Source organism: Pleurodeles waltl, chromosome 1_1 (genome assembly GCF_031143425.1).
Source record: "Pleurodeles waltl isolate 20211129_DDA chromosome 1_1, aPleWal1.hap1.20221129, whole genome shotgun sequence".
Lineage (NCBI taxonomy): Eukaryota > Metazoa > Chordata > Amphibia > Caudata > Salamandridae > Pleurodeles > Pleurodeles waltl.
The window spans coordinates 78,260,570-78,404,748 of NC_090436.1; the positions used below are offsets into that span (position 1 = coordinate 78,260,570).

At 45.0% G+C, this 144,179-nt stretch overlaps 1 protein-coding gene across 1 annotated transcript; it reads left to right on the plus strand.

Moving 5' to 3' along the window:
- Positions 1-1,203: 1,203 nt before the first annotated feature.
- On the plus strand, positions 1,204-85,039 carry LOC138266473 (E3 ubiquitin-protein ligase TRIM39-like). The gene is made up of 6 exons (XM_069215347.1): positions 1,204-2,472; positions 35,424-35,519; positions 51,410-51,640; positions 55,452-55,474; positions 63,637-63,689; positions 84,047-85,039. Exons 1-6 carry the CDS (start codon positions 2,059-2,061, stop codon positions 84,595-84,597), a joined length of 1,368 nt encoding a protein of 455 aa, XP_069071448.1. The 5' UTR covers positions 1,204-2,058; the 3' UTR covers positions 84,598-85,039.
- Positions 85,040-144,179: the final 59,140 nt, after the last annotated feature.

A 144,179-nucleotide genomic window follows, 5' to 3' on the forward strand; every position in this document is an offset into this window, starting at 1 on the left:
AGTCAGAGAGACTCGGAGCAGCCACACAGCAGGAACCAGGAAGCGTAGAGTCCCAGGAAACTCCCTCTGAATGAAGAGGGTGTGGCAGGCATACAACGCCTCCACCCGTGGCACAAGCACCGCAGGACCAAGCGGCCGCCACAGAAAGGAGCGGGGATCCGAGAACCACACCCCCTCGTCACCAATGTAATGTCGGCGCCTCCCGACATTAATACCAGACAGGTAATAAAGACTCGCCACACACCGTTGTTATGTTTTATTGGCGGTCTGGTCTGGGCCGGGTGCAGCAGCGTGTGACTTTACGGACGCGACCCCAGGATCGCTCTGAAACCGCCAGCCTTTCTGTCCACACGCAACGCCCTTTATTTTTATAGTCACCCTGACGACACCAGGGCAAAACCAACATTTCACGTAATAAACATAGGGGGAAAAGCAAGTGGGGCTCAGGAAGACCTCCACTCTGTTCACCCCCGGATGGTAGTGTCCAGTGCTTTAAATGGGCCGGTACTCTCCGGTACTGAGTACCGGCACTTTTTTATTTTGAGAGGGAGAGTACCGGCATATCTCAAGAAAAACGTAATACTTTTAATTGGAGAGTACCGGCACTTCTCAGAAACAAGCAGGTACTCTGGTACAGAGTGCCTGCACTTCTATTTTTCCATTTAAAGCACTGGTAGTGTCTCAGTACCAGTTCCGTCACTGGCACGCAGCACTACAGCGCCTACATTCACAAAGAACTGAAACAGCAGAAACAGCTCATTATAAAATAATCGCTTGTCACATACAAAATACGATCTTTAGAAGTCACTTCACTGTCATAATGTGTCTTAAGAAACTCAAGGGATGTTGTTTCTTCACCCCCGTGATACAACTAGCTCCATCAACGCTTCCAATTAAGCGATTTGCGCAAATGTTCGTCTTTACAGCCACTGTGACGTCTCTACCACAAATGTATTTATCAGTATGAATTATATTTATGTATTTCTAAACGGTTTTATGCCACTTTGGGCCTCTCCATGTCGCCTCTGTTTTAAAAACGTAAATATAATAAGTAACTATAGTTATTCATGGCATTTTCAAACCCATGTTTTGGATTCTGTTGAGGCAAGTGCTAGCCTGTGAATGTGTGTTTCCCCGGATCCTCTGCTCGTGTCTTCTAGAGAAACGAAAGTGAAACTCGAAACCTGGACTAACTCAGTCGCTGCTCTCTTCACTCTCTGTGCCGGGCTCTCAGTCCTCCTGTCTGCCCAGCTCTCTGCCCCGCTATCTCTCCTGCTGTTTGCCCCACACTCTGCCCGGACCTCGACACGCCCGCTGTCTGCCCAGCTCTCTGCTTCTACCTGCCCCGCATTCTGCCCGGAGCTCGACACGTCAGCTGTCTGCCCAGCTCTCTGCCCCGCTCTCTCTCCTGCTGTTCGTCCCACACTCTGCCCGGACCTCGACACGCCCGCTGTCTGCCCAGCTCTCTGCTTCTACCTGCCCCGCATTCTGCCCGGAGCTCGACACGTCAGCTGCCTGCCCAGCTCTCTGCCCCGCTCTCTCTCCTGCTGTTCGTCCCACACTCTGCCCGAAGCTCGACACGTCTGCTGTCTGCCCAGCTCTTTGCTTCTACCTGCCCCGCATTCTGCCCGGAGCTCGACACGTCTGCTGTCTGCCCAGCTCTCTGCCCCGCTCTCTCTCCTGCTGTTTGCCCCACACTCTGCCCGGAGCTCGACACGCCCGCTGTCTGCCCAGCTCTTTGCTTCTACCTGCCCCGCATTCTGCCCGGAGCTCGACACGTCTGCTGTCTGCCCAACTCTTTGCTTTTTTCTGCCCGCTCTCTTTCCAGCTGTTTCTCCGTTCCATGCTCCTGCCTAGGGTGCCCCCTGGCCAGCTCTCTGCCTGGCCCTCTGTTCTCCCTGCCAGGCTCTTGCGCCGGCTCTCTGCCCACTCTCTGGCCCTGTTCTTTGCCCTGCTTAAAAGCCCTGCTCTGTAGTCCTGTCCTCTAACACTGCCCTCTGCCCTGCTCTCTGGTTCTCCCTGCCCCTCTCCATCTCGGTCACAGTTGGACCCTGGGCCATGGCTGAAGCAAACCCGGTGGAGCACCTGATGGAAGAGACAAAGTGCCCCATCTGTCTGGACTACTACACGGACCCGGTGACCACGCAGTGCGGGCACAACTTCTGCCGCCCCTGCCTCACCTCCTGCTGGGCAGGAGCGGCCTCGCACTTCCCCTGCCCCGAGTGTCGGAAGAAATCACTCAAGGGCGCCCTGAGCTCCAACCGGCAGCTGGCCAAGATCGTGCAGATCGCCAGGGAGTTCTCCCAGCAGGCGGCGCAGCGCCAGGTGCGGGGGGAGTGCGCCAGGCACCGGGAGAAGCTGCGGCTCTTCTGCAAGGAGGAGGGGAGGGCCATCTGTGTGGTGTGCAGAGAGTCCAAGGAGCACAGGGCGCACGAGGTGGTGCCCATCGAAGAGGCGGCTCTGGAGTACAAGGTAAAGAGGCCGGTCATCCAGCTCACGGTGTGCGGCGTAGGCCATCCATCCATCCATCCACCCATCCATCCATTCATCCACCCATTAACACACTGCATCTATTCATATATCACATTCATTAACTGGGGGTGGTGGGGACAAGGGTCTCCCAGGATGCCCAGTGTATGAGGAGACTGCAGCCACCAACTCGGGGCAAATCTTCCTTCCCGACATGCAGCAAGTAAATGAGGTAAGTTCAAACTGCGGCGCTGTGGGGGGCAAAGTTGTACCCAAGGTGGCAATGTGGTGCTCTGCTGTGGCGGGGGAGCAGTTCTTTGCTTCTCTATGTATTGTATTGTATTGTAATCGTATTTATATAGCGCTTACTACCCCTGACTAGGCGTCGAAAGGGAGAGCATAGTAGCAGGGTGAGACAAATGCAGGAAAATTTAGTAGGGTTGTGTGGGAGGTCACAGTAGTAGAGTGAGGTTTGGTGAGTTAGATGTGGAAGCGAAGGGAAGAGCTTAGGCAGAGATATTTAGGAGATGAAAGTGGTAGAAGGGATTTGGGATGAGTGAGAGTGAGAATGGAGGATAGTTTGATAGAGACATGAAATAAGAATGATGAGTAGATAAGTGTGATAAGATGAGAGCAGGAATTCATAGATATCTAGTATAACAACCCACCCAGGAGCCATGCAATGATCTACGAACATGCCAAGCACAGAAACAACATATACATACATATATATATATATATATATATATATATATATATATATATATATATATATATATATATATATATATATATATACACACATACACATGATGAAGATCTACACCTAAGGTTGACCACCTATATACATCAAGATGTTTTGTATGAACTTGTTATTTTCAATTATCAACTCACTATCTGAAAACAGTTCTACGAGATAGGTATGCCAGGTTTGATTACAAACAAATATTACCAACACACTGATACAATAGGTCACATTCAAAACGGCCTTCAAACAAAGCCAGTTAGGTAACTTCAGTGTAGCATAGGCCTAAACATTAATACAACTTTAAACTTGTAACAGGAGAATAAATGCGCGTCTTATTTTAATTAATCATTCCATCATCAAGGTACTATCACGATCCCGTCCAGGAATAATCTGGCTGCCTCTGCAAATGTGTAAATAGTCTCTGCATAGTCCACTATTAGGCTTGAAGGCTTCCACCTAATAACTATATTTTCAGGTCTAGCAGTTCTTTTCCAATTGCTTCGATTTTTTTCCCCATCTCTAGTGCCTCTGGGCCCCAAGTCCGAAACAAGCATTGGCAAAGTCAATAGGGCTCGCCTATACAAGAGCTATCAGCTCTGCCAATATGTTTTAGCCACGTTGTACACCAGAGTGGCTGCTGTTCAGCATGGCTAAAAGTTAAGTGGGATACAGAAGTGGAGTAGAGTAGCCTAGAGTTAAGTGGCGTAAAGTACAGTGATACAGAGTATATTGGCGTAGAGTGCATTCGTTTTGAGAATAGTGGTGTAGAGTGCATTGGAGTTCAGTGTAGTGACAGCAGAGTGGCATACAGTGCAGTGGCATACAGTGCAGTGACATACAGTGGGGCAGAGTAGCTTGCAGTGGTGTATAGTAGATTATTTCAGAGTACAGTGAAGGAGTGGTGTAGAGTGCAGTGGTATAGAGCGCAGTTGCATAAAGTGGGGCAGAGTAGAATATAGTGGCATAGAGTACAGTTACATAGAGCGCACTCGTATAAAGTGGTGTTGAGTGCAGAGGTGCAGAGTAGAGTCACGTTGAGTAGAGTGGCATAGACTGCAGTGACAGTAAATTGCTTTAGAGTAGAGTGGAGTGGTACAGGGTACAATGGAGTGGCACAAAGCGTATTAGAGTGACACAGAGTAGATTGTGTCAGATTACCATGAAGTGGTGCAAGGGAGAGTGGAGTGCAGTGTCACAGAGTAGTGGCGTAGAGTGCAATGGTAAGAGTGCAGTATTGCAGAGTAGAGCAGCATACACTGGAGTGGCCTCGAGTAGAGTGGCATTGAGTTCAGTGGTGGAGAGTGCAGTCTTGCAAAGTAGAATACAGCGCAGTGGCGTACAGCAGAGTGGCAGAGAGTGATGCAGAGAGCAGTGGCGTAGAGTATAGTGGTGAAGGTCCACTGTTACAGACACCTATGAATCCTATCAAGGTGAATGATTTTATAACATTGCCCTAAATTATGAATTGCTTTTGCCTCACTTAAGAGAGGACTATCCCTGTTTCTAGGACCTGGATATGGTTCGGAAGAAAGGGAAACTGTTGCGGAGGGACTCATAGTTCTTAATATTCCCTCCCATGAACAGCTCCAGTGGAAAGAAGAGAACTAGAACCATTGAAGGCTCTCTTTGGCTTCAAGAGGGAATGGTCTTCCCAGCTAAAGTAAGAGTATCATTCAGTGACAAACACTTTCATTTTTGGGACCCAGAAAAGGATTGCTGAAGGAGCATCAGACAGGTGATGAAGAACACTGAGGATAAGGAGAAGCAGGCCAAGGAAGTTTGGCGGGGTGGACGGGAGGTGGCTTTTATAAGCCAGTTTCTTCAAAGCAGAGTCAATTCCCTATGCGTTGATGCATTAGTTGTAAAGATTATGACATGAATGGTTTGTATTTACAACTGGGCAGGTGCTCTTAATAGCTGAAAAGGGGGTGGGGGCTGATGTAGAGATTGTGTTTCTTCCATAATCGAAGCCATATCCCACAGAAACTGAACACATGGGATGTATTTTGTTAATTGCTCATGTTATATTGGTTTACATCTTGCTACCACATTTCTTAAGTTCTGAAGAATGGTTGACAACTGGTACTACTAATGGTAGTCACCTACACAACCTAGGAAGGAGGAAAGAGTGAATATTCCTTAGTACTAGTTCTGAGAAAAGTGAAAGACTCAAGCAGAAGAATGGTGGGGGTGGAAGTACCACAAACAAGCCTGAACTTCACAAATGACACACATATCAGTTGCAATAAGTGCCTGGACTAGCTTTTGCTCAGTCTAGTGAATAGGTCTCAGGGAGAAGGCTGTAACCTCAGAGAGCTTGAAGTGGAACAAACCTTAGAAGAGGATATAGTCAGCTCTATTTCATAGCAGACTTGATCCTGGATCTCATATCAAACATCAACAAGAAAATACACTAGGCTCTTGCCGGAGAAGAACCCTTATACAATCCACCTGCATTGTTTGCAGTGAACAGATAAAAGACAGCTTTACAAAAAAATGTGAAAGCTGCAACTTAAACACCCATGTTATCAATTTAACATTGTCTCCTAAATGTAAAGTGGTTTAAGGAGTAACATGAACAAACACTGTCACTTTTACTTTTATCTAGAGATCACAGAAAGAAGTGAGGCCACAAACATGTTACGCACCGTCATACTCCTACTTAGCATCTTGACATCAAAGCATATGTGAACTGGCAGGAACAGGTTGAGAGAGATATGTATTTCCTGAACTGAATACCAGTGGAATGTCAGTGGACTTTATCTGTCCCATTTACTATACTGAGAAGTTAAACTCTGCTCAACTTCAAACCTATATTGGCAGGATATTTAAGGTAGAGAAAGAGACAACCTATGGTCATGGAATTCTGATGCAGCGCCAGCACACTAAGCTCCCTACAAAAGATAAATTCTACTTATCCAGTTGTGCCACAAATAATGAAAATATCTGCACGGAATTCCAAAGTAGTTAATGGTTTGTGTATCACGTTCTTTTTATAGCTATACAGTTAAGTACTGGGAGCAGCTATGTACTTCCTACATATTGGGTAATTTTGAATACCCCGGAGCTAAAATCAGCTCCTTTAAATTGCTGTATTTGTGGTGAACGTCAGCAAAATATATATATATATATATATATATTTTTTTAGGGTTCCTTTCTATCCAAAACCTATTGGTGGCCTTTTGTATATTTTTGACCCACATCGTGAAAATACTTGAGAGTTTTATAAAGCTATTATAACAGAGTTATTTACCAGGATACACAGGTCGTGACGTTATGGTGAAAGTGTGGCACTGCCACTGATATAACACTTCTCGACCAGAAGAAGCCAAGACACGCACTCTGCCCAACAGGCAGTCAGATGCCCTCATTATGCAGCTTCTGTCTTGCCGCGCGGCGCTGGTGAGCCTCGGGCCGTATGTGCGTGTTTGTCACGGAGCAGGAGAGGGCATGAGTGATAAGGTGAGTCTCCTGGGACCCGCTTGGAGAGCAACGACTGTTTGCGGTGCGGCAGATTTGGTCCCGGCCATCTCCCTTTTCTACCAGCCGGAGGTCTGCGATGCCTTTCTCCAGTCAGGGATGTGTTCATGGGTTACCGTGCAACTAGCTGCTCTAATTCCTACGGGGGGAGGGGCGTTCTCTCTGCAAGGTGGAGGTTTTGTTTATTGTTAAAAGTTATGTCTGCTGGCCTGCTGATTTGATGTGTATTTCTGCAGGTTTATTTGTTTGAGTTTTGTTATTATTACCGGTGCTCTTCTTTGATTGCTCCGTGACACTCGGTATAATGTTTACAGCAGGAACCAGCATGTGCGGGAAGAGCCACTCTGTCCGAGAGGTTTAGGTCTTTAGACTCTTCCTCCGTCGGTTGTGGGCGTGACTCCTGGTGTTTCACTGGTTATGTGTGAGATTGGTTATTTCTTCTGGTGTAGTTTCCTCCAGCTGGGGTGGGCGCGTATGGGTTGGCGGGGGTATGGTGTCTCCTCCGCACCCAGCTGATGGCTTCGTGGTTCTGTATGACATGTACAATTTACAACAGCTTGTCAGGGCTGTGTATAGTCGTTTGAAGTTTTTACTGGCCACGGGTTCATTTTGGTGGCGCATTCTTCCATGTTTCTTACAAATGCTATTTTCATTGTGGTATCCTCTAGAGGCTGTTCTAAACAATCATATCAACATACTAAAATATTTGTGGCATGGAAACTTGCCATATAATGCTTTGCAGGGCATTACTTTTACATTTTTTTTTACTCATAACTCAGCCTGTAGTGGTCCTAGTACAATGGGACCACACTCAAAACATTAACCGCAATGTGCTCTTTCTGTCTACATCATTTGTGGGTCCCCACACTATGTTAGTAGGACACCAAAATAACACCCCTCCCACCACTGCTGGAACTTTTGTTTTACAGCTGGGAGAAGTTATGTTTTATGGGCCTTGTTTGTAATATCGTTGCACTAGACCTGCTAGCCTTGAAAATGTGTAATGCACAATGCCCTCTAGGGGCTACATACACAGATACACTGCCTTACTTTCTCACAATCTTTTTCATGTGGTTATGCTCTCTAAGGGCTGGCTGTATGGTTACAGGACCATGTTTCTTCCATGCTATTTTTATTGTGGTGTTCTCTAGGGGCTGTTCTGAGCATTCCAGTCAACAATCTATAACATTTGCGGCACAAAAACTCACTCCATAATGCTTTACAGGGCATTACTTTTAACTCAGCCTGTGGTGGTCCTCGGCAATGGGACCACCCTCAAAACGTTATTTCTGTCTACATCATCTATGGGTCCCCACACTAGGTAAGTGGGGACCCCAAAATATTATTCCCTCCTACCATTAAGTGTCTTATAAGCTTTCTTATGGCTACAACTTTGGTTTTACAGCTGGGAGAAGTTTTGTTTTAAAGGCCTTGTTTGTGTAATGCAGTAGGCCTGTTAGCCCTAAAAATGCCTTCTAGGGGCCAAGTATAGGGTTACACTGCATTACTTTCTCCCTTTGTTTACATGGAGTTATGCCCTCTATGGGCTAAAAATACGATTACAAGACCACGGGCCAGATGTATCAAAGAGTTTTACCCATTCTGTGTCTATGGGAAAATGTTCTTACATATGGCCCCATGTTTCTTACAAACAATATTTTTGTTACTGTACCCTCTAGGGGCCGTTTTGAGCATTACAGTCCAATTTCAAAAGTTTATTTTTGATAAAAAGGTTTATATAATAATTGTATATGTTTTAATAATCTCTTCTTTTTACAAATATGACCATGATTCAGGCCAATTTATCATCCTTATTACACAATGACTGTGTTTGATCACTCTTGATATGTTTGGGTGACCTTTCTAGTTTAGTTCCCTGTGGCTGTCTTGTGCCTTTTTTTGGGGGGGGGGGATTGAACTGTGTTAGCCAGCCAGTAACTCTGATGGTGGGGTGGTGAAAGTGATATTCTATTTGAATTAGAATGGCAGATTCAAATTAGAATGTCACCCAGTGCTGTCCGTGGTGGCTTCTTTTTCCTTTCTGTGGGTGGCTGTCGTGGATAGCTCTGTGTTGGCGGTCATTAATTGCTCCTTGCGAGGTTGGACCCCTTTTGCCCCCTCGAGGGGGGGGGGTGGGGGGGAGCAGTAGGGGTGTTGAACAATTTCTTATGAACGTACGTTGTTCACACCAGTTGTAGACCCCTGCACCTCCCCTCACCCAGACTCTATCCGGGTGTGCTGCTACTTATATCAGTCAATGTGCATCCTAAGTGACCTGTTGCTCAGAGATGATGTGCGCCTTGTGTGCTATTACACCCGCACTACCTACATTCTGGTAACTGTAGCCCTGCTCTTCGATGGCCTTGATTCAGCCAGCTTCAGCCGTCGGTCACAGACATCACTGCATACAGCACTTGACAATACCCAAAGCATAAGAGAAATGAATTGCTGCATGTGAGCTGCTATGTATATATATTTACTTTGAAGCCGGTTTTCCACTTGCTGTTCTAGTACTGTTAGGGCTGTCTTCTTAGCAGTCATACCTATTGATCTGTCTTACCCACATGCCGGATCCGCCAATTTGGCCCAACAGAGTGACCATCACCTTGCAAGGAGTATAATGAGGCGCGCTAGGCAACTCCACTGTCTCCACACATAAACCCCAATTCACCTCAACCTTCACCCTCCGTTCATCTCTGCTACTGGCCCTTTATGGCTGTGCTGGCCTGATGTGAATGTATAGATTGCTCACTAGAACTAAACTTTAATGAGCCAACTAGCTGGACTAACCACTAACCTTGGGTACCAGAGTAGCGTGCTACTCATCGTAAAGCTCTTCAATGCCTCGCCAGGGGTAATAAGCACTATATAATTACAATCACAACATCACTATTCCATCCAGCCATCACTCAGCCATTCATTTAGCACCTTGTTCCATTCTTTGACTCATCAACTTGCTGCATCCATTCATCCATCACTTTATTCTATCCATCTTCCCATTCATTCACCACCTTACTCCATTTGTCCACCCATTATGGTAGTGCCTCCATTCACCCCTCACCTTAATCCATCTCTCCATCTATGTTCATTCATTCATCACCCTGTTCTATTCATCCACCTGCCCTGCTGCTTCCATACATTCATTAACTTATTCATTCATTCATCCGTTGTCCATTTATTCATCACCTTTTCACACATGTTCATTACTTTACCACATATAATGCTAGATGTTCAGAGGGTTTCAGCATTCACAAACCCTCCGAACCGGTAAATCAGAGGGGTTGCAAAAGCTAAAACCCCTTTTCTTATGTATTAAACTCATTTAGCGATTCGGAAAAGTGTCTCCGAATAGCTAAATTCTTCAGAAAAGGACACAGACTTGTTAATTTGGAAGGGACATGTTTTAGGTGTCCCATCCAAACACCAAATTGGTATGTGATGTATCATTGTTTTGTGACAATCTGGTCACAAAACATTGATATTTTGTCAACACCTCGAAGGAGGTGGTAACCCATTTGCAAAAGGGAAAGGTTCCCTTTGTGAATGTAAATCAATGTTTGTTTAAGAGGAAATAGTGGTCCATGGCACCACTTTTCTTCTCTTAAGCAAACAGAAAACATGAACTTTTCTTTTTAAACACAATCCCTTTCCCTTTAAGCAAAATGGATGGGCTGTGTTGGAAAACGGCCCTCTCTGACGTGTCACCCCAAACGTTTTGCCTTCCTTGTAGGAGGCTGGCTCAGTTTATGGTGTACACCAATGGTGTGGCGCCCTATATTGATTCCAGGCAGCCCTTAGTGATAGTGAATAGGTGTCCTTATAGCAGAATCTCTCTAGGGGTAGCTGAGGCGAGCAGCTGAAGTTTATCCAGGAGGAATGTAAAGCACTTGCAATAGCACAGTAGTCAGACAGTAACTCACTCACAAGAAAGAACCACACAAGTGTTGTAAAAATAAAGGATTCTTTATTACAGCACTACTACTAAACTAGCATTGGTATATCTCCCTTGGAGATAACTACACACAATATATGCACAAAATAACAATCAGAAATGTCATAAAATATACAGGGCCCTATGGGTGGGCCAAACCATATAATAAAAAAGTGGAATGTGAAACAGTGACCCCAACCAAGGTAAGTGTGGTAGTTAGCTAGGGGCTGGGTGAAGTTAGAAACAACATAGGTAAATACAGTAGGTGACCCGGCAACCAGGAGTAAGGTAGTTACCCACCTAGTTGTCTCATGGACTAACACAGAGAGGAGTGGTTGGAGTTTGTGGAATTCAGGACCCTTTCCAGTGGAACCCGAGAAAACCAGCAGACAAGAGGGTGGATGGAGAGTGTCCCTACCTCAGGATACCCAGGAGACAGGAGTACACTGGAGAGCCGGATGCAGAGGGAAGAAGGGACTCTCTGAAGGCTGTGGATGCCTTGGATTGTCCAGCTGCTGTCACTACCCGTGGACCAGGTCAGTGGAAGCCATGGACAGATTGCAGATGTGGAGGTCCTGCAAAGGAAGGGGACAGGGTCCAGCACCCTTGGAGGTTCCCAGGTGGTGTTGGTGGCAATGCCCACCCTCCTGGAGCTGAAGTTCCTGCAAGTAACTGGAAGAAGAAGTCCAACTGCGGGGTTCAGGAGCTGCAGAAGATACCAGGAGTCACCTCAGAGCTGTCCCTCGATGGTCACCGGATTGCAGGAGGGTCAGTGGCCAGCCAGGTCATCAACAAGCACTGGCAAATGCAAACATGAGCTGAAGAAGAGTTTGCAAAGGTTTGGGGTCCACCAAGGTCCAGGAGACTCTACCCAGGAGGCCAAAGAAAGGCCAGGAGAAGGTGATGGAGCCCCCACGAGTGACCCACATGCGAGGGACACAGGGAGTCTTTAGGAGGCCTCACCAGCACAAAAAAACAGAAGTCCCACGACACAGTCGCTGCAGGACAGCGGCTGATTTTCACATTGTTGAGTGCTAGAGGCTGGGGCTTCTTGGTGCATGAAGATCTCACGGAGGAAGAGTCAACAAGCCTTGGTAAATTCAACAATTGTGGTGCACAGGGCTTTCAGTATAGTGGCAGGAGCAGGGGTCCACAGTCTCCCAAGTTGGTTAGAAGACAAGCAGGACCCAGTGGAGGCCACAGAGACTGTGTTGCAGGATCTTTAGATGCCTATTGACAGCAGACCCCACCAGTCGGTCGACGTTGTCTTGGGGTGCCTGCAGATGCAGGGGAGTGACTGCTTTACTCCCAGGGAGATTCCTTCGTGCTTCCTGGTGCAAACAGAGTCCTTGTGACCCTGCAGGATGCAGTGCCTTGGATGTTGCAGAATTGTTGCAGGAACCGAGGAAAAAATGTTGCAATGGGAGTCTTCCCACCAGGAGCATACTTGTTTGGTTCCAATGAAGACCAGCAGCGGGTCCAGAGGCCAGGAGCAGAAGATGTCTTACAAAGAGTTCATTGGAGAGTCTTGCTCAAAGAATCCGAGGACCCACCCACGAGGAAGCCCTTAAGTAATCCTAAAAGGGAGTTGGTCACTCTCTGCAGTGACCCACCTATCAGAGAGGGTCAGGGACATCATCCACCTGGCCTAACCAGTCAGACGCTCCCAGGGGCCTCTGCACATCTTATTTCCAAAATGGCAGAATCACATGGAAGAGCTTTGTGCACCTCCCCAGGGGAGGAGCTGGACAGGGGTGTGCTCACTCCCCTGTCCTTTGTGTAGTTTCACGCCAGAGTGGGAATCAGGGGTTCCTGAACTGGTGCAAACCGGATTATGCACGGAGGACACCAAATGTGCCTTTCAAAGCAGTCTGTTGGCACTCAGAGCTCACCCCATCCCAGCCTTTAGACACCTAATTCACAGGGAGAGGTGGTCACACCTCTCCCTTGCAGGAAATCCTTTGTTCTGCCCCTCTGTCCCAAGCCTAGCTCACCAGCAGGAGGGCAGAATAGTGTCTGGGGCCAGCAGCAGTGCGTGCTGGCAGCTAAACCCCATAAGGCTGCAAAGGCAGAACTGGGGGATCCTCTACGGAACCCCCAGAGTACATGGTATTATGCAGCTAACACTGGAATCAGTGTAGTTGCATGATTCCAACATGTTTGATACCAAACATGCCTAGGTTCGGAGAAGCCATTATGTAGTTGGACCACTTGTGTTGACCAGTGTCCACAGCATACTTTAAGATGGCTCACTGCATTTACAGAGTCCAGGACTTGGCCTGGTGTCTGTAGGGGCACCCTGCTTATGCAGGGGTACCCTCACACTTGGACACATGCACCCTACCCTTGGGCTGAAGGGCCTACCAGAGGGATGACTTATAATGTTTAAGTGCAGTGGTCAGGTTTAGTGGTGAAAGGGTGCATGCACCATTTCACGCAGGCTGCAATGGCAGGCCTGCACTCACTGTTTGCATGAGCTCCCATGGGTGGCATAATACATGCTGCAGCCCATGGGGGACCTCTGGTGTACCAGTGCCCTTGGTACCTAGGTAACGTATACTAGGGACTTACATGGGTGCAGCAGTTTGCCAAATGTGGGAGAAATACCAGCAACTAAATTTAGGGGACAGAGCACAGTCACTGGTGTCCTGGGTAGCAGGATCCCAGTGAACTACAGTCCAAATACACTGACATCAGGCAAAAAGTGGGGGGCAACTATGCACTTTCCCACATTCCTTCTCCTCTTTCTGACCTAATTTTTGTTGGCTTTTGGACTCTTTTCCACTGCTAACCACTGCTAAGGTCCATGTGCTGTCTCCATAAAACTTGGTAACATTGGCTCTTACCCAACTGGCATATTTAATTTACTTGTAAGTCCCTAGTAAAGTGCACTACATGTGCCAGGGCCTGTAAAGTAAATGTTACTAGTGGGCCTGCAGGACTGATTTTGCCACCCACATAAGTAGCCTCTTAACCATGTCTCAGGCTCGTCATTGCAGTTTCATTGCCAATTTGACTCAGAATTTAAAACTACTTGCCAAGCCTTAAACTCTCCTTTTATTACATATAAGTCACCACTAAGGTAGGCCCTAGGTAGCCCATAGGCCAGGGTGCTATGTAAGTAAAAGGCAGGACATGTACTTGTAAGTTTTACATGTCCTGGTAGTGAAAAACACCCGCCATCATTTTTTCACTATTGTGGAGTCTGCTCCTGTCATAGGCCAGCAATGGGAATTGCCTTATATACCTTTAAGTGCTAACTTCTAATCTGAGTCACAAAGATCTGAGTTTAATTCATTGTTTTTTTTTGCACACCACGTTGCCCCAGTTTGGACCCAGCCATTTGCAGGGAGGACGTGGCCTGGCAGTTCAGGCTGGACTGTTCCTATGGGGAGCAGGGTCAAGACTGATTTGCATATGACTGGGTCCAAACTGGGGTGGCATGGTGAGCAAAGGAACAATGGATTTAACCCAGATCTGTGACTGGGGGTGAGTATTTGAAAAGTTTCAGCATTCTGTCCATCATCCTGTGTTGCTATGTGCACCCTAAGTGGACAGGGTATGGCCAGATGCAGGTCCCTTGCGCACTGTGACACTGGATTCAGGCTAGCCTGGTTAATGAGGGGTGATACCCCGAAACCGGTCCCAGGATGCTTGTTTCCAGTCCAGGGAGGGCCTGGCCTGGCAGTTCAGGCTGGACTGTCCCTTTGGGGAGCAGGGTCAGGACTGATTTGCATATGGCTGGGTGCAAACTGGGGTGACATGGTGAGCAAAAGATCTGTGATTGGGTGTGAGTGTTTGAAAAGTGTCAGCACTTTATCCATCATCTTATTGTATTACATTTAGAAAGTAGGCATTTCTATGCACTTACTGCTCTATGTCCCTTACAGCCTGTCTCCAATCCATGTCTGGTCTGTGCTGGTTGACACCCCCCCTTGTGTGCACAGGACACTCAGCCGCATCTGCATCCATCTGCATACTGATGGGTCTTCCTGAGCAGGGAAGGTGGAAAGGCTCCCAGACTTCAAAAGCTAGTGTTCTGACCCCACACGACCAACTGATAACCCCCCACAGAGCTCCTGATAGACAGAACTGGGTTGAAAGGGGGACTGGTGCACTTCAAAACCACTCTTTGAAATTTCCCCCACTTGAAAGCACATTTGGGTATTTATATACATATTGGATCTGTGACCCCCTGAAAGCAGACACTTCTGGGTCTACAGCTGGACTGTATCAGAAGAACTGTGGTGCTGCCCAAAGTAATCATCTGGACTGCTCTTCTGGAAGAACTGATCTCCTGCTTGTTGCCCTGTTGCTCCCTGACGCTGCTGGAAGGACTTTGCCTTCCCTCCACAAGTGATCTCCAAGGGCTTTTCAGTTTGCCTCATGTTAAGAAGTCCCAGGGCCATCAAAGACTTCACCTAAAGGAGAAAATCAATTGCGCTGGAAAAATCAACGTAAAGTCTGCGTGATCAACGCAGTGGCTGTCTTGTGGCTAAATGTAGGAAAAGGCCACTGTTGGCATGGTCACCCCCCACTTTTTTGCCTAAGTGTTAATGCCAGCTTTGATTGGAAGTGTGCTGGGACCCTGCCAACCAGGCCCCAGCACCAGTGTTCTTTCCCTAAAACTGTACCTTTGTTTCCACAATTGGCACAGCCCTGGCACACAGTGCAGTCCCTTGTAAAAGGTACCCCTGGGACCAACCGCCCTGTGGCCAGGTAAGGGCCCTAAGGGCTGCAGCATGTATTATGACACCCTCAGGGACCCCTCACTCAGTGCATGAACAGCTTGTGTGTGCTGGGGATGGGGGGGAGAAAAGACAAAGTTGACATGTCACTCCCTTCAGAGTACCATGCCTACAAACTACTTCCTGTGGCATAGGTAAGTCACCCCTCTAGCAGGCCTTACAGCCCTAATGCAGGGTGCACTATGTCACAGTTGAGGGCATAGCTGCTTGAGCACTATGCCCCTAAAGTGTCTAAGTCAATTCTTAGACATTGTAAGTGCAGGGTAGCCATACTGAGTATATGGTCTGGGAGTTTGTCATTACGAACTCCACAGCACCATAATGGCTACGCTGAATACTGGGAAGTTTGGTATCAAACTTCTCAGCACATAAACCCACACTGATGCCAGTGTGGGATTTATTGAAAAATGCACACAGAGGGCATCTTAGAAATGCCCCCTGTATGTTAGCCCAACTGCTAGTGCAAGGCTGACTGGTCCGTGCCAGCCTGCCACTTCCAGACGAGTTTCTGACCACATGGGGTGAGTGCATTTGTGCACTCTGTGGGCAGAAACAAAGCCTGTCCTGGGTGGAGGTGATTCACACCTCCCCCTACAGGAACTGTAACACCTGGCAGTGAGCCTCAAAGTCTCAAGCCTGGTGTTACAATGCCCCAGGGCACTCCAGCTAGTGGAGATGCCTGCCCCCCTGGACGAGCCCCCACTTTTGGCGGCAAGTCCGGAGGGATAATGAAAAAAACAAGGAGGAGTCACCCCCTCAGCCAGGTCCACCCCTAAGGTGACCAGAGCTGAAGTGACCCCCTCCTTGAGAAATCCTCCATTTTACTGTGGAAGATTAGGACAAATAGGGATAGGGATGTGCTCTCCTCCCCAGAGGGAGTGGGCACAAGGAGGGTGTAGCCAACCTCAGGGACAGTAGCCATTGGCTACTGCCCTCTAACCCTAACACACCCCTAAATTTAGTATTTAGGGGAGACCCTGAACCCAGCTCTTCAGATTCCTGATGACCTCACAAGGAGAAGAAGGACTGCTGAGCTGAAAACCCTGCAGAAAAGAGAGGGAGACGACAACTGACTTGGCCCTAGCCCTACCGGTCTGTCTCCTGCTTCAAAGACCCTGCAACCGAAAAGCGATGGGTTCTACAGGACCTGCGACCCCTGAAAAGCCACCAGGGGACTGCCTGCATCACCGAGGACCAAGAACTCCTGTGGGCAGCTGCTCTGCCCAACCAGAAGAAAAGACATCCATCTTTAAAGGGACTCCCACCTCACTCCAGAAGCGTGAGTCCAACTACTCTGCACCCGCCCCCCCGGCCCGTGTCCAGAGAAACCAACTATCCAGAGAGGACCCCCAGGCGATTCCGATGATGTGTCCACCCTGGGCTGACCTCTCTGCACCCCCATGACAACACCTGCAGAGGGAATCCCGAGGACCCCCCTGACCACGACTGCCCTGGACGAAGATATCCGATGCCTGGAGAAGCACTGCACCGCAGCCCCCAGGCCCGAGAGGAACCAACCACCGGTGCAGCAATGACCAGCAGACGTCCCTCACACTTGCCCAGTCGGTGGCTTGCCCGAGAGGCCCCCCTGTGCCCTGCCTGCAGCGCCAAAGTGACCCCCGGGTCCCTCCTTAGGGTTCTATTGAGAACCCGACGCCCTGTTTGCACACTGCACCCGACGGCCCCGTGCCGCTGGAAGTGTGGTTTCCTTTAACCCCCCTGGTCTGCCCTCCGACACCATGGGTACTTACCTGCAAGCAGACTGGAACTGGAGTACCCCCTGTCTCCATAGGCACCCATGTTATTTTGGCTCTTGTTTGACCTCTGCACCTGACCGGCCCTGTGTTGCTGGTGCTGGTTGCTTGAGGTTGACTTGAACCCCCAATGGTGGGCTACCTATGCCCCAGAGACTGAACCCGTAGGTTTGTTACTTGCCTCCAAAACTATGTTTTTTTTTCCTCCCCCAGGAACTGTTGAAAATTGCAGTGTCTACTTTTAAAATAGCTTTTTGCCATTTTAAAGAAAATTGTATGTATTGTTGATTTAATTCAAAGTGTTGAATTTACCTATGCAAAGTACCTTTCATTTAATGTACTTACCTGCAAACTGAATGGTGTGGTTCTAGAAATAAACAAAATATATTTTTCTATATAAAAACCTATTGGCCTGGAGTTAAGTCATTGAGTGCGTGTTTTCACTTATTGCTTGTGTGTGTGTAACAAATGCTTAACACTACCCTCTGATAAGCCTAACTGCTCGACCACACTACCACAAATAGAACATTAGTATTATCTATTATTGCCTCTGTCAATCCTCTTGGGGAACCCCTGGAATCTGTGCACACTATATCTCATTTTGATATAGTATATACAGAGCCAGCTTCCTACCCTAAATAACTGATACAGCACCTGCAGAATTGACACTGTACCTGTTTCCTCATCACAGCATGTATGGATTTTCCATCCATCATCCCTGGGCGTCAAATTTGTCATCAAACCCGCACTACAGTACGTAACCGAGGCTCTGTGACCAGAAATTGACACATCACCCTTCCCGCGGTGAAAGAATCAATGCGTCACCTTCGCAGTTCCTGAAAATTAATGCATCACTTTACTTTCCGATGCCACATCTCCTCTGCAGCCCACTGTGTCATTATTTTTGACGCATCCCAGGTACTTTGTACTAAAGAGATATATCCATTGTTTCCTATTGATTAAGACTTATTTAAACATTTAAAAAGTGATATAGTCACTTGGGCATATTGGAATTTTGTTGTTTTGGTCTTGTTTTATTCATATAAATAGTATCTATTCCCCTAAACTGGTGTGGAATACTTTTTGTGGTGTTTTCACTGAGTTACTGTATGAGGTATTGCACAAATACTTTATACATTGCCTTCTAAGTTAAGCTGGCCTGCTCTGTGCCAAGCTACTGGAGGGTGAGCACAGGATAATTTAGGTTGTGTTGTGACTTACCCTGACTAGGACTGTGGTCCCTACTTGGTCAGGGTGCATACCTGTGCCAACAAGAGACCCAATTTCTAACATTGGTGATCAGCATTGAGGATAGGACTTGTGTTTGTTGAGTGCCTTACCATAGCTACGTGTACACTACCTACCCACATTTAAAGACCATATTGATTTTTTTTCTTTTTCTGCAATTTTCCCTGCTTTGCATTTTTAATACATCCTATACATCATGTCTCTGGCTTGTTCTACAAGTGGAGCCATGGAGTCTTAGCTGGCTAAGCTGGAGGAATACACAGTTAACCATTTGAAAAGTTTTTGCAAAGGGATAGGGGTACCTGCCGGAGGAGCCACCAAGAGGGTGGGGTATCAAATGGCACTGAGGGCCTGGGCAAAATCCCGCTCCCAAGAGGATGATGATTTGGGGGAGCATGTGATTGACTCTTTCAAAGAGCTATCTGCAGCAGTTGAGGGGGACACCCCTAGAATTGTGCTACCTGTGAGGGCAGGAAGCAGTGTCTCTAGTCATGGCCTGACAGCAGAGGAAAGAAGAGAGAAGACAGGCTTCCAGCTGCAGCTGGCAAAATTAAAAATAGAGGCTGAGAGGAAAGCCAAGCAATCTGAAAGAGCCTTAGCAGAAAAGAAACTACCTATGACTTACGAACTGAGTCTAAAAGAGCTGGAACTCAAGGCCAGACAGGTGGATTCCAGCAATGATGGTGGCAGCATTCATACAGTACCTGATGGAGGCAAGAAGGTTGGTATTCACAAGGATTTGGTGTCCAGTTATGTGGTGGGAGATGACACTGATATGTGTTTTTCTGCTTATGAAGTTGCACTGAGGGTACATGGGGTTCCTGAAGAGCCCTGGGGGTGACTTTGTGGAAACATATGCCCACACTTGGAAGGGGCACACTACTACCATTAGAGGTTGGGGCCCAGACCAAATACACTCCCATGAAAGCAGTTTTGATTCCAAAATTTGGACTGTCCCTGAGAAGTATTGCCAAAGAATCAGGGACAGCCACAAGCACCCTAAGCAATCCTGGGTAGGTTTCATTGATTACTGCAGTAAGCCACTGAATGGCTGGGTGCGGGGCAGCAGAGTTAATGATTATGTTGGGCTGTACAATTTAATCATGAGAGAGCGCCTGCTTAGTATCTATTTTACAGAGTTGCACCATCACCTAGTTGACAGTAAGTTGACTGATCCCAGAAACCTAATCAGGAGGCGGACCTCTGGGCTAGCACCAGAGTGTCCAAGAAGGGTGTTCAGATTCACCCCAAGAGGTGAGGGGAGGTTACAGATGACCCAGACAAGTCCCATAGTAAGGGGGGGGGGAGTAAAGGGTTCCCATGCCCCATCTGAGAAACAGGGTGGTGGTTCTAGTGGCTCAGGGCACCCCATTTCCAACCCCACTGTTTTCAGTGCTCCCAGCTAGGACACAAACAGAGGGACCCTGTCCCAAAGAAACCACCCACTGGTGGGACGTTTACAGAGGTGGCCAATGTGGCCTTAGTTGCAAGTAGTCCCCAGGAGCAGGTCATAGACCAAGCCATAATCTCCCTCAGTTGGGAGATAGACTCTGATGGTGAGCTGGTGATCTCTGAGGGTGGGAGACGCCACTTCCACCAGGTAGGATTGAATGGGATCCCAGTCACTGGTCAGAGGGAAACTTGGCTGAGGGATGTTGAAGAGACTAGTTTCCCCAGAGCAATACACCAGCTAGATGTGTAGGGTGACTCCAGCCACAGGGAGGATTTAATCCGCCCAATGGCCCTGGTATCCTTTTAGTGGGGTGGCTCTGGGTTGGGCGGTGACCAAAGGCAAGGGTCATAGTCCCCAGATGCCCATAGACTGCATTTTGGGGAATGAGTTATCTTCGGTGGCAGGAGGACTGGGTGGGTTGGCCCCTATGGGTGCCCTAACAGTTCAGTTGTCCAGAAGAACCCCTCTTCAGAAGAGGTTATGGGAGGCCAGATGTAGGGGCAGGTTAAGAGAGGACTTCCCTCCTCCCCATGCACCCTGTTCAGCCCAAGGGTACCAACCCTAGGTTGGAGGACCAGTTTCAGGATACCACCCCTGAACTGGTGGAAGGCAAAGTGGAGAAAAGGTTCAAGTCACCTGGGGTTACTGCCCCTTACTCTGAGAAACTTCAGAGAGCACTGCATGGCCTGGGACTGGCTCTTGACACGGACAGCTGTTAGTGGCCTCTGTTGGTTGCTATCCTTATGGGCAGAGTTTTTCCTGAGTTGGGGACAGAAGTCAGACCCAAGGGGTGGAGTGGACCACACCATGTTGTTGGCCATGGTGGTACTGTCTGCCTACTGGGATGCATTTGTGAGCAAATTAAGATTAGGTGCTTCACAGATGGGGTCCACAGATGAGGAGAAGGGTTCCCCCTGGGTCAGTTCAGTGGCCCGAGAGGGTAGACAGTGGGATCCAACTGAGTTCAGAAAGGCATAGAAATAGCAAGTGCCACTGCAGCCCCTGTGCTGGAAGTGAGATCACTGGATTTCCCAGAGGAGGGTGCGTATTTCTCTATCAATAGTTTAAAAGTACAAGGCAGGGATTGGGCATGGTGTATTGTGGAGGACATAAAGGAAATGAGGCAGTGCCATTGTTTTGAATAAGGCGGCCCTGCCTGGTGTTTTGATTTTTGATCCTAATAAAATCTTTGTTTCCATCAACACTTTTTTTTTGCTAAATGCTTTTCCGATTACTGAAATATATTTTGAAATATTTGTACAGTTAATTTACAAGGTATTTCTGTGTTAGAAAACAACCTTACATCATTTTATACTACCTGCACCCCCAGAGCAATTGTCGAACAGTTTGCTTGAATTTTCTTTTTCTGACTGAAAAATTAGATGAAGATGATTTTGTAAACACCAATCTCCAGGATAAAATAAGCAGCAATTTGTAAGAAGACATAAGCTGAAATTTGACATCTGTCTCTCTGCACAGCAAATGTGACAAGATGAAAATGAGATTTAAAGACATTATTATTCCTCAATTACTTTCAGAACACCTGTTCTTTGTCTGGAGCTCTCTCTCACCAGACCAGGCCAGTAGGACCTAGAAATAGCTTGCCCTGATAAAATCGGATTCCCATAGCCAGTGGGCGGGTAGAGATCTCAAGGCCTGAGGGAGGGTCACAGATGCCCAAAGTCAGGTGGAATCTAACTGAATTCGAAAAAAGCAAAATGGGCCAATTAAAGAGAACTTAAGAAGAGGTTGAATCAGGTATTATATTATTTATCATGGGATTTTAGTGTAACACAAAATCACTGGATGGCAGTGCACAAACACAAGTACTAAATCCGGCAGCTCCCACCAATGTTAGAAATTGAGTTGTTGATTGCGAGGGGCCTTTCTCAAGCAATAAGCAACAGCTGCAGTCCATTTCAGGGTGAACCACAAAAAGTTACTAAATTAACCTTTGCTTAACCCTTTTGTAGTTTGTTACATAAGCAGTCAGGCTTAACTTAGAAGCAATGAGTAAAGTTTTTATTCAGCATTTAAACAGTAATAAAGTGGAAATACCACACAAGAAAAATCCCACACCAACCTAGAATGCCAAGACGCATAAAGCACCAACTGAGGGCATCTAGTCACGCTAGACCAGGACAAAGTAACAATTTCAGCCCAACTACGATGATGAGCAGGCCGGGCACAGGACCAAGTTTGGCCAGCTAAAGATTGTACCTTATGTCTTTGATGCACGTTGCTTTGCAAGACTTGGCACCGTCCGTCCTTCGTTTGATAAAGCAATGCAGCAAGGCTTTGCTTGACTATGCATTGCTCTGCGTCAACTCCAATGAGCTGTGCCTCAAGGATCTGCAGGGCTTTGTATCTCTTGGCATTGTTTCTGATGAAGCTTGCAGCTGTACAGCCAGCCTTTGTGGGGCTTTGTTTTGCCTCATGCCAGATGTGGTGGAACCTTCAGTTGGGCCATGAGAATCTCTCTCTGATGTTAGCCAAGGGCTCAGGGCCTAGGGATGCACCACTTGTGGATCCAGAATGCACTTCAGCAGAGGCCAGCAGGGCTTTGGCAGGTTCATTTGCAGATCTAGTACAGGAGATCAGCTGGGCAATTGCAGGGAGGCAGGTGTATTCTTCCTTCGATGATGCAGGGCAGACCTCATGCAAGTCCAATTGCAGGTCAAGGCAGGTCCAGTGCAGCAGGTCAGCTGTGCAGTCCTTCTTCTGTAGCATCCACAGGTCCAGGAGTGTATTGAAGAGTGGGTCTGAGGGTTCTATTTTTAACCTGATGCCATCTTTGAAGTGGAAGAAACGTCTGGAGTTTTCTCTCACATATGTGTCTGGAATTTCCTGACTCCCTGTCCTGGCCCCAGAACATCTGGGGACACCATAGATTAGTGTAATGTTCTTTGTTGGTGAGCTGAGGCAATGTCTTTAAAGTGCAAGTTTGAGAGATGACAGCTCTGCCCCTTCCATCATGTCAGGATGGTTCATTCTGCAAACACCCAGACCCCCTATTGTGTGGCTGTTTAGGAGAAGTACAAAGTCCAGTTTTCAACTACACATAGTCATGTGATCCAGGAAACAGGCTGCAGCCACCAAATGGTTAGGACAAAAAAATGCTGACTTTCTAAAAGTGACATTTCAGAATTATGGCTTAAAAGTCAACTTTACCATTAAGGAGTATTTTGAATTACAATTCCTCAGACATCAAACATGACATTTCTACCTGCTCCCAAACAAAAGGTACCATTCCGTAGTAAAGTATCCCAGTGTTATCCTATGGGAGAGGTAGACCTCACAATAGTGAGAAATGAATTTGTCAGTTTTTCACTACCAGGACATGTAAAATGTGAAAGTACATGTCCATCTTTTTAAATATAATGCACCCTTCCCTATATTGTTTAGGGTCTACCCTAGGGGTGACTTATACACATTATAAAGGGATTTTTAGGCTTGGCAAAATAGTTATTTTGGCAAGATAAAATGGCAGTTTAAAAGTGCACCGTGGCTGCAATGGCATGCCTGAAACGTGTTTAAAAAGGCTACTTAGGTGGGTGGCACAATAAGTGCAGCAGGCCCCCTTGTAGCATTTAATTTTCAGGCCCTGGGTACATGTACTACCAGCTTACTAGGGACTTATAAGTAAACCAAGTTAGCCAATTGGGTGTAAGCCAATTGTACTATGTTTAAAGGAGATAGGATAAGCACTTTATCATGGTTATCACTGGTAAAATACACAGAGTTTTAAGACTAACCAAAACAAATTCAACAAAGCAGGAGTAGCGAAGGCTACACAGAGGGACATGTCAAATCCCATGTAACTGTTTTATATTGTTATATTTTGTGTTTAGCGGTGTTGTATTGGTATACATATATTAAAATGGGAGGGCATGGCTAGCAAGATGGCTGGCCGATTGTGTTGAGCGTAGGCTCCCGCCCCGGCTCCAACATCCTAATTAATCCTTCTACCCTGGGGGGCCTGCAGAGCTTGTGACCCCCTTCCCAGCCGTGGGCGGCAAGTGGGAGCTGCCTCGATTGCTCTCCCTCCCCATCTCCAGCCCCGCTGGGCAATGCTGCGATGCCTCACACAGCACATACAGACATGGCGGTCGGGGGATGACTCTAATCCTGTGGCTCATCGAGCTGGGGAAAACCCAGAAGGTGCGGGCTGCAGACTGAGGGAGATTACTGCCGGGGACAAGACACAGCTCTGAGTTATATCTGCCCCCTGGATACCCCTCTCACACTGAGAGACAGACTGGAGTGTGACAGCATCAAGGAGGCTGGCAGCCTCATCCCAAGTGACTCCTACACCACATTGGAGATATGTGGAGGCCCTAGCTACAGGTCTGGATCTCCCAGCCTTTGACTGTGCTGCATTTTGATCCCTACTGTGAAGCATAGCTGCGGGGAACACCCGCCTCCAGGCAATCCCCGCCATGGTGGTCACAGTCATCGACCAGCCACACCAGAACGGGCCACAAAAATCAGTCAGGAAGGTCAGTGGCCTTATCATAAGAGACTCCTGCAATGAATCCACCAGATAAAAGCAGCATGAGGTAGCCATCCGTAGCAGGCCCCAACACCCTCACCAGCATCAATAATTACCTGCCTGCCATCGCAGACCAAAGACGCCTGCAGTCCCTGGGGGGCTGGGCGTGAAAGGCCAGCCGGCTTGACGTGGGAGTGTTGGCTGGGTGCTTACTTCCCCCTGTGATGCAACACTTGGCAGTTGTGCCGCTCTGATCTTCCCCAACCATAACAGAAGGTATCGAGTGACAGAGACACACCCGTTCTGGGTGTGCACAGCTGGAGGACCACATTGCCGCACGCAGGGAGGAGACAGTTTGGCACCTGGTCAGGGGGTGGAGTAGGCCCTACAGGAGATTTGACTTTTGGCTAGTGAGGATGGCTCTGGGGAGTCTCTTGAATTAGCCCCTGTGGAGAGGGAAGCCTATGGAGGACTACAGAAAGGGCCTACTTGAGACCAAATGCAGTGGGCAGCTGTTGGGACCAGGTCAGTGGCACCCCCCTCTTTGTTACCAAGATCAAAAATGACAGGAATGTTGGGACCAGCAGCACAGGTGCGAGGAGGTTCCAAAACTATGGTCCCCATCTGTCACTGTGGGGTAGGCAGCTATTAACTTGCTGCTGAGGGAACATCTGGCAGGAGTGTACAGGGCACTTATGGTCAGCAACATCCATGCAGTAATAGACTTCTTAAAAGGCATTGAGGTCCCCAGACTAATGCAGACCCATACAGAGGGACTGGAGGAAGAAATACAGCTGGAGGAGCTGCAGGAGCTGCAGGAGGTACTTCAGGATATGGCTTGTGGTAGGTGTCTGGGACCAGACGTTGAATTCTATCAAGCATACTCTGCCTCCCTACTTAATATACATAAGTTGCCTTGGAAATCAAAAAGGCATTTGACACCGTGTCCTAGGAGTACCACTGGGAAGTGCTCCGGCAGATGGGACTGGACCCGATACTCCTGTCATGGATCTGCCTGCTGTAGGTAGAACCCAGGGCAAGGGTGCGCACGGTGCAGGTAGTGTCCGCTTTGTTCCATGTGGAGAGAGGGAGTTGGCAGGGCTGCATGCTGTCCCCGCACCACTCTCGCCATGGAGCCTTCATCTAGACGTTTAAGGAGGTGAATTTAATGATTAGGGAGTGCAGGTGTGGAACGTAAAGCATGTTATATCAATGTATGCAGGTGACACCCTGCTATATGTGTAAGTGATCCGGAATGTTCAGTGCTCCTCCTCCTATGACTTATGGCTAACTTTGAAACCATGTCTGGCCTGCATGTTAACCCCCACAAAACAGTGCTCTTTCCACTGACATCCTTGATTGGCAATGCCAACGCATACCTCCCGCGCTGGGACTGCAGTGGGAAAAGCAGCAGTTCTGCTACTTGGGTGTTAGACCTGACAGCCTAAGGGTGGTCATCCCCCAACTTTTTTCCTCCCTTCCTCCCCTTTTCTGACACTGTTTTTGCTGGTTTTAGGACTCTGCGCACTTTACCACTGCTAACCAGTGCTAAAGTTCATATGCTTTCTTCCTTAAACATGGTAACATTGGTTCATACCCAATTGGCATATTTGATTTACTTGTAAGTCCCTAGTACAGTGCACTACATGTGCCCAGTGCCTGTAAATTGTATGCTACTAGTGGGCCTGCAGCAGTGGTTGTGCAACCCACATATGTAGCCACTTAACCATGTCTCAGGCCTGCCACTGCAAGGCCTGTGTGTGCAGTTTCACTGCCACTTCGACTTCACATTTAAAAGTACTTGCCAAGCTCTAAAACTCCCCTTTTTCTACATATGCCACCCCTAAGGTAGGCCTGGGTAACCCAAAGGGCAGGGTGCTATGTTGTTACACGGCAGGACATGGACATGTGTGGTTTATATGTCCTGGTAGTGGAAAACTCCTAAGTTGTTTTCCACGACTTCGAGGCCTGCTCCTTTCATAGGCTAGTATGAGAGCTACCCTCCTATACTGTTTGGGTGGTATATTCTGATCTGAAAAGGGTAACCATGTCATATTTAGTATGGCCAGAATGGTAATACAAAATCCTGCTTATTGGTGAGGTTGGATTTTATAGTACTATTTTAGAAATGCCACTTTTAGAAAGTGAGCATTTCTCTGCACTTAAAATCCATCTGTGTCTTACAGCCTGTCTCCAATCCACGTCTGGGCTGGGATGGGCGACAGCTCCCTTGTGCAGTTCACCCAGACAACTACAAATACAGGATACTCGGTCACACCTGCACTCATCTGCATACTGAATGGCTCTTCCTGGGCTGGGAGGGTGGAGGTCCTAACACTTACATTTCAAAGGCTAGTGGCCTGCCCTCACACAATGGACTGCCAAATCCCCTACCTGGACCCTAACAGACAGACATTTACTGAAAGGGGACCTTGTGCACTTCAAAACCACGCTTTACAGTCTCCCCCACTTCAAAGGCATTTCTGGGTATATAAACTGGGTTTCTGACCCCACCAAATTGGACACCTCTGGACCTGAACCCGCAACCTGTCAAGAGAAACTTCCTGGCTGCCCAAAGGACTCATCTGGATTGTTTAGGCTGAGAAGGACTGCTGCCTTGCTGTTTCCTTGCTGCCTTGCCGGCTTCTGACTTTGCTGAGCAGTGCTCTCCAAAGGCTTGGATTGAGCTTGCCTCCTGTTTTCTGAAGTCTCACGGCAAGAAAGACTTTGGCCCTTATTTATACTTTAGTTGTGCCGAATTTGCGTTATTTTTTTACGCAAATTTGGCGCAAACCTTATTCCATATTTATATTTTGATGTTAGACATATCTAACGTCAAACTATAGGAGTTTGCACCATTTTTTGGATGTGTGCATCTACCTTGCGACAATGAGATGCAACGTAGGCGTTCCCATCTAAAAAATGGTTCAATCCCCATAGCCCAGAGGTCTTCAAACTGGGGGGCAGGCCAGACTATGGCCAAAAGAAGCATTATACAAATAACAGGCCTTTTTTAAGCAGAAGCATGTTATTGCATTTTAAAAAAGTTAACAGCGCTTAACTGCAATGTTTAAATAGGTTTAGACATATTTAAACATTGCCATCTTTATAAAATAATTGTGAAAAATTCTGAGGGGGAGCCCAATGATTTTTATTTTTCAACGGGGGGGGAGTGCGGCATTAAAAAGCTTGCAAACTACTGCCATAGCCCCACCCATATTTATCCCCCGTGCTAAAATGATGCATGGTTGGGAGGAGGGGCTAAATAATGGTGCAAAGCTTGCTTTACACCACTATTTAATGCCTGGGTCTGACCAGGCTTTAGGGGACCTGTGGACCCATTTCAATGGTTAAACACCATGAAATGAGTCCACAGGTGTCCTCCCCAAGCCCCAGGAGCACCCCCAACTCCCACCAGAGGGACACCGGAAGATGGGGGATTCCATCCCAGGTAAGTATGGTAAGTATAGGTAAGTAATATTACTAATAACTTGTGCTTATTGAAACTTTATCGTTTTGACCTTAATTTAATCAGATAAATATCATATATATTTCTAAACCTGTGTGGTGTATTTTTGTGGTGTTTTCACTGTGTTACTGTATGATTTATTGCACAAATACTTCACACATTGCCTTCTAAGTTAAGCCTGACTGCTTAGTGCCAAGCTACCAGTGGGTGGGCACAGGATAATTTGGATTGTGTGACTTACCCTGACTAGGATTGTGGTCCCTACTTGGACAAGGGTGCATACCCCTGCCAACTAGAGACCCCATTTCTAACACTGGGTATTCAAATAACACACAACCTGTACCAATAGTATGAGTTAAAATGGGAAGAGTGCAGGATGGCCTTACAGGCCCTGTACAGTTCTGGAAATGTTTGCTATGTGCAGTTACGGGTGTCATTAAGCAAGATGGTCCTGCTGCCCTGATGCCTCTACACAATGCAGAGCTCATTCTGTGTCCTGCCGACCTCCTTATTTCACAGACTGGACAGTTTACTGGTGTCTCTGGTGTGGTATAGGAAGCATAGTAGGGTCCGTCCTGAAATTAGATCTGGGCGAGAGGGGACTGGGCATCCCAGGCCTCTAGTCATACTATTTAACTGGCTTACTGCAATATGCGGCTCTGAGGTGCAAAACTGGGCCCAAGTGAGAAAAGTTGCTACTGGAGGGATTGGACGCTACAGCTGACCTCACTCGATTACTCATACGAGGTAACAGTCCACTTGTGGGGATTCCCTTCATAGTCCCACAGGTCGCACAAGCATGGGAATCGGCGGTTACACATGTCCTGAGACGAGCACCCTATGCTAACCTCCTCCCTATTTGATGGTTTCATCCGTTTGCACGTATACGAAACTCCATGGATGTCACATGCTAGGTAGAAGGGGGATGTCAGAGAGCTGTAGATCTGTATCTGAATGACACTTTTATGACAATGAAAGATGCAGGGATGCACCTTGGAATCCGCCTGGGACAGTTTCTGCAATATGCAAGTATGGCCTGGATGGTCAGGGAAATCTGACCCAAACGAACCTAGCGAATCCAAAATTCTGAGGGTGATACTGGACCCTGGGTCCACTAGAAGCATCAGCTCAAGGTTATATGCCACCCTAAAAAGTGATAGACAAATGGACATGGCGCTTGTGTGGGACAGTTGGAATGGGGACCTAACGTCCCCCCTCTCTGAAGGGGAATGGAGGCGTGCCAGAGCATTGGTGCAGGAAGTGGTGAGCAACGCCAGATTTAAGTTGACATAATTTTGCTATTTACACATAGCATATCTGACTCCACAATCTCTACACAGAGTCTATTCGTCCCACACTGCCACACTCTGGGAGATGCAGGGGTTCACTGACCTACTTTGAACATGTTACATGGGCATGCCGGATAGTGAAACTCTTTTGGGAGGAAATAGTACAGGAGATGCAGAGGGTGATGGCTGTAAGAACAGAACTAACAGTATGTCATTGCCTACTGGGATTGTCGCCACTTTAAAAAGGTAGCAAGATGAATTAACAAGTTGCCCAAGTGGGACTGGTTCTTGCCAGGCGTTGTATCGCCTTCCACTGGGCTAGCCAAATATCACTGGGACAAATGGAGGGCAGACCCACTAGAATGGGCAGTGGCAGAGCAGTGTTGGCTCAGGAGGGTTCGACTAGACAATGATGCAGAAAGAGATCTGGGGAGCAATGATAGACACGCTAGACAAGATGATGAGGCCATAGACAGTGGCTCTGCCCAGACTCACCAGAGGATCCACCCAGGGCTAGGGTCCAGTGGGAGACGACCAAATCAGTGTTCCGGGAGGGTCTTTGTCCCCCCCCCCTTTAGCGCAGGTGGAAGGTTTTGTGACAGTTGGTTGATTGCATTGTGAGCTAGGGGACAAACTAGGAACACATTGATAACAGGGTGGATGTAAAGTGTGACAACCCAGCACAACTGAGGGACGGCCCTCTCCCCCCAGCCCATCCAACATAATTTTTCCATCTACGCTCTTCTGACTGATCAGACATGGGCTATCTAAGAGATATAAAAGTGTGCCTGAGTGTCTCTTCCCTCATTCCTCTGCTTCCCCCTCCTCTTCATCCCCGCCTCCTGGTTCTCCTCTACTTCTTCGAGGGAACTTGCACACTCATGCTGGACCACCACTTCCCCGAGGGGAGACGCGGAATCACTATTTTGCTGCAGACTTTTCTTGGTTTGTTGATGTGTTCTGGCTCAGGGCATCACCCTGAGGGTTCTATTTTACATATATGTATGTGTTATCTTATTGCAAAAATGCGAATAAAGAAGTTAAAAAATACATATATTATGTCATACAGTACGTGTTATTGCATTCTACTATGTGTATGAAACTGTTCCTATGTGGCAGTGCCACTTTCCTTATGCCCTTTAGCGCCCCCTAACGCCACCATGGTGCAGGGTAGGGGGCAATAGCGTCACAATTCCAGACTCTATTGATGTACTCTCAGGAGTGGCGCCAAAATGTTGTCACTACTCCTGCAAAGTACATAGGGGCCCATTGTATTCAATGGCATGCCCCCTTTCACCGCCTGTTCTGAGCAGGCATTAAAAGTGCCGAAAGTAATGGCGCAAGGAAATCTCTTAGATTCCCTTGCCCCATTTTTTGGGCCCCCTTAACGGGGGAATTCCTCCTTTGTATACATTATGCCTAGCGCAGGCATAATGTAGTGCAAAGGGTTACAAAGTGGCGCAATGTATGCATAGCGCCTCTTTGTAATTACAGCGTGGTGTTTTTGGCCATATAACGCCACATCAGCATAAAAAAAATGAATATGTCGTTAGGATGGCGCTAGGAGCTCTTAAATCAGACCCTAAGTGTTGTGTCCAGGCAGATGGTAGATCAAAATCAAGGTAACAGTAGCTTGGAGTTAGTAGTCATCTGTATGATGAGACTTCTGCAGCGACTGAGAGTGTGCTGAGTGGGATGAAGACACTAAACTGTTCTCTAACAACAACTGCCACACACCCTTCTGTGCCTTTCAGACTGTGATCTTTTCTGATAACCCCGAAGCCAGGTAGGCCTCCTCAGTGACAGCTGCTAATGGCCAATAATGAACCAGCTCTTTGTTAGGTGTAAGATGTCTAGGGTGTTACCCATGAACAGGATGTGTATTTCACAGCTGTGTTTATTGCATAAAGCACCAGCACGCCTGCTGGGTATGCCTGCAGTGTAGGTGCACCACGACTGACCTAATGTGGCTGTTGAACATCCATGAACCAGAGAGAGGCTGAGGCACTGATGCCTCGAAGGTGAGCAGAACACCGTAAAAAAGTGCTGGGAGGAAAAAAGTTTTTAAAACTAAAATAAAAAGTAGACCGGCTCCAGTCAGAGCAATGTCTGTTTTTTTAACATAAACTTTATTGCATTTTAAAATAGTAGACAATCAGAGCAATGCCTGTTTTTTTAACACAAACTTTATTGCATTTTAAAATAGTAGACAATCAGAGCAATGCCTGTTAAATATGAACACAGATGTAAGAAAGTAGAATAAAACTGGCAAGAAACCAGGAATCTCCAAAGGAGGGATGGCACCAGGAAGGAATAATGTTCCCCATCAGCCTTGCAAGGTAGGAGCTGCATAGGGGATTGTCTGATTGTTAGAGGATGGTTCTGACCATCAGGTCTGCCCTGATTTTTCAATTTTTGACCACCTGGTTTTTGACTTTTTACTCTGAGGAAGCCTCCTATGAGGTGATTCACGCACAGTAAACACATGGTGAAATGGACTGCGCATGTTTACCGCCAGTGCGGCCGTGCTAAGGAGAGGCTGCTGTGGCGCAGCAAGGGCAGGTTACGTGTGATCATGTGTGCGCATGGATGTGCGCCCATTTAAGGGCTGTGGGAGGAGGATTCCTGGTGTGCGCAGTCCAAGAACTGCGCTTAGGTAATCCTGGTGCAGGAGGAACTATGCAGAGTGGGTGGTGACCTGGAGTAGGTCTCATGAGAGGGGTGTATACATGTGAGGGAGAGTCAGTGTGCTTACTGTCTTTTCACTGTAGGGACACTCTGTTCAATGCCAATGTCAGTGTGCTTAAGGTATTTGCATTGTAGGGCTACACCATTAAATGTCAATGGGAAAAGAGGGCCTATGGTGCAACTCCAGTTCTCTGGGGTCAACCGAGACCAGAGTCACACCAAAGTACACCGTAACCTGTAAGAAAAGAATGATGCAGTAGGTTACAAGAGCATAGTTGTACAACTTATGGGTTATCCATGGATGTCATCTTTCTCTGACTCAGCTCAGGGTTAGGGCCAATTACTGCTCTGTCCAGTTGCTTGAGCAGGGCCTTGCATCAATCAGCCAGCTGTCATTCCGTGCCAGGAGCAGGCTGGAGAGGCCCTGAAAGGAATGTCAGTGAGGAGGGGCTCAGACTTTCAGAGCACATGTGTCAACTAACTCCTGGAGGATGCCATTTTGAGCTATCCCAGAAGACTGTACAAGAAGGAGGGGTCGGGGGCAAGGAAGTGATGTGGCACATCTGGATAGGCCAGAGGTGAAGACCTGATGGACACTTCCGCCCCCACTTAAAAGGTTCTGCACAGGGGAGAGCTCTCTCTCTTGTCTGTGCTTCACTGCTGGACACTGGGACTGCAGACAGGCGTCATGGAGAACTGGAAGGAAGAACCTCCTGACTGCCCCTGGGGCAGGGACCCTGCCCCTGAAGGATTCCAGGCCAGCGAGGCGAATGCCAGGGCCAGGCAAGCTGGGCCTCTTACCCCCCAGAGGACTAGTTGGGGGAAGGGCTGGGCTAGCGCAAGGAGAGCGTGCTGCCCAGAAGGAAAAGAGGGAACCCAGAGGAAAAGTTGGCGCAGGGAGTCAGTGGGACTGGCTCCCTATGATCTGGGACCCTTTGAGGCCAGGAGGCCTAAGGAGAGTGCTCCTGGTGGCAAGAGCTTGTCACCAGGAGCGAAACGACACAAGAATGATGAAAATCGGCCCTTGGGGGCCCGAGATATCACAGGAAAAAGGATGGCGACCTTTGACCTTTGGAAAAGCAGCTACGAAGCACATGGAGCTCCACAGCTGCTCGAGGCTGTGCCCCCAGGATGGGCCAGGGTCCGGGGACTGCCCCAGGAGAAAGAGGAGCAAGGGGAGTGCTGTCGCACTCCCCCTCTCAGAAGAGGAAGGGGCCCCGGACCCCATCCCGGCGACCCGGACCCCATCCCGGCGCCCCGGTAAGACTGTCCCATTTTTATCTGATGGGGGGGGCGCACCCCCAGCAAAAGCAAAAGCCGGGGAGCGCCATCGCGCTCCCCGTGAAGGAATGCCAAAGGGGGGGCCCCAGACCCCATCCTGGGGCCCCCAGCAGAAGTGAAGTCGGGGGTGCCGTCGCGCCCCCTGTGAAGAATGCCCGGAGGAGCCCCGGACCCCATCCCGGGGCCCGAGAAGAGGAGGGCCTCGGGCAGTGCCGTCGCGCTCCCCGCCACGACGAGGAGGGGTCCGGACCCCATCCCGGGGCCCTGAAGCTGCTGGGAGGAAGGGGGGAGTGCCGCTGCAGTCCCCCGAGCGGCCCGTCCGGCCGCAAGCCGTTCCGCGTCTGCCCGCTGGAGCGGGCAGACCTCACGAAGCAGGCCAGCTCCTGTGGCAGCACCCGGAGGTGCGGGGAGCCGGCGGGGTCGGCCAGGGGTGAGCTTCCTGGGCCGCCCTCCAACGAGTGATCCCTTGCCTGACGAGGGGGTGTCCGGGTAGGACCGGCACCCCCCGCCCCCGGAGAAATGTCAGCGCGGCGGCACAGCGGCTGCCCCAGCATGCTTTGCGAGCAGGGGCCGCAGTTTGATCACCCAAAACAGCGTGTGGTGGTCCCAGGGAGACAGGGCCACTACCAAGTGCATGCCCAGAAACAGGGGGAGCTGCAGGAGCAGCGCTGCCTCCCCCCAACATCGTTTGGTGTCCCCACCCTAGGTAGGGTGGAACAAATGAAGGATAACCCCCCAAGGATTCGAGTGGTGTTTGGAGCACAAGCTTATGTGAACTTTTGTTCCTGCTTGTGGAATGGTGCTTACTAGAGGTGTAGGCTGGTATTACCCAATGTATTGAACTGTTATTCTATGGTCAATTAGGAGTAATCCAAACGTAATCTAAAAATAATCCTAATGGTTATATTGCTTGAATATGGTCCTATATGTTCCCTGGTTATGCTAGTTTGAATAATGACACTGACAGCCATCTCTTGGCAAGATTTAAGTATTTAATTGCATATGTAGGTGTATTCATTTTACCTTACTGTCAAATGTTCAATACTGTCAAATGTTCAAATGTCACAAGGGGGACACCAGTGATTGTTTTGCCATGTGGACTGTTGGATTATATTCCCCCTTGAGGAGACCTGAAAGATTACATCACTTTGTATATATTTGTAGATTGTTGCATAGTATTGAGTAGTGTGTGTGAATAATAAATGTACTTTTACTTTATCAAAAGAAAAAGCACAGACTGGACAATCATTTATTGAGAGTCGTGCTTGTGTGCTCGTGAATGGGGATTACTAGCCCACACCAGCTCCCTTGAGTAAGCCTTGGACTGCTCTGCAACGCTACCCTATGAGAGTCAAGCGCTACAATGGGGTGTTTGGTTCCCAGTGGCGGTCGTGTGCGGACTCGTTACTTGTGCAGGCACACAACTAATGACCCACCTTCCAACACTGATACATTGGGACAGATATAGACTATGCCTTCATTTGAGCCGGGGGTTGCAGGTGGGGCCCACCGGCACTCATTTTTGGGGACCAGCACTTATTTTCCCTATCATACTTGGACTCAGAACGAGACTAGATAGAGAATAACACAAAAGTGGGAACAAAGGAGAAAGAGAAAGACTGAAAACTGTGACAAAGAAGGAGAGAAGAGAGGAAAAACAGGCCAAAAGAGTGATTTAAAGGGAGAGTGTGTTGGTGAATGTAACAGTCACGTGGTTAAATCAATACTACGCAGCCTTAGTCTTCTGCATTCTGACATTGGAGGGTGCCGACCGCGGGCTTTGGCCCCGTCTCTCACTCTTTTACAAAATAAGCACTGGACATAGTATTAGCTTTGAGGGTTTCTGGGGACAGTGAGGTTTTTGATGTGATGGCTTGCTCTGTGTGAATGACTGGAGATAGTGGCATACGGCATAGCGCCTGGATGAAGTAAGGCAAAGAAGTAGTCTGTCATGCTGCAAGATTTGTCTGCTAGTTTGCTGGCCAGCAGCCACATATCTCAGAAAATGCACTATTTAAACCATCACTGGATATATAGTTATATGTCACTGCTTTGTTTGAACTGCAGTGTAACAGTAACAAAACCCTGTTTTACCGAGGGGCTGGCAAAATACCATACTGGTTCAGTAGGTTAAATTCTCTGCTATTTAGCTGGTGTATATCTAAGTGATATGTTAGTATTTACCGGACAACCCTATTTATTGCTTTTAGTTTTGCTGAACTAAATAAAGCATTCACAATACAAAAACAAGTGTGAAGAGTAATGCAACCATTTCATTTCTTACTTTGCAATGTCTATGCCCTAGTGTTACAGCTTAAGATCTCGAGCACTCATGCAAGTTATCATTTTGTGTATTTTTTTTTTATTCTGCAGGGAAAACTTAAAATCTGGTTGGATCCTCTGAAGCAAGAGAAGAAGGATATTGAAGAGCACAGGTCCACGGTGGAGAAGAGAGCCAGTGCTCTGCAGGTACTTTGGGCCTTTAAGACTTAGGATGTCCCCTGCAGGATAATGAACCTCAGGAAAAATTGATATCTCCAGGAGCTTAGATAATTCAGGAATAAACTGAACCACCTTTAGGGAGCATTGTTAAGATTATGAAAAATTCAACATCTAATAGAATTTGTGTGAGATTTCTTGATGTGTTCGAAATGGTGTAGGGTGAATTTGTGGAAAGGCCAAGAACAATGAGAGATCTGGGAGCAAAGGTCAACAGCAACAAGGAGGCCAAACTTTGAAAGATCAAAATGACTTTCTTTGGCAGATGATTTTATTTTTGTAATATTTAAATGTATTTTTCTTATATTTTTATTTTACTGTCTTGTTGAGGGAAACACCACAAGAGAGCACTTTGGATGTACAACCAAAGCAACATTCATGATATTTCAATTAATTTTTTAACAAAATGTTATGTGATGTTAAAAGTATTTATAGAGCGCACATACACCATAAGGTTTCAAGGCGCTAGTAGCCAGAGTAGACGTAACAACAACAGTCTGCTGCTGTTAAAAAAAAAGAAGAAATGCACAAATTATCTGCTGGTTGGAAAAGCCAGGTCTTACGTACCTTTCTGAACTTTATGTAGTGTGGAGCCATTCGTATGTTGGGAGGAAACGAGTTCCAAGTTTGGGGGCCGAGACAGAGAAAACAGCCTAATTGAACATTTTTACAATACTTTAAAACAATAAAAAATATAGAGAAAGATTATTTTACTAAAGGCCAAAGCATTAGCCTCACCAATCCAACCGGAATGCATTCGTTTTTGCTTGGAGACAATAAAGGGTGGAATAATCCCTAGAACAGATTTGACCAAATATTGGGGCGTAACCATGAAATAAGTTATTTTTTGTTTCAGATTTTTTGAATTTGGAAATCAGGAGCAGTGATGTAGCGTTGCTCCTACGTTTGGGAGTTCTTCAAATTCAAATCAAATCAAAGAAGTCTTATTTTGCCAAACATGGTTTTAAAAGATTAAACAAAAACCAGTAAAATATACATTAAAACCATAAACAAAAGTAAAAGCCATCATTGTAAAATAGAAAAAAAATCATACATAACATGTTATGTTCAACAGCCGCAATAATAATGCAGGAAATGAACTGAATTAAATTTTCACACAGCGAAAATATATAAAGTGCACAATTGATAATAGTAAGGGTGGGCATAGAAAATTTTAAGTAAGAATCTGGTGCACCTAAAACCATAACAACTAAGGCCCTAAGAAGAAGGAGCAGCATACATATGTTCATGATGAACTTTAACTTCAGATGTCAGCCTATAGATTGCAAACAAATCCCTCAAAAGTAATTCCCCCTTCTTTGATTTTCTTGCTCTAACTACTGCCTTGAGAAAAGAACTCACCCTCAAACAGATGATGGGGTATTCAGCAGTTGCAAGTGATACAGGGCTTCTCTGCACCTGTGATGTCCAGAGGAATTTAAAAAGAGGTTTGCGGAAATACCTTCGTTGGTAATTAAAATAGTCACCAAAAAAGTAAAATATATATGCGACTGCTCTGCAATACTATTGCAGGGATATGGAATTGGACCCCCCAAAATATCAGTTTTTCAGGTGAAACACAAAAGCCTCCAGACCGTTCCGGCTCAAAAACAAACAAGCATTTGCAATGCAACGGGTCTTGCATTTCTCTGAGTTAGAGCTATTAGCAGTTGTAAACTCCCATCCGGACTTTTCTTGCCTCATTAAATGGAACAAAATTAGCGCGATCGCGCAGCTAAACGAGATCGCGCTGTGAAAAAAGAGAAAAAGTAGTCCACAAACCAGACAGAAAACAGCGAGCCTCGTATGTTTTTAGTACTTGGTCGCTGCGCTCGAGGAGGACTAAACACCGGAAAAGGCAGGCATGACGTATGCATGCCTTCCACTAATGAAAGAAAGCACATTTTAAAAGGCAAGCCCACGAACCAATGAAAGACACTAACGTGACATGGGCGGGGCTCCGAGCCCTTTTCTAACTACTACAGCGTCTCGCAAGCGATATTCATGGGCAAGCACATGCTACGCAGGCCCGACCCTAAAAAGAAGGGACCTTGCCTAATGAGTGAGATTTAAAGAAAGATAAAGAACGGGCTCAGCAGCGGCAAAAAACCCATAATAGGTCCTAACTGTGCTTTTCCTTTCCTCAGTTTGCAGCCTTCTTTCTTCACTAAACTTCAAAAATAACCGCTTGACTCACAGTTTATCTTCCCTCCTAAAACTCCAGGGCAACATAAATAGGTCAGCCAACCCCAAGGCTTGTTATGTTTCAGAGACATAGCTCAACCACGGAATGGCACATCCCTTGTCCAGGTTAAGACAATCCTCAATGATGTCTCTACAAAGACTCGCTTGGGGATCAGCCCCTATGCTAGTCCACAACAGCAATGGCGCCAGATACACCCGATCCCCAACATAGCTCTGCTGTAGCTCCGCATGAATAATATAACTAGAGGCGGTCGGAGATCCTCCAGAATATACGATTTTCCTTAAGTTAAAGAAGGGAGCTATTGTGGTACCCCCAGACTTCTGCCCCGTAAGTAGCTGCCGCAAAGCACTGAGGGGGTCATTCCGACTTTGGCGGGCGGCGGAGGCCGCCCGCCAAAGTAACCCCGTCGGAAGACCGCTCCGCGGTCAACAGACCGCGACGGTCATTCCGACTTTCCCGCTGGGCCGGCGGGCGACCGCCAGAAGGCCGCCCGCCGGCCCAGCGGGAAAGCCCCTTCAACAATGAAGCCGGCTCCGAATGGAGCCGGCGGAGTTGAAGGGGTGCAACGGGTGCAGTGGCACCCGTCGCGATTTTCAGTGTCTGCAAGGCGCCAGGAACAGGATGGCGGGAAGGGGGTCGGAATCCCCATGGCGGCGCTGCAAGCAGCGCCGCCATGGAGGATTCCCTTGGGCAGGGGTAAACCGCCGGTTGCCCTTTTCTGACCGCGGCTTTACCACCGCGGTCAGAATTGCCCATGTAGCACCGCCAGCCTGTTGGCGGTGCTCCCTCCGGCCTCCACCCTGGCGGTCTATGACCGCCAGGGTCGGAATGAGGCCCTGAGTGTTAAACACGTTTACAAGGGGTCTGGCGGTCCCTTTCCCTGTAAAACTGGGAAGATTATAAAGTGCTCCCGCGGACATTCTGAGCTTGCGGCGTGAGCTACTCAACTGGCACCGCCAAGTTCCTGAAGAATTAAAGGCAATTCCCAGATAGCTAACATCACTTACACTGCACAAAGAGTGACCCTTGAGAAGCTTCTAAATTCTGTACCATTTTTCAAGATATAAAAGGTTGGTTATGCTCCCTTATACCTGTATCCCTGATTCTATAACATATTGTGCTGCATGTACTAGCAATCATCCACTTGAAGTAAACCAAATAGTCAGATATCCTGAGTTCTTGACAGGTCTTAAGAGGTTTAAATTAGATAGATTCAACAATCCCTGCATAAAAAGCTGTCTCTAATTCCTTTAGAATCAGCGACTTGTGACGCACTCAGTGGCCGATTATAGGAAGGATAAAGTACCATCTGCTATACATTATAAGGATATTGCGAGTCACAGAGGAGTTCCATAACCACGTAGAGGAACAAGGCCAAAGGCCGAGTTCCTTAATAAGGTTATGGAACTCTGAGATGACTGGCAATATCCTTTTCCTGTACGCCAGGGGGTACTTTATCCCATATAATATATGGTCACACCTTTCCTACAAATTACTTAAAATCTTGGTGCCTAAATCTTTTATATGAGTGACTTGCAGTATTCTTATAATGTACAGCACATGGTACTTTATTCAGGGGTGGCCCCTCTGTTAAGGCAGAGGAGCATCGTCCCACTGCTGAAAGGCAACAGAAAGCAGATTAATAAAGTGATAATAAACCTATCTTATTATCATTTCATTTTTTGTTTATCAGGTCCGCCAGTCTAGGGCGGGGCGGGACCATCCTCCACATCAGTAGCAAGGAGTTTTGCTCTGGAAAGTAAAATTTAAATAAACATTTTGCATTAATTTGCCATAACAAAATGTTACTAAATATACCCCTTTGACACACAGCACCGCTCATTTTTTTACCCTTTGCTCTGTAAATTTCCAAACCACATTGCACTGCATGACTTTTAGTTAATCTGTGCCTAGTAATTTTGGAATGGTGAAATAATAAAGGGAAAAACATTTCAACAACGATTCTAATCATTCAATATAAGGACCATTATGCATGGCATCCGCAATCAATTAAAAAGCCTTGGAGGTGGTGAATCAGTGGAATTTGTGCCAACAAACATGTTTCACTAAGAAGCATAGTATTTATAGAGACCATAACCCCCTCTGTTTACATTTCTGTCTACCAAAGTGGGGGACAGTTCCTAAGAATATGGCCGTGGATACATTAAGAGTTAAGACCCAGGGCTTGCGCTTGGTCTGAAAAAGTGTGAATTTGAACACCCTTTCTCCAGTCTGTGTTCATTACATTTCCCACTGGTATACAATAGTCTTAGCCAAACCAATGCTTTTAGTGACCGGGCTAGTTCTTTTGTTCAGTTGAATGTGGAAATTAATAGGCTGCTTATGAAACATTGCAAACCGAGCCGATCGGAATCTAAGAGGTTCGATCCGCCCTGCAGGCTGGCTTCGAAATCACTTCATGAGACCTTAAAGAGTCCCCTCTGGACATAAATAACATCAGAAGATATAGAACTGAATATAAATTAGCCCTCCGGAATAGGACCAAGTAATTGCAAAATGAGTCTTGGGGCAATCTGATTATGGCGTGTGGGCTGAGGGATACCAGGGCCTTCTGACCCGAGGTAAATGGGGTCAGGTCCAAGGAGGCCAAGTCTAACTCGGTAGTCACATCCATTATCAAGTAGGCTTGGGTTGACCATTTTAAGGCAGCCTACAGCTTGAGGGCTGACCATGCTTCGCAGACGAGAAGGCAGTCTTCCCCTTATCCATGAACTTTATTTATGAAGATGTTCTGGAGGCAATATTGAGGTAGTCCATCAAACAAAGCCTCGAGCCTGGACAGAGTTCCAATGGATCTTTATAAATCGCTCCTGGACTTTTAGGCCCCTCTTATTTGTAATACATTCAATGCGATTTGTAAAGCAGCCCTCCCATCAACATGGAATACTGCAGTTATTGTGCCAGTTCTTAAGAAGGGAGACCCTTTATGACCTGGGTGTTATCGCCCAATATTGTTAATGGATTCTGCAGTTAAATTAGCTGGGTGAGTTGTCCCGGAACACCTCTTCACTTGGCTGAAGGTGACTGACACAAGTCGGAAGTGCAGTATTAGTTCTGGGAGGGGCTTGGCACGATTGACCAACGCTTACATTTATATCTTCTGGTTAACAAATATACCATTGCTAGGCATGGCTCTGTCTGCCTGGCCTTCCTGGATCTTTCCTGCACTTTTGATAGCGTTTTCAGGTCTAAATTATGGGAGATCCTTTTCAGACCTGGAAGTGGAGGCTGAGCTGGTACCGTTTTTGAGAGCCCTCCATTTTGATCTGCTCGGCGAGAGGACTGGCAACTTTAAGCTGGGTCATGGGGTGAGACAGGGCAGCGTCCTGGCCCCTGTATTGTTTCTTCTGTACATAGATGGCACAGGTGCAGCACTTTTGGTGTTGTTTCTAGTGCCCCTATGGTAGGTAGGAAAAAAGTCCCAGTATTATCATACGCAGATGATGCAGTTTTATTATCCAGAACTCCCAATGGTCTTCATGATTTGTTCCAGGAATTTGTATCTTTTTTGGAGTCTTCAGGTCTGGTTATCACCCAAGCGAGAACTGGTATGTAATCCAAAGAACAACAGGATGCGGGCCAAAGCACTAAATGGTCACCTGGTTGCCCAGGTTACTGGGTTCTCGTACTAGAGGGTGGTAATAGATGCCAGGTCCAGTTGGGGGCTGTGGATAGCTAGGGCGAGGAACACATTTGCTAGTGCTGTGGGGTGTGTTTTTAACTTAGCCAAAAACATTGGTAAGAAACCTGTAACCTCTCTTTTGGAAGTCTACAAGAGGAAATGTCTTCCTGTCCTCTGTTACCGCACTGGGATCTGAGGGGTACGTGAAGTCTAGTGCCCTCCAGGTATAGCATAGCAGAGCTTTGCAGAGACTCCTGGGAGTCCCATCCACATGCTCCACTTCCATAGTTCATCAGGAACCTGGGATGGAGTATGCGGAGGATGCCATCAAGCTTGCCCCTTTGCTTTTCTGGTGTTCCATCTGGGCAGATCTTCATGCTGCGCTAAATAAGGAAATTATCTTTGACTGCCTTGGGTGTGTTGAAGGCATGAAAATCCCGTGGTTAGACTATATTTATATCAAATTATCAAAGCTGGGAAGGCCGTTTCTTTTTACCAATCCATCCTCTATACAGAAGTCTGATTTATTATAGCCTTAGAACCCGCCGTAGCGGGCTCTACCGGCTATTAAAGGCCCGCTCCCCGCGTTAAAATCCCCTCGGGCTCCGTGAGGCTTTGTTCACAGCTCTTGCTGTGAACAAAGCGAACATTGGAATGTTGGCGCTGCGGGCTTTTACCGGCCAGTAAAAGCCCGCAGCACTCCATTGTTTTCAATGGAGCCCCCAGCATTCCAATGTTCTAATATGGGTTAAAATCGCCGTTATGGACAGGGCAGGATCACTGAGGGAGCATCACGAGTTTGAAAAGCAGTCTGTTTTCCTTACTTATTTTCTGATTATGCAGAGTGCCTCTATGGAGCCCTATCTCGAATGGGTGGATATCTCCTGGAACAGGTGCTTGCTCACCAGATTTCTTCCCAGACTTAAGAGGGCCTAGCACCATTCTAACGAAACATCAGCATCATTTCTTTTACGCTAATGTGGCATTAGATGGCCAAACACGCTGCATCATATTTACAAAGTGCTGCAATGAATGCATTGCACCACTATGTAACACTTTGCGCTACATTATTCCTGCGCCAGGCATAATGTATGCAAAGGGGGCGTTCCCCTGTTAGGGGGGGCCGAAAAAATGGCACAAAGACATCTAGGAGATTTCTTTGTGTCATTTATTTCCGCACTTTTAACGCCTGCTCTGAGCTGGAATTAAAAGAAGGCTCCCATTGGTTACAATGGACCTCTCGGTGCTTTGCAGGATGAGCGTCAACATTTTTGATGCTCATCCTGAAAAGTGCCGAACTAGAGTCAAAAAGTCTGATGCTAGTTCCCTAACTGCCTCCTTGGTGTGCCGTATATTAAATACGGCGCACACATGGTGGCGTTAGGTGGGCGCTAAGGAGTGCAAGAAAAGTTTTTCATAAATATGCCACTTAGGTTTGGCTTTGTGAGATGGAACCTTGGACTTCCCGTCGGCCAATGCAACCCTACAAAGGTACTTCTATGTCCATGTGATAAACCTTCCCGCAAAGCCTCTTGCATTTTGTCTTTTTTGTAAATTCTTTAATGATCTTACAATGCAGTTCCTAATTCCTATTATACAAAGAAGGGGGATTAGAACTGCAGGTGCACGGTTGGCTTCCCTTACTAATTGTATAAATATCTGTTCCTTTTTAAGAAGTGCTCTCAGTAGAAGGAAATCATTACTGTCCTACCGTGGCGGTCTTACTCAGTTGAGGGATTGATGCGTGCCTTCCTGGGAATTGTAATACTTGTTTTGACATGTTTGTATCTATTTATTATTTGAATTGCTGTACTGTGATGTTTGTATTGTGTATATTTTTATGGTCACATTCGTGGCCGACATAAGGTATTGAATTGAATTGAATTGTGTGAATAAGGAAGTTAATTAATCCTGATGTTTATAGTGCTTTGTGTCACATTAACGCTGCTTTAGCGAAATAATATTACACCGACGACCTAGTATCTTATTGCCAACTTAATCTTATCAAATTCATTGACGCGCCTACCTTTGTAATGTCCTGTTTTTTCTGCTCCAAAAGCCCACAACACATGTAAGACTAAAAGTATATTTCTTTGAGAATCGATGTCGTCACATTGCTACACAGATCTTGCTTTCCGTTCCCACGCATACAGTGATATGGTCAACAGGTGGCAGCATCGTCACATCTTTGCACACGTGGCTTAATTCTTAATCCATGCAAACTTTGTACCACGCATGGGTCACATTTACAAATATCGAATTCACAGAGGCTTTCTAGAGAGTGCCTGAAAACTTGTGACACTCACAGGATTTTAAAAGATTCCTGGAAATCGTTTGCAAATTCTTTTTATGACTGTGTAGAGGCATTTTCACATACGTAATTGTACATAGTGCACAACTGTGACAGGACAAATTTCGTGGTATACAATTGCACTTTTGTCCCCAATAGACATATTTTCACACATTTAAACCCAGAGAAGAAATGAGTCCGCCCCTTGCCTATGTTTTGATGTTTTTTGTTTTTGTTTTGCTGTCTCACTCCCCTGCGCCTGTTCGGTGTATTTACTCCCACTTTGTGTTTGTCCAGCCCTAAGAGCATCTCATCTCTGTATTTCGAGTGGATGAGTTGCAGCGTTCCACTGCTGTCGTCAGGACCTTGCAAGTGCAAGTTGGACTGTTTTAGCTCTTCCTTGCTTCTTGTTCTCCTGCTGTCTCATCTCTTATCAGCCCTTCCCCCCTTATTCAAAATGTACCCCCCTAACGCCCACTTGCCTCTTCCCATCTGTCACCTCCCTTATGTCTTTGTCAACACTTGCTTTTTTTCTTCACTACCCGATAGAAAAAAAAAAAAAAACATTTCCCCCCCTGCTCACCAAAAGTAAATCTCCAGCATTTCCAGATTGGGAATGAGTCGGAAAAAGATTTACTCACAGCACCCCTATCTCCCAAAAATGAAAATAACATCTTCATCCGTGGTTTTATAATCGCCTATGGATCTAGATTTATTAGAATTCTGAAATAGTTCCTAGGTTATGCATTGAAACCTATGATGGGACAGATTTCCAGGCGAAATCCTGGACATGTTCTGTAAAATTGCCACTACTCAGAGGCAGTTCTGCATGAGTAATTGCATGTAGTGTAGAATTACTCAAAGGAAAAGGAACTACATTTGTATAATACAATTGTTTTCTCTATGGTGATGTTTGTCTCTCTGGAAACCTCGTTCCTGCACTTCCACCAGTGTAATGTATTGAAATGGGGACATTAGCAGGGCTTTGCAGGTTTATGGGGGCTTAGGGGTAAATTTAAACTTACACCATTCCATCTTCTTTGAGAACGTTTTAGAAAGCACTATCCTTGAAGTCCGGATCCAACTGCAGCAGTGTGTACTTCTACAATTCTCCATGTCCAAGGATAACCACACACAAATGTAATATGTAGGCTAACCATGGAAGTGGGAGTGGGGTAAGGGACAAAACAGCGAAACCTGATGTGGTCACTTTGCCTCGTAAACCTGCTGGACATTCATGTCTGTGGGATGCGGTAGACACTTAGGGCCAGATGTAGTAAACTAAAATTTTGCGACTTGCAAATTGGGAGTCTGACCGACTCGCAATTTGCAACTCGCAAAATGGGATGCAGAAAGGTGTCTCAGACACCTTCTGCGACTCGCTATGGGGTAGCAAAGACCCACCTGATCAATATTCATGAGGTGGGTCGCAGTTTGCGACCCCATAGCGAGTCCCTGCACTCACAGGGATGGTGGCCTGCTGTAGTCAGCAGACCTCCATGTCTGTGACTGCTTTTTCAATAAAGCAGTTTTTTTTTTCATTTTGCAGCCCTTTTTCCTTAAAGGAAAACGAGTTGCAAAATGAAAAAACTTCCGAAACCATTTGGTTTCGTTTTTTTCAGAGTAGGCAGTGGTCCATAGGACCACTGCCTGCTCTGAAAAAAATATTTTTTTCGGCATTCACAAAGGGGAAGGTGTCCCATGGGGACCCCTTCCCTTTTGCGAATGAGATACCACCAGTGTGACACTGGTGGTAACTGCGAGTTGGTTTGCGACCTCATTCGCGGTCACAAAGCAACTCAGCATGGCGATGTGGTCGCAAATAGGAAGGGGACACCCCTTCCTATTTGCGAGTCTCATCCCCAAATTGCGAGTCGGTACCGACTCGCAATTTGAGGATGAGCATTGCGTTCGGCCTTTTGCATGCCGCAAACTGCGTTTTTCGCAGTTTGCGACATGCAAACGGCTTCGTACATCTGGCCCCTAGACCCATATTTAAACCTTTTTTGCGCCGCATTTGCATCACTTTTTGATGCAAAAGTGGCGCAAACTTACAAAATACAATTATATTTTGTAAGTTTGCGTCGCTTTTGCGTCAAACAATGATGCAAATGCGGCGCAAAAAAAGTATAAATATGGGACTTAGAGCCTCATTTACAAGAATCTGACGCATCGATGCGTCAGATTACGTGCACTTCCCTAAGATCCCCTAATGACACCAAGGATGCGCTGTATTAACAATACAGAGCTCCATGGCACATGTTTTCACAGATGTGTGAGAAATTCTGACGCCTCTATAGGCGCTAAGCTTGCGCATTGCTGGAGTAGCGTTGATAAAATGATGCTACTCCAGCAATGCGAGGAGGCTCCCAAAGGAAAAAACCTTGCGTCAATTTTACGTCGCTCTGCGTCAGTTCTGTGTGGCTTTTTGCCTGGGAATGCCTATCCTGCATACATTGTACCTGGCGCAGGTATGATCTGATGTGAGGCTTTACAAACTGACGCATTGGATCCAATGCTTCAGTTTGTAAATCTGGAGAAGTAAAGTGCACCTCTACCGCCACTGCTGCGTCAAAAAAAAAGATGCAGCTGTGACGCAAGTGGCTTGTAAATGAGGCAGTTAGGACTTGATCATTGCAACACTGCATCGATCTCCTTCCATTTAACTGATTTACCTTCAGAATATGGCTAATTTTGTTGTTTGTCTGTAATGAAGTGGAATACTGGTATTTTCTGTAAACCATAAATTACATATTGTGATCACCATGAAGCAAACTTAAGTATTAATCTCTCTGACTATAATAAGATGACTTCCTACTGTGTGTGAGTAGGCTCTCCTTGCTGCTGAGGTTGATATCAGAGGCAATCTGTTGCACGCTGTAATGCAATAAACATTACTCTGTATTATAAAGCTTAAAATGAACACCTTTTAGTTTCTACCCCAAACATCACAACTTCCTTTAATACCTTATGTGAATGGAGGATATTTCAATATTTCAGGAGTCTTAAGAAAATAAGAAAGGCAAATCCCTTGCATTGCTTCACTTAAAGGAATTCAGAAATGTTCAACAATCAGTGTAGTTTTTTACTCTTTAACTAGCTTTGATTCAGTACTTTAATCTATAAGAGTTTGTTCTCTAAATACGGCACTATGGGGCATATTTACAAGCCCCTAGCGCCACCGGAGCATCACGCTCTAGTGGTGGTGTGCAATGCACCATGTTTACAAGGCGGCGCTAAGCCACTTTTTGTGGCTTCACGCCGCCTTGTAAATATGAGCCCCTCCAAAGCAGTTTTCTATGGCAGAGGGGCATGCGATGGGTGTTGCTGTGGGCTTTCCACCACAGCACCCATTGCTTTTGATGCTGCTCTTGACGCTTCCCCAGATTTACAAGGAATCGCCAAAAACTAATGCCAACCCAGGGGTAGTGTTAGCATGGCTCAATGAGGAGAAATACTTTTATTTCTCCTCGTTTTTGCTTTTTCCATGTGTGCTGCATTGTGCAGCACACATAGAAAGAACAAAATGACATGAATGATTGTTTATGTGCAGGAAGATGTCCCTTCCTGCACATAAACAATCATTCAATAATGACGATTTGATGCGTCTATGCATGCTGCATTGTGCAGCACAGATAAAAGTGCCAAATCGCCATTGCAGATTGTTTAAATGCAGGAAGGGACATCTTCCTGCACATACACAATCACTCCCTTCAATGCAGACACCTTTGCACTTTGGTGCAAGGATGCCTGTGTTGGCAGCTAAATTTAGCACCAGCTCTAGCGGAAACACCAGCTCTAGGGGAAACGCCATATGTTTGTAAATACGGCACATCCCTGCATTGCAGAACTGACGCAGCATGGCGCTGCCAGTTTTGGCACATCAATGTGCCAGTTACTTGTTGATCTTGCCCTGGAGCCTTAGAACGCCTCTATATGTTCAGATTCCATTTTCCCCAAACACGCCCAAGTGAAAGGTAACAGCCTCTGTGGTATCCACAAGAACTGGAATAACAACAAGTTATCTGATGGCCTAGCAGGGACAACACAAACCACGAGGAAATTTATACTTATGTGTTTTTAAAATGGCCCCTCAATTTCCAAGGAACAAGAGACTTCAGTGGAATCATGAGAAATGTAGTTTGTGCTTGGGCGCCTTTCCATAGTCCATTGTCCATAGATGCTAATATTTTGTGCTCACATTCAGCCTTCCTTTCCTTGTATGCCCTCAGTGCGAGTGAGTTTCGAATGAGAAGCTTGCACGCCTTCTGAGCACTACTTGATGAGCTACTTATTGGTACAGAGCGCTTGGGCCCAGAGAGGGGTAGTGCCTTCAGAGGAGTTTGTGCCTAGTTCCATACAGTGCTGTCGGATGTGTGGAGAGAGTGAGGCTCATTACCACACTCACTTGGACTGGCTGGTGCCGAATGAGTTAACAGACATTTGAAATGGAGGCCAGCTACTTGCATGCTATACTTGTTTGAAAAAAAAACAAACAACAAAATAAGGTACGGTGGACAAACTAAACGAAGAAAGCATGTATCGAATCAACAAACACAATTTATTGTCTCCAGCTATGGGAATGCAAAGTTTAGTGAAACAATGTCTTAAACTATGTACATGCCCACTCCAGGACACAAAGCACTCAGTTCCCTTCTTGAGAGTGTTTGCTAATTCCTATTGTCCTCCTATGTTGATCATCACATTCATGGTAATTGTCGAAAAGTATAATAAACTTGAGATATGTGGTGCATCCAATGTGGGTAATTGACTCATCGGTGGGTTACTCTATGAAAGGATGCAAAGGTTAATAATCTCATCCCTGCCCTAACACTTCAAAAGGGGTGCAGACCTGGTAGGCTGGGCCGAGGTGTTGCAGGTGGCATGCCTGGGAACCCCCAGTGGAGGAGTCAGGCACAAGGAGTAGTTTGTGATGTGGGCAATGATGAGGATCCTGGAAAAAGTAGATGAGCTAGAAGCAGTGGGATATGGTAATTTAACTTGTTGACTAGATCGTAGCAGCAGGCTCCCACATTGATGGAACACGATGCAGCGCAGGGTGGCTTCTATGCACTCTTCTTTTCTCAGCATTGAGGGGGCATGGGTGCTTGGAGAAATGCACCTCACCCCTGGTGGCCATCCTCCTGGGAGAACATCTCAGATAATGCTGTTGGTTGAGCTTAGCTAGGCCTTGCTGGCATAGGATCACCAATACTCTTCATATCCTAAGCTGGGGTACACCAGAAGGAAGTGATAAAGGACCTGTAGCAGCTGGGTTTTAATACACCTCAATCTCAGCAGGGATGGCTGTCTGCAGGAATGATCAGTCATACGGCAACAGATTTTAGAGCCCAGGGTGCACAGAATAACACAAACAGTTTCCTCCTCCTTTCCAAAGGATTACTGTGTGATCAGTAGACCACCTGATTCCAGGTTGTGGCCTGGTGGAATCACATGAGTGCACTACATCACGTGGCTCCAGAGGTGAGTCCAGAGCAAGCAACAATTTCTCTTTTTCTGGTCGTGGACAACACCAGGTCAGTTCTAGCAGATGCTGGATCTTCCATGAAGCGCAGGAATATTGGAAAACTACAGCCCATCCAGTGACCCTTCTTCAAGTGGACATGGCCTTCTCCCTGTGGGCGGGGATGAGACCAGTGCTAGAGTGGCACTAGAATGCAAGGAATCTTTAAGAGCAGTGGTTCCCAACCTGTGATCCGAGGACCCCTGGGGGTCCGCAAAGCCTCCTCAGGGGGTCCGCGACTGCTTAGAAAATAAATAATATTAACAGATTAGGTCCCCATCTTTCAGTAATGACTCAGTGGGGGGGGGGTCCAGAATTCCACTAATGATTCAGTGGGGGTCCCCAGGTTCCAGTAATGATAAAGGTGGAGTCCACAGAAGTCAAAAGGTTGGGAACCACTGTTCTAGACAATAGTGGGTAGCCACCTGATCCTCTCTTAGCACTACCTTGGCTTTTGATAGAGGAATCCAGAGTCCATGGTGGAGGCAGCACCATCTGCCCAAGCCAGGGCGAGAATAACATCACAGTCCTCAGGGAACAATGCTGTCCATGTATTCTAGACCCCAAAAGTCCCAATGTAAATGGCCGCCCATACAGACTAAGAAATACTCAAGGTGCTGGCTTCCCTTTACACCAAATTAAGAAAAACAAGACCGGACTCCAACTTTTTGCAAAATGTCAGATGATTAGTAAAAAGTCTCAGCACTAATTGAAGCTTCTAAGTTCAAGCTGTTTGGATCCTAAAAGTGTACCCTGTATTTAGGGTTTGTTTTAAGGATTGTTCCTTCCAATTGTATGTGCTTGTCTTTGACAGAAACCCAAATCTTGTTATCCAGGCATGTGAATAATTGGCTAAACATTATCTTGTGTGCCCAACATACCATTATACCTGTGACAGCATTGGCTATCAGCAGCTGACGTAGGCAGATGTATGGAAATTGGCTGTCATTTCTTGAAAATGGTGGCCACTGGAACGGCCGCAGTTTGAGCTCATCAGAGACAAATGTTCTTTTGAGGTAAGCCTGCCAACAGAGATTTTAAATAATCTAAATGAGAACAGACTCATGGGGTTATTACAACTTTGGAGGAGGTGTTAATCCGTCCCAAAAGTGACGGTAAAGTGACGGATATACCACCAGCCGTATTACGAGTTTCATAGGATATAATGGACTCATAATACGGCTGGTGGTATATCCGTCACTTTACCGTCACTTTTGGGACGGATTAACACCTCCTCCAAAGTTGTAATAACCCCCTCAGTTTTGAAACAAATTGCTTGCCTAAGGATAGTGGTATATTTGAATGTTAAGGATGGATGCTTTTTCCCTGTAGTTACCAAGGCAAGTCAGTGGTTCTGCAGAATACAGATGAATGTATTTTTCTATCCTACCTGCTGATATATGTTTAACTGGCACATAGGGGGTCATTCCGACCCTGGTGGTCCATGACCGCCAGGGCCGGGGTCCGCGGAAGCACCGCCAACAGGCTGGCGGTGCTTCCTGGGCCATTCTGACTGCGGCGGAAAAGCCGCGCTCAGAAAAGGGCAACCGGCGGTTTCCCGCCGGTTTACCCCTGGCCCAGGGAATCCTCCATGGCGGCGCTGCTTGCAGCGCCGCCATGGGGATTCCGACCCCCTTCCCTCCATCCTGTTGGAACAGGATGGCGGGAACGGGTGTCGTGGGGCCCCTGGGGGCCCCTGCACTGCCCATGCCCCTGGCATGGGCAGTGCAGGGGCCCCCTAACAGGGCCCCAGAAAGATTTTCAGTGTCTGCTTTGCAGACACTGAAAATCGCGACGGGTGCCAACTGCACCCGTCGCACCCCTACAACTCCGCCGGCTCCTTTCGGAGCCGGCTTCATTGTTGAGGGGGGTTTCCCGCTGGGCCGGCGGGCGGCCTCCTGGCGGTCGCCCGCCGGCCCAGCAGGAAAGCCAGAATGGCCGCCGCGGTCTTTTGACCGCGGTGTGGTCATTCGGCGGTTCCCTCCAGGCGGGTGGCTCCCGCCGCCCGCCGGGGTCAGAATGACCCCCATAATGTCTGCGACTTGAATGCTTTGTTGCACAGGAATTGGGAAATGGGAATTCATTTTATACCTCACACTTTATAGTTTTTTAGTTAATTTGAGGGACTGTAGCTTTCACCTACTGCATTTCAAGTAGAGAATAAACACTGATGCTCTTCTTTGTTTGCATATCAAAGACTCAGATAGCAAATGAGAAGCAGAGAACCCTGGCCGGGTTTGATCGGCTGTACCAAATTCTAAGAAATAAGGAACAGATGTTTCTCAGTCAACTGGAAGAGATGGATAAGAAGATCATGGTGGCAAGAGATGCAAACATGACCAAACTTTCAGATGACATATCACTTCTCGATAAATTGATCGTGGAGATGCAAGAGAAGATGTTGTGGCCTGCAGAAGAGTTCCTGAAGGTGAGTTGTCAGAGTATATTGCATTTACCTGAACTATGAGCAGATATTTTGATATAGAAGCAATGGCCTGTGGCCTAGCCTGCATGCTCTTTTACTGGTATGAGTCACTGCAGCTAATAGGAGCCGCCATCGCGGCAGAAGAGGACAGCAAGTTACACCTTGTGTGAACAGGTCCATGAAGGGGTGGAAGGACACGTTGCCTCCCATTTGCTGTTGGATGCTCCTGAGCAGGTTGTAACTACTAGCCAAGGCTTAGGGCTGAAGCGTGAGGATGTCACTGAAGTGTCTTTTAAGGTAAAAAGTTATGATCATTCCTTAATAATACCTATAATTCTACTGGCAATCCCTTCAGAATCCAAAAGCAATACTCTGCCAATGCCCGCAGAAGAGTAAGTAACTTTAGATATATACATCATTTTTTTTTTTCCTTTGATGAGATTGCTCCTTTTGGTTATGAAGATATTAGTTTTGAGGATGGCCATGGTGATGGTAGAATGCAGTTCTGAGACCATCAGCACCCCATGAACATTCTTCAAAGTAGTTCAAAACTAAAATGAATTTACCCCCAATGCGCCAGAACAACAGTTGATTAACCCTCAATGAAGCATGAAAGCCATAGCTCAAATAAATGACTGATTCTCTTTTTCCACTGCAAATGTTGAAAATATTAAAGCTGATTTTACTCTTTATCTGCAGTACCCCTCTGTCCCCCACCACCACTACCATGAAAGAGCAGGGCCTAACCAAGAGATTCTCCTTCACTGCCTTCACTGAGGTCAACCCTGACGAACCTGGCTCCATACTCAAAAGCCCTAGAGCCAGTAAAGACTCAGTTGTCCTCTGAACCTATTGCCATTGCATCATTGCACTCAATATCGCAATACTTGTGTATATCACAATCTTTATCAACAACAAAGTCCAAGCAGGCATAGTAACCCCCTTAATGAGGCAGCCTCTTATAGCCCATTTTCATATAAGTAACACTTATTTGAACATACCCAAAAAGCACCACTTATCACAGGTGTACCTTGGATCTTCAGAATGCAGGATAAAGTGGTTACCCCCTCCACCCCTCAACACCAAGTTACTTTGAACCACAAAACATATCAGATACCTATCATTAAGGTGTGCACCCCAAACTTGAGACAAAGAGGGGTCTGGTCAGTGTCTAGGTCAACCTACTGGACATACATGACCAAGGGTCCCTAAGAATGCTGATCCTCTTAGACATCTTCACTGCCTTCGACACAGTAGATCACAATATCTTACGACATCAATTCCATACAGTGCCATGGATCACTGACACTGACCATACATCACTGACCACTCCCTAAAATGGTTCAAATCATTCATCAAAGAACACACCCACAAATTCAGACTGAGGTACCTACCTTTTGCTTCCAACACTGTCTTGTGCAGAGTACCCCAAAGGTCTCTTGTATCTCCTTCTATTCAGCATGTACTTTTTTTAGGCAGCCACATACTTCTCTTCTTTTCCTATGCTGTAAACATACACATTTACAAAAATAAAACATTTTCAAAGGCCCCAGAAAGCTGTAAATTCACAGTGAATGGCTGAAAAACAGAGCTCTTAATTCTGGGCTCTTGCTACCTTCTCGAAAAATTGATTCAATGTCCTCACCTTGCTGGGCGACACAGTTCACATCAAAACAAACCCTTGAGGCATAATGTGTGATGTTGAACCTAGCTCCTCTGCTTACCAATCAGTGCTAGTCATGTCCATGTTCCACCAGATAAAGTCCCTCAGATACTCCCTATCGCTTATTGCTTCTCCATATCTCCCTATGGTGTAAATGCTGTAGAAAACTCACACGTTGAATACAGTGACATCCTTTGGATTGCCCTACAATCTTGCCACATAAAAAGATTTAAAAAATCAAAGCACATTTTTAGCCATATGAGGAGCCAGGGCCTCCACATGCTCCTACTAAAAAGTAGAGGTACCTCCAGAATGCTATGCCTCACCAACAAATGCCTAGAAAGCTCCGTTCCGTAGTGCCTGCAAAAAGAGAATTAAATGGTGCAAATCAACTTGCCCCCAGCTCTGACCGAGCCAACCTCCTAGTGGTATGCAGGACAAAATGTTAAAAAAGGTGACAGATACAATTCAGACGTGCAGCAAATATGGCAACGGTGGAAGGTAAAGGTTGACCAAGTGTTGAAATGGTGGAGCTCTACATTGCTCCCCACAAACCAGATCTAGCATGAGGGGTGCACTCAGAATTATTTAATCCAGTCCAGTGCTTTGCCCCAGCAATAGACGTCTGAGGGCCATTGGACAAGAATGTGATGGTTGACGTCAAAGGCTACTGAAAGATCTGGTAGAATGAAAGCTCCGCTGTAATCCAGATTATTCAACAGTTGATCAAGGACTGACACCACCATTGTCTCTTTCCCCATCCCCAGGCAACAGCTGGCTTACTTGGAATGTAATATCTCATTCAGGGCCAGACGTACAAAGCTATTTTTCTGTTGCAAATGGCGAAATTTGCCCTTTAAGACCGCAAAATGGCCTTGTTGCATGTACCATCCCATTTTGCGAGTTGGTTGCTGATAGGGGGTTGCGACTCGCTATTAGGAAGGGGCATTCCAAGGGCGTCCCTTCCTAATTGCGACTCGCAGGCCCATATATGATTGTTTTGTGACCATGAATATGTCCACAAAAAAATCGCAGTTGCCACCAATTGCAAATTGGTGGTAACCTATTTGCAAACGGTAAGGGGTCCCCAAGGGACTCCTTCATGTTTGTGAATGGGGTGGCAACATTTTTTCAGCAAACAAACACAAATGATGGATGGAATGCGGAACCAATTAAACATTCACCCCAGTCACAGATCTGGGTTTAATCCACCAATTCCTTTGCTCACCACGCCACCCCAGTTTGGACCTAGCCATATGCAAATCAGTCTTGACCCTGTTCCCCATGGGAACAGTCCAGCCCAAACTGCCAAGTCAGGGCCTCCCTGGACCGGAAACAAGCATCCTGGGACCGGTTTCAGGATATCACCCTTCTTCAGCCAGGCTAGCTTGAATTCAGTGGCATAGTGAGCCTGGGACCCACGTCTGGGCATACCTGGTGCACTTAGGGGAACGAAAGCAAACAAACACAAACAATGGACGGAATGCAGAACCAATCAAACATTCACCCCCAATCACAGATCTGGGTTTAATCCATCAATTTGTTCGCTCACCACGCCACCCTAGTTTGGACCCAGCCATATGTAAATCAGCCTTGACCTTGTTCCCCATGGGAACAGTCCAGCCTGAATTGCCAAGCCAGGTCCTCCCTGGACCGAAAACAAGCATCCTGGAACTGGTTTCAGAATATCACCCTTCTTCAGCCAGGCTAGCTTGAATCCAGTGGCATGGTGAGCACGGGACCAACGTCTTGGCATACCCGGAACACTTCGGGTGTCAAATGCAAAACAATAAGATGATGAATGGAATGCACAAATAAATCAATAGATTAAACCCAGATCTGTGACTGGGATGAGTGTATGAAGAGTTTCAGCACTCCGTCCATCATTTTATTTTGTGGTGTTGCTCTTCAGAAGTGGAACAAAGGCTGATGATTAGATACTTTAATCAGGATATTTGGGGACAAGAAATTATATTTTTCACTTTTTTTGGCAAGAGTGGCAAAACCTTGTTGTTAGTTTTTTAGCTTTCTTCTTAATGGAGCATCCAGTAGATGAACTGGAAAGATGCTGAAACACGAAGTTTATGAACTATTTCAACAAAGCTATCTGTGAGTGGATGAAATCTTACTATTTTTTTTTTTACTTTGCAGGATGTGAAAGATGCCCTGAAAAGGTACAGTTTTATTGATCTTCCTATCTGTATGGATATTGCCATCTCTGTCAGCATTATCTAGTGTTAAAGAGGGGTGTATAGATAACTAGGCCCTACATAACATTACACTGCCAAAACGACTAAATGATCCAAAACATACATTTCTAAAAACATTAGAAACATTTTATTTGTTTTAATTCAGGAGAAACATAAATGCATGTTGATACTAATAGATAGATGAAAGAAGCTTAGAAGCCTTATCGACTATCCAGTTGAGGAAAAGAAGAAAGTGGATTAAACTGCTACCTCCTGAAATATGTCCCCACCCCAAAAAATCCAAATAATAATTTAGATATTATGGCTTTTATTTTTTGCCCCTCAAAAATGGCAGAATATACGGTAAGAGATAGGAATCTGTCAACCATCCTTGTTGGGTTTGACAATGTAACAGGATGGTGCATGGATTTAGCCTTATATTCCCCCAGGAGAATTGAATAAACTAATATATAGACCAATAGGGAGGAGGTCTAAGTGGTATATCATAGGAGAGTACCATTCCTACAATGAAAGAGTACAGTGCAGGAAGCAGTGATTTAGCAGTGAAAGGATTACGAGGGTTAGTGTACCAGGCTGAGGGGTGGGGGGGGGTCAACATTAAGAAATATTTTTCCTTTAAGCCTAGACGATTCACCACAGAAGTAAAGAAAAAAACAGGACATTGGTTTAGAAGGGCTGAAATTTAGAGTGGGGATTTTCATGGGGTATTTTGCATCAAGAGTGGGCAAAAAGTACGGTTACACACATTATTGTAAATATATTTTTATTGGTTTTGCATAGGTGAAATGCAGACAGGCATGTAGCAACGTTTTGCGGAGACAAAATCACTGAAGATACTCAATATCCATAAAAATTCTGTTTTACACTCAGACAGTGCATTACATCTAGTTAACCCTGTGTACACTAATTCTCCATACACATAGTTGACCTCAGTACTCATCCTACCGCATATCCTCTGTAGGTTTCCCATGTGGACTAGACCTTTTCCCATTTTTTTGGGCACCCCAACGTTGATTTATTGTTCATTCAGCAGTCATGAACCAGTCCACATCTTGTTGCCACTCTCTCAGAACTGGCGGTCAAGCCACCCTGCAGTTGCGGGCTGTGTTTCTCTTAGCCACTGCTAAGCCCAGGGATAACCATATTTTGCAGAACCGCAATGGCAGTTCTTTTCCCAGATGCACAACACGCAACATTTGGCTGTGAACGGGATGGTGTATCCTGTTACGTCTTTCATTATGTCCCCGATGGTCATCCAGTAGTGCTTTATTTGAGGACAGCACCAGACCACATGCAGGAAATTCCCTTCCTCCCCACATCCGTTTAAGCAATTTGTATTAGGACATCTTCCCATGGCATGTAGAGCCATCCGGGTGTAGTAGGTGTGATGTATGTAATTGACCCAATCTGAAAGTGGATTTGATGGCAATTTCCCTGGGAGCTCCTAGTGCCTCTTCCCATTCTCCCTCTTCTAATTCCCCAATTTCTGCCTCCCATTTGGCCCTGAGAGTCTGTAGAGTGCCAGGGGCATTGTTGATCAGTTTTTTGTATATGAGGGAGATAGCTTTGGCACTGAGTCTTTCGGCGAGGATATGATCCTTCAACAGGGAAGACTTCTCAAGAACAGTGCCTTTTGGTAAATGTGCAGCCAGGGCATGTGTTAGTTGAATGTATTTGTAGCTTTGTGGGTGCGCTAGATGGAAGTGGTCAGTCATGTCTGCCATGGTCTTGGGTGCATCTCCTTGCCATATATCTCCTAATTTGGTAATGTCTATCACTTCCGTTTTTCGAAGCCCTGTGAACTGCCCACCTCTGACAACAGATCGCTGGTTCAGAGAGGGGTCATTTCGGTCAGGCGTTTTTTCCAACCAAGGAAGAAAGTTGCCTCTCTCCATATGGATACAACCATCTTGGTGTGTATGGGGATTGTCAATGCTAGTTTGGACTTATAGATTGCTTTTATAGATTGCTCCCTTGAAACCCTCTTTGCCCCATGCGAGTCTATCGATCCATACAGCTGGCTCCTCACTTGGGGCCACAACCCAGTCACTGCCATTTGTGAGGCCCAGTAGTACTTATATGTAGTGAATATTGGGAAGCCCTATGCCTCCATCGTATACTCCCCTGGTTAGTTTCTGGAGTGCTATGTGAGGTGGGTCAGTTTTCCAGAGTAATAGCCATAGAGAGGCCTCCGTCTTCGGAATTCTTTGGGCCCTTGATAATGGATGTTTTGTAAGGCGTAAATCATCCGGGGCAGTGTCATCATTTTGAACATTGCTGGCCGCCACAAAAGAGAGAGCGGCATGGTTTTCCAATATTGTACATTGGCTTTGAACAGCTTCAAAATCACCATCAGATTTAGTTGGTTAAATGCCTTTTGGTCTTTAGTAACATAGACTCCTAAATATTGGAACCCCTCATTTACTATGGGCATCGGTATTTCCGTTCTAAGGGTCGGCGAGGGACCCATTACTAGGTACATAAGGGACTTCTGCCAGTTAATGGTGTATCCAGAGAAGGAACCGAAGATGCAGAGGATCTGCATTAGTTGTGGAATAGTAAATGTTGGATCTGTAACAGAGTAAGTTATCACCAGTGCATATGGAAATACGCTCCTCCCACCGTTCTCCCCAAGTAATCCTACGAACTAGTGGATTTCCCCTTATCCATGCAGCCAAGGGCTCTTACGCTAGAGCAAACAACAAGGGAGAGAATGGTCACCCCTGTCTCGTCCCCTGGTGCAATGTGAAGGTGCACAACGTTGCCCCATTGACTCTCATCCGGGCTTCTGATTCTTGATATAAGAGGCTGATCCACCTCAAAAAGGAGGGCCAACACCAAAGTGCTCTAGCACTGCATACATGTAGTCCCATTCTAGGGTGTCACAGGCCTTAGTTGCATCTGTGGAGAGGACTTAAGGCATAAAGCCTGATTGGTGGGGGTATATTAGAGTGGTCACAAGGTGCCTGAGTATATTTGGGAGGAGTTTGGCCAAAACTTTGAGTTCCGCATTTAAGATGGATATAGGTCTATATGACCCACATTGGTCTGAGGGTCTATCTGCTTTGTGGATCACCATAATTGTAGTCTGGTGTTAGTCCCTTGGGAGGATCCCTGTGGCTTTGGCCCTAGGCCATATTTTAAGAAGGTGGGGTGCTATTTTTCTGGCTGGGCCTTTGTAGAGCTCGATGGGTAGGCCATTTGGTCCCATCGCCTTCCCTGATGAGATGGAGCCTATTGCTTGTACTATTTCACTGGGTGTGAAGTTGCTCTCTAACATTTGTTTATGGTCTGTCAAGAGGGTGGGAGTTTTAATGTCCCTAAGGAATTCTCGTATTTTCTCTTGCGGGCGGTGCTCCTAGCTTCATAGAGCTTGAAGTAGTAACTCGCCAATTCTGCTGCTATGTCTTCCACCCCATTCTTGACCTCCCTGTGAGTTGAAGGATCCAGCTTCGAGCCTGATCCCTTTTCTTTAGCCATGCCAATAACCTCCTGGCCTTGTCTCCCACTTCATAGAGACTCCTTTGTGTCGGAATGTGGATTTTGTGTGCAGTGTCTTCGGCCAGGTCTCTATATTCATGTTCTTTAAGTCTAAGTGTATGGATAGCTGTTGCGCCTTCCTCCAGGATAGGTCTTATTCTAAAGCTTGTGTCTCTCTTTCTAAGCCATCCATTTCGTCCCTCACTTCTTTCCTTTTTCCCCCAATTAGGGAGTATGCTTGCCCTCTAAACACAGTTTTATAAGCTTCCCATAAGCTAGCAGGTGAATCTACAGATACCTCTTTATCCACAAATTTACTTACAGGTGACAGACATGTATGCATCAATGAGGACAGACAGTCTCTATTTCACTGGTTGATCTGGTGCAGCTCATCAGATTTTGTGGAGAGGAAAGTCTTATTTCATTGACATCAAATAGTGCCCTGAGAACAAGATTGATGCACAGTAGTCAGCAGGGTTTTTGCTTAACTGGTTGATTTTTGCCTTCTCTTTGGGCATTTTTCCTGCTATCCACTGCTTCGCTTAGCCTTAGCTGGTTCTCCTTCCATCAGAGTTCAACATTTTCCTTCTGCCTTACCTCACGAGCATCATCACAGTTTCTCTGTGTGTTGGACACATTCTTCTTTTCTTGCCCTGCAGGTCTCACCATTATGTTTCCACCTATTTTTTATGACTCTTAATTTAATGTGCACAGTTCAGAGACACAATGCGGATGTCATGCTGATGGACTCTGAAGAGCTGGTGTATTTCTACTGTGACAATTGCCCCAGGGGCCATCACTAGTTCTGCAACTTCCTCTGCTGATGGATGTCAGCTTCCTACTATGTTTGAAGGATTAGTGGCTAGGCCTTCAAAGGAATGTGTACTTTCTGGAATTCAGCGTTATACCTGGCCATTAAGCCATCTGGATGCTTTAGCCTCATATGCCATAACTGGGTCAAGATGTCTCTTTGGTATGCTTTTAGAAGTCTCAAGCCACGAGCTTGCATTTTAAATGGCACTAGACTTCCCCAATAGACATATTTTACTTCCTGCAATTATGTGTCATGTGGGTGCAGCTAACAAAGGGTTATTTAGATTTTAACAGATGTGGGAAATTACTCAAAAATAGATGAATGCTTGCTTTTCCTTATTTAGAGGGCATAGCCTTATGTATGCTGAATAGGGCAGACAAGACATCCACCTGTTTTTGGAAGATATCCTCATGCGCACAACTCTAAATAATGTCACTAGGCCATGCATCCCTTCAGAGGAAGAACATGTATTGCTATTTCACTCCCAAAGCAGTCTCACATGGCAAGAACAAGACTGACCTTTCACCACCAGAACCATCTATACATGTCACAAGCCCTACACAAGCAAAAATGTACCACATCTCTCTTCCTGAAACAGAAACAAAGAGTAGAGCAGGAAAGAAAGAACTAAGTAGAAGAATTGAAAATAAATCCAACAACAGATGTAAGAAAGCCACACAAGGAAAGAACACACCAAAGTGATAGATAGTAAAGAAGAAACAATACAAACAGACCAAAACAAGATCTGACTTTTCTTCAACTTTAGCAGGCTTATAATAAATCTAAGAAAAACAAGGGTTTGGTTTATGTCTGGAAAGAGCACGTTTAGTTTCAAGTGGAATAAAAGTAGCTGTGGGATTAGAGACCTATTGACAATACACATTGTAGTCATTAAAGGAGAACCAGTCATAGATTGATGACAAATATGTGGCCAATCATATTTGCAGAATTGCTTATGAAGAACTTTGGGCTGAGAAGTGGCCACATGAATTTAAATAAAACCAAGAAGCGATCAGACTGAATGACTGGCCTAATGATGATATTTGGTAACTTGCTCAGAGTTCCTAAGATCATATGTGGAGTGTAACCTACCTGGTGTAAGGTTCCTTGGTCTAGGATTGAAGGTTGAGCAATAGGTGATGGCCCTCAAGCTTGCTTGGGCTGTTTTGCTTAGGGAAATCTACATGGACATTAAAATCACCAAATATAATAATCTTTGATCCAGGTAAGAGCAACCGCTATAGCACATTTAAGCAAAACTTCTTTAAAAAAAGGAGTTATGTATTCTGAAAAGCAAGCTATCAGAGTCACCATGACATCAGCAGATACCTGTATATTTAAAAATTCACAATTATTAAGAGCGGTGGTCATAAGGTTACAAGAATGTCTTCACCACCACCCCCAGTCATTTGAATAGATATTTGTATTAATCTTGAAGCCTACTGTCATGGTCTCCAAAATGGCAATGTCAGCCAATTCAATAAGGCAGGATTTCTTCAAACAAAGATTGCTCCCTTCCTTATTCTTGTTTTCAGAAATGCACACTGTGAAAGCAAGTTTTAGGCACAAGTTAAGGGTGCTCCGCATGAACTCAGGCAATGTGTGCGCTTCTCTGCGGCACGCGAACAGTTAATGGTCTGTCTGACTGTCAGTGTGAGTGCAGAAAAGCAGTCAGGTGACCACCTGCCTCCCTCCCCTTGTGGGACTCCACCCTAAAGGATGCGGCTGCTGATTGGCAGTTTCCTGCAAAAGCCTGACAACCATTCAAGATCTAATTTTGTGTACATTTACAACTGTACCGTTTACCTGTGTACGAAGAAACATCCTTGTGGCTCTTGAATAAACTCAACCCCAACTCAATGAGCTTTGCAGTATGTCAACTTATAGTTTCAGTTACCTTTAAAATGTATCTCTGTTCATATTAGTGAAAATACTGCACAGGTTATAGTCACTTTTAAAGTGACAGTCACTTAAAGGACACTTTTGCTATACTGAAAGCCCCAGAGGGGTTGATGAGCCATGTCGTTGATGCCTGTAACACAATGCTCAACAAACTGCCCCAAAAGTCATTCTATAGGCCACTGCCAGATTCTCCGGTACAAAGGTGACTTACGGAAGTGGAGGGTGATACGGCTCAGGTAGTCCTCAGTTTAGAATGCTTTTGCCAGATGTTAGATCCGAGTTGACACAGCAGCTAGAAGAATAAGTGATTATGACCATCAACACAGTCATCTCTGACAGAAGAAGTATCCAACTCTTGTCACCTTCAAGTTTCAATTATCCCACAGAAGAAATTGGCTCAAAAGACTGAGTTAGGGGTTAAAGTTCTATCGTTTATGGTACCAGACATTGACCTACCCTCATTCAGTAATGACTGTGAAAAGTAAAAGTTCGACTTAATGCTATGAAGACTGCCTATAGATAATCACCACTGGATCAGTCTTTGGCAGCACACTCATTCTCAGTAGAGAAGCCCATGTGTCGTGCTTGGGAGGGGTCTTGATGCAGGAACATTCAGTGCATTTGCTGTTGACATCTCTGTATTATTAAATTACTGAGGTACAAATTGTTTTTACCTTGTAGTTTCAACTACTACCATAGTTGGTCACACGCTATAGATAGAGAAATCTAGGCATGAAGTTTGATTTTTGGAGCTAATCCAACACATTGGGTTACATTTTGTGTACACACTGACGATTTTCAGGTGGCAGTGCAGAGCTTTTGTGCATTAGGATTCATTTCTTCTGGTTACATTTATAGGGCTGTCGTCAAGGCACCAATAATGTTTTGGTTATGATAACAACCTTGCTCAGATGTTCAGACAATGCAGATTAAAATATCAACAGCCTTGCTGAGGGGTTCTGGTCGTGTGCCATTACAGATAAACAGTCTCTGCTCAGATGGTCATGGACTAGTTAAACACTTATCAGCCATGCTGTGAAGTGTATATAATGACCCATTACATGCATAGCATCTGGTCTATAAAGTATCTTGTCTATTCCAATCACATTACAACAGCTCCTAAAAAAAAACATCAGTAATGTCCTACCCAAAGTACAGTATTGCTGAAAAGTTCAGAAACTGTCCCATCCAACAGTGAGTGGAAGAGTTGTCCTGTTGAAGGTATGGAAGCTCTGCTATGCATATGCTGCCCCATTAAATGTGTAGCATCCTAGTTTAGAAGTGTAACTGGTACCCTATTAAACCTCTAGGAGCATCAGTACAGCGTCTCTGATAAGAAGTGCTGATTCTGTCAGACTAAAGGTATATTATCAATGCTGAGAAATCCCAGTTCTGTTCCATTCAAAGTAACACAGTTTGATGGTCAGCATTCCTCCTCTGAGAAGGAAAGGTGACATGCCATCCCTGTTAAGTCGACCAAAGATTTCAGATACACAACTTAACAAAGGTTTAGACAAAACATTTTTTTATAATCATCTCACCAAAGTGTTTCAGTCTAAAAACTGGGTTTGTCAAAGTTTGTTTAAAGGATGGTCCTGCATATCCAAAACAGTTAATCCATGTATTGGTTCAAATCAAACCGAAAAGGAAATATTACCGACAGGAAGAGGCATGGCGACCAGAGCCATATTTTAACCATCAGCTGAATGTGAAGAATACATCATTCAGTAACCAGTTCAGCCCACCACCCATCTCATGGTCTCATCACCGATATGTATTTTTTCAATATAGAAACAAAATTGTTGATGCTGTTTATATATGACAAATTACTGAGTTTGAGGACTCCATTCCCCTTGGTGAACAGTCCCACGTTAATATTTAGCATTAGTGGCTACCTGTATGTTAACAAATATTGTGTATGTTTCTCTAGATGTGAGAATGTAAAGTTTTGCAAACCCGAAGAGAAGAGGAAATACTACAAAGGTAATGGTGTCTTTTTCGTCTACGTCTTTGTTCAACATTTGCTCTATATTTGCTTTCCAAGTCAACTTCATGATGTTATCAAGGTCTGAGAGAGACAGGAGGTTGAATGAGAACATTATACGTCCAGAGTGAGGTTGTTGGAATCAGGGAAGAAGTGTGGTTAGTGTTGTCAATAAGCTGTTGGGTCTTCTGAATATATAAATGTGGTTGACAGCACTGCACTTGCCCTTGGAGTGGTTGATTGGAAGGATAGGCATGAGCTTGATTCAGTGATTGATTGTCTTGAAGAGTGTTCTGCTTCTGTTGGCAGCTTTATTGATGGCTTTATCAATCGCCATCATTTCTTTTCATACAGTGGCTCTCTTTAGTTGAACAATTTACTACCTAATTAAAACAAGGTTGAGATGGAGTTCTTGAAGGCACTTTAAGCTTGGAGTTATGTTAGGAAGGTGAATGGGTTTGAATGCAGATCTCTATTTTGTAACTAAGGGCCAGATGTACGAAAATGCAATTTTGCATTTCTTAAATAGCAACTTCATAGAAATTGCTATTTAAGAATTGCAAAATGCAATGTACAAAGATACTGATTTCCAAATAGTGATTCCTACAAAGTAGGAATTGCTATTAGGAAATCGCTATCAAGAAATCCCATTGCATTTGAGTTAATGGGGTTGTTTAGCATTTCCCAAATAGCAATTTCTTATTAGGAAATGCTAAACCAAGGATGGCAATGGGCAAAAGCCCCACCTTGGTAGAGGGGCATGTGTATGCTTTATTGAAATTAAAAAAACACTTTTGGGTGCTTTTTTGAAATTGTACCTGGTTACCATCGACTTCAAGTCGGTGGTAATTGCATCTCCAAAATGCGCAAGTCGCATTTAGGAAATGCATGGTACATCCGAATAGGAATCTCAAATAAGAAATCCCTATTTGCGATTTCCTATTCCGGGAATTGCAAATTATGATTTCTACAGGGTAGAAATTGCAATTTGCGATTCCTTAAAGGCCTTTGTACGTAACAAAAGCCCAGTTTTTTATTCCTTAATGGCCCGAATTAGCGATTCGTACCATATGGAAATGCAAACAGGCTTTGTACATCTGTCCCAATGGCTTCTAACGCATCCGAGGGAATGTGAGCGATGGGTTGCAAGACTGGAGGAGCAGGATGAGGTCATGTTATTTAGTGTTTCAGCAGTGCCCTCAATCATTCGTTGAATAAGATGGAGGATAAACAATATGTAAAAAAGATTTTGACTTGCGTATGGTCACAATCTGCATAAATTAAGGGGGCAAACAGTGTAAATACCTGTGCATTTAACTTGTGCTGTGTAAAAGGATGTAAAATTCAAATGTTCTCCAGTATGAGCGCTGCAACTCAAGGTGGGTTGCAAATTATGCACCTGCTAAATTTCACACCAAGCGCAAACTCTAATTAGTGGTCGCGCAATTCAGACCAAGTTGTAATCAAGCCCTCACAGTTTCACTTGATTTTTTTTACATTTTTTGCTCCATGGCTAATTTAGACAAACTGTGATACATTCAACCAAACGCATTTGCTGTTGTCAGCTCTCTACCACACGCAGATTTGCTGGGCCATTGGCATTTGTAACAGCATTAAAACTCCAAATGTATTGAAAATGGAACAAGCACTCGAGTGATCGCATAAGGGCCCAAAACAAAGCAGGCTGGTCTGTGATGGAAACACATAGAAAGTCATACCATTGACTAGCTGTCACTCCATATTAGTGGCAGGTTGTATGCCATAACAGGGCTAGTAAAAGGTAAAACAATTACCTTATACACACTCTCGGTCCCAGTCAAATGCTTAAGAAATACACATATAAATGTCGGGGATGGAGTTGCGGTTTGAAGCCTGTATAAATGTGATGTGACATAATGACAACTGTAGTGTAATTTTTAAACCTATTCCCCAATCTATCTAAATATAGCTTTCAGGTGAAGGAATAATATAGGTTAGTCAGTGTTTGGAAGCACATTTTGTCAAAAAAGTGAATGGTTTTATGTAATTTTTTTTTTTAGTTTATATAAGGCATGACAATGGCCTAAAGGGCATCAGAGCACTTTACAGAGAGACAAGAAATATGAACATCTGAAAAATGTGAGTGCAGTATACAATACAGACACAAATGAGATAAACCACACATAGAAATCAATTGTCAGAAGAAGAGAGAGGAAAACATGCATACACTATTCACAAAGGGGTTAGACGGGGAATAGTGACTTCATTGTAATGTAGAAAAAGAACATAGGGCCAGATGTAGCAAGGGTTTTGCGAGTCGCAAACGGCGAAAAACGCCGTTTGCGACTCGCAAAAGCCACTTTGCTATGTTGAAATGCATTTTGCGAGTCGGATCCGACTCGCAAAATGCATTTCCGAATCGCAAATAGGAAGGGGTGTTCCCTTCCTATTTGCGATTCGCAATGGTATGCAATTCCATTTGTGACCGCGTATGCGGTCGCAAATGGAGTCGCAGTTACCATCCACTTGAAGTGGATGGTAACCCATTCGCAAACGGGAAGGGGTCCCCATGGGACCCCTTCCCCTTTGTGAATGGACCCCAAAACATTTTTTCAGGGCAGGGAGTGGTCCAAGGGACCACTCCCTGCCCTGAAAAAACCGAAACAAAAGGTTTCGGATTTTTTGAAATGCAGCTCGTTTTCCCTTAGGGAAAACGGGCTACATTTAAAAAAAAAAAAAACTGCTTTATTTAAAAGCAGGTCGCTAACATGGAGGCCTGCTGACTACAGCAGGCCTCCATGTTAGTGAGTGCCCATAGTCGGTATGGGGCCACAATTTGCGACCCACCTCATTAATATTAATGAGGTGGGTCTTTGCGACCCCATACCGACTCGCAGAAGGTGTCTGAGACACCTTTCTGCATGACATTTTGCGACTTGCAAATTGCGAGTCGCTAGTACTCGCAATTTGCAATTCGCAAAATGTCATTTTGCTACATCTGGCCCATATTTACAAAACATTGAACGTGGTACCGTTGCGCACATTAGTGTTAAAGAGAGAACATATTTGACAACCAAAGTCTCTGATGCTATAGTAAGAAGTCAAAAGGCGTCAACAGCTTAATTTACGTGCAGTGCGGCTCCTGAAGCCAGATAGCTGCAATTATGCAGAAATTCTCCATATTTAACTTAAGTAAGAAATGCAAAGCCCGGCCCTGCCACGTGGGACACAGATCACCTCTCACCTAAGCATGATCTTTCACTTTTTCTTTTCATATATACATTTGCCATTAAAAGGGCACTAGTCTTCCTCAGCAAAACAAAGCTTTGTAATGAGTGCTTCTGCAGGTCTCCTGCGTGGAGATTAATGATAGAATGTGAACTTCTGCAGGTCACCTGCGCGGAGGTTAATGACAGAATGCGCACTTCTGCAGCTCGCCTGCTCGGAGGTTAATGATAGAATGCACACTTCTGCAGGATGTCTGCGTGGAGGTTAATGATAGAATGCACACTTCTGCAGGTCGCTTGCACACACATTAATGATAGAATGTGCGCTTCTGCAAGCTGCCTGCGCGGAGATCAATGATAGAATGTGCACTTCTGCACGTGCCAGCATTTAGATTAATGATAGAATGCGTGCTTCGGCAAGCTGCCTGTGCGGAGGTTAATGACATAATGTGCACTTCTGCAAGCTTCCTGCGTGGAAATTAACAATAGAATGCTCGCTTCTGCAGGCTGCCTGCATAGAGGTTAATGATAGAATGCGTGCTTCTGCATGTCGCCTGCGCGGAGGTTAATGATAGAATGCACACTTCTGCAGGCCGCCTGTGTGGAGATTAATGATAGAATGCACGCTTCTGCAGGCCGCCTGCATGGAGGTTAGTGATAGAATGTGCGCTTCTGCATGTCGCCTGCGCGGAGGTTAATGATAGAATTCGCACTTCTGCTGGTCACCTGCACGGAGATTAATGATAGAATGTGCGCTTCTGCAGGCCACCTGCTCGGAGATTAATGATAGAATGCACACTTCTGCATGTGCCAGCATTTAGATTAATGATAGAATGCACGCTTCGGCAAGCTGCCTGTGCGGAGATTAATGACATAATGTGCACTTCTGCAGGCTGTCTGCATGGAAATTAATGATAGAATGCTCGCTTCTGCAGGCTGCCTGCATGAACATTAATGACAGAATACGAGCTTCTGCCTGCCACCTGCGCGGCGATTAATGATAGAATGCGTGCCTGCAACCAGGAACGCACCTAAGAGTGAACTCTGGTCATGAAGTACACTAGAGGGTACACATAGTGGTCAGTGATAGGACCACATGAGCAAACAGTGCAGAACACTGATTGGTTCAATAAGCACGTAGTAGTATATGCCAAATGCCATATTTTATCCTGATGAAACTACACAGAACACATACAAGAAATGTATGTCCCATGAGGTGGCCCCCTTAAGTAAGAACCTTTTGACTGCTCTGTGCTGCATGTCTTGCAGCACTCAGCAAGACATGCAGTGTGTTGCTCTTGCAGGAAACAAGGGACCATATCTACAAGGCACGTGGGGCAGGCGCTGTGCCGCCCTGCCCCACCGGCAACGGGCAGAAATGCAACGTATCTACAAGATATAGCACATTTCTGTCCTCTCTCCCTGTGCTGGCGCACAAATTGCTGCCATGCACCAACGCAGACACCCTTGCACGATGGTGAAAGGGTGCCTGCGTTCTGGGGATGATTGTTTTTGCGCAGGAAGGAACACCTTCCTGCACCAAAACAATCAATGTGGTGATTTCCTCCTTCTATGTGTGCTGCAGAACGCAGCACACTTAGAATGAGTAAAAATCGGGACAAAAAACGTTGTTTCTGCCCCTTGAGTTACTCTTACGCCACCCATGGGGTGGCATAGGTTTTTGATGCATTCCCAGGTTTACAAAACCTGTGAATCCCTCCCTGACACAATGATGCAGTGTAAGGCAATGCAGCAACTTGCGCTGTGTTGCCTTACTCCATATCTACAAGACCATGAAAAGTCATGCAAAGTAGGTTTACGTGGCCTTGTAGATATGGGTAAGCAGCCTGCACTGCCTATAAATCACAAAAAGTAATGCATCAGCGGTGCAGGAGGCTTGTAAATAAGCCCCTAGATGTCTAAGTAAAAACGTCTGGAAGGTAGGGTCAGTGGCGTAACGAAACTTGAGGGGGCTCCCGTGCACAGGACACGGAACTCATTCAGGAGCTGTCAGGCCAGGGTACTGTATGTTGGAGGCCCCCTGGTGCTCGGGGGCCCCCGTGCTTCACAGGGGATGCGGGGACTTTTGTTACACCACTGAGTATGGTCACTGCACATGCACCGGTGAAGGTGACAGACCTTTTGAGAAGAAAAGTTGCACAAGATCTTTTAAAACTGTAATCAAAGGATTTTTTTGTGAGAATACTATTATGGGCGGGTCTTGAAAGTATTTCCCTCACACCTCGTAATTTTTTGAGCCCAGTAATGAATGGATTCCACTGGATCCTGTGTCTAGTAAGTGGGTTCTTGATCGTCTTTTGAACTGCTATGGGCAATATTGAAACTGATCCAGTTCTTTCTTATATATGGTTATTGGTGTCTGTCGGTTTTCCCTGGTGTTTCTATTTTCTATTTGTAGCTGGGCACCCGGATTTCAACCAGAGGATTGAAACTCTTTAGTATGGAAAAGTATTACAAATCTCAAAATTTACAACTTCTAAGAAATGTGAGACGCAATATGCCCTTATCCTTTTTTCCGCTTCTCTGGTTTATTTTGGAAGTCTAAGGAGGATTGAAAAGGTACCACATAGGGCTTCAGTACAAGGTCCCCGGATGCATGGATGGTAATGCTGCACCCCTGGAGGTAATGGTACTGGGAGTCCCATTAAATCTGGGGTAGAATTTAATGGTGATTCCAGGTTGAACGCTGAGAATCCTCTGAGCAATAAGTAATTTCCATGGAACTCAGCAACTTTGGGCCCAGTTCATGCAGTTATTCCTCATTTATCTCTGCTTTCAGTAGTGGAACACTCCAGAGGAAACAGAAGACATCTACATTAACTCTGTGGACTTTAAAATGTCTGGGGCCATATTACACTAAGTACCCCGGGGGTGCAACAAGCTTTTGCGCCCACTTTGCACACATCAGGAGCACTTTGGCATTACAAAAGGGGCCACAGACACTTGTGCGGCTTCTGTAATACAGATAGCGCTGACACACATGTAGTGCAATCGCTATCATTAGAGGGCATTCTCTCATTTGCATGGTGGGTGGCCCCACGCAAATTAGGGAATCTCTTTTCCTCTGTGTCAACACCATATTATGCATATGTGCAAAGACAAAAAAGCTGTCAGGATGCGCACGACAAAAAGGTGGGGCACTGTCAGGGCGCCCCCTGATGGCAGCCATCTGGAGAAGCCATTTGGAAAAGGTCTAGGGGGTCCTATAGACCCCCCCTAGACATGCCCTGGCAGGTGGATGCAATCGCTGACTGCACCCGCCTGCAAGGTGATCACACTCCCCCTTAAAAGTGCAGGTAGGTTGCTGCCTACACAGTGAAACACGGGCCAAGATTCTTAAAGTTTTAGTGTAATGCTAAACCAACACTAAACTTTTTGGGGATTCACAAACCAATGCAAATTGGTATTTGCGTTGGTTTGTGTGGCAAAGTAACGCAAAGCAGCACGAAACGCTGCTTTGCATTACTTTGCATCAAGGGGACGTTACATGCTTTTTGGTGCTAAACTCTATTATGAAACCTCAGTAGAAGGGGTCTACTGAAAAGCAGCCATTAAACTGAGAAATGTTTTTATTTCTCCCTGATTTTCCGACTGCATGTGTATTACACTGTACAGCACACATACAAAGTAGGAATAGCATTTCCACTTATCTAGGCATAGTATTTTATACAGGGAGGATATGCTTCCTGTACAAAACCTATGCTAGACTCACGCACACACCCTAGCACTATGGCGCTCTCCTGCTCTCTCCTTGTCACACTGGCTGCTGTGGTGCGTCCGATCCCGGACCCCGGAGCGGCTGCTTCAAAGCTGCTACATATTTCACTTGCGTCGAGCATTTAACATAATAGTGCAGACTTTCCCCGTATGCACACCCGGTACCTGTTTGAGGTGCACCCGATATGTAACAGGGCATCTGATGGCGCAGGTAACAGATTTATCAATATTCCTATTAGGAATGACATGTCTGTCTCAATGAGGGCCTTAAAGTCAACCACGTGGCATCAGCCACTTTCCAATATCATTTCCGTACAGTTGGTTTAACCACAGAAGATACTGAAGAACATTAAAGAAATCGGGCAACTTTTATAAATAACTTCTTTTGAAGTTTTTATGAAGCTCATCTAATAGGAGAATTTCTTCAGCATAAATATTTGAAACATTTCTTCATTTTCATCAGGGCAGTAAATGATCATTTAATTGAAACATGTACTAACAGTTTATATCTGAAGATAACGAGCAATATTCAGAACAAACTGAGCAATAAAACATATGAAATAATAATGAGTAGCAAGTATCATTGACCAAAAAAATTAAATACTAAATCAATTTAGCAAATTAAAACATAAACAACAAATGCAAAAAAGGAAGCATACTGATTTCAAATAATATGTATATTTTTGGTAGAACATTTACTACTCCTTCCCCTTTTGTTTGGATTATATTTCTGACTTCTCTGGGATTCATTTAAATTCTGTGAAGTATTAAATGTATTAATCTATTAAAATCAGTTGATCAGTTAAACCCACACAGTTTCTCGAATATTCTTAATGCACCATTACTACCTATGCAGGTTGTCCACAAGGCAGACAATCTATGTGACTCAGTGGAAATGTACATTTACACGTGTAACTTTTCTTTAACTGTGGAAAAACCATTTCCTCATCCCATTGATATAGGCTGTTTCTTTCTTGGTGCAGTAATATTTTCTGTGTGCTTTCAAAGTGGGAAGCGTCATCTAAAGCATTTGTGAATACCCACAACATTTTACTGCTAGGAATTTGTTTTGGGTGCCTGTTCTGAAGTGAACAATAAAGCAAAGTTGTTTCCCACCATGAACCATACATCTGAAAAGGTTGGTCTTATCAAGCCTGCTCCATTATTGGCCTGTATCATATCCCCTGAACCAAACAAAAAACACAAAATTAACCAGATGGTCAGGGCAGAAGACATGGGAAGGGAGCAGTTGCCTCTAGGAGCAACATACATTATAATTCCAAAGCCTAAAGATAAGTAAAAACAAAATGCTCAGAAGTATTCAAAACACATTCACTGCCAAACCCAAAAGGCCTGGATTCGATTGATTACCTACAACATCTCAGCTATGCTGGTTAACTTGTAATTCCAAGATCATTCACACTACAAGAAAACCAGAAATGTGGCTTTTAGTAAGTACAAAATGAAGTATTAGAAGCATATGGAACCAACATTTAAAAAGTCACAGTCTGTAACAAAATGTATTTATAATGCTTAGAAACAGCAACAGTGTGGTATGTAGGGGTATATCAAACACTAACTCATATTAATAGCCTGCTGTCTATCTATTAATTTATTTTACAGCCTTATTGATACCACAGTTTAGCCCAAACTGCTAATTGCTTATTCAGGAAGCACGCTGACTTTACGCACCTGGATACATGCTACTCTGCTGTTTAAGATATTTGCCTATAAAAGTTAAGTCTATATAAAAACCATGTTGTTATTAAAAATAATTAGTCAAACTTGCTAAAATGAAACAATGAAAAGTTAAACATTAAACAGTTTGGCAGTGCGACACTGTTATACATTTTGACAAGAAGCACGCCACACAAAATTACCCCCAGCGCCTTCCCGCTAGCAGAGTAATTCCTTCGTGGGACAAATATCCTAACTCCGGTATTTAGTGCAAAAGGCCATTTATTAGGACAGGATTGCAATAAACATTATAACATGTCACAACACAACATATTAAATCCTTAACATAAGAACTGTGTTTTCTCCTTTTCCCCTCGTCCCCAATCTGACCATAATGTCTCACCTTCCTTCCGCCTTTCACCCCGTCACTCTCTCCCTGAAAACCTTATCCCTCCTCCCAAGTTGTGGATACGCCCGTATCTGACTCTCCATCCCCCGTGTACTGCCATCAGAAAAACCCTGGTGCGTATTTTTCTGCCCCACACCAGTTCCTGTTCACTCCTGCAACACCGTCATCCCCGGCACTTCACTCGCACCACACCATCTCATTCCACAACCGCCTCAAAACCTCCCTCAGTTCCAAAATGTATTAGGCGTAGCCCAGCTCTGATAGGTGCACACCATGTGCCCAGAAAAGCCCCTCTTCCTCTTCCATGAGGTCCCCATGTGACACCACATTAATGCCCCTTACTGCACAAAAAATCCTTATTGCCCTGTTCACTTTTTTTCGTGCTTTGTCAATAGCTGCATGTTTAACTGCTTCTCTCCATATCCTGCATGGTATAAATTCTGTCCACACCAAACATTCCCCAGAAAGTCTGTGCTTGAGAATTTCCCTCTGCATATGTTGCAGGAGTGTCAGTCCCGATAACTGTACCAAATTATTTTCCCCCAGGCGCAAGACCAACATGTCTTGACATTCCCTCTAGGCACCATAAATGCTAGCCAAGGCAGTAAACTACCCCAACGCATGCCACCCTTTCCCCACCAGAGCACCCCATACTGTCTGCTAGGCAGTCCCAGATTGCGTCCATATATCGTTCAGCGTATTTTGCTGCCCAGCAGATGAACGAGTGACCCACTATCCAAGTCACCACCTTGTTACTCATTGGGCCTCTCACACACCCTAGCAAAATAGAAAACACGTTAGCTCCCATCTACAGAAGCCACAACTCTTCCCCCCCCAACACCCCTTCACTTTCAAACATAACGCTCGCTACACTTAGGCCTCTCCTCCCAATCTTGCGAACCTTCATTATACCCCACCCCAAACGAGCTGCTGATGTAGCCGTCCTAATCTGAAATGAGTGGATCCCAAATGCAACCAGATCTCGGCCTCACGCCACCAATGCTCTGCGCAACACCCTCAAAAGGTGAAAAGCCGTGACCCTGCTGCCATCCTGATGACAGAAAAACACTCCTTGCTTGGCCCCTGGCCACACCTGAAATGACCGCCACTCTCTCACAGGGCACACCGTCTCACATGCCCTTCATTCAACCAGATCCACTTCCCTCTCCCTGCATGGTCCATCTTGGACTTCCGCAGCCATATCCCCAGGTGACCAGATTCTATCCTCACTTCTTCATATTGCACAGCATCCGCACTCCCCAACCATAGAACTTCAGACACCCTAAAATCCCCAAAAAACATCCAAGTCATGCACAAGCATAACAACGCCACCTCGAACTTGTCATAGCAGCATCCATCCAGGCATCCCAAAATCTCACCCAACTATTCAAATTGGATAGCTTCCCTCAATCGTCTCCTGGTGCCCACTTTCTCCTTGCCCCACCCTTTCAGTACCTTGCCCAACATTTTGTTGCCCGCCGGATCAAAACCCCACAAGAGCTTGCCATAAAAGGACATACCAGCCTGTTTGCCTGCAATGGTTGTCGGTGATAAACCTCTGTCCATTAGTTCTAAGACATAAAGCATGACCGATGCTCCCCTGTCTGGCAATCCCTACTTGTGGTCTTCCCTGCTCCCTCCTGGAATGCTTGAAAATCTTTCCATGCTAGCTGATAGCTCTTCCTGGTAGACTCGGCTAAAGACATCTCCATCAGCCTAAGAACTCTCAATCCCCCTACTCCCAGACTTCCGTAGGGACCGACATCTTGACTGCCTCTGCTCCCAGTGCCATACTGCGAAAAGGGTGCCACTGTGAACGAGACAAAGAGTCAGGAATAACATTGTTCACACCGGACACATGAGTCGCCTTGATAATTATATTATTTTGCAAACAAAACAACATGAATCTCCTCAACAGCCTCAGAACCCTAAATCCCGGGCCCTCTGCTGGTTCACCAGCTTCACCATAGTCATGTAATCCACATGAAACATCACCCTCCTGTTCTGTAACTTATCGCCCCATACAGCCAATGCCACTAGCAATGGAAAAAGTTCCAGGAATGCGATGCTGTGCACCTACCCCAACCACTGCTGTGGCCAGCGCTCCGCACACCACCTGCCATCCTAAAACAATCCAAAAACATTAGCTCCTGATGCATCTGAAAATATTTGGACCTGCCACACTACTTTCTCCTCCTGAAACCGTTAAAGTCTCCCAGAAATGAGCGCCACACCCTCAAATCCACCCTTACCACCAAGGAAAGTCAAATTCTGTGGAGTGGTAATGTGACACCTGAAATGGCCAGGCCCAGCCGTCTGCAGAACGTACCCCCCCCCTCACTACTCTGCAAGCAAAGTTGAGAAAGCCCAACAGTTTCTGTGCCTTCCGAAGCTCCCGGCGTCCCTCACCTCTCACCTCTTCCAAAAAAGTCTGCATCTCCGAACCTTATGCCCTGGCAATCTTGCCACCATGGTGATTGTATCCAACTCAATCCCCAGAAAAATCAAGGTTGTATGGGGGCCCTCTGTCTTTTCGGGAGCCATAGGCACTCCAAACACCTCTGCCATGACCTCAAACCTCTGCGGTGCCCACCCACAAGCACCAGAAGCCGGTCGTCCCACGAACCAGAAATCATCGAGATAGTGCGTGACCTCCTTGTTCCCACTCCCTCTTGTGAAAACCCACTGCAAAAAAGGGCTGAAAGCCTCAAGAAGAGCACAAGAAATAGCACAACCCATAGGCAGGACCGTGTCCACATAGATGGCTCCCTCAAATTGCATCCCCAGCAAGGAAAAGTCCCCAGAATGAATGGGCAACAAACGAAATGACGATTTAATGTTGCACTTAGCCAACTCCGCTCCCTGTCCACACTTCCTGATCAGACCAATGGCATCATCAACTCTATACCACCTTGGTTTCCTCCATGGCTATAAAATCATTGACAGACGCCCCTTCAGGCCAGGATAAATGATGGATCAACCGGAAATCCCCTTCTAGTTTTTTAGGTAAAAAGGTCAGAAAAGGGACCCACAATCCTCCCTTCCTGGACTTCCTTGCTCATTATTTTCCTTACTACTTCTGGAAGCTCCTTGAAAATTGTCAGCCCACCTCTGCCTTCTGGGTCCTTGATGCCCCACTCGAAAACCTTCCCTGAACCCCCACTCCAGTCACAAAGCTGCATCCGGATACTGCGCCAACCATGGCAAGATTGCTTCTAACTTAATTGGCGTAGGAGCCCTTTGGAACAGCAGGGCCCTGCTGTCCTCTGCCCCTACCCATCTTCCATTGTTCTGCGGGGCTGGCCAGTGTAAAGCATTGTGTAATGGGATGCCTGCTCACGCACTTTGAGCATTCATGCTTGAACCTACAAGGGTTCCTGTTTCAAAATCCCTTATTAAAATTCCAGCTGCCCCCACTGTTCCCCCTGTGTAGGTACCTCTGCCTGTGCAGCCAGTTGTGGCACCCACCCCTTGTAGGACGGGACGTGGCTGAAAGGACTTGTATGTAATAGGTAAGCCACTCGCTGTATGTGTCGAGGCTGTATATTGTGTGGACAACATCCACTGCATCCATAGTTCTGAGTACAAATCACTCCATGGCTTCTGATGGTTTACGCTGACCCTCGCTCTGAATTCCTCATCATAGCTGAGCCAAGCAACCCACCCAAAATGCATTTGGGGCTTCCTTATAATGTCCATGTATTTAAACAAAGCAATGGCCCTGTCTGGGAATTTATCACAATATACACTAGCGTATATCAGAAACGCAGATGTCCAGTTCTCCATAGTAATGGGAACCCTGGGTCTCCTGGCCAGTTTGCACTCTTCTTCCTTTGACCCTTCCATCGCCTAGAGGTCCCTATGAAGGAGTTTGAACACATCAACATATTCATGTCGCCAGATTCTACCCTTCATCTTGTCTGATAAATGGGACCTTAATGCATGGCTAAGCCCATGTAGGGCTAGCGCTTCTTGTGACCTGTGTCTTCTTTAGCTTCCTTGCTTATCCCCTCCCTGATTTAGCAGAATCAACCTGTGTTCCTTAAGCACCTTCTCTGCCCTTCCTCTCAGACTCCTGCTGAGCCTTTCCTCCTTTACCAATCACCCCATCCCCCACTCCTATTGATTTGCATTCCTTCTTCCCCAAACCACCCTCCTGTCTCTCCCAGACAGTCCACCAATCTTTCTTACCTGTTGGTAAACCAGTTTCACTCCTCCTTGGGCACCTGGCCACTGTGTCTCCTGGCTTCCCCCACTCTTGCATGCGTCCGGTGTCCGCACGGGACTGCAGTAAGATACCAATTTCAACCGCCTATGAGTCCCCCATGCCACTAACCTTCACATCCCGACTACCCTCACCTTATTCCAAAACGTCACCTTCCTCCCACTCATCACTTGCATCCTCATAACCCAGCACCAGTGCAACCTCGCCATCAAATGCATCATCCAACCCCCGCTCCTTCACCCGCTCAACTGTGGAGGTGCGCCTGGACCCTTCCCGGGTCGTCCGCTCCTTGGGTGTCACACTGAGCATGTGGTCCTTTGTGGTGTGGAGGGCCATTGAGAACCCTCCTAGTTCTTCAGACCAACGTCCAGGGGCCATCATGCTCCCCACTTTTGTCGCCGACTTTCTGCCAGGCTCACCTGTTGGCCTCACGTCACCACCCACCAGGCCACTCCAGCCTGGTGGGTCTACGACATTAGTGGACCCACGAGCCGCACCAGCTCCCTCTGCCTGACCTCCGTCTCCCAGCTCTGCAGGCACCCACAGCGGGTGTCCCATGGGACCCGGAATCTCTGGCCCCAAGCTGTCTCTCCCTTTCATCAGGGACGCTTTCGTCTTCTTGAACTGCAGCGCCTGCTCCGCCTCCTGTTCTCTGGCCCTGCAAACCCTTCCCTAAGGGCCTCAGTCTCCTCCACTGCCCTGCGCTGCTCTCTGATCCTGGCCTCCAACTCCGCCTCACTGCATAAGCCCACCGCATGGCTCCCTTGCTCGGCGCCTTCTGATACCCCGCCCGCGCTATCCAAACCACCCCCTCAGCCACACTCCCACTGTGCACCATACCCCAGCCCCCCCACCTGCTACCTGTGCAACTGCCTCACCTCTGGGCCTACTGGTGTCTCCCCCTACCTGATTCCTCTTCATGCCCACATGCTGCCCATGGGCATCAGGCTCCTCTCTGCTGCTGCCTACTTTGGTCACACTCAAGTCCATGGGGCCCACAAGCCCCATGTCCTTTCCTGTCACCTCATCCTTCCCACCACTTCCCTGGGCCTCCTCTGCAGACTCCCTGCCTTTCTGTCTGCCCTCGCTATGCACCCCCAGGACCTTGGTACCCAAAGACCCAGTGAGGCTCCTATGCCTAACTGCCACTTTTGAGCTCCCGGGCCCCCCGTTAGCTGCCACGCCCTTCGCAGCAGCCCGGGTCGGCCTTTCCAGTCTCCCCCAGGCCTCCCCCAGCACTCCCGGCCGCAGTGAATCTTCACTCCCGGCTTCCCAATGAGGCAGAGCGCTGCACAAGACACGTCCTCAACTTGGCCCAAGAAAAAGGGAAAGCTCTAAACGCTCATTTCACATAATGCTATACTCCGGGAGAGGACATCACTTCCTCTGCCGGTCCCCTAAATATCCACTCCCACGTGTTCCCCTGCCTGCTCCCCAGCCTATTGTGTTCCCCTCCCCCTGTCCCATGAAACTTCCCAGGGGAAGACTCGTCTGCAACTAGCTTCCCCCAGGACCCTCCCTTCCAACTTTGACAACACATTATGAGCAAACAAGTTCAGACATTTTGATGTATTGTCATACTGTTGCTGTCAGCTCTGTCGTAGACTCCTGTGCACAACCAAAATGTCATTGTTCAACATAATTGACACTGTAATTGACAACTGCCTATCCCATGGGCTGACAGTAGAAAAGATTGCAGCCCAACAAGCCAATAGCTAAAGAGGGCTGACCCAGTCTCTCCTTGCATGGATGCTTCTGTGTGGGTTAACCCATTTTTTTATTGGCGCATCAACAAAACAATAGTTGTAGCACACTGATCCAAAGCACCGTCCTGTGTGCAAAATTACTATTAATATGATGTATTATTTTTTAGATTATATTAGGTGTCTAGGCCAGACATTATTGAGGCCCTCGTTGACAGTTTTCTGACAGATCAGTTGTTTTTCTCGCCAAAGCAGTTCTTTCTGTATGGTAGGGGCCACTTCGGTGAAAAAAACGTGTGTGGATCTGTCCACTGTGATTTGGTAGGACAGCAGACCTCTTGGCGCTTTTTTTAGTGGTTTAAAAACAGACCCCTTAAAGCAGGGGATGACTTTAAAAAATAAAAATAAAATGTCCCTTCTTTTCTGGGAGTTTACTTGTATTACATGGGTGACATTTTTGCATTTTGCATTTTTTTCCTTTCTGGGATCGCTAAGGTCTACACGGTAGACTTGAACTGGAAAAAAGTCAGCAGACTTTGTGTAATAGGGCCACTTGAATAGAACATCTCATACAACTGAATTTATCAGCATCTAAAACTTCAAGAAAAACCCTCCCTCTGACCTATAAATGTGCTATGGATGTGAGATGTGAATGATCTGGAAATTTGCAATTCTGTTTGCAGATGTTCCACTAGCACCCAGCTCTAAATGACCTCAAGACTCTGATTCAACTGAGTATTGTAAATATTTAAAGAAATTCGCATAGAATGAACCTATGTGGGGAGCATTGAAGCTCTGTTTCACAGTATGGGAATTAGTGACAATTCAACTTTCTGCACACTGGGAAGATGGAGAGGGGTCTGTAGTTCTAGAGTTGAAGGCGTGCAAACCAGGGAGACATTATCAATGACTGATGGTCCATGAGGTGGTGCATCTTGGGTTCTTTTCAGATTTCCAGGGCTAATGGAGAGAGACTGAGTGGGGACATGATGGGCTTACTTGTTTCCTGGTCTTTTCTCCATTGCTTACCTGCTGTAAGAATCCAGCCTCTGTATCCTGTGTAATATGGTCCCCGTAAAAATCTCTAATACCACCTGAGATAGAGAAGCACTTTATAAAACAAGTAAACAAAATAAAATGAAATATAAAACGTATGCAACATTTGGAGATTGCCCTGGCTTACGGATGAGATTCAGAAAATCCAACACCACTTAATTTCCATTGAGAATGTATAGGAACAATAGCTTTTTAGGTTGTGTGTATGGTCTCTACATATTGTATTCTATAATTAAAATAAGAAGCTGGCTTTCAGCCTCCTTCAGTCTTCAGCTTCTTTTGCTCTGGAACATTCAGCAATAGATGCATATTGTTGAGAGATTGTGTATTACTTCTTGGATCAACCAGCTGGAGTATTTTTGTCTCACTATTGTTCTATTGGCTGTTTGAGTGTGTGCTTCTGCCACCAATGGATGACACGAGGTTCATGTTTTACATCTGAAATCACCAGCAAGCAGCCCGGTAACAATGGACAGAAGATGCTAAGAATCACAGCTGAAAACTGGGTGCTACAGACAGGAACTCGACCCTTCCTTCTACGGCATCTATTTTTAGGTCGAGTGCGCAAGCTCCTTGACCTGTTGTAAGAATTGTGGGCTTTTGACCATGCCCACCTCATGCCCATCACTATCACTTGTTCATGGGCTTCCCTTTAAAAAATCCTTTGTTATCATTGGTAAAGACTTTACATTTGTAACTCCCTGGGGTGGTTTTGTTACCGCCTTGCAGACTGCCCCTGTTACATGGATAATTGCACTTTTGTCGACATGTTTGACTGGGACTGAACTTCTTTTTCCTTTTTGTGTCTCTCCTTCGCGCTCATGCTCATGGCGGTCGTGGCGCTTTGAATCGGTTCGCTAATGTCAACTAATGTTTTACACTTGATTTTCAATTCATGTGGCAAGAAAAGTCCAGTTAGGAATGTACATCGCCACTAGCTTTAACTATAGCAAATGAGAGACCCATTGCATTGCAAATGCTTGTTTCACATGCTGTTGTCTGCACTCGCTCCCCGTTAATGCACTTCACTCAAGCATTGGAAAATGCACACCCGATAGCAGTGGGGTGCAAGCACTGAAAAATAGATGAAGTAACCAATAGTTTTTCTGCTCTGCACTTACTCTCTAGTGCTGTAAAGCAAACGGACATTGGTATAGGAAATAGATCTGATGCTTGTAAGGTGTGCACACTCTGGATTCACATGCCATATCAACATCACACCTATTAGTTTTGCCACGGCTTGATATTACAGATGGAGAGAAAGTGTGATGTGAATTTCTGATTAGATTACAGCATCAAAATAGATGTTTCCAGCCTCTTTGTTTCACAGTTTGTGCTTGAAGATCAATTTTGATCTTGGAACAACTTTCTGAAGACACCACTCATGATAATCAAAGGTGCTGCCTGTTCAGGGGAGAGGTGAAGGGTGGCACATTAGCTTTGATTGACAGTGAAATAACCAGGGAAGCACGTGGAGGTGCTGCCCTGTCACCTTTCCCTTGTAGGCAGTTTTGTGGGGCTAGCAATGAAGAGCAAAGGAGCAAATATGAGAAGAGGCAACTCATCTTTAGGTAGAACCCTCATAGGATTAGAATACATGTTTTCAGAGTATTTCTATACCCTAGTTATTGTGGGCTTGAGTTTTGTATGCTCGGGGTAGGAGTTCCAGATCTGCAGGCCAAATGCCGAACACCTCTTACAATGCATCCTGGTCCTGGGACCCATCGAGAGCACCCTGGTGTCAGTTTTTCTGTTTCAGGACAAGTCTGGCTACCATATTTTGGATACAATGTGGTCCCACTGTTCGTCCTTTAATTCAACCCAAAGTATGGCATTTGAGTAGTTGAGTTTAGAGTTATAAGTGTTCCCAGGATATTGTTATGGTGTATCATTCAAAGAAACAACACTTTTATAGCTGGCAAAGGTATAAGAACGTGCAGCAAGCCACTGTCCCTTTAAGAGCTTTGAAACACGGATGAGTCCCACAGCCCTCCAAAATTCCTTGCTGTTTATGCAAAGGTGGACTGAAGACCTTTGTGTAGGACATTGCAGAGGGCCCTGAGTTTGCAACCTGAGCTCATGAGCAAAACCTCAATTTTGGCTACATTCAACTTTAATTCACTTGAGTTCATCCAAAGGGCAACCACTTTCATCCCTTCCTGTAGGCTTGATAAATCATCATCTGGGTCACTGATGTGCAGGTAAGTCTCCATCCCATTAGTATAGCAATAGAACTGCAGGAGGCTGGTCCATGATAAAGAAAAATTAAATTGGAGGGGTATTTCAGCTTCCAAAAAGGGCCAAGTTTTACCCTTTGGGTAGATTTGGTTGAAAAAGAGACTCAAACCATGTAAGTGCAGCATCAGACACACCTGCCAAATTGCCTAAGTTCTGCCAACAATAGCTCAAAGTTTACCACTTTGAAAGTAGCCAACATAAGGAGTAATAGAGCAAATTCACCAGGGCGATCAGTGCAGTCTAAGTCACATGGTGAGGACTTCCGTCTGACTGGGGCAAGTCTAGTATTGGCTCAGAATCCAGTGAACTCTGCAGTTCAGAGGCACCCATCCACGTCAAGGCAGGAAACAGCCAGGGTAGACCTGGTGTGGGTGGTAATTCTCCAAATTATCTGGACGGGGATGTGTCCTTGACTAAGACTGGCAGAAATATTCATGCTTTTAAGGAGAAGTTAACAGCCTTTGTAATGGCAGGGGTGGTAAAGAACACCTTCTGATTTGCCACCACCCCCAAGCAGAATATTGTACTCTTGACACGTCAGCTTCAGTTGATTAAGATGACTTTCCATTTCTGTCTCTTCAACTTCCTTGAAGTAAATGTGGGGATGGAGAGTTTCCTTTGAACCGTTAGCAGTTATATAAGTTCTTTCAACATAATAAGTAAGTGTTGAGGTATCTGTTAACCTTTTTAGACCAACATCATGTTGAATGCCTGCTATTTAAAATATACATATATATATGTATATGTAAATATATATATATATATATATGTGTATATATATATATATACATATATATATATAATAATGTATGTACGTATGTATGTATGTATGTATATATATATATATATATATATATATATATATATATACTATATATACATATATATATACATTTTACTTATTACTTATTAATTTATATATTTTTATTGTATTGCCTTCCAATACAAAAACATTTGAAAACCTCAGATTGCTCAATGGTGGAATTGTGGCATGAAAAGAAGAATTTTGGATTCATAGATTTGTACCCTAAGGGGCATATTTACAAGCCTCTAGCTCTACCTTGCGCTGCACTAGCGTCATTTATTTTGTTTTACGCTAACGCGGCTTTAAAGAGGCCTTTCTACCATGCCGTATTTACAAAGTAGCGCAATGCTTGCATTGCTCCACTTTGTAAACCCTTGTGCCACATTATGTCTGGCAGGCATAATGTATGCAAGAGGGGCATTCTAACGCAGGGAGGCCCGTAAAAAATGGCGCAGTGAAATTTAAAACATTTCACTGCACCATTTTTTCTGTAATTTTTAACGCCTGCTCAGAGCAGGCGTTAAAATTACGCACTCATTTTAATCAATGGGCCTCCCTAAGCTTTGCTGCACAAGCGTCAAAGTTTTTGACGCTAGTGCTGCAAAACACCACAATAGCGTAAAAATGTTAACGCTACTGTCCAAACGACCGCCATTGTCCACCGTGCTGTAAATTCAGTGCAACCATGGTGTTGTTTGGTGGGCCAGAGGTGACGCAAGAAAAGAGCTGCATCGGGACCGATGCGTCACTTTCATGTAAATATGCCCCTAAGTAAGTTCTTTGGGTTTATTTGCAGCAGCCTCTGCCTTCCAATTAATGTAGAGTTTTCCCATTAAATTAACTTTCTATATTTCTTTATCTAAGCTTTAAGTGCCTGATAGTCCTGTGTCTATTTTTCCTCCATTTTGTTTCTAACTTGTTTTAGCTCCACTTTATGTACCTTAAAGGTGATGTAAACTAGAAAGGTCTTGGCTTTCTACTAATATTTCCTTTGCAAGGTGCTATTTTCTCACAAATACCGGACATCGTCATACTAAAATCAGTGATAAATGGTTGAATAGTGACGGTAACTTAAAAGCTTCATGTTAGCTGGTCAACCAACGGGACTAGTGCTTTTTTGCGTAAGACGTTCTCAGGCAGATGACTAGTGCAGGTTTACTGTGGAGCAGGCTAGCGCCTATAGACCTCTTGATAAGAATCGTGAAATTATTAAATGCATTTTGTTCTTTCCTCCTCAATGTTCATTTCTCAAAAATTATCTCCTAATTAAACCTCATGACCTTTTTTTTTCTTTTTCAGTTTTTCCCACCATGGATCCAAAAACAGCCAATCCTAGCCTCAATCTCTCTGCGGATGGAAGAAGCGTTAGATGGGGGGCCAGTAGGAGCGAGGTGCTGCCACGTAATATCTCACGGCTTACTTCCTCTCAGTATACTGCCCCGCTTTGTGTGTTGGGATATGCGGTACTCACCTCAAGGAGACTTTATTGGGAGGTAGAGGTCTGCGGGGTGAGTGGCTGGTCTGTAGGGGGAAACTGGCGTGTAGGGGTTGCCAGACAGACCGCTAGAACAAAGGATACGGCTATCACACCCTCACCTGCGGTTGGAATATGGGCTGTGGAGAGAAGAAGGAAGCAGGGGACCTACCAGGCGCTCACCCTACCGGTGACCCCTCTTGAACTGAGAGTGAGCCCCAAGAAGATTGGGTTGTTTCTAGACTATGAGGCTGGGCGACTGACCTTCTATAACGCTGACAGTAACGAGCACATATACACCTTTATAGATTCCTTCAAGCACGCACTCCTCCCATACTTTGGTGTATGTACTCAAACTGAGCTAAAACTTGTATAAGTTTAGGAAATTGTGTTTCACACACTGCAGATATAATGACTGATCATTCGATCGATAAACTGCACTTTTGGTTACCGGTATGATCAGTGTACTGAGAATCTGGTTGAACACACCTTTCTGCTATAGGGAGTTACAGCAGAGCCCATATGGGAGAGCCATCCCATAGATCTAAAGTAGTGATCACAGCAAAGGAGCACTTGGGCTATCTTTGGGAACATAACTATCTCGTGGATTGTTGACTTATTTTTATTCACACTCAAGTGCTTTGGACATCTATTATATGGAAAGTAATTTACAGTGAAAACTGCTTTCCTTTTTTCATCAAAACCATTGATTACAGTATAAGTAATTAAATATTCATGCATTTATGACATATGCAAGCATTGTTCTGTAATAAATAAATAAATGCAGTTTACGTTTTGGGCCGAAAATTTACAAATAATCACTTGTGTGTGCATTTTATTCCCAGCAATGAGCACTTTTGCCTCTGCAAGTGTCAGAGACAACAGGCTGGTGCTCAGTAGAAACACTGAGGGGCATATTTATACTCCGTTTGCGCCGAATTTGCGTCGTTTTTTTCGACACAAATTCGGCGCAAAACTAACGCCATATTTATACTTTGGCGTTAGACGCGTCTGGCACCAAAGTATGAGGAAAGAGCGTAATTTTTTTGCGTGAACGCCTTCCTTGCGTTAATGAGATGCAAGGTAGGCGTTCACGTCTAAAAAAATGACTGCGACGCAAATGCGTCGTATTTATACTCCCGGGCAAAAATCACGCCCGGGAGTGGGAGGGGCAAAAAACCCCGCATTTGCGCCGGATTTTAGCGCCTGGATCAGGGCAGGCGTTAAGGGACCTGTGGGCTCAAAATGAGCCCACAGCTGCCCTCCCATGCCCCCAGGGACCCCCCCTGCCACCCTTGCCCACCCCAGGAGGACACCCAAGGATGGAGGGACCCATCCCAGGGACATTCAGGTAAGTTCAGGTAAGTATAATTTTTTATTTTTTTTATATTTTTTTTTGGCATAGGGGGGCCTGATTTGTGCCCCCCTACATGCCTCAATGCCCAATGACCATGCCCAGGGGACATAAGTCCCCTGGGCATGGCCATTGGGCAAGGGGGCATGACTCCTGTCTTTACTAAGACAGGAGTCATGTAAATGGCGTCTGTGCGTCGTTAAAAATGGCGCAAATCGGGTGGAGGCGATTTTTTGGCGTCAACCTGACTTGCACCATTTTAAGACGCCCCAACGCCATTTTCCCCAACGCCGGTGCCGCCTGGTGTACGTGGTTTTTTTCCACGCACACCAGGCAGCGCCGGTCTGCTAGCGCCGGCTAACGCCATTCAATAAATACGGCGCCCGAATGGCGCTTCAGAATGGCGTTAGCCGGCGCAAAACTTTTTGACGCTAAACTGCGTTAGCGCAGTTTAGCGTCAAAAAGTATAAATACGGGCCTGAGCAGTGAGGATCTTGGAGGTATATGTGTGTGTGATATTTGTATAGCACATACCTAGCTGGAAGTTTGAAGGCAGAGATGCAATCACAGAGTGAACCTAGGCTGGGGGGCGCTGGGTGCTGAGACGTGAGGTTCACTAGTTACTGCATCATGACATGTTGTTTACAAAGGTCGGTCTTCAGCTTTGTCCTAAATTGCAGAAAGTTGGACTGGGTTTGATGGAAACAGTGATGTTGTTCCAGATCCTGGGTGCATAGATGCAGAACGCCTGCTGCCTTTTTTGATTAGTTTATGAGTCTCTAGGCTACTAATGTCATGAACATTGGTGTGCCCAGAGATGGGAAGCTTGTCACCAGTCAAGAGGTAGCAAAAGTTAAGATGGCCTGGCGTTTTAAGACTAGATCAAAGTGGTCTATCCAGTTCTCCATCTTTTCGGGGGGGGGGGGTTATGTCAGTGTCACCTCTAGTTTTCTACCTTAACCTCTTCTATTCCAACCTCTACCCCATATCTCTCTCTAGACAATATCATCTTAAGGATTTCGAGGCCCCACCCAAGATATAGGCCCTCATTCTGACCTTGGCGGGCGTCGGAGGCCGCCCGCCAAAGTCCCGCCGTCAGGTTACCGTTCCGCGGTCGAAAGACCGCAGCGGTAATTCTGACTTTCCCGCTGGGCTGGCGGGCGGTCGCCTTCAGGCCGCCCGCCAGCCCAGCGGGAAAGAGGCTTCCACGATGAAGCCGGCTCGGAATCGAGCCGGCGGAGTGGAAGCTGTGCGACGGGTGCAGTTGCACCCGTCGCGTATTTCACTGTCTGCGCAGCAGACAGTGAAATACATGTAGGGGCCCTCTTACGGGGGCCCCTGCAATGCCCATGCCAGTGGCATGGGCACTGCAGGGGCCCCCAGGGGCCCCGCGACCCCCCCTACCGCCATCCGGATCCCGGCGGTCCGACCGCCGGGATCTGGATGGCGGTAGGGGGGGTCGGAATCACCTCGGCGGCGCAGCAAGCTGCGCCGCCTTGGAGGATTCAATGGGGCGGCGGTACACTGGCGGGAGCCCGCCAGTGGTGCCGGTCCGACCGCGGCTTTACCGCCGCGGTCGGAATCCCCATTGGAGCACCGCCGGCCTGTCGGCGGTGCTCCCGCGGTCCTCCGCCCTGGCGGTCTTTGACCGCCAGGGTCAGAATGACCGCCATAGTTTGGATGTTTTTGTGACCCTGTTTCTGCTAATTTAAATATAATTTAATCTAGTTGAATGACCAGGAAATGGGGGTAATCAAATACAACGTTTTTCCTAACAGGGGATCCCAAAATGTGTCTTGCCTGGGGTCCAAAAATCCTTGAGATGATCCTGGAGACGGCGTTGTTGATTCAGGAAGAGGTTTCTTCTATGAAGCCTAAGGCAATTCTCTAAAATATGCTTTAGCCACTTTAAGGCCATGATGGCTAGTATTATTTTTTTTAATGAAAAGCCTTGTAGACTGATTTTTGGCTTGTAGAATATCCAGTGCGCCATCATAAAACCATCAGTGTGACATCTGGACAGTAGAATGTGGTAAAGAAGTCAACGTCATCAGTGACGTCCCCGCTGCAGCGTCATGACGCAAACACTGGTATGTTCTCTGCGTTACCGCAGTCTTCTTTCATCCCTTCCTGCTCCTGCGTAAACTAAAACCCGCTCTCCTGCTAGCGCGCGCCTAGTGATGCCCTGGATTCATAACACGCATGCTTTCCTTCAAGAGGAAGTTACACCGAACACATTTTTGGGTGGGACTCAGCGATCCCTGTTCTTTTCGTAGTTTCTGCAAGAACTACCAGTCAAAAAGGTGTTAATTTCTCAACTCCATAATGAAGGTTTTGATTTATTAATGCTTAAACGTAGTGCTGAAATAATCATGTGTGACATTAACCGAACTAATAAAGATTGTACGGGGACAAAATGTGCCCTCAGAGTAGTTTGCCATCATTTATACGCGTGCTTTATATAACGTGGTGAATTAGAATTGCACTAATCCGACATAATCATAAACGTGTGCTACGATTTGCTTGTTTGAAATGTTTTAGCTTAGCATTGCTTTAGCGGAGGCTTTGGCCTAGTCGCCTGGTCTCACGGTTTAGATGCTCGTATTTTTCCACTGTGCTATTAAACGTGTATTTTAGCTTGAAGCTGTACTTTTCCACAGAAACTGTTCACATGCTTATCTTAAAGTTAGTGCCAGCCTGGCATATTTTCTCTTTAATTCAAGGTCGACTTGCAGGTGCGGACAATGGAGGCTCTGAGAGTAAGCTAATTGGGAAACAATGTTGCGATTTGCGTACCCATCTCCAAGGATAATGTATGCTTAAGTAAAAGCTTGAGAACTGTCGTTTTTGATTGGACAATTTGAAGCTAACCTATGAACCCTCCAATGGAGACCCTACTGGACTCGAACTGTTGTCTATAAAACCCAGGTGCACGAGGAGAAATGAGATCATTACGATCATTGCAGCCATTACCAGTTCGATACCCGCCATTTTGCAGACTTCGTAGCTATTATGGCCCACTTTGCTGCGACGCCATTTTGAGAGACTTTGATTCTTTCTCTAATCGAGAGAAAGAGACTTTAAATGATTCTTGCCCTAGAGACTGTAACTTTGATTTAGTCCCTTTGCATGAAGTAATAGTTTTACCTTGCCGCCGTGAGGCAATTGCCCCGTTCACCCCTGCCCCTTTGTCCCGTCCCATGCCGATCAAGAAACGGTACCCATGATGACCGAAGAACGGTCAAAAAGGTGTTAATTTCTCAACTCCATAATGAAGGTTTTGATTTATTAACGCTTAAACGTAGTGCTGAAATAATCATGTGTGACATTAACCGAACTAATAAAGATTGTACGGGGACAAAATGTGCCCTCAGAGTAGTTTGCCATCATTTATACGCATGCTTTATATAACGTGGTGAATTAGAATTGCACTAATCCGACATAATCATAAACGTGTGCTACGATTTGCTTGTTTGAAATGTTTTAGCTTAGCATTGCTTTAGCGGAGGCTTTGGCCTAGTCGCCTGGTCTCACGGTTTAGATGCTCGTATTTTTCCACTGTGCTATTAAACGTGTATTTTAGCTTGAAGCTGTACTTTTCCACAGAAACTGTTCACATGCTTATCTTAAAGTTAGTGCCAGCCTGGCATATTTTCTCTTTAATTCAAGGTCGACTTGCAGGTGCGGACAATGGAGGCTCTGAGAGTAAGCTAATTGGGAAACAATGTTGCGATTTGCGTACCCATCTCCAAGGATAATGTATGCTTAAGTAAAAGCTTGAGAACTGTCGTTTTTGATTGGACAATTTGAAGCTAACCTATGAACCCTCCAATGGAGACCCTACTGGACTCGAACTGTTGTCTATAAAACCCAGGTGCACGAGGAGAAATGAGATCATTACGATCATTGCAGCCATTACCAGTTCGATACCCGCCATTTTGCAGACTTCGTAGCTATTATGGCCCACTTTGCTGCGACGCCATTTTGAGAGACTTTGATTCTTTCTCTAATCGAGAGAAAGAGACTTTAAATGATTCTTGCCCTAGAGACTGTAACTTTGATTTAGTCCCTTTGCATGAAGTAATAGTTTTACCTTGCCGCCGTGAGGCAATTGCCCCGTTCACCCCTGCCCCTTTGTCCCGTCCCATGCCGATCAAGAAACGGTACCCATGATGACCGAAGAACGGTACCTGTGAGACGAAGACTTCCTTGTATGCTGATCGTAATTGGTAAATATGAAAGGAAATTGTAAAATTGCATTGTGTTTCTTTTAGGTAACCAACTGCTGATTTTTGGTAAGATCCCTAGTTAGGAGTTTTTCTAAATTAATGTTGCTAAATTGTTTTTGCATGAAGTCCCACATGCCGATGCTAATTTGTGGTTAGGTGAGGATTCCATATGTCGCACGATGCAATTTGAGATCTTGTTATGCTGACTAAATGTATGCTATTAGTTCATTACAGATTATCGTATTAGTGATTTGCATTGCCATTATCGAATGTCTTGTGATTCAAATGCTTCATAGATTGCACTTGTTTCGACGTTATGGACAGCTATTAATGTTCATATATGTTTATCATTTGGTGTTGAGACACATTTACATTGTGCTAGCTTTGTTAATATAGGGAAATAAATTCACTAACTTTGCAATAAACTGGTGTGGTTATTCCTGACTGAAAGGTCAGGGTTCGCCGAAATGTATTCTGGATTAATTGTCAAGTGTTATGTTGTTCAAGGGGTTGCTTATGTTCGTTATTGATTATTGATTTGATGCGACTGATCGATATGAGAGTACAGAGAGTTCCCACTTAGTCAAAAGATTCATCGGCCTAAAGAGCATCCAAACGTAGGTAAATTTGTTACCACGTTCCGCTCTATCAGTAGATGGTAGCAGAGGACGGTTTCGTCTTTTGGGACCCTGTACTCTTAAAGTACATGGTGTTGAATTAACGGTTACGCATTTTTGGACCCCATTCGAGAGGTTGAATTAGATTTTCTTGGGTAAAACAGATTGACAGAATGATGATGGGCTAGGTCCACCGCGACTTTCCCGGGATCTCGGAGCTTGCGAATGGAAAGAATGGAGGTGTGGAATCAGCGCTGGCGGTACTAGTGATAGTATGAGTGAAGTTAGGGTTTTGCGCTTGCACAGCTTATTGCCGCAGGGTGTGTGAAAAGGTTGCGAGGATTTTCTTTTTAAGGATAGCGGAGGTGCGACTCCGAGTGTAGAAGTAGAGAAGTCGTCGAACTTCATAGAGTAAGCGGAGGTGCGGCTCCGAGTGTGAGAGTAGGGAAGTCGTCGAACTTCATGTGCGTGTTGCGCTTTGTGCATAAAAAGGTCCACGTGGTTGTTGTTGTTGAGACGGGCCCTGCGAGGTCAAGAGACTCCGGAGTATGTTGATCCACGTTGTGGTCTGGGTGGTTTAGTAGGTTGATCGGGCGTGGTCAACAAGTCGGGTACGTGTGTTAGGGAGTGAAAGAAACTTCGACTTCGGGCTTTGACGAAGATTCTAAAGTGCACTAGAACAGATCATTGACAAGTTGAGAGTAGGTCTGCGGGTCAGATTTGCTTGCGAATGTGGGGACTGAGAAAGACGGAATAGCGGCCAGAGGCTAGTGAAGAGTCCCGAGGTTAGTGAAAGGTCCCTAAGGTCCTGAAGCGATTGTGTTACCCTTCCTGTAGTAAACCGACAGATCTGTTTTATTTTTTGGTAGCTCGCAATATATGCAGAAGTTGGTACGAAAAGAGGTGAGTGAAGGAGGACTAGCCGCGAGGCTTTGTCAGCCGCAGTGTGTATGAGTGTGACGTCACTAAGAGCCGCGCTGGGATAGGTTGGTTGAAGAGAAGGGTCGCGCACGGATTGGACGCAGTCCGTGGGACTCGATTGGAAGGGGAAAGGCAGGTGAAGAGTATTCCGGGAATTAAAGTCACCTATTGATTACAAATTTTGTGGAATTAAAAGTTACCTATTGACTAAAGTTTGTGGAATTGAAGTTAAATATTGGTTATAAACTTGGTTAAATAAAAGACGAGAAAATGAAATTCCTTAAAGCATTTAGGAGCGCAATGAAGGGGGAGTCTTACATTAAAGCGAGCGTAGGAGAAGAGACGCCGCCCGAGGGTACACCAGCTTACATTGTAATGGAGGAAAAAGGGGTAGCTCCGTGTCTTTGGTTAAAGCAATGGCACAAACTGACAGAGAAACATGGGAGCGTAGCGTTCCCGATACATGGGACATTCAATATAAGGATCCTAGAGAATTTGAGATTCGCGATGTACGACATGAAGGTGCCTCCAAGGCCAGCACAGTTTGAGGCTCTAGCAATTTGGGAACTAATGGCCAGACAGCAACAGCAAAAGAAGTTCGAGACCAGAATGAGGAAGGTAGAAAAGACACTAGCGGATGCTAGATGGGATAATGCACAGAAGGTGTGGAGGTCAGATGTATTGCAGGGGATAAAATTGTTCCCCGCAATTACTAAGGAAGGAGAGGAGACAGGTAAGAAAGCCACCTGTAAGACAGACAGAAAGTGTTCCAAGGATAGAGAGGACGAGGAAAAGTTGAGAAGAGAAGAGGAGTTAGAGGATGAGGAGTTGATAATGCAATTGCTGAACGACCGTCCACCGCCTTATGCAGAGAATGGACAAGGTCCAAGTACCAGTTCTGCCCCTCCGGCACCGATACAGAACAATGAAACACAGATTCCAGGAGCGTCATCGGGATCTAAGGACCCGAGTTTATTGTTCACCCCGCAGATACCGCAGGTTAGGAGAATATATCCAGATGTGCCCGCGTTAAAACCAGCAGAAAATTATCAGCCGCAGATGCCAGGGTACTACAGTAGTGATAAAAGTGCAGGAATGATTCTAGATCCAACAGTAAGGGGAGTACAGAATGGTTACAACCCAACAATGGCACAAGCTGAATCAACTCAGTTTTTGATGCCTCAAAAGCAGATGCAGGGAGGAAACGCACATGCTCAAATGACGGGGAGCCAGATGGGCATGCCGGCAATGATGACCCATGGTGTGGGAATGAACATGCCACAGAACATGGGGAATGGACAGAACCCAGACGCGATATCCTTACCCATTACTGTAGGTCCAGCGGTACCTCTGTATAGTCAGCCTTATTCGGGTCTGAACAGTCAGGGATCAATGCTGCAGAATGGGACAGAAAGAAGGTGCATAGAAAACACTCCAGGGATAACTCCGATAGCGGCTCAGCCAACTGGGTCTGGGTCCTTGATGGAGTTTAGTCCCATATGTGCTCAGTCAACACTGGTGAGGTCGAGCCCCCCACTGATAATACCTCTCACATCGAACACTGAAAAGCTGCCGCAGCCATCGATGGCAGTCGATGTGAACGCTACCTTGATGGGGGTGAATGCGCAACATCTGACACAGTGGTTCAACAGTCTGAATTCTACACAAAATTCAGCTAGTGGGAAAGGAGAAGACTATATGAATAGGGTCAGGTTGAACATGGAAGCACAAGAATTGGTGGAAGGGACTATGGGTGTGAACAGGTTAGAGTCCTACACGGAAGAAGAGCTGAGGTATCTATGTCCCAGGATTACGAAGGAAGTGAACAAGATACATAAGAGCTTGCAGGAAGCAGCTGATAGAAACGGGGTTGACATAGACAAGACGAAACACTTGAGCAGGAGCTACAGATTAGATTTTGGGACCACAGATTTTGAACACATGAGGTCAGCAGGCATGAAGACACACCTTAGAGAATTGCTGCAGAGTGCACAAGTGTGGAGGTGCTTAGACAAATGGGAAAGCAGGTGGGTAAAGAGGAAGGATAAGAGGAGGGACAGTGCTACAGAGCACAATGAGAAAAGACCGCAGAGTAGTGATACAGTAACAATGTTACCAATGAGGGAGACAGCAGGGGGAAAATTAGTACATGTACCATGGCACAGAAGCGAAATTCAGTCCTTTACGGATGATTTTCCCAAACTAAGAGAGAAACCGATTGAATGGTATCAGCAGACTGACAGGTTTGTGAAGCTTGCAAAATGTCTCTGGGAAGACCTGAATACTCTCTTTGAGATTGTGGTTCCGGCAGATTTGTGGGAGGATTGCAAAAGAGCTGTAGGTTGGCCGACGAGTGAACCAGAGAGGAACAGGGAGACAGGTGCACCGTCACCTTTGGTGATGAGCTTGTACTATAAGGTGATTGAGCATTTGAAGACTAAGGTACCCGCGAAGAACGTGGATTGGCAGAAGATCGATCGAACTGCCCAAGAGACTAAAGAATCGATTCATAGTTACTATGAGAGCTTGTTGAAGGCGTTCAAGAATTACAGTGGCACGGAAACAATAGAGGCGAAGGACATGCTCCATTTTGTGTTCAGATTTGTGGAAGGGCTGAGGCCAGAGATAAGTCAGATGATAAAGTCGCATTTGATTTGTTGGCAGTCGAAACCGATCGATGAGGTCTTGACTTATGCGAAATACTGTAGCGACGAAATTGAAGTGAAACAGAAAAAGCTGAAAGAGAAGGTGATGATGATGCAGCTTAAGGCAGCTCAAACAGGTTTGCAAGGTCTGCAAGGTCTGCAAGGCTTGCAAGGGATACAAGGGTTCCAACAACAGGTACCGCAACAGCAGTTGCAGTTGCAGGGAAACATGGCGTTTCAGCCACAGGCCAGAGGCAGAGGCAGAGGAGGTTTTGTGAATAATGGTCCGGATTTGAACACTGTTGTGACGGGTGTGCAGGCAATGAAGAAGGTGATGCCGTGTCACGTGTGCGGAATCGTCGGTCATTGGAAACGCGAGTGCCCGATGGTGGTGCAGGAAGGTGCAGGTGTAGGTGCAGGTGCAGGTGCAGGTGTAGGTGTTGGTCAGCAAAACAATGATGTCAATGCATTTCAGACAATGAGGGGACCGAAATTGAGAGGTCCAAGCCCAAATTTTCAGACTGTAAATCAATTGCAGGGATTACAACCTATGCAGTCGCAGCAAATGCAGATGCCTCGTATGCAGATGACGCAAATGCAGCCAATGCAACAGCAGTTACCTATGGTACCTAATCAGCAAATGCAAATACCCTTGGCACCAATGAGTCAGCAGCAAGTGATGGTTCCTCCACAGGTAACGGGTCAGGTAATGAGTACAAATGGTACCGTACAACAGTTCCCATTACACAGTGAGAGTGGAATAAACAACGTATGGGAGAGTGAAAGTTCAGGAGAAGAAGGAGATTGTGTGCTTGCGGCATCCTTGGAAGTTGATCAAAGGGGTCCGTACGTAGAGGGAAGAGTAATGGGTCATCGTGTTTCATTCTTGGTTGACACGGGAGCCACACGTTCAACAGTTAAGAGTAGTGAAGTTCCAAATTTGCCACTCTCAGGGAGGACAGTTCAAGTGGTGGGAGTAGCAAACAGACATCTGACGAACCCTATTACAGATCCGGTACCAGTCAGCATCGGTAACTATCAAGGGGTACATCAGTTTGTGGTGTGTGACTCAAGCCCGATAGCACTGTTAGGAAGAGACCTATTGTGTAAATTGGGTTGTTCGATAATGTGTTCAAACGAAGGAATAACAATAGAAACGAGCAATGATGGGGAGGAAGAGGACAGTGTAGAGGGGGATGAGATGGAAACAGTCGACGAAGAGTATCCTCTGATTTGTCTCTTCCCGATGATAACTGAAGAAGATATCCCAGCAGAATTACGGGAAACAGTCGGAAAGGAAGTGTGGGACATGACAGGGAAAGAGGTGGGATTGATGAAAGGAGTGGAACCAGTAAAAGTGATGGTAAAGCCCAATGCGATCTTTCCCCAGACCCCACAATACCACATGCCACAAGATACTCTCATGAAAGTTGCCCAACTCATTGATGAATTTGTAAAACAGGGGGTACTGAAAGAAGTGCTAAGCAGTCCATGTAACTCACCGATAATGGGACTAATAAAGCCAAGTGGGAAAGTCCGACTCGTGCAGGATTTGAGGAAAATAAATGACATCATAATAAAGTGCTGCCCTGTCGTGCCGAATCCAGCTGTGATAATGTTTCAAGTTCCTTGCGATGCTGAATGGTTCTCAGTCATCGATTTGTCACAGGCATTCTTTTCTGTGCCTCTTCATGAGGACAGCCAATTCCTCTTTTGCTTCAAATTCCTAGACAGAGTGTACAGTTGGTGTCGAATTCCTCAAGGGTTTTCTGAGTCACCGTCAATCTTCAATCAGATTCTAAAGAAAGATCTGGAAGCACTAGAACTGCCATTCGAGTCAACTCTAGTACAGTACATTGATGACTTACTGGTTGCATCAAGGACAGAAAGTGGCTGCACAGCCGATACCATTGCTCTGTTGAACCATTTGGGAAGGAATGGACATAAGGTGTCTCCTTCCAAATTACAGTTCTGTCAGAAGAAAGTGAAATACTTGGGTCACCAAATAGAGAAAGGGTCACGGAGAATAATGAAGGAAAGAATTACAAGTATACTTCAAATGAGTCCACCAAAGACAAGGAAGGAGGTGAGGAAGTTTTTGGGAATGGTGGGATATTGTCGCCAGTGGATACCCAACTTCTCGTCTCTAGCGAAGCCCCTACTGAAATTGACCCAGAAGGATGCCTTGGATGAAATTGAGCTGAAAGGAGATGAGATGGATGCTTTTGTTGAATTAAAGGAATGCATGTGCAGGGCTCCAGCTTTAGGTATGCCTGATTACACGAAGCCTTTCACGTTGTTTTGCCATGAACGTGATGCATGTTCTTTGTCTGTCTTGACCCAAGCCCATGGTGGCGTAAACAGACCAGTAGCGTATTTTTCAGCTACTTTGGATCCGGTTGCAGCAGCACTCCCAGGGTGTTTGCGCGCCGTAGCAGCAGTTGGTATAAGCCTCACTCAGAGTGAAGGAATAGTGATGGGACACCCAGTAACAGTCATGGTCCCTCACTCAGTTGAAATACTTTTGACCCGCTCCCGAACACAGCACATGACAGGAGCAAGACTCACAAAGTATGAAACGATAATTCTGGGCTCACCGAATGTGCAGCTGAAAAGGTGCACTACGTTGAATCCAGCTACCTTGCTTCCTGGAGAAAATGCTGAAATTGAGAACGCTGAAGACGTCGAGCATGACTGCCTTCAGGTGACTGAATTTTGCACAAAACCCCGACCGGACATCAAGGATACTAAGCTTGATGTAAATGACCAAATTCTTTTTGTTGATGGTTCATGTCTAAGAGATGGGATGGGGATTTTGAAAGCAGGATATGCTGTATGTACTGTAACGGGTGTCTTGGAAGCGGGATGGCTTCAAGGAGTCTATTCTGCACAAGTAGCAGAACTTGTTGCCCTTACCAGAGCATGTCAACTGTCTGCATTGATGAAAGTCACCATTTACACTGATAGTCAATACGGGTTTGGGATTGTGCATGACTTTGGACAACTATGGTCACAGAGAGGTTTCCTGACTTCTTCAGGATCCCCAGTAAAGAACGGGGAGAGAATAAGGGAATTGTTACATGCCATTCAAGTGCCAGCTGAAGTTGCAGTGGTAAAGTGCAGTGCTCACACGAAAGGACAGGACTATGTGTCTCTGGGAAATGCATATGCAGATCAAGTCGCAAGATTTTGTGCTTTGAACTGTATATTACTAAGGGATGATTGGAATACAATAAGTGAACCAGAACTCGAACCAGCTGAAGCATTTGCCTTGAAGGTTGTAGATACAATAGAGGAACTAAAAGCACTCCAGAATAATGTCAGGGAGGATGAAAGAGATTCCTGGATTAAATCACAGTGTATAAAGAGACAAGATGAGTTATGGGTTTCACATGAGGGAAAATTTGTTTTGCCAAATAGTCTCTTATCACAGCTTGCGCGGTTCTATCATGGGCAAGCTCACCTAGGGAGAGATGCCATGATAAGATTGTTCAAAACTGATTGGTTTAACCCCAGATTTCGCCAAGCTGCAGAAGCAGTTTGCCATCGATGTGTCACTTGCCAGCAGATGAACCCAGGAAAGGGAACAGTTGTGAGTGCGAGTCACATTGGTAGGGCAAGCGGACCTTTTAGTCGAATGCAGATGGACTTCATTGAGATGCCTGTGCATGGGGGTCTGAAATATGTGTTGGTGATTGTGTGCATTTTTAGTCACTGGATTGAGGCATACCCAACACGTAGAAATGACAGCCTTACAGTTGCCAAGCTATTGTTGAGGGAGTTGATACCACGTTTCGGATTCCCGATCTCTTTAGAATCAGATAGGGGAAGTCACTTCAATAACGAGGTGATGAAGTTACTTTGCGAAGCACTGAACATTGAGCAAAAGCTGCACTGTAGCTATCGCCCTGAAGCCTCAGGACTGGTGGAGCAGATGAATGGTACGCTGAAATCGAGAATGGCAAAAATATGTGCATCAACAAATTTGAAATGGCCTGACGCATTGCCCTTAGTGCTAATGTCAATGAGAAACACTCCTGATAGAAAAACTGGATTGTCTCCGCATGAAATACTCATGGGCAGAGCTATGAGACTTCCTGCAGTTCCCGCAAACATGCTTTTGAATATTACAGATGATATGGTGTTAGACTACTGCAAAGGACTGGCTGACGTGGTTCGCTCTTTCTCTCACCAGGTGGAAGCGACCACCTTGCCACCGATCCAAGGTCCAGGACACGCACTGAAAGCAGGTGACTGGGTCGTGGTAAAGAAGCACGTGAGAAAGTCGTGTCTGGAACCCCGTTGGAAAGGCCCTTTCCAAGTGATCCTGACGACAACTACCGCTGTGAAGTGTGCGGGGGTTCCCAACTGGATTCACGCCAGTCACACAAAGAAGGTATTGTGTCCCACAGATGAGGAAGTTGAAGCGCTGAAAGTACCAGTGCCTGATAAAGCAGTGGCGAGTGCTGAGACAGAACAAAAGCGAACTGAAAGCGAACAGGCAGAAGCAGGAGAAAAGGAGATATTCTCCGACGACGAAGACGCCAACTCACTTGGGGGAGACCAAGGAGAAAGTTCAGACAGCGACGAAGAAGCTGCAGGTGACAAAGAGCCTGAAGCCGCTGAGGGTAGCAAAAAGCCTGAAGAAGCTGAAGGTGACAAAGAACCTGAAGCAGCTGAAAGTGATACAGAGCCTGAAGAAAGTAACGGTGACGAAGGGCTCGAAAAAGGTGAAAAAGAAGGAGAGCCTGATCAGAGGAGGGCTTTCCCAGAAACAGACGATACAGAAAAGGGAAAAGAGAACGTGATTGATTCCCCAGAAGGAGGGAACGAGGCAGAACAAAAGGAAAAAGTTCAAGATTCCACAGAAAAGATCGCAGGTCCATCAAACGGACATGGTGCAAAGAGAAGACTAAGTATCTCACCAATAAAAGAGAAGGGTAAAGAAAGTTTGAACGAAGGAGGAAGGCCGAAAGTGAAAGAGAAAAGAAAAGAAGTGACTGTCGTGGAACAATCGTCAAGTGAGGAAAAAGACTTGACAAAAGAGGAAAGTACTAGCGAAGCGGAATCGAAAAGAGAAGCAAAATTGAAAAGAAAAAGGATACCAAACAGGAGGTATTCTGGTCCTGAATGGGCATATGCGGTAAATGATGATTGGACTGATGAGTTTGTATCTCTAAGCATCGAGAACGAAGAAGAAGAAGAGATACCAATAGAAAAGAAAAGTTTCATAGACTCTGTCGATTGAAAGGGTAGTAAATGGTATTGCTTGCTGCAATCTAACGTGAGACAAACAACCAGTTGACACATTGCTAAACCGAATTGAGACAAATGCTGCTAACCGATAAGTGACTGGCCTTTTGAAGAAGACGGTGTGAACATTGCGCTCGCTCAGCTTTGTAACGGAATTGCTAAATAGTTTCATTTATAAGTGCTTCTAGCTCTCTGATTCTATACAGATCATGACGCAAAACAATAGAAAGAAATATTGTAAATATGTGTGTATAGGCTTGGTAATTACATGTGTAATAATAATAATGGCAATTGTGTTTGGAATGCATGGAAAGGGTGAAAGTGAGAATATCGAGGCTTCTACTATTGCTCCTGTTACTGTCACTGAACTAACCCCATTGAAAAGACTAGCATTGGATGAGAGACTCTTGCACGATAAGAAAGAGCTTTCGTATAACGTTTTCTATCGCTTGCTAACAGAGTATGTTGAGACTATGGATGCGAAGGATTGTTATGTGTGTACACAGATACCGACATCAGTGAAGGAGGGGGTGACATATCACCACATGCCTCTTACATATGGGATTACGTGTAGTATAGTAATGTCTAGGTTTTATGGTCAAACTAACATACAGTATTTTTACTCGAATTATGATGTTACCTTTGCTTATGTTCCTATAATAGCGCAGCTAAGCCAGACTGCAAAATATTGGGATTATAAAATTATGGGGGAATTTTTCGAGCCAATGCAACCTTTTGAAACGGCTCATGCTCATAGGGAAAACCTTACTTGCTCAGTCTCTGCTGTAGAAATAAGCTTTTTAGATCGCACAGATGATAGAAGGGCTCAAATGAAAGCGAAATTAGAAAAAGAGCTGCATAAGAGGACGTCAGTAGATAATTATGATTTTGCTGCTATAAAAACACAAGGGAAGATAGCTTTAGATGCTTGGCATGTAGGGAAGTTTTGTATATATCGAGGTGAATCTTATTATGACAATATTTTTGTAGGAGCGAGTGAGTGCAAACATACGTTTATTTTTAAGGCCAAATGGACATTCATGTTGGACGGACTTGACCCTGTCATCCCAGGTGTATATTACATTTGTGGGCATAATGCTTATTATCGTCTTCCAAAGGGATGGTGGGGGAGATGTTATCTGGGTATAGTGTTCCCAAAGGTTTATCAGCTGGATGACGTATCGATGATTCAAAAGACATCTGGATCTCATAGTATCCAGAAAAGAGAGACCGCAGCAGCTGTGGTAGGTGATATATTTGGAGCCATGATTCCTTCATTGGGAGTTGTGCTGAATTCCATCAAGATACGAAAGTTGTCTACTATAGTGGATAACATGCTGACAAAGTTTTCAGGTGCTATAATCCTGATAGATGCTGAGCTTGCAGCGGAAAGAGCTATGACTCTTCAAAATAGGCTTGCTTTAGACATTCTTTTAGCAAAGGATGGAGGCGTTTGCAAAATGATTGGTGCACGTCACTGTTGCACCTATATACCTGATAATAGTGTGAAGATTAAAACTATGCTTGCTAATCTAACAAAAGAAAGTGCAGATTTGAAGGAATTGAAAGAACCAGGAGTGTGGGAGAAGGTTGGAAAGGGAATAGCTTCAGTGGGACATTGGCTTGGGGGAATTTGGAATGGAATATTATTGAAAATAATAGAAGGAATATTAATAGTAATAATTTGTGTATTTGGAATTTGGGGAATAAAAAGGGGAATAATAATGATTATGGAAAGAATTAAAAGAAGAAAAGAAGAGAAAATTATGAAAAGAATGGCAGAAGAATACAAAGCGCAAACTAGGGGTACTAAAAGGAAAAGGGAACTGACAGAATTTTAATGGAATAAAATTTGTGGGCGTGGTTTGGTGTGATGACTAGTAGTCATCAGAGGAGGGATTGATGAAGCAGAAAATGAAGGTTTTGATTTATTAACGCTTAAACGTAGTGCTGAAATAATCATGTGTGACATTAACCGAACTAATAAAGATTGTACGGGGACAAAATGTGCCCTCAGAGTAGTTTGCCATCATTTATACGCGTGCTTTATATAACGTGGTGAATTAGAATTGCACTAATCCGACATAATCATAAACGTGTGCTACGATTTGCTTGTTTGAAATGTTTTAGCTTAGCATTACTTTAGCGGAGGCTTTGGCCTAGTCGCCTGGTCTCACGGTTTAGATGCTCGTATTTTTCCACTGTGCTATTAAACGTGTATTTTAGCTTGAAGCTGTACTTTTCCACAGAAACTGTTCACATGCTTATCTTAAAGTTAGTGCCAGCCTGGCATATTTTCTCTTTAATTCAAGGTCGACTTGCAGGTGCGGACAATGGAGGCTCTGAGAGTAAGCTAATTGGGAAACAATGTTGCGATTTGCATACCCATCTCCAAGGATAATGTATGCTTAAGTAAAAGCTTGAGAACTGTTGTTTTTGATTGGACAATTTGAAGCTAACCTATGAACCCTCCAATGGAGACCCTACTGGACTCGAACTGTTGTCTATAAAACCCAGGTGCACGAGGAGAAATGAGATCATTACGATCATTGCAGCCATTACCAGTTCGATACCCGCCATTTTGCAGACTTCGTAGCTATTATGGCCCACTTTGCTGCGACGCCATTTTGAGAGACTTTGATTCTTTCTCTAATCGAGAGAAAGAGACTTTAAATGATTCTTGCCCTAGAGACTGTAACTTTGATTTAGTCCCTTTGCATGAAGTAATAGTTTTACCTTGCCGCCGTGAGGCAATTGCCCCGTTCACCCCTGCCCCTTTGTCCCGTCCCATGCCGATCAAGAAACGGTACCCATGATGACCGAAGAACGGTACCTGTGAGACGAAGACTTCCTTGTATGCTGATCGTAATTGGTAAATATGAAAGGAAATTGTAAAATTGCATTGTGTTTCTTTTAGGTAACCAACTGCTGATTTTTGGTAAGATCCCTAGTTAGGAGTTTTTCTAAATTAATGTTGCTAAATTGTTTTTGCATGAAGTCCCACATGCCGATGCTAATTTGTGGTTAGGTGAGGATTCCATATGTCGCACGATGCAATTTGAGATCTTGTTATGCTGACTAAATGTATGCTATTAGTTCATTACAGATTATCGTATTAGTGATTTGCATTGCCATTATCGAATGTCTTGTGATTCAAATGCTTCATAGATTGCACTTGTTTCGACGTTATGGACAGCTATTAATGTTCATATATGTTTATCATTTGGTGTTGAGACACATTTACATTGTGCTAGCTTTGTTAATATAGGGAAATAAATTCACTAACTTTGCAATAAACTGGTGTGGTTATTCCTGACTGAAAGGTCAGGGTTCGCCGAAATGTATTCTGGATTAATTGTCAAGTGTTATGTTGTTCAAGGGGTTGCTTATGTTCGTTATTGATTATTGATTTGATGCGACTGATCGATATGAGAGTACAGAGAGTTCCCACTTAGTCAAAAGATTCATCGGCCTAAAGAGCGTCCAAACGTAGGTAAATTTGTTACCACGTTCCGCTCTATCACAACCCCTCCCCCTTGCTCCCTTTTTCGAAGGTCTAACTGAGCCTCAAACTGATCTCACAGTGATGTACTTGTGTTTATGGTGCCCATGTGCCAAAAATCCCAATAATTAAAACTTTAAAAAAAATGTACCTATGTCTGTGCGCAGATCCTCCAACGCTCTGTAAACATCTTCATTTCTTTCCTGGTAAATTCGCCTGTTTATTTCCATGCCCCTCGTTCTGCCATAGACCATATGGAGCATTAGATAAAAACTATGCGTAAAATTAGATAAAAAATAGATTAAAGTACGACGTTATTGCTTCCTGGTAGCAACAAGTAAAAACTGTGATGTAAATACTTTTCAGTTTTCTGGGACACTTGCGACTCTGTAATGAGGTTTTATTAAACGCAGCTATTTTTTATTACAAGTTGTGTCTGTGTGGCCTGATTAAGATTGCTGGCCCTCTCGCACTGCTGCATATTGCCTTGTATGGAACCTTCCTGACTGAGGAGTTACACACTGGAGGAGCCTTCCAAGTAACTTTCCCAGGTGATTTGATCACCCTGTCGTGTGTGCTCTCCTTGACACTGGGGGGCAGGTTTATGGAAAGTGAAAATGCACTGAGTGCAGCGCCACTTTCCCTGCGCCCCTTAGCACCCCCTACTGCCACCATGTGTGCGCTGTATTTAAAATATGGCACACCATGGCGCAGGGTAAGGGGCAATAGCGTCATTTCTCATGACGCTATTGAAGTACTCTGCAGATGAAGCGCCTAAATATTGGCGCTACTCCTGCAGAGTACATAGGGCCCCATTCTAAAGAATGGAATCCCCCTTTTAATGCCTGCTCTTGAGGAGGCGTTAAAAGTTCAATTAAAAATGGTGCACCATTTTTCCGGCTCCCCTAACGGGGAAACGCCCTCTTTGCATACATTATGCCTGGCGCAGGCATAACGCAGCGCAAAGGGTTACAGAGAGGCCACCCTGTAAATACGGCGTGGGGATTTCGGCCTGTTGAGCCACATTAAGGTCACAAATAATTACGTTAATGGGGCTCAGGGTGGCGCTAGGGCATTATAAATATATGCCCCTATATCTTCAGAAGAGGACCATCTAGTTAGTGTGTGAGGAGGGGTTTGTGAAAGACAGCAGGGCAGATTTAGGGGACCCTAGCGCATCCTTGCACTACATTAGCGTCTTTTTTTATACTAATGTGGCCTGAGGCCAAAATCGCTGCACTAAATTTACAAAATGGTGCAATGCATGCATTGCACCACTTTGTAACCTTTTCTGCTACATTATGCCTGTTCCAGGCATAATGTATGCAAAGGGGGCGTTCCCACATTAGGGGGGCTAGAAAAAAATGGAGCAAGGAAATCTAAGATATTTCTTTGCGTTGTTTTTTTCAGCACTTCAAACGCCTGCTCAGAGCAGGAATTAAAAGGAGGCACACCATTTTTTACAATGGGCCTCAATGGGCTTGGCAGGATTAACGTCTTGGATACAGCGCACACATGGTGGAGTTAGGGGGGCACTAAGGGGTGCAAGAAAAGTGGCACTACACCCAGTGCAGTGCCACGTTTCTTAAATTAGGGCCAGCGTTTCATATGAATTCTACCCTGGTCCTTCCTGAATTTCTTCCTTTTCTTGAAGTAAGATTTCATGTTTTTTTGGAATGTCTCTACACTAACAATTAAAGTAGTTGACATTACTCTTCGTGTTTTGGGCAACTGATAATAATATACAGGGTTTAGGCCTTTTCACTTGACCACCAGTGGCACTACCGTCTTTTATTGGTAATTCTGTTAAGATATGGCATGAGTGCGCCACCTCAATCCCCTGAGTGTATTTGAGAAGTGCTTGAGATTGATTGGGTATATTTGAGTTGCAGATCAACGTCAGCCCCCGACCCCCCACATGTATGCAGTGCTTCATTTGTAAACGAATAAGTGCCATGGCTGTTGTCAGGAGCCCACTGGCGCTTGTACCATCCATTGCCTTTACCAGGGCTGCCAGTGGCAGTACCAACACAGCTAAGTGTTATAATTCAGAATTTAAATGTACATTTAAAGTGACTAATACCTGCAGGCAAAGATATTCTTACAGATTTGGGTGACATGTATTAGTCATTTTAATGTATACTGAATTATTAAACAACTGTTGTTGTACTCACCACAAAATTAGACAAGCGCTGCCACCATGTGGCAGGCTGTCGTAAGTGCCAGTGTAGACAATAAAGTGCCAGTGCCGAGCACCGTAAACCACAGGCTCAAATTAAGCACTGGATGTATATGGCCCCTAAGGTTGTCGGTCATGTCCAGCTTTTCTGTTAGATATGTGTAGACGCGGCTTGGATCTAACTTTTGTTAAGGTGTTTCACTGGCGAGGATGCAGCAAGTGTTTTTTTTCAATGCACAGTGTGCCACAAGTTATTTATTTCTTCTTTTTCCAAGATGATGATTCAAGCCAGACTGTTGCACTTAAAAAGTATTGTAGATGCAGAGGGGTGTCAGAGAAAAGGGACCGGGGTCATGCAGAGAGCACGGAGACAGCACCTCTTCTCATTGGCTTGGGGCAGAAGGGGAAAGGGAGATGAAGTTGTTCTCTCCCCAAGCCCCGATGTCACATGTTTTTTTCCTGATCAGAGACAGTGGCCTCCTTCAGGTGGAACTTGATGTTCGTCCAAAATCTGCAATCAGTGGGCCTCATTTACTACAAACTGGTGGATCACTCACGATGCGCCAGTTTGCTTGCACCACCCTGCGCCCCCCCCAACAACACCATGATAGCCCTGTATTTACAATACAGTGCACCATGACGCTCATTAGCACAGCAGTGTCAGAATTTCTGATGCAGTTGTGACGCTTTGATGGACTAGCATCAAAAATGCGAGGGGAGGCCCATAGAATAAAGCACAGTTTCACTAACGCCTTCCCTGAGAAGGTCTTAAAAAATGACACTAGAATGACTCAGTGAAATGTTGTAGATTTCACTGCGCCATGCCTAAGGGCCTGCTTGTGGGGGGACGCCTCCCTTGTATACATAATACTTGGCGCAGGTATAATTTGGTGCAAGGGATTACAAAGTGGCGCAGTGGTCCCATTGCTTCAGCTTGTTTAACGGCACGGGGTGGGGGACTGTTCTGCGCCGCCGTAGCACCAGGAAAAATGACTAAGGCGGCGTAAGGAGCTTGTAAATGAGCCCCAGAGTTTTCAAATACTGGCATACTTGCAGACTTACAACTGTTTGAAATTCACAAAGATTTCTCAGATTACTCCTGGAAAGCTGCCCCAGCCGATCCTTTCAGATGTAGGCCTGAAGTTTTGTGATTTTTCCTTCTGCGACTTTATAGAGATATACCGTTTCATTTGTTAAAAAAAAGTTAAAATGTTTCTTTTTTTCTCAACGTGAAAAATGTTTTTTCTAATAGAAAACCCTTTTCATCTACATCCAGAACGCTTGGGGGGCGCTGCAGACCATTCCATCCCTAGATATGATTTTACTCCGGCCTTTGACAAGAGTAAATCAACCATTTCCAGAGTCACTCGTGGTCAGCAAAAGGTGTTTGAATGATCACAACTGTGAGAGGCCTCTCTGGTCGCCATCCACAAACCGCAGGAGTACATTTATTTACATGGAACTTCTGTGTAGGTGAACGTTTTACGAGTTCGAAACTGACTTTTGAAAATTACAAAAATTGTTTTGCACTAATTAAAAAAGTTACTTGCACTTGTAAATCAGACTTATGCACGCAAATAGCTTTGTGATGAAGGCCACAGGAATGTGCATTCCAGGCTAAAATACCTCAGCAATAAACAGGAGACTGGCAAGTATTATGAGATTTAGCTTTCTAAATTCTCTATTTGAAGCTCGACTTTTATGGGTCTATGATTTATTTATGTGCTTCTGATCCCTGCTGAGTGCTGGCATTCACTTTATACATTCTACCACTAGAGGGCGCTACATTTCCGCGTTGTGAGCTCTTGCCTTTTATCGTTCTAGCTGCGTTAGCCTTTACCATCCCGTCAGATCAGGTCCTGCTTCAATGCACACACGCCGACAGCATCGGATTCACACGTATTTCCACAACTAAGTGGCACTTACTTTCACATAAAATGTAAACATCACACACGGATTTACAGAAGCAGCTTTTGTGGGTTTGGGGTATTGCAGTCGTAAAAGGCACTTAGGGGAAAATATGCCAGGATGCCGGATTTTTCACCATGCTAAATGTATGGTTCGGACGGGCCAGGGATTTCCAGGGAGGGCCACGCCACATGAGTAGGCGAAGAAAGCACTCTCACCTCCCGAGCGTTGCACACGCGGAGGGCTCCATCCCAGCTGTGGTAAACAGGTGAGTGTGTACATCCTTGTGCAACCCGCGATTGTGCACAGAAGATGAGCCGGGCTCCAGATCAACACTGAAATGATTCTTTGGCCGTTATAATTGGTTGCAGAATAAATCATTGTTTAGCAGCAGGTGTGTTTGTTAAACACCACTGGCACCATACAACCCTCAAACTTGTGTATATGCACAAACCCCCGCATGTAGCAGGGGAACACTCGTATATTTAATAGTGTTGTGAGGGAGGGCTTATCCACAGGAAAAAAATATGTTAATGGGCAACTTGAAAAAATACATCGGCAATTGTGCTATTCTGAATGAATTCACTTTTCGAACCAGTTTACTGCTAGAAATATCTGACTAGTGTATATTCTCACGCATACCCCTCAGATACTCTGCGGAGTCTATGACTGGTGGAGACTACTCCAATCACAGTAAACCTGTGGGAATGATTTTTTAAGTTTTAGTAGCAGATTGAGATTTTCCTAGCCTTGGTGTCAGAAAGACTAGATTTTATTAAAGAGAAGGAGGCGAGTATTATGCTTTCTTTTCTTACTTTATTTAAACAGCAACCAAGAACTACAAATCCCAGAATCCCTGGGAAAAGAACTACAAAAATGCATCACAATGGGGCCAATCAATCACGCAACAAGCCCCATAATAACAATCTTGACTGAGAGCACCAAGCCCGCTTTTCTTGTGAATGTCAGTCAATGGAGTAACTCGAAAAAAGCCATAATAAACCAGAGAGTCAAAAAGGCAGAGAGGAAGTCTTTGCAGAAGTCCTTAAGGAAAGGATAAACAACTGTAGAGCCTGATTCATGTGAAGGTCCAGAACGAGGAGCAGATGGAAGATGGTCAGCCAGAAGCTGTGTTGCTGGTTGCGGTTGAGGCAACTGGAAAAAAAGAGAACAGGGAGGGTTAGATGAGGAGGGATAATACTCGCCTCCTTGTCTTTAATAAAATCTAGCCTTTCTGACACCAACGTTAGGAAAATCTCAATTTTATTACAAGACAGGAGGCTCGTATTATGCTTGTTCAAAGCAGTGAAATAACCGTTTGCAAAGGATGATCGACAGGTTTACAATAGAAGGTTCTAAACGTACTAACGTTAGACCAATCTGCAGAACTAAGGATATCATGCAAACTAGCACCAGACCAAAAGGCACGAGAAGCCGTAGCTCCTCTAACGGAATGGGCGGCATAGATTTTGGTAGGGACCCCAGCCAAAGACATCAGCCACTTTACCCAACGAGCCAAAGTGGGAGATGAGACAGGTTTGTGGGGCTTCTGAAAGGAAATCAGCAACTGAGATGAGGAAGGAACCCTGAGATCTGCAATTCGTGAAACGTAAGTTTTCAAGCAATTAGCAACACACAATTTGGGTTGAGAGAGAAAAAAGGGATAAAGGACAGAAGACAAATTGGTCTTGGTACATCTAGATACATTAAAACACACACCTAAAGCGGAAAAATGAAAGGAGGAAACATCCACAGCCTTTACATCTGAAACACGTTTGAAAGATACAAGACAGAGGAGCATAGTGAGCTTAGCAGACAAATATTTCAAAGATAGATCAGCATTATCGGGCCAAGAAATAAGAAGACGAAGGACGGAGTTCACATCCCACATAGAATTATATTTGTGGGCTGGAGGTTTGGAAAAACGTACTCCTTTTAGAAGACGACAAACTAAAGGGTGTTCTCCTACTGGTCTACCATCTACCCTGACATGTTCTGAAGAGATTGCAGACCTATAGGTATTGACGGTACGGTAAGCTTTGCCTTGAGAAGCTAGGGAACCTAGGAAATTTACAACTAAGGTAACATCTGCTGAAACGGGATTGGAATTCCTGTCCACACACCAGCTACACCATACTGACCAGGCAGAACGGTAGACCCTTGAAGTACCTGGAGCCCAGGATTGTTGGATGAATTGGACAGCCTGTTCCGAAATTCCTGGGGTTCTCCAGGAAGCCCCCGAAATCCTCCAAGCTATGAGATACAGGGAACCTTGTAATACGAGATTGTGGGGAAGACCCTGGGGATTCAAAAGAAGATCGGGGAAAGGAGGGATCAGGACTGGAAGATCTGACAAGAGTTCTAAGAGGGTCGGATACCAAGGTTGAGACTGCCAGAATGGGGTGACTAGAACTAGAGAAGAACATTGTCGACTAACGTGTGCCAGGACCCAAGCAATAAAAAGAAAGGGGGGGAAGGTGTACAGAAGGGAAGGAGGCCACTCTTGAAGAAAAGCATTGGTAGCCAAAGCCAAAGGATCTGGTCTCCAACTGAAGAAGTTTGGAAGTTGGGAGTTGAGCCTTGAGGCAAAAAGGTCTATGGACATAGCACCGAATATAGAAGAAAGGAGTTTGAATATGGAAGGGTGAAGCTGCCAATCGCTTGAATCCTGGGAGTGTCTTGAGAGCCAATCGGCCACTACATTCAGATTGCCTGGGAGGTATTCTGCCCTAACTTAAATGTTTTTGTGAAGACAAAACTCCCAGAGACTCTTGGCCAAGAGAGCCAAAGGTTTGGATCTTGTTCCGCCCAGGCGATTTATGGATGTTACGGCAGATAAGTTGTCCATTCTGAGAAGAATGGAGCATTTTACCCTGTCTTTTGTAAAGGACTGGATGGCAAAGGAACCTGCAAGCATCACTAAACAGTTTATGTGCAGTGATGACTCCTGAACGGACCATGGACCCCCAGTCGAGTGTGGACCACATCTTGCGCCCCAACCTGTCAGACTTGCATCTGACTCTAAAACAAGATCTGGGGCGGCATCGAAAATTGTTCTCCCGTTCCAGGCGTCTAAATGACTCATCCACTATGTGAGTTCTTCCCTGGACTCTGCATCTAGGACAACCTGATCTGAATATGAGAGACCTTGATGAAGAGGGCCTGGAAAAATGGCCTGGATGGAAGAAGAAAGGAGGCCTACGAGACGAGCAAGCGCTCTAAGGGAAGAACAAGGTAGAGACAAGGCATGACAAATCTCTTTCTTTATTAAGGAGACTTTGTATTGAGGAATCTGGAGAATCGACTCGGTAGTGTTGACTAGGACCCCCAGGAACTCCAGAGTTTGTGAAGGAATTAAAGCGGACTTTTGGAGATTTATAAGAAAGCCCAGTCGAGAAAGAAGGTCTTGACAAAGATTTAGTTGAGTTATAAGGAAAGACTTGTCCTGAGCCATAATAAGGAAGTCGTCGAGATAGACGATAAGTCTTATCCCTTGAGCCCTGAGGAAGGCTACCACAGGTTTGAGTATCTTGGTGAAACACCAAGGGGCGGAGGAAAGACCGAAGGGAAGAGTTTTGAACTGAAAGAAAGTATTTTCCACTGGAATTTAAGAGATTTCCTGAAAGAGGGATGGACAGGCACTGAAAGATAGGCATCCTGAAGATCTATGCGAACCAGCCAGTCGTTGTGAAGGAGGAGATCCCTGAGATGGAGAATAGTTTCCATCTTGAAATGGTGATAAACTACGGAATTGTTGAACTCTTTTAAGTTTATGACAGGACGATGTTTTTTGTTCTTCTTTTGAACCAAAAAGATATTTCTGAGAAAACCGGAACGGTTGAGAACCACTTCCTCAATAGCCTGTTTTGATAGTAAAGCTTGTATCTCGTCCTAAATGAGGCGAGACTGATTGCGAGAAAAAAGGAGAGGACAAGGAAGAAAGGGCTGACAAGGGGTTTGGTAAAGATCTATGCAATAACCTTGAACGGTCTGAATTACCCAAGGATCGGAAGTTATTGACAACCAAGTGTTTAAACACAAAGCTAACCTAGTCTGCCTCCTACTGGAGGAAGGCCAGAACTGAAAGTTCTTACCTGCAAGTTGTTCTCCTTTGGATCTGTAACCCCTATTGCGGCCACCGCGGAACCTGCGGGGATAGAATTGGGGTTTGTACCCCTGGTAGATGTCGAGCTGATTGGTTTGGGAGTAGGAGCCTCTGTTGAGGGATTGTCCTCTTGCTGAGAAGCGGCCAGCAAAACAACTGCTTCCTTTACCAGCCCTTCCAAAAACCTGATTGGAAAAAAATATTTTCATAGAGGAATGGGCTTTATCCAAGGAATTGAAGGTAGAGAAGTACTTACTCATCTCCTTTATAAAAGAGTCTCCAAAGAGAAGACCATCAGCATTAAGACCTTCCTCCTTGGAAGCAAGAGAGCTGAACTTAGGATCAATCCTAAGGAGAAGGCATTTGCGATGTTCTTGCGAAATGTAGGCGTTGGCATTGCCCAGCATACAAATCGCCCGTTGAGCCCAGTTGGAAAGGATGTCTGGATCCACTTGTGAACATTCTATTTTTGCTTCCTCAGCAAGGTCAAAAATCCTGGTGAGGGGACCCACCAGGTCTAGAAGTCTGTCCTGACAATTTGACCAGGTACAGTCAACTCCTTTTTTGGGGTCCCTTCCAAATTTAGTAAAGAAGAGTAACATATTAGGGTCAATGACGGGGGTGTCGGTAACTTTAAAAGGAAGGGAGGGTCTGGGACATTCAGACTTTAGTTTGTTTCTGGGTGACTTGTCGAGAGGATGCCGGAGATAGAAGGAAACAAAATCCGAAACATGGTCGGAGGGAAACCACTCTGAGGAATTGGGATGATGGATGGAAGTAGAGTCAAATGTGGGGTCACCATCAGGATTAATAAGATCCTCGGGTACTAAGTGAGGGGAATTATCATGAGGAGAAATTTTACGCCTTTTTTCTGGAGGCCCATCATAAAAGTAATCATTTAGCGCGTCTTGTAAGACATCGTCCCCATCACTGTCTGTTTCCCGTAAATGAAGAATATTAAGAGGCGAGGAAGGGAGCCCCGAAGAATTAGCCTCTCGGGTTAGAGGCCCAAACTTGGAAGAAACACCTTTTGAAAGTTCATGTGAATGAGACACATGTTTCTTACCTCTCAAAGGAGGATTAGCCTTAGGTGCGTGAAGCATTTTAGAAATGGAGGCTTCTAAATTTTTTGAAATGTCCAACATAGACACTGACACAGCGTGTTGGACTGAATCCTTAATAAAGGATTTCAAATTATCCTTAATGGATAGGGTCCGGTCATCCTCTGACATAATGGAAGGGAAAAATTAGGATTTGAGAGAAAAAAAGAGTAAAAACGAATGTGAAAGTGAAAGAACAGGCTGCAATCCTGTTAAAAGTGAGGAAACCGGTGAGGAAGGGGTTAAAATGCCGGTTGTGAGAGAGGAGGAGTGTCTGCCTTAGAGAGGCTGGCCGGGGGTGTGTAGTGGGCGTGTAATGGGCGTGCCACCAGAAACTAAACTAAGGGAAACCCTCGCCGTAGCAGAAGCGGAGGGTAAACACGCTTTAAACGAAGCCGAGCGTGTGACTTGAAATGAAGGGTAAACACGCTTAAACAAAGCCGAGCGTGTGATTTGAACGAGCGGGCAAAGCGAGGTGAGAATACCTCAGGCGCCGCTCCCAGAACGTCGATAGAACGTTCTAAAAGCTGGCCTAACCCGCGAAAAAGCGCAAATGAGGATGCGCGAGCGTGCATAAAAGGGAATCACAGAGCGCGATAGAAACAAGCAAGGTACACAAAATATGTAAATAAAATGTAATCCACACATAAATATCCTTAATTACACTAACAAATAGAAATATATAATTGGTGAGCAAGGTACTTATCTTGACTGCGAGCAGCAAGAAAAGAGGGCTTGGTGCTCTCAGTCAAGATTGTTATTAAGGGGCTCGTTGCGTGATTGGTTGGCCCCCTTGTGATGCATTTTTGTAGTTCTTTTCCCAGGGATTCTGGGATTTGTAGTTCTTGGCTGCTGTTTAAATAAAGTAAGAAAAGAAAAGCATAATACGAGCCTCCTGTCTTGTAATAAAATTTAAAAGGCGTTAGCGCTACCAGAGCGTCACTTTTTGCAACGCTCTAGTGGCGCTAACCAGTTCTCCATATTTATAAGGAGGTGTGTGAGAAAACAGGGCTGATTGCAGAGGCCCCCTAACTTTTTGCCCCCATTTTCCACTTTATGCTGGTGTTTTCCTGACTCTGATGGTGCCCTGGGTACTGCTAACCAGTCCCAGGGCCTGTGCTCTGTGTAAAATGGATATGCAAATTAGGCTAATTATAATTGGCTAAGTTAACCTACCTATAAGTCCCTAGTATATGGTAGGGCATGTAGGTTTAGGGACCACAGCATAGGTGGTGCACACCTAGGTGCACTGCTGAGGTGCCCAGTGTCATTTTAAAAGCAAGCCTGCCTTGCTGGCTGCTTTTAAATTAAAGTTATATGCAAATTCGACTTTGGAATTAAAGGTACTTCCAAAGTCTTAAACTACCTTATTTTTACATATAAGTCACCCCTAAGGTGTGCCCTATGTGCCCCTAGGGCTGGGTGCCATGTAACTATAAGCAGGGACTTTATAAAAATAGATTTATAAGCCCTGGTGAGGTAAAAACAGCCAAATTCGTTTTTCCCTCATTGAAGTAAATGGCCTTCATAGGCTAGAATGGGCAGACTTTATTTTAAATTTTAAAGTCTCCTTAAATGTTGCATACCAAGAATTTGGTATCAAATTAATTGTTGTAATAAATCCCACAACTTCCAGTTGTTGGATTTAATATAACTTGTTCAGGTAAAAAGTTTAGACTTTACCTAAAAAGTTGCCAATTTCAGCTCTGCATTGTTTTTGCTGCTGTGCTCTGATTGGCCAGCCTGCAGCAGCTTCTGCCAGGCTGACTTGATGAGGTGTGAAGTGGCCTGGCTTCACACAAAGGAATGTGCTTGGGGGAGAGAATCTCCCCTCAGCAGATGGTGAGGCAGGAAGGGGAGGGCGGCCAAACTGGTCTTCAAAGGCAGAGAAGGACATTTGGAGCACCCAGCAACACCCCCATATCCTGCAACCCCAGACAATTAGGTGCCCCCTTGATTAGATTAGGAGAGGGCAGTAGAGGGGTGTGTTTATGATTTTTAGCCACACCAGTGGGTGGGCTCAGCCAGATGTAACCTCCAAAAATCAGATTCATCCATGTTGGATTTTTAGAGACTGTTGCCTTCTGGGATGGATTTTTGCCACACTTCCCAGGAAGTGGTCATCACAGGGGGACGACCCTGTCCCTGATTGGAGAACCAGGGCCCCCCTGCTTTTCACCCAGGAGCAAGGATAAAACTGGCAGACCTGCACCCACACCTCAGATCCCCACCAAATTTCATGAAGAAAGAACTTAAGGAGAAGAAGGACTGCCCTGCTGGACCCCTGGCCTGCACCTGGAACCTGCACTCAGAAGGACTGCACCAGCTGCACACTTGGGCTTCACCACAAGAAGGACTTTGCCTGGCTTCAACTGGTTCAAGGAGGGACTCCCTGTTTGCTACAGGTGAAAAATTGCTAACCAGAGTCCCCTGCACCAACTCCTGAAGAAAGCGACCAGCTGACCACTGTCCAGTGGCCAAAAAGGAGTTTGCGCCAGGTGCATTCTGGGAGTTGAAGTCCGCACCCCCCAAGGACCATCACAGAACTTCTGGACCCTTGGGGTGAGCTGTGGACCCCAAAAGAACCTTAAACGAACATCTGGGTGAAGCCCCAGAAGTTTGGAAAAGATTTGAGAATTTTTGAAAAAAAGCTCCATAAAGTGACCGACCCGCCGCGGAAATTCAACTTTTTTAAGCTTTACGCTTCCTTGTAAATATGAGCCACTCCTACGCACTTATCTGTGGCAGAGAGGGGGTGCAATAGGTGTTGCTGTGGGTGTTCCACCACAACACCCATTGCTTTTGACACCGCCCCAGATTCACAAGAATGCGTGAATCTGTGGCAGCGCCAAAATCTAACGGCACCCTATCGGGTAGCATTAGCATGGTGCAAGGACGAGGAATACTTTTATTCCTCCTCATTTTCTGAATTTTCTATTCACACACAGAAAGAGCAAAATGCTATGGATGAATATGTGCAAGAAGGGACACCTTCCTGCACATAAACAATCACACCCCTCAGTGCAGACACCCTTGCCCTAGGGTGCAAGGATGCCTGCGTTGGCGCAGGCTGCTTAATTTAGCCTGGGCGCAGTGGGAAACGCAGAGATGTGTCATATTCTTGTAAATACTGCACATCCCTGCATTTCATAACTGGCCCTTAATGTTCTACCTTTTTGAACGGGCTTTATCGAAGAGGCACCTTTCACCATTTACTTTGGCCTGCGGCATCTACGTGTGTTTAGTGATAAGTAAACAAATGTGCTTATACCCTGAATGTAGCATTACCAGCCATGCCTTAGGCAATTGGATAAAAGCCTTTCCCAGGATACAGACTATGCCAATAATGGGCAGTAACTAATACTTTTGTTTGTCAATAGGTCTGCTTATGGAGAAAATGCAAATGCAAATAAAAGACACTTTATCAAAAACACTACTCTTCATTAGAGCTGCTGTACCATTAGTGAGCAGTAACACCACACCTCAGTACAGCTGGGGCACCATTAATTGGCAGTAACACCACACCTCAGTACAGCTGGGCCCCATTAATGGGCAGTAACACTACACCTCAGTAGAGCTGCTGCACCATTAAAGGGTAGTAACACTACACCTCATTAGAGCTGCTTTACCATTAAAGGGCAGTAATACCACACCTCAGTAGAGCTGCTGCACCATTAATGGGTAGTAATACCACACCTCGGTAGAGCTGCTGTGCTATTAATGGGTAGTAACACCACACCTTAAGAGAGCTGCTACAGCATTAATGGGCAGTAACACCACACCTCAAGAGGGTTGCTACAGCATTAATGGGCAGTAACATCTCACCTCAGTCGAGCTGCTATACCATTAATGGGCAGCAGTAACAGTTCACAGTTAGACAGGCTGTATTAGTAACAGGCAGAAACACTTTTCAGTTAGACTTGGTATACCACCAATGGGCAGTAACAGCAATTCTCAGGAGGGTGGGCTGCTGTGGGCTGCTGTGCCATTGCTGTGCCATTAATTATCAGTACTAGCATTTCTCAGCAGGGCTGACAGAATAGTGCATAATCGGGGATCCTCAGCACACTGCTCTAGAGTGCTAGCACTTCTCAGCACGTAGAAGGGGGCAGCTACTGTTCTATTTATTTATTTATTGGTCTTATATGGTACTCTTGCACCATATGCTATTAATGAGCTTTACCAAAAATGGAAGAAAATACAAATACAGAATAGCGTTATGGGATGTACTCTGGGTTCAGCACTTAATCAGTTCTAACTAAGCAATTTTTATCAAGCCTTCTAGGCACTTTTCATCAGGCATAGTAGGCACTTCTCATCAGGTGTGCTAGGCACTTCTCATAAGGCCTGCTAACCACTTCTCTTTAGGTTTAGGCTTGCTAAGCACTTCTCATCAGGTTTGTTACCCACTTCACATCAGGCCTGCTAGCCACTAGTCATCAGGCCTACTAAACACTTCTCATCAGGCCTGTTAGGCACTTCTAACAGGCCTGCTAAGCATACTTCTTGTCAGGCCTGTTAGGCACTTCTAAACCGGCCTGCTAAGCACTTCTCTTTAGGCTTGATGAGCACTTCTAATCAGGTCTGTTAACCACTTCACATCAGGTCTGCTAGGCATTTCTCATCAGGTCTACTAAGCACTTCTCATCAGGCCTTTGAGGCACTTCTCATCAGGCCTGTTTGTCACTTCTCATCAGGTTGCTAGACACTTCTCATCATGCCTGCTAAACACTTCTCATCAAATGTGCTAGACAATTCTCATTCCTGACCACTAAGCACTTCTCATCAGGCCTGCTTGGCACTTCTCATCAGAACTGCTTGGCACTTCTCATCAGGCCTACTTTGTACTTCTCATCAGGCCTGCTATGCATTTCTCATCAGCCTTGCCCTAGGCACGTCTCATTAGGCCTGCTAAACACTTGTCATCAGGCCTGGTCAGCACTTGTCATCAGGCTTGAACAGCACTTCTCGTCAGGCCTGCTTAGGATTTCTCATCAGGCCTCCTAGTCTTTTCACAGATAGCATCCATGTGTGCAGGACTTCTCATCCCAGGTCCCGGGTTCACTGTGCCATTGGAACCAAGCTTTACCTGGCCAAAGAGCCTTAGTTAGGGTGAAACCGGTCCTAGGTTGCCTGTGTTCCAGTTCAGGGAGCACTTGGCCCGGCAGTTTGGGGTGGACTGCTCCTATGAGGTGTAGGATCGAGACTGATTTGCATATGGCTGGGTCCAAACTGATGTGGCATCGTGGGTGAAAATTAATGGATTGGGATGTGGCCCAAGCGATTGCCAGTGGCTGAGATTAATTAAAGCACCCCATTCGTCATCTTGTTGTTTTTGCATTTGACACCATAAGTGCTCCTTCTCCTACCTCACCACCAAGTCCTGGAACATTCCTCCCCACCACCTTCGCACTTCACCCTTGCTGACCCACTTCAGGAAGGGGCTCAAAACCTGGTTCTTCAACTGATGCAGCAGCATATTGCCTGGATACCTGCTTGAGTGAGAAGCAGCTCTTCATAAGTACAATTTGATTGTTTGAGTGTGCCAGGTATACACAGACGTGGGTATACATGGCTGAAGAGCCTTAACTAGGGTGAAAACCAGATCTAGGTTCCTTGGGTTCGGGTTCAGGGAGGACCTAGCCTGGCAGTTCGGGCTGGACTGCTCCCATAAGGAGTAAGGTCAAGACTGATTTGCATATGGCTAGGTTCAAAGTAAGGTGATAGCGTGGTCAAAAGGCAATGAATTGGGATGTGGTCTGAGCTATTGCCAGTGGCTGAGAATAATTCTAGCATTCCATTCATCATCTTGTTGTTGACAACCCCTAAGTGTGCCTGGTGTGCCTAGATGCTGGTCCCAGGATCACTGTGCCACTGGGCCAAGCTATACCTGGATGGAGAGCCCTAAGTAGGATGAAACTGGTCCTGGGTTGCTTGTGTTTTGGCTCAGGGAAGATTTAGCCTGGCAGTTTGGACTCGACTGTACCCATGAGGAGTAAGGTCAAGACTGATTTTCAGATGTCTGGGTCCAAACCGAGGTGGCATAGTGGGTGAAAAACAATGGTTTGGGATGCAGCCTTGAGCAATTGCCAGTGACTGCGATTAATTCAAGCATTCCCTTCATCACCTTGTTGGTTTTTTACTTCCCATCAGGCCTGCTAGGCATTTCTCATCAGGCCTTCTTAACACTTCTTATCAGGCCTACTAAGCATATCCCATCACACCTGCTAGGCAGTTCTCATCAGGCCTGCTAGGCACTTCTTACCAGGCCACCTTAACTTTTAACAAAGAGCTCTCAGGATGGCTGCTAATAATAGTGCAGTGAACTAGGGCCTAGGTGTGTGATGTGTCCACTTCACTTGAGTTATAGTGGATGTTTTTCACTATTAAACCAGAGGATGGGGGCCCACTTTTTTTGCTTGCATTAGGCATCCTTGCTACGTCACTGATAATACTTCTCAGAGGAGATGATATAAAGTTAAAGCATTTCTCAGCAGGAAGCAAAAATTATGTGTGGACATAATTAGCTACTTCCTGTCCTCTACCATTACATTTAACAAACAGTGGATAATGCGTTGTAGACACTTAGCTCCTTTTAAAGCCACAAACTATAATTGTCAATACTTAATGTGAATTCCATGAAACATCAAAATACATTTCTTCCAAGAATTGATGCAGTGGTCCAGGAGTAAGGGAAAATTCAATTTAATATGTAAATACAGTGGTTTAAGGAACCTGCAGTTGAATCTGCAGATGAAACTCAATGGCACAGCATCCGAGACCCAGATTTACTAAACTTTCTCACAACACAAAACAACAACTTGCTGGATTGCATGAAAGGGAGACAGTAGAACCGCACATAGCACTGGTGCCATTCAGGCAGGCCAGCACCAATGCACCCACCCTTGTGCCACGGTGTAAGAGTGCCTGAGTTATGGGCAGTGTTGTTTTGTGGAGGAAGGGACCCCTTCTTGCACAAAAGCAATCCATTGAGACATATTCCTCTCTGTGTGTGCCACAGAATGCAACTGATATGGAAAGAGGAAGTAATGAGGGAAAATAAATATATTTCTTGCTGTATACCTCTCTCGGGTAGGAGCACCATTTTGGTGTAAACCCAAAGTTACTGCCTGTAGTAAATTTAGATTAGCATCAAAATACATAGGTGGGTGCTTGCGAACGCCTATCCTCCACCCATGTACCACCTACCTAATGCAATGTAATGCAACACAGTGCATTTACTTTTTTTTTTTTTTTTTCAAAAATCCTGCAGGGTAATGCAAATTGGTGGTTGCATGGCTTTGTAAATCTTGACTAGCATTTTGCATTATGGCTGCACCAAAAAGTGGAGCAAACACAATGCAAAATGTTAGTAAATCTCAGCTGGAGTGAATAATGGTATTGGTTTGAGAACAGTGAGGGGCAGTTTTACTAACCCTTGACATAATGCACTGCAGTGAGGGGAGATGTTGCTTTGCATTGTGCCATAGGTAGTGAATTAAAATGCACAAGATCTACTGATATATGGCACTGTTCTGCTGTCTCATAGAGCTAGTGAACTTCTGGCTGCCAGGTGCCAATGCAGGCCACGACGCAAAGGTGCTTGTATTGTGGTCAGACTAGTTTGTGTGTAGTAAGGTAGAACTTCCTGCACAGAAAATATTCTTAGATGTGTATTCCTCTTCGCATGTGTGCTTCCGACTGCCGCACGTGTGCATAGAGGAAATTACAAGGAGAAATAAAGATATTTCTTCTTGTTATGCCAGCCTCAGGTAGGTGCACCATTCTGACACAAACCCATGTTTACTGACTTCTGTAAATATGGGCTTCTATCAAAATACATGGGTAAATGTATATGAAGGCCCATGCTCCACGCAGGTAATGCCTCCCTGATGCAAGGTAACTCAAGGCAGCACTACCTATGGGATAAAATCCCATGCAAAGCTACTCAAATCTTGATTTGCTTGGCTTTGCAAATCCCAACATGGATTTTGTGTTTGGGCTGTGCCACAAAAGTGCTACAAGCCCGATGCAAATTCCTTATACATTTGGGCCTTAGGGAGAAGGAGCTGTTCATGGGAAGAGACAGTAACACACAACCTATGCCAAATACACTGTATAGTTATGAGAAGAACACAATGCTGCAGCAGCACAACTAAACTCACTTTAGATGGTTCCATAGAACCAGCTCATAAAAGAACCACCAAATCAAGTCCTCTAAGCATCCATAGGCCCAGCTACAGTTGCTAGGCTGGGTATTTCTCCAGTCTTACAAAGATCATAAAATCTTTGTATTCAGCTGACTTGCTGATAGGGCCTGATCTCTGGGCTTCTACATAGGCCCTAACTTCAGCTTCAAGGTGCACATTGCACAACATTCTACAACATTGCACAGGAACCCACATGCAGCAGTAAGTCTCATTAAATGCCTTTATAAGTATGACAAAATTACACCAGCACCCAGGCAACCCCTCTGATTCAGCCATGTCACATTCAAGAGTTGCTGTGGGTTCTACCAGATATTGAACTTCAACCTACCATCATACTTGGAGGCCTAGATCAGGGCTTCCAGGGAAGGGTGTTTGGCAGCTGTAACATCATCACACTGGAAATCAGGACCTGCATAGGAGCCGCACTCCCATGGGTGAGTGTTAAGTTCTTAATCAATGTAGAAGCATCTGGACCACTAACCTCGCATCAACTGCCTTCCCAAGCAACCCTATCGAACTAGAAGCATAAGACATGGCTAGGATTCTTAGCTACAGATCAGCAGCATCATATTGCCAGATGTGACATAGGCCATAGTACAGTGGAATTCCATTCAATTTGGGATCTGGCATGTTCCATCTATTCTCCACTCATGGAAAGCAGTGAAGTCTCATCACCTGAAAGTCTGGATTTCTAACTATCTATCTATAGTTGCACATATGGAACTTTATACAATACAATTTTGTATCTCTTTATTATTTTCCTTATACATGTATACCCTTTCTGTGTAGTTATGTATCTGTACATTTATTACTTAACTCCTACTGTAGAAAGAAATTAAAAAAAACATCAACTCCCTCCAATGCACTACATTATGTTTTATCCTATACCTCTCACAATATATCCTCTACCTTCACTCTCTGATTCATCCCGGACCTCATTTTACTACTATGATCTCCCTAAGACCTTTTCTTGACTCTTCCCTACTCTATCCCTCCTTGACTCACGCCAAACCCAGATATGATCTCCAATATAACAGTTCCTAGGCTCTTCCCTCCTGTATCCCTCCTTTAACTCATTTCAAACCTCATCTAATATGATCTCCCATACAGCACTATCTAGACTCTTCACTCCTCTACCCCTTCTTTATCCTATTCAATCAAACTAAAAGCCTCACACATCCACATCTTACATTAACAACATATATTTCCCTATAGTAATCCACCACTAATGCTTTGGGTTCTGGAGTACCGTACTGCTCGCCGGAAATTGCTCCAATGCTTCAGCAGGACCACGCATCTGCGATACCCCTCCTTTCCCTGTGTCTTCACACATCTCTTCACCCACCCACCTTTTCTCCTCAAATCCCTTATGGACCATCCCCGAAGCGCCTGTCTGGCCCCTCTCCCAGAGCTAGAATAAGCCCCTCTTTTCTCCTGTACAGCCCTCACTTGCTCTGTGTCTAGATTGTTGATGTATAAATCCACACTAGTGTTTAGCTAATATGATCAGTGCTGTAAAGGAGACAGTCTTAATCACTCAGGCCTGGTGTGATTGACTCTTCATGTAGATATGTTACTACTTGGGCAGTGCAGTTCTAGCTGGCAGGCGTGTTGGTGCTGTGACTCCTACTAGTTATTCCCACTACATCCCCCACCCCATGTCCTCTGCAGAATGCAAAGGCTTGCTAGTGGAGCGTGCAAAGTCAGTTGGCTTGAGAAAGTTGTTTGCCATTCCCTTAAGACATGGAATGTGTTGCTTAATGTTTTATGGGTAAAATAAGCAGCTGTATTGAGACAACAGCAAGAGACAGGTGTGGGAACGTTGGTCCATGGGAGCTCTACACCTCCCTACACTGTCCTTGCATCTGCACCAAAAAGCTCATCAGCTTGTGGGATCCACTGCAAGCGTGTCCAGCCTCTTGGGAAGATTATCTGGACTGCCCAACAGGCCTCCCTCATTATAAAACTAGCCAGAAACAATCTGAGGACCAGGAAGCACATGGCATTTTCCTACACATATCTGAGTCAGATTCCGCCGACTAGGGCTATGCCCCACTGCAGCAGACACTCACACACCAGGTACTTGGCACATCCCTTGAGCAACCGAATGGCAGCCTGGAACAACGCTCCAGGAAGAGGCCTGTGTCTGCAGGACCACTAACTGTAGCAGAATGTGTGAGCAAACCCTAAGAGTCCCACGAAGGGTCTATTGAAGACAAACAGGGATAGTGCTGCAACCACTGTGGTGTCCTTCAGTTGGATGAAGTGATACTACACAATGGTTAAGAATTATCTAACATCATTCTCCTGCGGGTAAATCTGTCCCTCTGGCATGCTTCATATTTGGAAACATTTTACAAAAGCTGGAGACAAAAGCACTCAACATTTTTGCCTTGAGGAATCACTTTACAATGAGGACCTATGGAAGCTTCAAAGAGATGTTATGTCATATGACCTCATGCTAAGTAATCGGACATCCTGGGAAGAGGAACGACTGGCAGAGCCTCAGTGTTTACTTAGTTTGACTGTCCCCCTGCATTGGATGCATACACATATACACAAGTGCACAACAGTTGCCTTCTAGCAACAGTCAGAACAAGCACTGGTAAAGCCAATAGGTCTCTCCTTAGCGAGTTGTGGCGATGGCTGAAATATTTTGTTTTTTTATTGCAAGAACAAGCCTCAAAAAACTTAAATAGAAAAAAGAAAACATACAGGAACCTAGATGTGGCTCCTGTGTGCTTGCAATAAAAACTTCACATTTAAAGAACATTCACTGATGTGGCTGTTTTACTAACATTGTGTTTTTAAATAACAATACCTCTGCCAGACATTGTATTATTATTGTTTATGAAGGAAACAGTAATAACCCTCTGTAAGAAACTGGGTTATTGGTTGAAGGGGTGAAAACCTTACCCAAGCAACAACCACAATCCTAGTCAGGGTGAACCACAAAAAGTCATTAAATTTACCTGTGTTTAACCCTCAGGTAGCTTGTAACAAAAACAGTCAGGCTTAACTTAGAGTCAATATGTAAAGTATTTTTGCAGAAAACAAATAGTAATAAAATGAAAACACAATTCAAGAAAAACCTTAAAAATATTGGAAAATATAGAGGAAATGTCAATTAATAAAATGGCACCAAAACAAACTAAATCCAGTTAGTAGAACCGGAATAATGATGTTTTAGTGCAAAATAGCATCTGAAAGATCTAAAAGTGGCATTTTCAGAATTGTGACTTAAAATCCAACTTTACCATTAAAGATTATTTTAAATATAATTCATTTGAGTCCAAACATGGAATTTCTACCTGCTCCCAATTAAAAGTGAGCACTTATCAAGTGTGATAAGGTAACCCAATGTTATCCAATGGGAGAGATAGAGGTCTTACAGTAGCAAACGACAGATTTAGGTGTTTTTCCCTACCAGGGCATGGAAAACGAAAACCACATGTCTTACATTTGAAACACAATGCACCCTGCCCTATGGGCCTTTAGGGTCTACATTAAGGGGTGATATATGTATTAAAAAAGGAAGGTTTAGGCCTGGTGAAAAGATTATTTTGCCAGGTCATATTGGCAGCTTAAAAATACACTACAGGCTGCAGTGGCAGACATGTGACAATTTTTAAAGTTCTACTTCAGTATATGGCACAATGAGTGCTGCAGGCCCACTAGTAGCATTTCATTTACGGGCCCTGGGCACATATATTACCATATACTCCAGCGTATGGTTCTATATGTCCTCGGAGCCTGTAACTAAGCAAATATAGGGCCAGATGTATGTAGAAACCACTTTGCGAATCTCTAGTAGCGATTTTTAAGATATCGCTATTTCTGATTCGCAAAATGGTATGTATAATATTTGCGATTCGGTAATAGCAATTTCTTAAAAATCGCAAATGCTATTACCGAATCGCAAATTGCAATTCTGAACCCATTTGCACCTATGGGCCTGTAAGCCCATATTTGTGAATTTTTTGCATTTCCCAAATTGCGAATTCCTAACTGGAATTTGCAATTTAGGAAATGGAAAACCCCAGGGTGCTGGGGGCCTAAGGCCCCCTCTGCTGCACCCCAAAAAAGATTTCAGGACATGTAAGGCACACACATGCCAAAGGGGCATGTGTGCGTTACATGTCAATTTTAAAAATGCATTTTTAAAGCATTTTTCAAATTTGCACATGGTTACCATCAAGTTTTACTTGGTGGTAATTGTGATTCCTTAATGCCCAATTAGCATTAAGGAAAAGCTTGATACATGTGCTTAAGAAATCGCAAATAAGGATTCCTTATTTGCGATTTCTTATTTAGAGAATCGCAATTTGCGATTCTCTAAATGGCCTTGAAATTTTAAGGAATCGCTATTTAAGCGATTCCTTAAAATTGCATAGCAAATGCCTTTCATACATAATGTAAGGCATTTTTGCATTCGCAAACGACCATTCGCACCGTTTGCGAATGCAAATTCGCTTGATACATCTGGCCCATAGTATTTTGCTTTAACAACTAAAATTATGCATAAATTTGTTATTTTCCGGCTGTCTACCGGACGGTTGCATTGTGAAAGCCTTCGTTGGTTATGGCAATAAGTCAGTGATAAAGGCTATATGCCTGATTTTTTATAATGAAAAGTTACATTAAAGGCAGCAGGTCTTCTAAGAGGGGATTGGAATAATTTCTGAATTAAAGCCTACAGATATTTTGTTTTGTTGGAATCTCAGATTAATTTGGCAGGCCAAGGGTTTTCTTTTGGCTACACTTCTGGTAAACCATGGGTATAGAAGATTTGCACTGTGAGAGCACAAAATTAAACTTAAAACAATTGGTTATTTAATTAACATGGATGGGTTGCAAATAGGTATGATCTTATCAGCCCTTTTACTAGCAAAAAGCATTGACAACTGTGAGAATTCTTGTTAATTCCTTTTAGGAGAGATAGTATTTTGCTTAGCCAACTATAACTTTACATACATTTGCAATTTTATCACTGCATGCCTGAAGGTTGCCTTATGGGAAAGCTCACTCTTAGTGCATTAAGCCTGAGTTGGTTATGATGACAAGCCAATGATAACATCTGTACGCTTGATTGATGGCAGGCCGACAAATATTATTTCAGATGTCATTGATCTGGGCTTTTTATTATGAAATGTTATTGCAAAGGCAGGAGGCCGGGGGTATTTATTGGGAAAAGCATATGCTAAAAGCAATAGACCTCTAACAGTGGATTGTTATCACATTAGGTTTTAGGCAATAGAATGGTATTTTGTTATATGTCATCTCACAGATTACCATTGTGGCAACAGTTTTGGTGGTGGCCACTCTGATAAACCCTCGGAACAGAATATCATTGTGACAATTCTTGTAAGGCCCCGTTAAGAGGGGTTGTATATTGTTTTGCCAACTGCAATTTTGTAAATATTTGTCATTTTACAAATGTATGCATTATGATTGCCAGTTTATATGCACTTCAGAAGCCACCAGTAGAAGCTAGAGACCTTAATGGTTCACTAGGAAAAGTTTAGTCAGATTCCTTAGGTCTGATCTGTTTATAATGAAAAGCAATGATAAAGCAAATAGGTCTTCCTTACTCACTGTGAAAAGCAACTGTTAAAGGCAATAGGCTCTCAAGGGTAGATTGTTATGACACTGTGCTAAAGACTGGGGCCCATATTTACAAGCAGGCTGCGCCACCGGTGCATCACTATTAGTGACTCACTGGCAGCGCACGCTGTTGACCCATATTTACAAGGCCACACAAAGCCACTCTGCGTGGCTTTTCATGGCCTTGTAGATATGGAGTAAGGCAATGCAGCGCATGTCGTTGCTTTGCCTTACTTTGCATCAGGGAGGCATTTCGCTCCCACGCAACATCCATGGATTTTGATGCATTCCCTGATCTACAAGGTTTTGAAAACCTGGGAATGCGTCTATAGCCTATGCTACCCCAGGTGTGGCATAAGAGTGACGCAACGTGGAAAAATATATTTATTTATTCCACTTTTTTCCTCTTTCTATGTGTGCTGCATTCTGCAGGAGGAAAACGCCTCCACTGGTGTCCCTTCCTGCACAGAAACAATCATCCCCACAATGCAGGCACCCTTGCACCATGGTGCAAGGGGGCCTGCGCTGGTGCATTGCAGCAATTCTGTGCCAGCGCAGGGGGAGAGGACTGAAATGCGCCATATCTTGTAGATATGGCGCATTTCTACCCTTTCCCGGTGGCGCAGGGTGGTGCAGCAAGGCACTTGATGCACCGCCATGCACAATGGGGCCTTGTAAATATGGCCCTAAATAGAGATATTTTGTTACATGGAATCTCACTGATTACTAGAGTCGGCAACGGTTTTGGTGTTGGTGACCCACCTGTGCAAACCCTGGGCTTAAACGTTTTTCACTATGGTAATGCTTATTAGGCTCCTATCATAGAAACGTTATATCACTTTGACAACTTTATTTCATACATATTTGTCATTTTTTTATGCTATACTTGATGGTTAGTTAGGCTTAGGACCAACATAGTACGTCTGATTTGGTTTTGGTGACAAGCCAATGATAAAGCTTACAGGCCTGATTGTTTATAATGAAAAGTTATGATAAAAACAGTAGGCCTCACATATTTCAAGGTCCATAGGCAAGTAAGGGTAGATTTTTTATTACTCTGTATTAAACCCTACAAATAGGTATGTTGTTAGATGGAATCTCACAGATTACCTCAGTAGGAAAAGGTTTTGGAATGTTTACCCCCCTGACAAACCACGAATATAGAAGATGTTCACTGTCAGAATACTGCCTGACTGTATGCCTGATGGTTGCTTTTTAAGGCCTCAGTTGGATATGGTGACAAGCCACTGATAACAGTTAGAGGCCTGATTGGTTAATAAGGGAAAAATATTTTTTACGCCATAGGTCGGATCTGTCTAATAAGAAAAGCTATTAGCTATACAGTAAGCTGAACATATTTATAGTGACAAGCATATGCCAAAGTTAATATGACTTTAAGTTTAGATTATTGTTTCTCTGTATAAAAGCCTATAGATAGGTATTTTGCCCCACAAAATGTCACAGATTACCTTTGTAGTTAATGAGTTTGGTGTTGGTTACAGCCTCTGACAAATCCTAGTGGAATAAGATTTGCACTGTTTGTGTTGTGCTGGAATCACTTTTTAGCTGTCTACCAGGATCATGTAAATAATACAATATCCATATGCATGAAAATGTATCCATATGGATACATAGAGGGTGTTTGAGTCAGCTCTGTTCTGACATAGGTCTGGATGAGTGTCATTTACGCTCTGCTTTCATCCATGACAGCTCACTGCATGGGGTACAAGTTCATTCCACATCAGTCATTGGGTGTCTTGCCCTATCAATGATGGCATTTTCTGGCCACATGGATATCCACCTAGAAATGAGTATGCTTCAGTATCAGGACTGGTTGGCCAGTACTTTAGTTTTCTCGTTTCTCTTTTCCTAGTTTCACTTTCTTTTCTTTACTTCTCTTTTTATTTTAGTTTTTTCCTAAGAGAATACTGCAGCCTTTCAGACAGTGCTAACACATCATCTGCTTGCTGCTCATTTCATCTGCAGTGCATCGCATCCCACATTGACCTTTCCTCTATATCTGGAGACCATTATGGAATGCTGTTGTCTGTAGCATATCATTGTTTTACCATTTCAAGATGGCCAACACTACGGTTCTAAATATGGCGGTCGGGCTGGAACTTTTAAAGAACAATAGACTATTTACAATACCTCTGCATTTCAGACCCCTACGTCTATGTTTAGTTTAGGTATTGCAAACATATGCTCACCATGTTTAGATGACAGCATGTATTTTTACCACTTGCGTTCTTTTAATTTTCCTTGCATGTGTTGTTGAGCTTGTCCGCGTTTTATTGCAGTTGTGCTAGAGGGTGGATACAAGAATGAATCAGTGGATGGATGAATGAATGCCTAAGTTTAAGGATGATTACCAGGGAGCGTGTATGATGACTCAGTGCAGGCCTAAACTCATCAATGACACAAAAGGCACTTTCATTCCTAATCCAGACCAATTGGAATTTGCCAATACTTGTTGAATACCCTGAGCGCAGAGGTAAAATAGATACCATTTAGGAAGCAGCAACAGATCTAAATGGGCTTATGAATAAACTGTGATGACCCTTTGCTCTGCCTTTGGCTCTAATTTGAACACTAAAATTAGTTGAATTTCCCATGAGCCTTTAGTTTAAACGTACAGGATTGCAAATGAAATAAAATTTATACAGGCTGCTACAAAGCACTGTCAAACTGAACTGACCTAGTTTTGGTACAATGCAACCCTATTCAACACGCAACCCACTATTATTTGTGACAAGTGTGGCTTACATCAGCAGAATGACAGATGCTGTCAGTGGAGAAACAGCGTTTTCTATGCTTTGACAATCTCCAGTAGAGACTTATCTCTGAAGTCAGGGATTAGTGCAGTCCTTTTTTTTATTTTACATCTCAGGCTCTGCTGTAAAACAGGATAGATCCCCGAAGCATGTGGAGCCAATGTTCTTTCCATCCAGATTCCAGGGGGAGGCACATGAAAGCTGCCACCACTGGCACCAGAGAAACTGCAATATCCTCTTATGAATTTTATTACCATTTTAAACACATTCGGAGGCATCCCTCAATAGTGTATGTTGAATCTTTCCTATTTGCTGATTATTTAAATGTATGATTTTTGTAGGAAGCAAAGTTTGCTTCTTGTGAGAGCAGTCATATATACTTCTTAAAACTTTAAAAACATATTTTAATATAGTTTTGACTTTACTGTATTTGACAGGCTTGGTAATGGTCGTTTATGTGCTATGGAGAGCGGTAGGATACAAAAAGATAGTAAACTGTTTATTTTTTCATTTGAATAGGCTTCCTATTGAGAATGTAAACCCTTCGGAGATCTGGAGGGACCAGAAAGAATAGGGATACACATATGTATCTCTGTCAATCAAGCAGGATACAGAAAGAAGAAACATCTTTAATAGATAAATGTAAAAGAATGAAATATTTCAGTGCAGTATTGCCATTAGCAAGTCTGAAAAGCAACAGCAACTGAATAGTAATATAGAAATCAGCAAATGGCTTTCTTAAGAAGGGAGAATAGGAACATAGAAACAATTGAGAGACTTAGCAGGAGAGGCAGAAATTGATGAAGACAGAAGGTGTCCCATTTTTTAATGCTAAGGCGACGCTAAGGTGGCCTTTTCCCCGCTCCATATTTACAAAGAGGAGAAATGCGTGCATTGCGCCACTTTGTAAATCTTTGCACGTTATTCATGTGCCATGCATAATGTATGCAAAAGGGGCACCCATTGTAATCAATTGGCCTCCTTGTACTTTGCTCCTCTAGCATCTTAATTTACGATGCTAGTGGAAAAAAGCGCCACAATAGTGTAAAAAGTTTTTTACTCCATTGTTCCTAATACTGCCATGGTGCACCGTATCATAAATGCACCACACACATGGTGGCGTTAGGGTGGCGCAAGAAAAGAGGCATTGGATGGAGCGCCACTTTTCTTAAATTCGTCCCATAGTTTGCGGCGAGGGAGTAGCTTGGTCAATAAGATCGATGGGGTGTGAGCTTCAGATTTCCCAACAATCACTCTGGCACATAATGCTGAAATACTTTATATGACAAGCAAGGCACACAGGAGGGGCTTAGGGGCAGCAGAAAGGGAGAGGAATGCAGATTGGTAGGGGCAGAGAAAGCACATTATTTTGTGAAATAACCAGCATTTTTTAAGTATTCCCAAACAGAGTGAGGGAGAATGTGTGTGTGTGTGTGCTTTTTGTTTGTGTGTGTAAAATTCCTGGTGAAATCCGACAGACACTTACCATGACTGATGATTTATGACTGCAACTGCTGTCTCTATTCATTGGTAAGTTACTGACACATCTAAGGAGGTGGTACCCCATTCACAGAGTGGAAGCTGTTTCAATTGGACATTTTCCCCTCAAGAATTGTATTGAGCGTCCTCGATGTGTTCCTAAATAGGACACACTTTACTTTTAAAACAGCACCAGCTCCTTTAAGGTACACTGGCTGATTTAAAAATAAAAATGGTTTCTTGCTTTGGAATGCAAACGCAGATGTCCTGGTCTGCTGTTCCTTGCAAAAAAATGTTGATGCTAATCCTGCAAAGCACCGGACTAGTGTAAAAAATGATGATGCTAGTACCCCTGACTACCACCAAGGTCCGCCGTATTTTAAGTATGCGCACACATGGTGGCGTTGAAGGGGGCGCTAAGGGGAGAAAGAAAAGTGGCGCTGCACATAAACTATAGATGGCAGTGTAAAACCTAGCATTGTAATCTTTGCGAAAATGTGAAAACAAGGAAGCTAGCAGGAGACCTTATACTGAGATGATATAGAACACAATACAATCTGTGGTCTGAGGGACAACTCAGCTGTCGGACTTTTAACCTGAGGATAGTCTTATCAGCCTGGGCACCACCAGTGTCGCATGAGAACATGCCAGGATTACTTATGCATCTCCACTGGCATAAGGAGAAATGCTATTGAAAACTCAGGGCATACTTGAGCAGCCCCACTGGCATATATTGCCAAGTTAAGCGCATAAAATATTTGTGCGAATGCATATTTGAGACGGCCCATTAATGCACTGAGCAAGTCTGGTCTTTTTGGGCAGCAACCCAACTGGCACAATATAGTGATAGCTAATTATTGAAATGATCTTAGCATAAAAAGACTATGTCCAGTTCATAAATCTGTTGGCATACTATTTTCATGGAATCTATGGAGAGTTTACATAGTTTGTCAATCTCTTTTATAGCTGCCTTAAACCTATAGATTTTAGTTGAGGTATCTGGAAAACTACCAAATTTTCTCTTCCAGATTTTCTTTCGGTAGAACCGTCCATAAAACACCGAGGAGCATATTTATACTCTGTTTGCGCCGGATTTGCGTCATTTTTTTTTATGCAAATCCGGCGCAAACTTAACTCCATATTTATATTTTGGCACTAGACATGTCTAGCGCCAAAATATTGGAGTTAAAGTAATTTTTTGGTTGTGGAAAAGTACCTTGCGGCAAGGAGCTGCAAGGTAGGCGTTCCCAGGCAAAAAATTACTCTAAGGCCCTAGCGCCTTATTTATCCTCCCGTGCAAAAATAACGCACAGGGGGGAGGAGGGGTCAAAAAATTGTGCAAAGCACCATTTTTTAATGCCTGAGTCAGAGCAGGCGTTAGGGGATCTGTGGGCCTATTTCCATGGTGGAACACCATGGAAAAAGCCCACAGGTGCCCTACCCAGGCTACAGGGACACCCCCACCCTCACCAGAGGGACAGCGGAGGATGGGGGATTCCATTCTAGGTAAATATAGGTAAGTACAGGTAAGTATATATGTTTTTTTAAGTGCCATTGGGGGCCCTGAAATTGCCCCCCCCCCTACATGGCACTGGGTGCAATGGCCATGCCCAGAGGACCCTGGTCCCCTGTGCTGGCCATCTGGGTGGTGGGCATGACTTCTGTCTTTTCTAAGACAGGAGTCATGTGGTATGGATAGTTTTGAATCAGAAAATGACTCTAGGCTGGTTAGAGTCATTTTTTTTCACTCTAACCTGCCTAACGTCATTTTCTTTGCAAAACTCCCTTCTTCCATACCACCAGCACCACCCATTTTTTTTACGCTAGCCTACCCTTTGCACCGGCTTGCACCATTCCATAAATATGGATCCGGGCTGGTGCACAGAAATGGTGCAAGCCGGTGCTAAAGTTTTTGGTGCAAAACTGCGTTAGTGCAGTTTTGCACCAAAAAGTATAAATCAGGGCCTAAGTAACTGAATATGTCAAAAGGGCTCTTTAGATGTGTCAATGGCAACTGTCAATGGAAACGGTTGTGTTATGTAGAGAAGAAAGCTCAGAAAGCCACCATTTGCCAATGTGTTCCTCCCTGATATGTGACCCTACTTCTTCAAAGCATCCCACTCACCCCTGGTCTTCTGCTCTAATAATTAGATTTGAGCTCTGTAAAAAATATAATGAATGTTACTGCTGCAGGAGTGGAGGGCAGCTCTTTTCAAACACACTAAGGGCAGATTTCAGAAAAGTGGTGCTGCACCGAGTGCAGTGCCACTTTCCTTGCTCCCTTTAGCACCCCCCTACCGCCACCATGTGTGCGCTGTATTTAAAATACACCACAATATGGCGCAAGCTAAGGGGCAATAGTGTCACTTTTTTGATGCTATTGATGTACTCTGCAGGAGTAGCACCAAAATTGTGGCGCTACTCCTGCAGTGTACAGAGGGGCCCATTATAAATAATGGTATGCCCACTTTTAACACCCGCTCTGAGCAGGCGTTAAAAGTGCCAAAAAAATATAGTTCAAGGAAATCTCTTAGATTTCCTTGTGCCATTTTTTCAGCCCCCCTAATGGGGGAACGGCCCACTTGCATACATTATGCCTGGTGCTTTGTAAATGTGGTACGGGGAAAATGCCACTTTAGCACCGCTTTAACTTAAACAAAATGACGCTATGGAGGTGCTAAGGTGCATCTAGGGGCTCTTAATTCTGCCCCTAAGATGGACACAATCTTGTATTGTATGGGTACAGATATGTTATGCCCTCTAACTGAAACGGACTTTGATGGTGAAGCACATCAGGAGCGGCCTTAGCGCTGGTGGTGGCCTGTACGACAATGTTTGTTGTTGCCGCTCCCCCACCCCAATGATCACCTCCGCCACGGATTCCCTCACTACCACCCTTTAACAATTCCCCTCAAGTTTCCATAACCACTGTCGCTCAGATGCGTTTAATTAGTTTTATAGCGCCACTCATTCCAGTGTAGGGTGTCAGAGCACTTCACATTACACACACTAAACAGATGAACCCTTTTTTGCAACATTAGGATAATGAAAGACTGGGAAAAAAATCCTAACGCTCTAATCTATACCTTGCAGTATGCATGCAGTTCTTTGACTACAGTTAATAGCTTACCATTCTATATTATGATTTTAATTAATAAACTGCAAGTAACAAAAGGACCTCTCTGATAAAAACAGTAACCACTGACCTATTTGCATTATATGCACTCTGTGATATACATGGTACACGTTCTTTGCAGCAGACATATTAACCCTCTGCGCTACTTTAAAACTTCCACTAGAGAAAACTCCGAGATCTCTCCAGGCAGGGACATAAATCACCATAGTTATGTTGACATTTTTATTGTTGCCTGAAAATTGCTGGAGGCAAGGGGCTGCAGCAGGTGCTTTTAAAACCATATTATATTTGTACACACAGTGCCCCCACCTGAAGTCAACACCTGGCGCGGTGGCACCGATTGCACCGTCCCAGAGCTAATGTTGTGGATGGGGTTGGAGGACCACTTTTGATTAAAAAAATAAATATTAGTCTAGGAAATTTTAAGTTTGTTTGTACTTTGTGGTAATGAGGCTGTGGATGGATATGTGGTGGCATGAAGGGGCCCTTGGTTCACCACTTGTTTCATTTTCACTTACAGGGGGTGAAGATCAGTGTGTGAGGGATCAGTAGGAGTGGGACTCGTATATTTTTAGCTAGCCCAGCATGTCCGGCCATTCCAGCAGTTAGATAAGAGATAGTGAGGGATAAAGAAAAATATCTATGAGATTCTGGCTAGATTCAGCACACGCTTAACATTTTAAAGTGCATAGGACTAGCCCAACAGCACAATCCTGCATGTGCTCCATCTGTGACTGAATCATTCCTGTGGAGCTGCCGCCAGACTGGTGCAAGCACAAGCTAGGACCGCCTGATTCCAAGTACCAGTGGCAAGCAGCTCAGGCAGTGCAGTAAACAAAGCACCAATCAACAGTGGATGCCTGAATGATGCTGACACACAAACTACACCACACATTGTGGGTAGAAGTTTTGTTTTTACCACCAGTCTTTCTGGGTTTCTGGCATAGTCAAGCTGGAGACTGATTGCACTGAGGTAGGGCACACAGGTAGGCCACAAGGGTAGGTCACATATGTGGAATGAAGAGCAGCATTTAGTGCTGCCATCATGACAGCACAGTTCACGTGGAGCCACTGGTGGGCTATTGCGATCAGAGCCTAGTGCCAACTGACTCAGAATCCCTGTTCCTCACACTAGGTGACTGGAGTGCATTCATTATATAAGCACTGGCAAAGCAATATGTCTTGCTCATGAGACCTATTGACTTTGGCAATAATTTGTAGCCATTCTGTAGAGCTAAACCGCTGAAAATAATGTAAAAAAGCCACTGTGATGTGGCCATCGTGTCATTTTGTACATGCGCGTGAGCACACATGCTACAAAAATAGACAAGTATTTTTTCTTTGTGTTTACATATCCGAGATGGATTATTAAATAAAAAGTTGTGCAAAATGCGCTTTTGCCTTTTTTTAAGATTAAAAACAAACAAACAAGGTAATGAGTTGGGGTGGGGAGCAAGAGGGTGATGAGACAACACAGAGGGAGGGTGAGAGAGAAGGATGCAGGGGGGATTGAAAAACAAGCAAGGGATTTTAACGGGGAAGCACACAGACAATGGAGGGTGGGTGGATAGCGATGAGGAAGCAAACACAATGGAGGGTAGGCAGGGGTAGGAAAGCACACAGAAAACAGAGGAGGGTGGAGAAGCAAGAGTGGCAATGGAGGGAACGGAGGGTGAGTGGAGAAACACAATGGCAGGAAGGAGGAACATGAAGTGTATGAGTGAGGCAGCTGGAAAATATGTGCACTCTCGTAAAGTGCTTAACCAAAAAGAAAAAAGTAGTGTCCGGAAAGGTAGAAATGGAAGGACATAAGTAATGGGTCCATGCACCAGGGGAGGGACAAGCACTAGATGGGGGAAATAAAGCCCACAGAAGCTGATGAATAAGAAGAAAGCAAATGAGAGTGGCAATAAAGCTAACCAATGGTAAGTAATAGGCAGTCTAGAAGCCCGCTATAAGCTAATAATATGTCTGGCAACAAATAGTGCTTGTGCTGTCTAAGGCGAGACCTAATCAAGCAGCCTGCATATGCGCTGGTCCAAAAAGTGAGACACCAGTCTATTGCACCACATGCAGTGGACTTGTTTGCGCCACTAGTCTTTCAGCTTCTCTAGTGTTGGGCAGCCAGAGAGATTCTGGGGGAGATTTACAAACATTTTTACACTGGGTTAACGTCACAAAAGAGATGCTAACCAGCACAAAATGTTTTTTTTCTAATTTACTTTCCAGCGCAAAACAAGTTTTGCGCTGGAAAGTACCCTAAAAGTAACGCAAAGCAGCACAAAGCACTGCTTTGCATTACTTGGCACCGATTCCCATGCAACCACCCATGCCTTTTGACGAAAACACATATCTACAAACAATAGTAGACAGGGTTTTGGGCCAAAGGTTAACACCATTTGAAAGCAGCGTTAAAAGGAGAAATGCTTTCATTTCTCCTTCGTTTCCGACTTTGCATGTGTGCTGCACTGTGCAGCACGCATGCAAAGTAGGAAAAGTTTCAAAGTGTGTCTATGCATAGTATTTTGTACTGGAAGGAAACTCTTCTAGTACAAAACCTAAGCTAGACTCCCACACACACCCTTGCACTATGACGCAAAGGTGTGTGTGTGGTGCACAGCAGCTGAAATCAGCGCCGGCGCTAGGGAGAGGGGAGGAGAGAACCATGGGCCTGATGTATCAAGAATGCCTTTTGCGAGTTGGAAATAGCGATTTTTAAGAAATCGCTATTTCTGATTCGCAAAATGCAATGTATCACATTTGCGATTCGGTAATAGCGATTTCTTAAAAATAGCAAATGCTATTACCGAATCGCAAATTGCGATACAGGGCCCATTCGCACCTATGGGCCTGCAGACCCATATTTGCTAATTTTTAGCATTTCCAAAATTGCGATTTCTTAACTGGAAATCGCAATTTTGGAAATGCAAAACCCCAGGGTGCTGGGGGCCTAAAGCCCCCTCTGCTGCACCCCAAAAAGTTTTTGAGGACATGTATGGTGCACACATGCCAAAAGGGCATATGTGCTTTACATGTACATTTTAAAAATGCATTTTAAATGCATTTTTAAAATTTGCACATGGTTACCACCAAGTTCAACCTGGTGGTAAATAGCGATTCCTTAATGCCCAATTCGCATTGAGGAATTGCTTTATACATGTGCTTAAGAAATCGCAAATAAGGAATCCTCATTTGCGATTTCTTATTTAGAGAGTCGCAATTTTAAGGACTCGCTATTTTAGCAATTCCTTAAAACTGCTTTCAGAATGCCTTTGATACATTCAGAAATGGCTTTTTGCATTCGCAAACGGGCATTCGCACCGTTTGCGAATGCAAAAAGCTTTGATACATCTGGCCCCATATCTTTGTAGATATGACTCTCCTGCTCCCTCTGTGTCACACAGCGCAGCACAGCATTTTTCATTGCTGCGCTGGGTGACAGTTTTGTAAATCTGCTCCACTGTTTGTTCCAGGGTTGGTCCGGCCAATGAAGAGGGTTGTCAGTGATCACACCATACTTGCCTAAAGCATGAATGCGCTGAAACGTTTAATGAATTCATAGCTGTTCTGAGCAGCAGGTCCTCAGTTGTGTTTAGCCCACAGCTCCGGAAAACCGTGAGATGTCCCTGTTTTGAACCTTGTTGAGAACTGGTGGGCACAGATTCAGGCTCTATCACTCTGCTTTACTAATCACAGCATATTGACCATATAGGTTTGAGAAGACCAGAGAGTTCTGCCACAAATTGCTGGTCCCAGGAGAACTCTAACATAATCCACCCGGTAGCTCACGACAATCACATACTCTGAGCGCCAACATCTTGTAACATCAGTGATGAAAAAGAGTGATTATAATGCACTACATTTTATCAAATCTCCTTACTTGATGCTTCATAATGGCAATCATTCGAAGGATCACTTTTTTATCTCAGCAGAACTCTGATCTCCATCCCTCTTTCTCTGTACCTCTTACCTCTCGCAGGTCCATCAGATCACAGAGCGGCCGACCTTCTGCCACAGACAGCAGAGTAAATCGGATTAAGAACATAAAAGAAAAATTACTGATACAGCAGAGACCTGCAGAGCTAATCAGAGCTGCCAGCATAACACATACCATAAAAATGAACATCTGTCTCTCACAAGTCCTCATCCATCACAGTGCACAGCACTGTGACCCATAATGCAATCAAGGCATCTCAGCGGTCATCACGCACAACATGGAAACACTTCCCACATAGGCTCAAAGCAAAGACAACTCTTCCAACCGCACACCCAGACTGGGTAATATGTATCCTATGGAGAAGCGCGTCACACCCCACAGGGGGATAGTAAATGCTAGGACGAGAGGGTCAGAGAGAAAGAGAAAAAGAGAAAAAGAGAAAAAGAGAAAAAAATAGTCAGCCTAAGATCAGGCTGTTTGTCATTAGGAAAAAAATTGAACTTCCATACAATTACTAGTAATTAAAGTGGCCTTAGCTATCATCTGTACTTCCAGTGAAACCTTACATTTTGCAGTCTCTAACTTCCCCATGACTTGACTCGATCAGACATTATTTTACGGAATCTTTGAATAAAACTTTTTAGGATGAGAAGGAATCATAAAGGAACGGTGCTGAGATCTGTCGGTTCCCACCTTGCATGCCTCAGTGTTAGAACAGAAGCTCCGTCCCCAGGGCTTGTTTAACTTAGCATCACTTTTGAGCTCCTTACACTCTGGTACCCAGGGAGCGAGGAGGCGAGCAGTCGCTTCACGTTTCACAGATGGGCCTATCTGGCTCTGAATGCATCATTGAACAGGGAAGAAAGCGAGGCCAGGCCCACAGGGTGATTGCTAACTGGGATGTGCACTGCTCCCTCGGTGGATCAGCTCTTTGTGCAGGGCTCGGCGCTGTGTGTCTGAAAGTGATGGCCCTGTTCAAACCAAAATAAGCTCAGTTGGAACAACACAGTGCTCCATGGATCAGTGTCCACAGCTGCGTCAGAAATTCTGATGCAGTCTGACGCAGTTGTGATGCAAAACCTTAACATTGCTAGACTACTGTCAAAAATGTTGAAGCTAGTCCAGCAATGCTAGGGAGGCCCCATTGCACATCGTCTTTAACGCCTACATTGAGCAGGTGTTAACAAAATGACGCTGTAAAGGCGCAGAATGGTGCAGTGAAATCTTGTAGATTTCACTGCACCATTTCTGCTGGCATTTTTGTGGGTAATGCCCCCCCTTGCATACATTATACCTGGCGCAGTTATAATGTGACGCAAGGCTTTACAAACTGGCGCTATGGTCCCATTGTGCCAATTTGTGAATGCGGCACTGTGTGGGGGACTGTTTGCGCCACAGTGGCATAAATAAAATGATGCTACAGAATTGCAATGAGTTTGTAAATGAGCCCCTTAGTGTTCTGCACTGTCACCGGTAAGCGCCGTGGAGCCTTTTACCTACTTTGTTGACCGTAGCAAGGGCTTCAGGCATTATAGCTTGTCTTACCCACTTCGGGCACTATCATCTTCAGTGGACAAAGATACAAGTCAACAGGACTCGACTACTGGGATGAAATACACCCCATGGTAGGGCTGGGCTCATTGAACTTCACTGTGACACTCTTCAGAGTTTTTAATTATTTATTTATTTACTCACCACACTCAAACCTTTATTTCTCTAAAGGAAAGCAAATAAAAAAAACATTGTTCGTGTTATGTGGCTATTGGTATTGTTATGGTATTGAAATAGAGACCAAAAATATTCCACTTTGCCAAGGTTGCTCCTTTTGGACATTTGCAGGTGCCATGTGAGGCACCTATTCTAGCCCCTTACCCCTGAGGGGATCTGAGAACCTATAAGAGCACCAGGGTGGAGATCTTTCCACAAACCCTGCTGAAGGTATGTATTGTCATTACCAAAACCTGTGTACCTTGACTTAAAATGTCGAAGACTTATTGAGCTAGGGACACCCAGCATAGATGGTGGGCAGGACTTCCTCTTACCTATCCGCTCACATGATAAGCAGCCAAGACCCTGCTGTAGAACAACTGTGCTACTCTTGTCATCGCCAGACTTACTTTGAGGTTTTGTTCTGAATTGACGGTGGTGAAAGATACATTGACTGATCTCCACAAAGCTACGCAACACCTCCCAAAGACATTGGCTGACATCCACAAATCCACACATCACCTCTCAAAGACATTGGCTGATACGCACAAAGTCACCCAGCACCTCTCATAGATTGACTGATCTCCACAAAGCCACCTAGTGACTCTCAAAGAAATTGGCTGATTCCTGCAAAGTCACTCGGCAGCTCTCAAAAAAATTGTATTGATCTCTATAAAGCCACCCAGCACCTCTCAAAGACATTGGTTGATCTCCTCAAGCCACCTAGTTCCTCTCAAAGACATTAGCTGATCTCCACACCTAGCGACCTAGCCACCTAGCGTCTCTTACCCTTAAAGACATTCTCCATGCTCGAGCTCCAAAGAAGTCAACAAGTAAGAACACATCACTCATATCTTAGAGACAGCGACCGACTTCCCTTCGAAAACAGAATTATTTTTAAAGTGGCATGCACCAACTGTACAGTACCTATCGCAACAGTTTATCTTAAAAATAAACACGACATTGCATGCAGAGAGGGAGACAGTAAGGCAAACCCAGACTTGTACTGAAAATCATGAACACTGAAAAGCCGGAGCCTCTGAAGCAGGCCCCCTCTTGCCAATCCTCCAGAATCTGGATTCACTCCCTGAAGAACTCAAACTCAGTCCAAGCCTGCCCGCCTTCTAGAAGGGCTTCAAGACCCACCTGTTCAAACTACGCCAAGAAAGACGAAGAATGACGAAGAATGTGGTCAGCTCCATACTAGATGTATATTATTAAGAGATGAGAAATATAATTCACTACATTTTATCTTATAAACAATTAATTATTAAAGTTCCAAAACTACAATTTATATCCGAAATAAAATAATAAAAACATAGGCCCAGATTTATGCCAAAGTGGCACAGGGCAGTGCTGCGCCAAAGATAGCAGCGCTGTACTGCGCCACTTTTGAAACGCAGGGATGAGCCGTATTTAAACGAATATGGCGCACCCCTGCGTTTCCCCCTGCACTGCGCTGAATTAAGCTACCTGCACCAACGCAGGCATCCTTGCACCATAGTGCAAGGGTGTCTGAGTTGAGGGGATAGATTGTTTATGTGTAAGAAGGTATCCCTTCTCGCACATAAACAATATATAATGGCGATTTGGCACGTCTATGTGTGCTGCAAAATGCAGCATACATAGAAGTACCAAAGCATCATTTTGGAATGATTGCTTATTTGCAGGAAGGGACACCTTCCTCCAAATAAACTATCATCCATGACATTTTCCTTCTTCTATGTCTGCTGCAGAATGCTTGCTGCCAAACTTTGTTCAAGAAAAAATACAAATTTATCCTAACTCTTGCATACCTAGAAAAATTCTGCCTCCAGTTTTATTTTAGCATTAGCATTATTTTCCAGAGAGAAAAATAAATACTGCTCATATAAAATGAAAATAACTCAGACAAATACCAACAGAAGACCCCATTAATACAACAAGACACTACTGACCTTCTTGTGTGTTATGCCAGCTGTTGTGTCTTGTTTCCCTCTCCAAAGGTTTTTAAGTGATGCCTTCCCTGGAGTCTTACACATTGGGGGTTCCTGAATCCCTCACTGCTGAAAAACGACCAGAGCTGTAGCGAGAAGTGAAGAAAGATGGAGCAGGTGGATGGGACTGGAGTCCAGGCAGTCTCAGATTGGCACTTCCTTGCATCTGTGTATGTTTGTATGCATTTATTGGTACTTGTTTACTGGAAACCTATGAATGAAGCAACCAAAGGCCAAACACTGGTAACATACCAAGAAGCTATTCATTCATATGTGGAAGGAAACAAACAGAAAAATAGTAATGAACTGGTGGGGCTAATGTTCCTCAAGGAGATATGAGGTCACTTCCTTCAGGATTGTAAGGGACCTTGGACAGTTCTGAAGTCAGTGGCAATACTGTTCTAATTCCTGTTTACCTGGACGGAGAAAGCATGGAGGTCATTTAGGGGTCGCCAGGGATCACAGTTGCGACCACTGGCTTGCCTTTTGCGGCCCCTGGCACTGCTTTACGACCCCTGACCCAGGGTTGGAATAATAAGTGCCAAGTGGCTTCCATTACCAGCGTCAGGCTCCAGCATCCTTTTGTGCTCATTTTTATTACAACAATAGTGATTATCAGCCTATTTTTCACTATTAGTGTAATAAAAAAGGTGGAGCATCAGGAGCTGGAATGGGCCTTCACTGCAATCTTAGGTAAGTCAATTAAAATGCTTTTCAGTTTATGTTGTGTGAGTGCATTTGTGTTAGAGAGAATATGAGTGATAGAGCATGAGTATGTGTGAGCCTGTTTGTTAGTATGTGGGATAGTGTGTGTGTGTGAAAGTGAGTGAGTGAGAAAGTATTGGTGAGTGGGAGTAAGAGTGAGCAAGATTGTGCAAATGAGAGAGTTGGGGTGAGAGTGAGTGCACGTATTGTTATGTCAGGAGGGTTAATGTCACATTACATCACTTCCTGCGACATCATCAAGGTCAAAGGGTGTAAGATGTCACTTCCGCTACCCCAGGCATTTTGGTGAATTGACACCCATGTGAGAAAGCCTGTCTTCTGTTTTTTCCTTCTTTCAACGTTTGTCTCAAGGTTGGTAATGTCCTGGTTCCTGGTGTGATGCTGTCTGAGTCATCGATTTCTTGACCAGGTAGGTCAGAATATTATTCTTGATAGCCTTGTAGGTGATGCAATTGAAGATGATACTTGCCTGGTTGCAGCAATGTAGGTCCTTCATTTTTGGGTTGATGTGGTGTGATTCTTTCAGATCATTGATAAAACAAGCAGCTAAGTGTAGGAAGCCCTTCATGAGTGCTAGCATATAAAAAGTGAACTGCAATAATCAGGCAGATGAGATAAAGTAAGGTGATCAGCATTACAATCAGGGTAAAGGAGTTCAACCATGATGCTTGTGGTTCTAGATGTTCTAAAGGTTCCAGGGATTCCTAGCTACCCTATGTCTATATCTGAGAGCATCGGGCTTGTCATACTCTGCCTGGCCCGATCTAAGGGATAAGCCCCAGCCATGTTCTTGGATAGAGTATTAGAAATTGGCCTGTCGTGTATATGGCAATCCTCTCAGGAAACTGGCAGATTACCACCAGCCGAGCTGAGATTCACAGAGCATGTGTCCCAGGTTTGTTGTGGCCAAAATGCTCTTTACCCTCCTTGGATCTGTGTACATTTTATATAATAAACAAACCCATGCCACATAGTTCTGATGTGATGCTGTGTCTTGGTGATAGAACCTGTCTCCTGAACTGACAACACTAGTTAGCATATTGTAAACCTCCCTCCATAGCTTTGGACAAGAAGTACTGATTATATATGTCGTACAAAAGCTAAACTAAACTAGCAAACTTTTCCTTGTTTTTCTAGAATAAAAGAAAACTGATAAAACCTGCAAAAGCCTTTCCTAAAAGCAGCCCGCTAGCATAAATATAAATATGTACAAAATGTGAATAAAACACAAAATGTAAAACTAAGCTAAAACAGGGGTGGCCAACCCAGTCACGTCGCTGCGCTCACTGCATCCCTGGGAAAGGGCAGAAATGCTCCATATTTAAGGCCTGCTGTGCATTCCGGTCCTTTCCCCCTGCGCTGGTGCACAATGGGCTGCCTAGGGCTAATGCAGGCACCCTTGCACCACGGAGCAAAGGTGCCTCCATTGCATGCAGGATTGTTCTTGTGCAGGAAGAAGCACCTTCCTGCACAAAAACAATCCTTAAAGGTATATTTCTCTCTCTGTTTGCTGCAGAATGCAGCACACATAAAAAAGAGGAAGTAACAAGGTGAAATAAGAGTACTTTTCCCTCGTTTTGCCTCTCCTGGGGAGGTGTGACTTTTTGGTGCATTCTCAGGTTTGGAAACCTACAAATGCGTCAAAAACCAAGGGAGTTGCATGGGAACACACACCCAATGCCCACGGAATGCCTCCCTTGCGCAGCGTAATGTAACACAGCGATTTGAGCTGTGTTGCATTCCTTCAGATTTTTTAAGCCACTCAAGTCCACGCAAAGTAGCTTTGCCAGGCTTCACAAATCTGTCTTAGAGGTTTGCATCACACACGTGCCACGTTGCGTGAGACAAGCATGATGCAAAGTTCTCATAAATATGCCCCTAAAGATATTTAATAAGGGCAGCTTCAGTGTGCTCACTGAAATCTGAACTAAAGTATTGCATGCTGACGTAGGTAACAAATACAGGAGGCGAGCACAAGCAAACCCCTCCTTGCTCCATAGACTACTTTAAAAAGATATAAAAGAACCTGGACATTTTGTCTGGCAAGTCATATGGACCTGTTGCTAGAGGGATGCTGAAAGACAAGTTTCTGAGTGCAGGCCTGATGGCATAGGGCTTTACATGACTCAGCACAGATATTTTAAAATAAACTATTCTGTAAATTACTTGACTATAACAAAGGCAGGATTCCAATATCTTGTTAGAGGTGTGTGATGAAATTTGATTGGGTTGTATTCAGGATTTGTCATTTCATTCCCTTTTGTTAACTGAGTATTACACAATTATGTAAATCGTTGTTACTTTATTTGCAGGAGAATAGCACATATTAAACATTAGTTTATTGCAGCATGCCAGTAAGTCTCTGTATGCTAATTTTGGGGGTTAGGGATGGGCTCTGCATTTAGACCTGCAGATGAGGGATTCCCTGACTGGGTGCTCTAACTCAGAGGTGGGGTGAGAGGTTCCTCATTGTTTTCCTTTCTCTGAAAAGGTCACAGTTTCCTTCTGTTGCTTTGGCACATTACCGGGTGTAGCACCAATAATTCTGGAGAACACAACAAAGCTGCACCTATGAGATCTCTCCCTGGGCATCTGA

Coding starts and splice junctions, on each gene's coding strand:
- LOC138266473 (XM_069215347.1), top strand. CDS start 2,059: ATGGCTGAAGCAAACCCGGTGGAGCACCTGATGGAAGAGACAAAGTGC. Junction 55,475..63,636: donor GTGAAAGATGCCCTGAAAAG/GTACAGTTTTAT, acceptor ATGTTTCTCTAG/ATGTGAGAATGTAAAGTTTT. Junction 63,690..84,046: donor GAAGAGGAAATACTACAAAG/GTAATGGTGTCT, acceptor TTTCTTTTTCAG/TTTTTCCCACCATGGATCCA.